The 130157-nt window shown below is 35.1% G+C and overlaps 9 protein-coding genes and 1 non-coding gene across 11 annotated transcripts; 4 read left to right on the top strand and 6 right to left on the bottom strand.

Annotated features, from left to right (window-relative positions):
* The first annotated feature begins 2935 nt into the window (after positions 1-2935).
* Positions 2936-7712, top strand: LOC135117871 (uncharacterized). Its single transcript, XM_064038272.1, has 3 exons — positions 2936-2950; positions 3382-4843; positions 5076-7712. Exons 1-3 carry the CDS (start codon positions 2936-2938, stop codon positions 7673-7675), a joined length of 4077 nt encoding a protein of 1358 aa, XP_063894342.1. The 3' UTR covers positions 7676-7712.
* Positions 7713-57590: 49878 nt separating this feature from the next.
* Positions 57591-66881, top strand: LOC135117861 (pupal cuticle protein 36-like). The gene is made up of 3 exons (XM_064038235.1): positions 57591-57721; positions 58610-59258; positions 66484-66881. Exons 1-3 carry the CDS (start codon positions 57713-57715, stop codon positions 66816-66818), a joined length of 993 nt encoding a protein of 330 aa, XP_063894305.1. The 5' UTR covers positions 57591-57712; the 3' UTR covers positions 66819-66881.
* Positions 66882-74025: 7144 nt separating this feature from the next.
* Positions 74026-74097, bottom strand: Trnac-gca (transfer RNA cysteine (anticodon GCA)). Its single transcript has one exon. It is a non-coding gene; the product is annotated as a tRNA-Cys (tRNA).
* Positions 74098-76881: 2784 nt separating this feature from the next.
* Positions 76882-78464, top strand: LOC135117848 (pro-resilin-like). Its single transcript, XM_064038181.1, has 3 exons — positions 76882-76988; positions 77298-77589; positions 78110-78464. The coding sequence occupies exons 1-3, from the start codon at positions 76980-76982 to the stop codon at positions 78379-78381; spliced, it is 573 nt and encodes a 190-aa protein (XP_063894251.1). The 5' UTR covers positions 76882-76979; the 3' UTR covers positions 78382-78464.
* A 2293-nt stretch (positions 78465-80757) lies between these two features.
* LOC135117858 (pupal cuticle protein 36-like) lies at positions 80758-81901 on the bottom strand. 2 transcript variants are annotated; one of them, XM_064038232.1, is made up of 4 exons: positions 81808-81901; positions 81356-81620; positions 81047-81096; positions 80758-80983 (listed from the first exon to the last, which is right to left on the bottom strand). In XM_064038232.1, exons 1-4 carry the CDS (start codon positions 81814-81816, stop codon positions 80837-80839), a joined length of 471 nt encoding a protein of 156 aa, XP_063894302.1. In that variant the 5' UTR covers positions 81817-81901; the 3' UTR covers positions 80758-80836. The 2 variants fall into 2 exon arrangements, with proteins under 2 accessions (XP_063894302.1, XP_063894301.1); XM_064038231.1 differs by having other exon boundaries at positions 80758-81096.
* A 3457-nt stretch (positions 81902-85358) lies between these two features.
* On the bottom strand, positions 85359-86531 carry LOC135117857 (pro-resilin-like). The gene is made up of 3 exons (XM_064038230.1): positions 86385-86531; positions 85914-86205; positions 85359-85810 (listed from the first exon to the last, which is right to left on the bottom strand). The coding sequence occupies exons 1-3, from the start codon at positions 86391-86393 to the stop codon at positions 85425-85427; spliced, it is 687 nt and encodes a 228-aa protein (XP_063894300.1). The 5' UTR covers positions 86394-86531; the 3' UTR covers positions 85359-85424.
* Positions 86532-91221: 4690 nt separating this feature from the next.
* Positions 91222-93287, top strand: LOC110376226 (pupal cuticle protein 27). Its single transcript, XM_064038271.1, is given in 3 exon segments — positions 91222-91522; positions 92474-92722; positions 93022-93287. Coding segments are annotated over 3 exon segments (651 nt in total). The 3' UTR covers positions 93123-93287.
* A 3216-nt stretch (positions 93288-96503) lies between these two features.
* On the bottom strand, positions 96504-104321 carry LOC110376235 (cuticle protein 3). The gene is made up of 4 exons (XM_021334646.3): positions 104243-104321; positions 102778-102975; positions 99714-99912; positions 96504-97135 (listed from the first exon to the last, which is right to left on the bottom strand). The coding sequence occupies exons 1-4, from the start codon at positions 104303-104305 to the stop codon at positions 97014-97016; spliced, it is 582 nt and encodes a 193-aa protein (XP_021190321.3). The 5' UTR covers positions 104306-104321; the 3' UTR covers positions 96504-97013.
* Positions 104322-114400: 10079 nt separating this feature from the next.
* On the bottom strand, positions 114401-117391 carry LOC110376230 (filaggrin-2). Its single transcript, XM_064038086.1, has 4 exons — positions 117310-117391; positions 116567-116846; positions 116031-116261; positions 114401-115565 (listed from the first exon to the last, which is right to left on the bottom strand). The coding sequence occupies exons 1-4, from the start codon at positions 117316-117318 to the stop codon at positions 115081-115083; spliced, it is 1005 nt and encodes a 334-aa protein (XP_063894156.1). The 5' UTR covers positions 117319-117391; the 3' UTR covers positions 114401-115080.
* A 6502-nt stretch (positions 117392-123893) lies between these two features.
* LOC110376231 (cuticle protein 3) lies at positions 123894-128306 on the bottom strand. Its single transcript, XM_021334640.3, has 4 exons — positions 128196-128306; positions 127398-127548; positions 125542-125769; positions 123894-124455 (listed from the first exon to the last, which is right to left on the bottom strand). The coding sequence occupies exons 1-4, from the start codon at positions 128202-128204 to the stop codon at positions 124340-124342; spliced, it is 504 nt and encodes a 167-aa protein (XP_021190315.1). The 5' UTR covers positions 128205-128306; the 3' UTR covers positions 123894-124339.
* Between the last annotated feature and the right edge of the window lie 1851 nt (positions 128307-130157).

The raw sequence follows: 130157 nt of genomic DNA, 5'->3' as shown, positions 1-130157 counted from the left end.
TTAGACAATAATGACCATTATCTTACAGATGAGGTCCGATCGTGTGCGCAACGACCTTTCACTGTATTTGTATTGTACGTTCAATGGGAGAGAAATGATGAAGTAAATTGACTTAGATTTTGAAGAAGAATCGTTGACTAATACGGGATTATTTTTAGTTCTCATCTAAGTAGGTACAAATGTACAAAAGAAAATGAACTAATGAATACGCAAACAAAACCTCAAAGCTCTAATTTTTTTTTTTTATTATTATGGATATGTTCTTTTTGTTTCTTCTCTCGGGAGAGAGAGTTTCAGATCCTTGCACACGGGCCGGGGCCAAGTGAGCAAGGGGGACATTAAATCGAGAATGTAGATGAAAGTGTTGAAGATGTTAAAAATTTTCGGGTGATACGGCAGGTATTTAGGATGGTAGCTTTTTGAAGCATGTGAAGTGTGTAAGCAGGCATGTGGAGGGTGTTAAGGCTTTGCTGGAGGGATTTTGGTACTATACCAGTTGTCGAAAGAACTATGGGCACAATGTGAACAGTTTGCGCTTTCCATTGTGTTTTTATTTCTATGGCTAGATCTTGATATTTGCTAAGCTTTTCGGATATTGTTGTTTGTACATTGTGAGAGTTTGGTATAGCTATGTCTATTAAATATACTGTTTTATTGCTTTTGTCGTGTAGAGTAATGTCAGGTCTGTTAGGGTGCGTCCACATCTGGCGAATGCGCCGCGAATGCGCAGCACGCGAGCCGATCGCGAGCTGTCCGCGAGCTGCGCGCGTGCAGTCAGTGCAATAATTCGTTGCGCCTCTTTAGCGCAACTCACGCAAGGCTCGTATAGAGCGCGCGAGCGGCGCGCGATCTGCGCGCAATCAGTTCTCGCCCTTACAGTTCCGTATATTGGCTCAGTACTATCGAAGATGGCATACGTCGCGCGCCGCCTGCGCGCCGCTCGCGTGCGGCGCTTAGGTCGCGCGCGAGCTGCGCGCGGGCGGCGCAGAAGCGGCGCACGAACAAAAATGCACGCGCGCAGCTCGCGGACAGCTCGCGATCGGCTCGCGTGCTGCGCATTCGCGGCGCATTCGCCAGATGTGGACGCACCCTTATAATGAATAGTCTTGTCGGTTATTATAGTTCGGTCCCAGTAGATTTTATAATTTCTATTTTCTAAAATTGTTTCCGGTTTATACTTGTAGTAGGGTATTATTTCTTTAACTAATTTGTATTTGTAGGCTAAATTCTGATGTATTATTGCTGCAACTTGGTCATGGCGGTGCTTATAGTCTGTCTGTAAAGCTTTACAGGCACCAGTAATGTGTTGTATTGTTTCAGAAGTGTGTGTGTTTTTATTATTATTATTATTTTTTTAGCCTTTTCATCGTCCCACTGCTGGGCACAGGCCTCTTCTCACACGGAGAAGGATTGAGCGTTAATCACCACGCTTGCTCAATGCGGGTTGGTTGGTTGCTCAATGCGGGTTGGTTGCTCAAAGCTCTAATATATGGATGAATATGGGAAAATGGAAATAAGAAGAATAATGATATTCTCCAACTCATTTATCTTCTACGGCGGCTGTTCTCATGTAAGGAGATTGCGTAGACACAGGTGCACTCCCTATTCTTTCACTCTCATAGCCCAATGGGACGGCAATCCGACACGACCGAAGAGACAATATTCACTCTGATGCAAGGGTGCAAGGGTCACCAAAAACAGCTTTTTTAAGTAAGAGGGTTTTCCACGTTTTTTCAGCAAAGTATCTATGTAACAGCTTACTTATGTATCTAATTCTTTGCAAACAAACGTTTTCTTTTTCTATTTCTCACTGTACTTATTATTTTGCTCTAGTTTGATAAATGTAAACTCTTTCGCCATTTATTTTATTGAGGAACTTAAATGGAAGTTAGATATGTATCCATAATTCTTAGTATGCACATGTAAATACTTAAAAATAAAGAATTGGGCGTGATATTTACTCCTGATGAAGTCATATACCACTACGCCAGTTAAATTAAACAATGATTTATGACTATTTACATTCGTAACCTTTAAACAATGTCTAATTACAATGATACACATAATTAATCTCAGGTGTTATGAGGCTGCTAATGATTCATTGTCTAATAATCATCATCATTATGAATTCCTATCAGATATCCTCTTATTATGTCAGTGTTTCATGAAATGTTACAATGATAAATGGGATTAGTCATTACATGAATAGTTTAGATACTGAAATTAATAAGAAAAGAGACCACAGTAAGATCTGGATAAACGAAAAATTCGTATTAGACTAGCTTCCGCCACAGGTTTTACCCGCATCTCGGGGGAACTACTCCGTGCAACCGAATGAAAAGAATAGCCTTTTAGATAAATGGACTATCTAAATTGAATATTTTTTTTAGATCGGTTTAGTAGTTCCTGAGTTGATCGCAATCTAGCAAACAAAGAAACAAAAGTTTTTCAACTACTAAACGTGAAATATCTGGAAAGCTTTAGATTGAGTATCCATTTTGTTTTAATGTCGGGGTAGGAAATTAAAGCACTATCTCATGAATCTATTAGTATCAGTTAATATGTTAAAGGACCAATAAGACAGTTCTCTAATTTCCTAAATGAAAACAAAAGGATCCCCAATAGAAAGCTTTAACTAACTCATTATGTCACTTTCAAAACGTGGGCAAACATTTGTCACCAACAAATTACACTACAAGCCATAATGCCAAGGCCCTATAATTTTACCACGTGACGAAATAATAATAAAAAAATACGCCTAATAATTTTGTGTTTAGTGACAGCAACAATTAGAGGATTGTCACGCTGTCTGTCTGTCACGTACCCACGAACATCTAAATGGTCATTATGGGTTTGTGGGTGGTATAAATATCATTTGTTTTTTTGGGATTGTCACACATCTCAATTGAGTCCTGGTGAGGATACAACGACAGAGATGAAGTGGCTTTTGGTAGGTGTTAAATAATAATTTCACTTGAAATCCATTTCAATATAGAAAAAGTTTTAATCAATAAAGTAAATAATGGAAAGTAAAGATACTTTTCAATTAGATCATACACACTACATTTTGTTTTAAAGTGAAAAAAAATTCTGGTGTACGTTTTTGTGTCCTGCAGTGTATAGTGTAATGAGATCGAAATAAACGAAAGTGCTTAACTCCGACAGTGACAATACGTAGCGACAATAATCTGTCATTAAGGATTGATACAGTAATGTATCTTCATTGTGTCTTCATCTCACACAATAGGATACATTTATTAGTACAGAATAGTGTCTGAGACTATCCGATTATTGAGGCCGGGTGATTTCTTAGTCTAGTTATGTGGAACAACTAGATCATCCATATAATTATCTTAATGTTATTTTCTTTGTATTTTTCAGATAACCCTGGCCATCGGCCTAGCAGCTGCTGATAAACTGGATCGCACCTACCTTCCACCACCAGGTGCACAATTCTCTGGAGGCATCCTGGGAAGTCATGATGCTCCATTGGAACCACCTCATTTACAACCAGGATTAGAAACTGCCGTAACTGGAGGGCCGCTAGGACCTCAAACCAATATTGGAATAAATGGAGAACCTGTAAACTTTGGGGATAAGATTCCTAAAGTTCCAGTTAACTACAGCCCAGATAAGTTTCCGACAACAACAACTTCTTACGCATTCTCGCAGACAACAACCTACCCGCCTACTGAAGGTTTTGAAACTACACCTTTGCCTATCAATCCCGTCACTGGATTACCAATTCAGGGCAACATCCCGTTTGGACCTCAAGGACAGCAGAATATTCAGAATCTACCAGGCTATGCTATCAATCAAGCACCAACCTATGGGCCCACTGTTCAGCCAGTGTTTGTTCCTGGCACCAACAATCAGTTAGCTAACCAGCCAATAAGTCAATATCCGGGACAAAATATAATCACACCGGGAGGTGTCGCTCAAATACCTGGAAAAGGGTATCAGACGTATGATGTTAACCAGGGTCAGGTACAATATCCCGGACAGGGTATAGCAGAACAGCAAGGAACTCAATACACTGGTGCTCCTGATATCAATCAAAGCCTTAATCAATACCCAGGACAAAATGGGGTCTATGGACTTGGAAGCATTCCTGGAGCCACTCAAGGGTCGGTTCAATATCCTACCCAACAGACTTATACAGGTCAGCCTGGATTCACTTCAACAACTGCTGCTCCTACTAATCTGCAAACTGGTGGCAACCAATATGGTACCATAGTTAATCCTGATGGTTCTCAAGGAACTTATTCGGGCCAGCCGATAAATGTTCAAAACTTGGGAGAAATACAAACTACTCAATCTCCTTTCCCAAACCAAGAACAACTCAATATTGGCAGTAATCCATCATATCCTACTAACAATCAAAATTATGATGTATCTGGATCAACGCCTTCAACCATTCCTTCTAATTACTACAACGGTGTCTCTAGCACAACTGCTCTGCTAGAAGTACCATCATCTACTTCAGCCTATCCTATCCGTCGAGTTTATCGCCCAGAAAGACCACAAGCTGCTGCTGATAGGAACGCTGTGATTCTTAACTATGAGAATATACGAACTCCGAATGGCTACTCATATAGTTTTGATACCTCGAATGGAATACATGCCGATGAAAGCGGTATTGTAGATAATGGAACTAAAGCTCAAGGATCGTATTCATACATTGGTGATGATGGAAAAGAATATAGTGTTATCTACACGGCTGATGAGAACGGTTTCCAGCCTCGCGGTGATCATCTGCCTACCCCTCCTCCTATTCCTGAAGCCATTCAGAAGGTTATTGAACAAGCTGCTAAAGATAAACTCGCCGGAATATTTGACGATGGTAAGTAAATAAACTTTTATTTTCTCATGAGAAATATTATGTACGACTGCTAGTGAAGTAAAAGCAAATCCATATAATTAATCAATTATTCTAATGCATTGTTACAAATTGTACAATTGTACTTTAGATTATGATCTGATAGTGCAAGAAGTGCAATCTAGTCTATTGTTGAGAAGTTCAGTATTAAATGTAATCGTAATTATGTCTTCTAATAAAATTAACTTTATTTCAGGATCGTATGATGAAGCTAAATACGGTGACAATAAATTTCAAGGACCTGCATACCGCCGCCGGCCACAAAATCAAAAACACAAGGGCAGATTTGACAGCAAACATCCCAAAGGTGGACAAAAGGATCCTGCAGTAATCAAACCTATCGTAGGAATAGTGGACGAAGAATATGATGAAATTATTCCTCAAGATCAATTGAACAGCAACGGTCTGATCACTGATAGCAGAAAAAGCTCAAACGGAAAGTTACCGACAGGTATGATAAATGATGGCTCTTCAAACAGAGGCACTAGCAAAAATAATGTCCAGGTAACTGAGCCAACCAAAACAATTTTAGGTAACGGTGATGTATTACTAGGAAGTGTAGATGAATATGGAAGGCCAGGAACTAAACTTGACAACTATGGTATTAAAAAACAAGGATCTACCGGACGTCCTCAATTATCAAATGGGGATATTGTGCCCGTAGATGCAAATGGAAATACCGACCAAAGTAATATTTTTGGAATGAAAAATCGACAAGATGTTACCAACACAAAGTACCCTGGAGCTCACGTAGATATCAGTGGAAAGCCTATACCTGGCAGTCTTGGTGATGATAAAAGGCAGGACACTAATCTTAATAATCCTGGGTTTTCTGATGGGCAGTCTCAGTATGCCAGCAGTACTGCCACTACGCCGATAGTTACCGATACAAACCAAATAAGGACACAAAAGATAAAAGACGATAAAACACCTGGTTCTGAAAGAACTGAATATAGTCAGAATCGAAACAACTTACCACAGACTTCAACATCATCTCAAAGAAACAACGAAACTCCTTCGATCTCAGATTATATTAACAATGCTGATAACGGACTAGTAAGAAACCAACAACAAACTCAACAAGATGACAATGGGTACTATTACCAGCAACCAAACACCAAATTTGAACAGAACACCTTCCCAACACGATTCAATCCTCAAGAAATATCTTCAACTAGGAAACCAGATCAAGGTAGAAATCAATATGTACAAGGAACCACTCGTAGACCGTTTATAACTCCAAATGTTTACGATAAAAATGAGAATATCATTAATGAGTCTCCCCAGACCAGTACACAATCTACGAGCCGAAGACCATTCATGACCATAAGAGTCACCTCACCTGCAGGAAATTCTTACACTGACTACGATGATGGTCAAGATTATGTAACCGATCAAGATATTGGTGATGACAGGATTTATTCCGATAAAACACTTCCTCAAAAGAGTGGAACTACTGCTAGACCTTCAATTTATCAATCAACTCAAACATCTAGGCCACAATTCGTTACAGGTGATCAAAGCAAACGTGTCAATCAAAAAGGTTATGTAACTCCAGGACAAAGGACTGAATATTCAGAAACTGTAACGCCAGGGTATTCTTACGAGTCGACCACACCAATGTTTGCTCAAAATTCTCGATTTGGAACCACTCAAACTCCCCGAAGAATGAAACCTCAACAAAATGGTTCATTGGCTAAAGTTATTGAATCTACTTTTGGTGTCATGAGGCCTGTTAGTACTCAATCTCCAACACAAAGGAGGCCTTCGGACTTTGAATATAAGACTTCAAATGTAGGGTCTGGTTACCCAACAACTCCTTCTACTCCTGGTTACAATTTGGCGTCTACAAACCCTGGAGCGACCTCGCCTCAGAACTACTACTCTTCTACATTTAGGCCTTCTCAAGAATACTCTACTACATCAGTTCTACCACCAACATCTGAATTCACAAGGTACAATAACAACCAAGGTTATGGCCCGTCTTCTCCTTCGTCATTGAAACCTTCGCAAAATGATGGTGGCTTCAATACTGGCTATCATTATGGACCTCCTAAATCTGATCTTTCTACCGGGTTATTAAATCCTGCCCCATCTCAAATTCCTGGAGTAGCTCCAACACAGTCAAATGGTAATTACCAATCTTCTTACCAACAAGGTCCCGGAGGCTTTCCGAGTACTACTACAGCATTCCCAACAACTGGAAGTCAAGGGACTTTCATTCCATCTCAACCTGGAACTACTGCAACTAAGTCTTCACCATACGGTCCTTACCAAGGACAGTACCAAAATGGTCCTTCAACGCCAGGTTATTCTACTAATATAATATCTTCTACACCTGGCAATAAACCTGTTTTCCAATATCCTGGATCTGGAATATCTAATCTTCAAGGCACCACTGGTCCTGAATATGGACCTTCAAGACAGTCTTACCCCTCTTCTGAATCACCTTCAAATATAGGCACTACTCCAGAATCCTTCGTGCCATCGAGAACATCTGCACCAGTTCAAGATTACTCAACTACCTATCGCCCTGGTTTCCAAACTACTAAAGATAACTTTGTAGGCGGTCCTACAGTAGATGGCTTCGGCAGACCAATTACAACTGACCAAGGTGATTCTTATCCTGGATTGTCACAGACTACACAAGGACCAAGTACAGTAAGACCTATTTATGGAGGTACTGGATCGACCTCATATCCTGAAACTTATGTTAAGTCTACGGTTATTGGAGAAGACTTCAGTGGACCGAAACAGCAGCAAAGATTCGACCCTAAGACAGGTTATCATTATTAATGATTGATGTAAATTGAAGATATTTATTTTTGTTATATTTGAGCAATGTTGAAAAGGAATAAAGAGTTTTGAACTTAACATTATAAAGTTTTATTTTCAATAATCAATGGGCTATTGAAACTTACAACTAACCAATCGCTATTAAGACTATCTTTTTATTTTATGAGTTTATAAATAAAACAAAGTTCATACTTAAAAATAAAACGGTGATTGATCATCTTCATTCAACTGTACCGGCGTACACTTGACACACCTGTTTTGGTCAAAATTATGATAAATGTATGTTACAAAATTACACATAAACACCATCATTAGCGATGATACACAAAAATCAAATCAAGGAAAGATTCATTCAATTTCCTATATCATTACCGCTTCACACACATGCAGGTAATTACTTTACAGTAAATGTCAAGACCAATAAGAAATCTAGATCATTTAATACCCACACGTAGACTGATTAAACTGCATGCATTTAAAACCAATTTAATTTGCATAAAAATACAGTTATAATTGCACAATTATTGTTTTTTTAATCAAACAAGTCACGTTTAAAGGATGCCGCGATGTAGCTTTATAAACACACAAATGTATTAAATAAGTGGCTTCTATAATAAGACATATTTCAGAACTATGAGAAAATTGTTAACTTGAAAAAGCTCTGTCTTAAGAAAATATGTACAAAGTTATGATTACACAAACAGGTAAAGCTCCATCTACACATTAGCTTTGAAAGTCAATGATTCATAATGCGAGGCTGCGTACGAGTCGCACTCACACATGCAAATTAGCTATGTGTTGCGCCTAAAGAAATATAGAGGGCGCGTTCTTAAGTGACTTTGAAATAAAAATCTTTTGCTTTTGGCAAAAAAAAACCTTCAAATTCAAAATCTTTACTAAGAACTAAGTGTATCAAAGTTGAGGGTCTTATAACTAGGTACGTTCTTAGAACTTGGTGAAAATGTTTTTCAGTTTATCTGACCTGATATTGAATGTAATACTTTTAAAGATAGTTCTAATTACTTCTGCTCTTGTTGTTGTGGAGTTCTTTCTAGTTAAACTGAATTTTCAGTGGAGTTCCAGAGTTTTGAATCTTACGACCTACGACCCGACCCGACGAAAGGTTAACTGTAACTCTTTGTAAGAAACGTTCTCAAAAATTCTAGCTGCTCACTATTTGTCACGACTGCCATTCTAACTGAAATGGTGTAACACATATCATTAAAGCATAATTACAGTAAATGATAAACTTGATAATTTAGCAACAAATCTATTGTTCTAAATAATCTAGTGAATAAATTGATCATCACGGACATATCTGATGTGGTATCGTGAGAAAACCTACACGTTTACAAACTTATAGCAGTCGTGTGTGATTATGACGAAAGCACTAATGTGGGCCTAGATTGAAGTAATGAATGTAATCATAAGTCACGTGAGCAATTGTTAAATTGTACTATACTACATACAATTAAATAATGAAAAATTTGGTGAAAATAGATGGAAGAATGATAAAAAATGCTTCAAACCCGTTCTATTTGCCTGAAAAATACAATTATTTCACAAAGCATTTTTGAAGAAGAATATTCTTGATGATCCTATTTAAGAGCATTTTCTTATTTATTTTTATTTACCTTCTGCTTAAATAGGTGCTAACGTTTCGATTACAATAGTCCGTTTGTCTTAGGCATCTTGTCTGGTCTAGGATACGTTTAGTGGTGCTTGCGCAGTGATGGACTGTTTACTCAAACAAGGCTCTCCCTCGTCTGGCTAAGCTTTCACTGATATCTTCTATTTCATTGTTACTTTATGTTGAAACTTCTTTTTGTTCAATGATGGACGCAACGCAGCCTCTGGTCCAATTATTTGTTAATGCTAATACAATGCTCAATGACTCAGTAAATATTTATTAGGCAAATCAAAATCTTAGTCTTCGATAAAGGCATATACATTTTTTTGGATTCCTATTCAAGTCTCACAATGCAGTTTACAGGCACATAAATTTCAAGAGAAATATTAATGTCAAATACTGCATACGTCTTACCCGTATCAATGCAGTATTGTTTAATGATCTAACATTGAAAGCTAGCATTCAAAACCAATAAATCAATACAAATACTGAAAGCTTCAACAAAATCATGAACATTAATGTCTTACCGGATAACGATAGAGAGGATTCTAAGAAAACAGATTATAACAATTATCCTATTCCTAGAATTGATGGAGTAATAAAAGCCTATTAAAATAACGATTGCCTAATAACTAATAACGTTCAAATAATGTTGTTTAATGAACTCGCATCTTTTGATCCTACTAATGTTATTAATGCGAAAGTTTGTATGTATGGATGGATGTTTGTTCCTCATTCACTCAAAAACGACTAATGGATTTTGATGAAACTTGGCAGTGGTGTATGTAGCTTATGTATCAGAATAGCGCTTAGGCTCCTTTTCATCCATGTGCTGAAAGCTGTTCCTTCGTGAAGCAGGTGAAACCACGAGCAGAAGCTAGTTTGATATAATGGTAGTTACTGTATGCTATAGTTTTTTATTCGTGTTCGTTTTTGTTGGTCGATAATGGCTTCGGGTCATTTTGGATCCGGTTGCTTTTATTTTGATCTCAAGGTTAAAGATGGGTTATGTTTTGTTTAAGGGCCTTCTTAAAGCTTTTTATTGAGAACAAAGTTGTCTTTTGTTAACGTATTAATCTGTGTTTTTGCTTTTATTATTTCATATTTCTTATTGCTCTTGTTAATTTTGCTGTGTTAGATTCAGTTTTATTAATTTCTTTCATATTGTAGGAGATATTGTATGCAACTATCTGAATATAAATATTATACGGCTGGTTTTACATTTAAGGACTTTTCAGTTAACAAATGATAATTACTGGTTTGGTAATTTATTATTCTATGCTTTATTATTTTATACAATTAATATTTTCGTATACGTGCTACAACATGAGAAATGATCTATCCTCCCATATCATTAATTAAAACAAACATACATGTTCTCAAGCTTCACACAGACATTACAAACTCAGACCTACATTAATTAATCAAAAAGCTGTAAACAATATTCTAGATGCAGACGCTACTAATCCTGATCGCATTAGTCACAAATAAATCAACGGACATAATAATTTCAAGCAGAAAGGTCACAAAGTCACTATAGACACTGACAGGTTGGCAGTTGAACGCCCACAAAGTCAATTAAGGCACAATCCACCATCGCGTGGGTTAGGCAAAGGATATGACAAATAAATAATAGACTACTGAATAATTTTAGTCTTTATGTACTGAATATCTGTGTTTAAAATGATGATGATAATGAAGACCTTATTGTGAATGTTGGTAATAATTTTAGAATGTAGTAACAGTTGGATGACAAAACTTTAGTGAGTGATGTGGTATTTGAAACTCAACTAGGTGTAGCTAATTTTGATACGATCACCACGATAAGTAGACGAGTATTATTATATTTATTGCGGGAAGCTCGACATATAATAATTAGGTATAACGTTTTCCTAATTTTTTTGAGATAGAAAGCTGTTCTTCTCCATGACATAAGCAAAAGGTTTGTTATTAATGTAACAGGCCCTAGGGTATACTGTATTGCTAAACCGAAGTAGCAGCTAAGAATATTAGTGAAACGTGCCCTCCCTGACAAGAGCGTGTGACACCAAGCAAATGCTTTGCAAAAACCCAGACTTCGTTCATAGCAGTCGTGAGACCAAAACTATAACATAACAAACTATAATCGAATAAAAATTTTATGTTCAATAGCTGCACTTAGGATAGCAAGAGGATGATGAACACCTGCACTGATTACTAAGCAACAAAGTGAATGTAGACCATGCCCAACAAATTCTTAGAAAACGAACACTTTTAATCTTGAACTAACATTAAAACTTGAATTCTATGCATCAAGACCTACCGGCGATCCTTTCATTTCATCTGATGTAAGTCACGTCGGATCGTGTTGTACAATATCAATTCCGTATCGTGTAGCCGCACCCTATACTGAGTTCTCTTCACATTGGCATGCCTATTATTTCTCGGATATAAATATATGTTGGAACATTTGGATTGACACATCGTGATGTGGATGAAGCTTCTTTACTGCGGATTTCTATAAGCTATCTATCGATTGTTTTGCGAAGATTGAATTTTAACGTCATCGTCCAAAAAATCATGACGTCTTTCATTATCTACCGTTGGATGATGGAGATAGATCTTGCAATGACGATTGTCGTGATTCGTTGAATGGAAAATTAGAGCAAGCAGCTTATAAAAAGCCTTAAATAAGAAGTTAGCCGACCTCCTAAAACCTCGCCTAAACCTAGACGAGGTTTATAGATAGAAGCAGGCGAGGTCGGAGTGCCGCTGGGCCTTTTTAGTGGGTACACCGGAAACGTCTTACCGGGGAGTCCCACATACCCCTCTCCCGTCCCCCGACGGGAAGGGGATGCGTAATAGCATTCTAGCCCAGCGACAAAAAAAAAGGTTTTAATGGTAATTGCGTGTCTGAAATTATTTTAATAAATATTATTTATTTAGATTAAATTTTTCAGTACCATTTTTTGCATAATGTGAATACTTCTTTAGTTAATGAATAACTCTAAGCAAAACGTGGGTAAAACCACGGGAAGCAACCATAAAATTATAGGAATAGCCACATAAAATTATAGGATCTATGGAAAGAATGGGATGACCTACTCTGCCGATTACAATACGGAGGCATAACATAAATTATGATCGTGAATGCTCCTCTTACTGATATTAATATTATGAACTTTATTACGTACTATCGGAATCTAAAGTATTCATGGTTCATAATATTAATGCTGATTTATTTTCCACTAGCAAAATTAAAATATCTGACATTCAATGATCATGCCTGCGAATTTTTGAATTTGCTGTCCGGCTAATTCTTTAGTGCTGCCAAATTGTATCAGCTACTGTCGAGCCTTTTAATTGGTTTTTGAATTACTGAGAAAAGTTCGAATTAATCGTGGGAAGCACTCCTATCTCTAGGACCGTAATCAACTATAGACGATAAGACATAATAAAGCAATAAAACTCCGTAGATTTTAATAGTATAATTAAAACAACCATCTAACGACTAAACAGTTGGCCACGATTGGACAACAGATTAGAACCCACAAATATTTGTAATAACGTGACCAATTCAAAGATTCCTCAGTCTAGTAAAGATGGCATGTATTAGTATAGGAGCGGCAAAATGGCGCCGGAATCTAGTTCTTTGCAAGCCGTACATCTTAAGCTCAAGATTACTAATAACATAAACACTCGTTGTTCTTAAAACAGCTGTTCACTTTGAAACTTTATTTAAAGCGTTTATTTCTTGAAGCTTGAGCGCTGTTGTCTCCCGAGTCTTTTTCCAACTATGTTGGGGTCAGCTTCCCGTCTAACCGAATGCAGCTGAGTACCAGTGTTTTACAAGGAGCGACTGCCTATCTGCCAACCAACCCAGTTACCCGGGCAACCAAATTAAGTTTGACAAAGTTAAAATAAAAAATCTGTTGTATACTTTGTCACTTGTATGTAAAAAGTTGTAATCAGTAGTTTTAAGAAAACTGACGTTTATACATATAGTTGGTGAGTTCGGGCCTCAGACGTGCATTGCATAAAGTCGAAGACGAAAGGGCCGCCAAGGTGAGGGTACGACCTAAAATAGAGTGCAATAATTATAATTGATTAAGATGTATTTTGTGTCTCGATTAGACATTTATGTATCTCCTTTATAACAGTATTTGTCAAGACACTTCTACTGATGTTCTATTCAATTTTGATTAACTATCGCTACGAATATTGAATGTCCTCATAGGTGATATTTGTCGATGTGAGTTCGCGACCAATATTTTTTCATACACCTTGCCTCTTCTTATTTCAAGATCATAGCAAATTGAAATTACTGTTAACATAATAATGACATAACTTAGATGATTCACAGCTAGGTCGATATGACATTAGTTCCAACCTATGTCAAGAGGTTTCTTTCATAGACGTGAGAACAACCAATGACTCATCGAAAACCGTGAATCAAACCAAAAATTCAGACCTGCCAATATCTGTCAAAATATCATACGTATCTACTTATAAAATATCAAGGTTGGCTTAACAAAAGCTTTCGCAATCAGACCACATTGTGGCGAGTACATTTTGTTAGGACTTGACCTGACAACCTTAGTTGAATGAATGGATATAGATCGAATGCCAACTGAAGATTTCGATGGCCATATTGGTAACGAACCACGATTTGTAGTGAATTGTTTTTTCTTGGAACAATGGATGTGGTTTTATTTTTAGGTTCTTTGGTGCTATTTATAGAAAAAGATTATGCAAGAGTCTGATTGCTTGCATTTTGGAACACTGATTTATGGTCTGATAGAAGCATCGTTTGAAACTAGAAGAAAAACAAAGTCTATAATATTTTCTTTGGGTATGTGAAACCAAAAAGTGTAGCTAGTATTATCCAGACTGTGTGACTCGATGCTTGCCACATCTTCACGATAAACAACTAACTCGCGATTCCTTTGGGTTTGGTTTTGCCATGTCCATGGCCTTCGGTAATCCCTTTCCTGAAGAAAGCGGGTATATCGTTTGCTCCCATCACAACATGAAAATTTTTGAACCTATTTAGGTAAACGACAGCGATGGGGACGAATTTTTTTATGCCTTTTGGTTTTAGGTTTGATAATAGAATATTTTAAAAGTAAATGTAAAAATTAATGGAATAAAAACATACCCCCGTTTAAGTAAAATATAATGAGAACTTAAAATAAATCTGATCAAGGATGAAAACGTTCTCCAGTGCCATGAGAACACTAGAAAAATGTTGTAGTTAATAAACAACGTAGTATTTGCAATTAATGTTATTGCACATTGACATTATGCTAGCATTTCTAGATTTATGACACGATGTTCTCACGATGATTTCGCTGTTGACCAACTAGTCTCATCAAATGCCAATAATATTAAAATACTTAATATTACGGCGCCCGATGTTCATAAATTTTTGTTTTACGAGCTTGGAACTTATTATTGAAAGTTGATTAATTACTTGCTAATGTGGTTGTAAATCTTTGAATGGAGTTAGAGTTATCTTGTGCTAAGTAATAATAGGACTTCAAATCAATACAAATATTTGAAATATCAACTCATTGATATCCATTTTCATTTATGCCTAATTGCAGTATTTGGAAACTAAAAATGTACGTAGGTAGATTTTTGCAAGGCAACCAAACTTATTACAGGTACCTTAGAACTTATAGTGTTCCTAATATTTAGGTAAATTATGATCATCCATCCATGGAGGCATGAAAAACAAGTTAACTAGATAACCAAGTCGAAGATCGATTACTTCGCGCGCTTGCTTAACAATAAACCCTATCTCCTCTGGACAAGATAAAGCATGACAAAAAGGTTTACTACTTTATGTACAGCACGAAGCAGATTATTAGAAACTGTGAATTAAATTAAACCTATCCTTCCTATATGGAAAATTTATTTAGTAACGCTTGCACGCTAAAAGAGATGAACCTATTGAGAGCATTGAGATCAGATTTGACATAAAGATAGGTGTTACCCTAGAGACAAAATGGGCTATTTTTTATCCGAGTCGCTTACGTAGTTCTTTTGATGCCTCAAGTAACGTAGTTCTTTTACGCCTACGCTTACTAAGTCTCAAATAAAGATCTTTCTTTAAGCACTTGCAATTTTTGAAAATCAAATTACCTTTGTTTAAACTGAATATCATCTCAATTAAATAGCCCACCTACTGTATATTCGTGTTCAGATTAGTCTCGATCTATCAAAAGCAGTGTTGCCAACATTCCACGCAACACCTACTACCAATTAAGGCACTTGCCGACTTATAATGATGCGCCGAACAACGATGATCTACATCGCATGTCGCAACATTGTGCACTAAACATCTAAGATACAGTAATCTGTTCGATAGTGGTGTACACTTGCGACTTTTGGTTGCTGCGACGTCTTTTGTCGCAGAATCGCAAATACGACTTACTCGAAGAATGTTTTGTCGTGGAAAATGGGTGATGCCCACGTAATATCTATGAAAGACACTGTGAGAACGATTAATCAATATAAAAACACATAGTTTGGGTGCCTGTGGTCTTGTGGCCGAGGCAAACCTTCCGACTACCCCCCTATATTTTATTTTCCTTAGTGAGGTCCATTCCTAAAGGATTCTAAATTCAGTTTTGGACAGAGACCGGCTTTTAGGCGACTAAAAAAACCTGCAGCTCAGTTGATAAGAAGAAGATTTCCGAAAATTGTTAAGTCAAAAAATTTAATTTCGCATCTGCTGTGTAAACAAACTATTGACCTCACACATAACCGCTTTCAACTAGATCCAATGAAGCATCAAAATGATCAAGATAGGTAAAACATAATGAGTCAGTCGGTCATACGATTGGTTTCGTAATCAGGGCTCGTACAGATGAAATTCCAAGCATTTATTACGAAGGCATCTTATCTTAGCTATGTAATAATTGTAAATAATTCGATAGTTTCGTCATTGAACATGACTGGGATATTTGACAGATCGACAGAAGATAAATTGACATTTTAAGGGACTAGGGTTAGACAAAGATTGCCTTTTGTATAACTGAAAAAGCTACTGCTAACATTTATTTCTCTGGGTAAACAAATTTGGGTGTAAAAAAGTGATATAAAATCATGTTGATGCTACCATAACCGATCAATTTTCACTTCAGTTCAGTTTTCAACCAAATCGCCGATTTTACCAAAGGGGTGACTGATTATGCAGCTGATTATGGTCTAGTTACTCACCCCGAGGATGAGTTAAATTTCCTGTTATAGTAAATAAAGGAAAAAATACTTTTGAAGTTCAATATTATTACGACCGTGGTTACGACGCAAGAATAATGTTTTTTAAGTACGTTATAACAAAAAAAAAAAACACTTTTAAAACTGTATAATATTCTCATGAATACACCTTAATGGAAGTTTAAATATATGTATACCGGTAATCTGGTACTGATACGATAATTTAAGCTTCTGTTATTTGTCAATGCCTATCAGTTAGTGCTGCTATCTAGTTAATTAATTACAGATTTAAGCGGAATCCGTACTTGAAATGTTAGTAATATCTTGCTATTTGGAACTTGTATGCAAATGGTAAACTTAAGATATTTATCAAGGTAAATATTTTGGTTTATCCTTAAGATAATTCTTACTTGTAATGTTTGTCTATAGCTGCCGAAAGAGTAGGCCGGGTGGTCAAAAAGTATCACCCAAAAGAGGTAACTGTATTTGTTCTTATCCAAGATGTTTGAGCATGAGATGTCAGTATCATGACCAGACAATAGTAAAGTTATTAATTTGCCTGAAAACCGGTTGATGAAAAAGCTCTAAACAGGAACATAAAACTGCAAACTACGCAGTAATTTAGACATCTCATACCTATATCGAGGAAAGTTATGATAAGCTACTTTTCATCTGGATTCTACAAAGTAGTTCCTTTGGGACGCGGGTAAAACCGATGGCGGACATTACCACAATAGTAAAAATATCGACTTTTAACATTTTAAATATTTATTTCTCAGTCAAACCCAATATCCCGTGTGCTCAGTTGAACGCATGCGCCCGACCGCAGGCTAAACGCCGGCGCACGAACTATTACGAAGAACGATACACACTGCATTATGAGTTGCAACAACTGCCCCAATCTAGGCCCTTAGTGCTATGACCTTTGAGCTCTGAAGTTATAGTAATTAGATCTGACTGAAGTATAAAAATAGCTAGCGAAAAAATATTGAATGTTATTGATCTTATTTTGTTCTTATAAAACTGATTTATTCATGACAAAAGAAACATATATTAGAAGCACCGCTGGAGGACCAGCTTTTATTAACACTATCTAAATCGGTTCATCCGTTTCAGAGCTGCGGTGCCACAGAAATCCACACAACGGTTAAACTCTGTTCTCGTTGCGACCGGGGAAAAAAAATTACCATGGGGAAAACATACATTTAATTCTTGACTTATTTCTTCTCTTATGCTTTAATCTACTAATTTAAATCAAAGTAACATCAACAAACCTACCTACACTTCAAACGATTGCCAAACCGATCCCATTTGCTCACCTAAAATAAAACCAAGTACACATCTGCTTTAATAACCTTACTCCTAAGGTGAAGGCTCACAGCCTGAGGGTCTATCAGCCATCAGCCGTTACTGATCAGCCAAGCCGTCATGTCGGGTACAGGGCCGAGTACACAAGTGGGCTTGATTAGACCTGTTTGGGAGGTATTAACAAGTGATGCGGGTATTTTCCTAATGTAAAAGAATTGATGGATGATACATAGGAGTATTTAGAAACGATTGTTATAAAAAGTCCTTCACCGTCATGTTCATAATTCATTAAAGGTATTTACGCTCATTGGGCATGAGGCCACTAGGGCCACGCCTGCCGGGGCTACGGAATTGTTTGAAAATGTTACCGCGGCTCTGGTAGGTACAAAAAAGGCTTAAGAAGGAATATAGTGGGTTTTAGTCAGTAAGAGTCTGACACGCTGCACCCCGCAGCGTGAGGAGTCATTTTTATAATTTACCACCAAAAAACTCCCAGTACCTACACAAGGTACATTTAACCTTACCTTTAGTTTTAACAAATAAATAAAAACGTGGGTCAACAATATATAAACTTAGACAATCCAGTGAACCGTAGTAAACAATCAAAAGCGAAAAACAAGGTCTGCCAGGCAGATACACAGACAGTCTATTGTTATTGAACACGCAATTAATAAATCAATCAAAATCTCAAACAAAGCGCTTGATAACGTTTATACAATGTGGGCATAAAATTGTACTTAAATGTTTTTATTTTTTTAGTCCTTATTATCTAAGCCATTCATATAGCCAGCTGATTTGCATGGTTCCAATTGCACTAAAAGGTAGTAAATTCTCCCAGTTTGTTTCTACAATGTACACACTATACATATATACAAACTTAAACTACTTATCTTTATACAAAACTTAAAATAAAATACTATTTACAAAATATATATAAACATAAAACATAATATAAAAGAGCATCGATCAGGCGTCGAAGTATTCCTCCGTATCACTGTCCTCCGGAAACGTGCCCAGAAGACTGGCTGCATTGCCACGTTGAATGGCAATGCTAATTCTTTGTCCAAAGAATAAGCCAGCCCTCTGGTCACGCGAAGCGTCGACAAGCCTTTTGTTACTTCCATGACAAATGGTCTACCTATCCAAACCTCAAATCTTTTTTTCAGTCTAAGTAAATCCTAAGATTATTGCATTCAACCGACAAACAAATAAACAATTTTATCATATTAGCGTAGATAACCTCTTATGGAGATTTTTATAGACCTTTCAGAAGATCATCATCTCTCGAGCCTTTTCCCAACTATGTTGGGGTCGGCTTTCAGTCTAACCGAATCGGACCTTTAAGAAAATATTACAGCGATACACTAACCATTAAAGATAACTAAAGCGAATTTCCATAACACCATTTTCGAAACTACAACCTGACCTCTCAACTGAGTTTTTTCTCTGCCCCCATCAATGGAGATGTCTCCATTATAAATGTAAGTGTGACAGACAGACGGCCCAGTTGAATGCGATTAGCACGGTAAGGCACCAACTATTCTTACATTCACACCGTATAAGATGGGGTAAAGGTCGCACTAGTGGTCGTATTTATTAATTAACGCTATGATTAATAGATGTTGTTTGTAGGTGACAAAAAGGCTAGATGTGGTATATTAATTGGATAACAATAAAATTGTATCGTATTGTCAAGAACAGTAGTTTTTTTTTATTAAATTCAAAGTCTACTTTATACCGTCAACTACATGTCCTGTTCCTAGGTCGTTCCTAATTTATTTGGGATCGGCGCTATATATTTTTTATTTTCATTCCAGTCTTTCAGCAGTCATACCATACACATACATACATAGGTACTATATCCATATCATCTTTCAGCTAGAGAAATATGTTACAGAAGTTGAGCTTTATAATGCCTAAAGTGACATAAAGAATCACACTTGAAATTGTTTGTAACAAAATTTAATCTTCAGCAGTACCTTTTGATACATTGAATACCTAATATCTATTAATATCATATCCACTACTTCTTCAATTAATGGTATAACGACCTCTGTGGCGCAATGGTCACCAAGCCGGACTGCCGAATCTGAGGTCCCGGGTTCGATTCCCGGTTCGGTCGACAATTGTGTGATGAGCATGCTTGTTGGCCGTGGTCTGGGTGTTACAATATGTATTTATAAATATGTATATGTGTAACTATATGTAGTTTATCAGTTGTGTTAGCACCCATAACACAAGTTAATAAATAACTTACCATGGGGCTAACCAACCGTGTGTAAAAAGGTGTCCCGACATTATTTATATTTATATTTATATTTGTATATATGACTTACAGATGTAGACAATGTTGTTATATCTGATCACTGACGCCGATGGCATAATGACATAATATGTGAACGCTCAACTATTTATTGATTAATTGCACTTATGTCATGGGTAATTGTTGTCGAGTTACTAACAATATCGTTTTCATTACTAAGTGAGATGGATATCTGTTCAACTGTGATTATAGGTGAAATAAACACTTTGATAACCGTTTCAAATAATTGTAGACAACACTTTGTTTTTCAAGTAAATAAAAACTCTTTTATTGAAACTATAAATGAAAACGTTTTGGATCGTAGTGGCAGCAGCACATCCAGTCGCCCTCAGATATTGATGCCAAATGTCAGATATTGGCAACGACTTACGTTGGCATTTCAGCCGAAAGACGTCCACTGCTGGATGGAAGCCTCTCACAAGGTTCGCCACTTTGCTTGATCAAACTTTGACTAGAATCAAACTTATTTATAACTAGCTTTTGCCCGCAACTTCGTTCGCGTGGAATAGTGACTACCAGCAGATTTTTGATTTGAGCAATAGATGGCGCTATATGTCCGGAATCATTTTATTTTTATTTTATTTTTTTGTAATAAAAACTATCCTATGTCCTTTCTCAAGTTTCAAACTATGTCTGTACCAAATTTCACACAAATCGGTTCAGTAGTTTAGGCGTGAAGAAAAGACAGACAGACAGACAGAAAGACAGAAAGACAGACAGACAGACAGACAGACAGAGTTACTTTCGCATTTATAATATTAGTTTGGATTAGTTTGGATTTTGACGTTCATAAGTGCTTGTAAAGGCCTACATGAAATAAATGATTTGATTGGATTTGATCTTCAGCAACCCGCATCCAGTTGCTTCCCGGTGAATTTGGCCTGATAACCTGGCCGTCCGTCAGGCCTGCCCACCAAAATGTAATTAGTCAAAATAATTGAAAGAGAAAACTTAATCAAGATATTTCTCAAAGCATTCAAAATTCTGCTATATGTTGAAGTACTCTATTTAAAGTAGTAGGCATAAACAAAACAAACTGAAATCCAAGCCCATCATATTCTGGACTTAAACTAATAAACTCCAATTATTTAGCATAACCATCATCGTAAATCTAAGCGCATGCGCCATAACTTAGTGTCCAAACTAAATGCTTTCAAAATAGTCCGACTATTATAATTGTGGGCTCAAATTCAGTTTTAGTGAGAACGTGCATACTGAACGTGGTTTGAGTCGAACTTTTGTGCCATCTCTAGGGATGGGATAGGTCAACTGTGTTAAGGAATTTACCATAAAACAAATATTTCCATGTTATGATTTTGGTTTTTCATTGATAGTCATCGTTGTCGTTATCAGCTCGTGTTAGTTTGTCATTTTTCATTCAATATCTGGCACCTTTAAGATGCCAAAAGCGTCATTCGTTGGTAGGTCATAATAATAATGTGTATATGGATGTTAGATATAAAAAAAACATTGTAATATCATAAAACGTTTTATTTGTATCTAGAAACAAGTGAGAGTAGACAGCTCTTATAATTAAAACAAAGAACAACTGAAACAATGATATTAATATCAGTGACTTTCAAATCAATTACAAAATTAAAAAAGGATATTTCATAATAAAGTATCAGTAATATATATATATGTATATATATATATATTTATACAGGGTTACTGGTAAGTAGACCGCATCCTTTCAGGAGGTGATAGTATAGGTCAATACGGACAAATTTGACCCTGGGATACACTGGGCAAAAGTTAACCCGTTTCAAGATAATCGAATTTCAAGATCAGTCGTCTAGGTACACGTATAAATTTTCATTATTAGTCAAAAGTCTCGTTTTTGTGGATTTTTGTGTGTTCTAGACTTGTAAAGAAAAGATCTTAAAATTCGATTATCTTGAAACGGGTTAACTTTTGCCCAGTGTACCCCAGGGTCAAATTTGTCCGTATTGACCTGTACTATCACCTCCTGAAAGGATGCGGTCTACTTACCAGTAACCCTGTATATACATAAATATATTTATTTTTATTTTCTTGCACTTATGCTCAAACTGTGTTGCACTTACCACTTCTGTTTCACCACCACCCTAAGGTAGACTGGCAGAAAACGCCTAAGGCGTTAAGTCCGCCGTTGTACAATGTGCATAAAGTATTTTAAATAAATAAATAAAGCTGTACAACATATAAACAAAAGCTCGAATCGCTCGCAGCTTCAGCATTGAAAACAGACTCCGAAAGGTGTAAAATTGAATTATTGTCTTCCTAATAACGCTTATTGCAGTCAAAATTTCTTACACATACACTATTACAAAATAGCCTAAAGCAATAGAGTAAACTGCTATTATCTGAACTATAATAGAACAATTGTTTCGGTATTTGAACCCAACGGCAATAGAAGATAGGTATTGTGAAGTCTGCCAAAGATATTTTTGGTATGAGGTTAGCTTATCACGTTTCGTTCGGGAGGATGGTAGAAACACGAGGTAGGTTAGAAATAATGCTTCTGAAAACTATAAATTAGATGATCCGTTAAGGTCGGAATTTAGTAGAAAAGTTATTGATGAATTGTTAAAGCAATCGCCTAAGGGTTAAGAGCATTCTGGATAACAGGTTTATTTATCCTCCCTAATCAAACTCGTTTTGGTTTCAATAAACTTAACATGATGTGAAAAGACACATTTTTACAGCACAAAAACATAAAAGTGGTTCTTAAATTGATTTCTGTATAGATTAGTTGAGTTAGTCTACATAAGTCAATTTAAGTTTTTTCATGCTCGATACGCTTAAAATACAGTAGTCACATCACTATGCAGTCAATAACTGAAACACGAAGTGTTATTGCGACGCTACAGTTGTCAATCATTCCTATCCCGTCTCGAAACTATTTTAAAAGGTGCTGTTTGAAATATTGAATAACGTAGGTGTGTATGCAGTTTTATACGATGTATAAAATTGAATGCACTTTTAATTATTTTTGTTTGCATATTTTATGATTGGTTTGTTTCATCAGCACCGCAATATTTTGACAGTAGCAAAGCATATCAAGTTAATGAATATTGCTGCATAGTGCATATGTTTTGACGCTTAATTCTAAAAACCTTTCAATCAAGCCATATTTATTATTAAACTGATAAACTAAGCGATGACTAATGGCAAGTAAGGCAGTCTAGATTGTCAGATGTCTGATATAGTAATTGCACCGTGTTTTGTTTGAAATTAAAACATCTCAGGCATATGTAAGTTCAGTGGCTCGGTGATTCAAAATTTTACCCAGCATTTAAGATCGGCGAGTAAAAAGAGGATCGTTTTTTTATAACGACCTTGTAAGTCAATCGAAACATAAATAATGTAACACATCAATTACATTTCACTATAAAGTTCATCTTTAACTCATACTGCGAGTATTCTAATCAGTCTATTTGGTAATGTATATTACAATTATGATGAAAATTTAATTGCAGAAGTTTCACTCCACCGACCATCAAGCTATAGAATTTTGAAGCATCAAAAAATATATAAAAATACTTGATCTAGAGATCTTCCATAATATTTATTATTGTTATTTATCGTTAATTTTGTAGATTTACAGAAAATAACCTTCTGACACCATTACCTATAACTATAGCCAAACCATAACCAACATTAAAATTGCTGCTCAAATTGCTGCCGATTTGACGGCTGGTTATGGTACATCATGAAACTATAACAAGTGCAATCTAACCATAACGAATGTTATAAGATAATTGGACTGTGTCAGAAAAATGTACTAATGTTAATGTTCTTATGTAATGTGAAATAACTTGAAAATACCACTTTTCTTCCATCGATGTTGAAATGAAGTTTTCAACGAAAATAAAGTAGAACTTCTGCATAGCTTTTACAGTGGCACAAATAAGAGAATTGACCTTAATCAACATGTGCAGAAAGGCAATAAATTTCTTTGATCGTATGTTACTACGAATCTAGTGCGAATGTGGTTAAACTTGGATTGTATAAACGTGGATACGATTTAGTTAATTGAATATGTATTACGTAATTAAATGTATATTGGTTTTTGATTTACTGTGGGAACTTTATAAGCTCATTGAAATGATTCTGTTGAGAGAGTGCGATTCTTTTTCGATGCAATCAAAAATCCTTTCGATATAAATTACCGAAAGCTGATCAAGAAAGAGAAGTTTGTAAAACTTAACACTGATTTTGAATTAAAAGTTTAAACCATGATTCAAACAATCATTTCTCTTTAAAAGATTTTCCTTACCTTTACGGCTTTCATTCTTTAAAAATAATTATAAATAAACCTTTAGAAACTTTTAATATTCCGACTGACGTACATTACACCTGCCGTTAGAGGTCACAGGTGCGATCCCGACAACAGCCTTGTGTCTGTTTTGCTGCAACCAAGTGTAACGCGACACACGATAGAAGTTACATACCTACATTGACATTCAAAAGTAGTGGGTGAAAATTGCAGTCAAAATAGGTTGAAACATGTTTCATGCTAAATATTGTGCTTTATGATAATTTGTCTATGCTTCTATACTAATATAATAAAGAGGAAACATTATTTGTTTGTTGGGTGCAAAGAAAAGCAATTATTTCGCTGTAGGGAAGCTACATTATCACTGGGTGACATAAGGTATATTTTATCCAGATTCGCGCAGTACTTTAACCGTAGGGAAGGTACATTATCACCGAGTGACATAAGCTACATTTTATCCAGGTACGGGTAGTAGTTTCCACGAGATGCGGGTACAACCATGGTTAAACAGTTATGTAGTTATTTATAATAACGTAAGTAGGAGTTTAATGGTCCACGGAAGTTGAGATTATTATTAAAACTAATGATGTTTAAATCGAATGGACGAACATCTTCGTCTGCCATAATTATTGTACTGTGTTATTATGTTAAACTGAACCTAATTTGGTAATTGGATGTGTTGATCTTGAAATAATAAGGAAATTACGAATTAGATTACTTAATTGGTCATTTATTATAGTCAACAGCTTATCGTTGAATGGGTAAAAAATAAAAAATGAAAATACGGGTTAAACAATTGCTTACTACAATTTTATATGTGGCCACTATACCTTGAACAAATACCTCTATAATAAACATATCCTAAATGAAAAGACACGAAAAACTAATAAAAATAAGCTGCTTTGTGTAGACTTACTGATGTAACTTCTAAATTATGTCACAAGCCTCATCAATCCAGTTGATTAATTATAACATAAGTATATCTATTCAACGACTCATCGCCCGACTATTATGGTCTGATCACTTGTATTTAGATCAATTTCGATTTACTGCCCATTCAGTCTACGCACCCGCAAACCGCAAACTTTTAGTCGGCCGACGATTGACACTGTATCATCTTCATCATATCCCGAGCCTTTTCCCAAATATGTACATATGTTGGGGTCGGCTTTCAGTCTAATCTGATGCAGCTGAGTACCAGTGCTTTACAAGGAGCGACTGCCTATCTAATCTCCTTAAGACAGTTACCCGGGCAACCCGATACCCCTTGGTTGGACTGGTTTTCAGACTTACTGGCTTCTAACTACCTATAACGACTACCAAAGATGTTCATTGACAGCCACAGTTTTCAGTCGCTCTGATACCGGCTGAATACCTGATCTTTGTAATGTGCGTACTACCATTCATCTTCATACTGATTTATTATCCCAAACATCATCATCGGCCAACTAAAAGTTTGCAGTGTGTGTGCGATAAGCCTTCATTCATGCTACTGAATAAACATAGTGACATTTTAATCGTTTTGGAACTAAACACTTATTTACTTACTCTACTTGTTAAATGCTATTTATGGAGGTTAACCTACTTTATATATTTAATACCTGTAATAAATTACTGGATGTGTTTCTTTGGTTGAATTCAAAATGTATTTTATGGAATTCTGATCTGACCTGTAGGTACATCAATTTGTCAAACGAAAACAAGTTGCTCCTTTAGTAATTAAAATTAAAGTTCACATTCAGATTTGTATTGTGACAAACCGATTTCAAACAAGAACATAGAGATTAATATACAATGAACATGGCGTCCACGGCAGCTGTTCTCATATAATATAAGGAGATCAGTCAGCTGCGCAGGACATATTATAGTGCACGAGCATTTGCGCAGACACAGGTGCACTCCCTATTCCTTCACTCTCATAACCCGATGGGACGGCAATCCGACACGACCTGAAAGAAATCAGGCGCAGGACCGACATTAACGTGCTCTCCAATACCCAGTGAATCAATCACCAACTTCCAGACGGGCTGCTTTGTGCAAGTTTTAGAATACCCACAAATTGTTATACTTAATACTATAACGATATCTAGTATTTACATAGTTACTAATTTAAAATCTCCAATTATGTTGTCTAGTATAATTAAGTCTGTAATTTTTATCTTATTACATAGGTGGTCAGTTAATAGGTGTTATATACCTGTTAAGTAGTTAAATTTTACTATGTAATTATCCAATCACGATAAGTTGCATTATTATTTTCTACTGATCTTCATACATGCATGATGAAATTAAATGATAAAGAGAATTTAACAGCAGGAAAAAAAATACAGGCAGGCGGCACTACTAACAATTTTGACTTGGTACTAAAGATTCTTTAAGCTCTTCCATACTAAAAAAATAAAATAACTTTATTAACTGGCTAAAATTATATCAGAGCCTTTCATCATTATCTGCCGTAACTTTTCATAACTATGTTGGGAACGATTTCCAGTCTAAACTGATGCTGCTGAGTACCAGTGTTTTACCTACAGCAAATGCCTATTAGATTGACTATTAGAATACTTTTCCAGGAAGTTTGAAACCTGACTTAAAAAGGTGTATCGGGTATACTGGTTTCAAACTTTCTGGCTTTTGACTACCCGTAACAACTGACGTAACTCGAGCCTTTTCTTTCGTAAGCTAAATATTAGGTATTCATTTTTCTTCCTAATGATTGCTAGTTCAAAGTTGCACCAAAAGTTCATTCGGATTGCATCTCAGATCTGAAGATCTACCTAATTATATACTCACGAACTATTACATTTTTTTTCTACGATCTCTACCGGTAAGTAGTCATGTTGAAATTTCTTGCAATTTAATATTTCTCAATAATTCTCTGATCATCCCACGACGTGTACTTTATAATATTTTGTTATGTAACCATTTTGTAATTGCCAACTATGGGAGTTGAAAGTTAGGTGTGGCCAATATTAAAAACTTTTTTATGACCGTGGAGGATCTTGCCACTGAGTTAAGCTTGGCTGAGGACTGAAAATACAGTTTTTTTTACATTAAGTATGTAATTCATACAAAAGTTAATCAAACCACTTGACATCACGAAAATTGAAAGAAGCTCAAATCTTTCAAGCGCCAATATTATTCCATGGTGGTGCTACAACAATACAATTATTTTTTATACGTCAAAGCTATGAAAGCGCTTTATGTGCAGTATATCAAGGGCCTGAAAAAGGTTGTAGGTACTTGTTTTCCGGTTAAAGGAAGTAGTTCCGTAGGGAATAGGGGAATAGGCCATAGCTGCCTAATGAAACTTATATTTAACTAAACACTAATAATTTAATGCTAGCCATATTTATATGGTAATTTCTTAGCCACTGAGCATTATAACATAAAGCAGCAACTTAACTTTGTCAAATGACTTCATTCAGTAATTTAGCATAACAAAAGTAACTCATTTTCTTACTTACTGGCTAATACGGTAATATCTTTATTTAAGTTAAGAATTTTCATGGTAATCGTGGTATTATTTACCTTTTAAAGATAATGCATAACTTTAAAGATTCATAATTTGTCTATTTACCACCATAATAAATGGTTTTGAAGGATTTGATACATCCTTGATTGGTAGCAACACTCAAAAGATCGACAGATGTGTAGACAATAAATATAAATTAAATTCTCATTCATTTATAAGTAATTTATCGGATTATTAGAGAATTAGGACACTTCTACATAATGGCAGTAGCTTAAAGCTGAGCAACGCGATACTTAGTAAAAAAACGTTTTGACGAGCAATTACCACACATCAAAAACAAAACCATTTAACAATCAAACACAAACATATATTTTTCTCATTTATTTCCATCAATTAAAAAAGGTATTGGCGTAATGTCAGCGATGATCAGGGGAGATATTTTAATATTTTATAGCTGAGGTGGAAGAAATATTTCACATTAATATACCCTAAGGCTACAAAACAAATATAAATAAATGTAGCAAGTTAGAAGATCCGCATAATAGCGATGTTATTACGAGTAACTCGCCGATGTGTTCCGGCAATACTGTACAAGGTCTTGACGATCACTTGATACGATCGGATTAAGTTCGCGAAGTAGTGGCAGCGATGAGAATATGAAGAGATATTTTGTAGCTGAGTTGGGAGAAATATTTCAAATGTTGGATTTGATAAAGACATATTAAAAAACTAGCTTCTGCCCGCGACTTCGTACGCGGATCCTGTCCCTTATGCCAGCGACTACGGGGTCAGCAAAATCAAAGATCTGAATAGTCGCAATAGACGTGACCATAGGGATAAAAGTAGTGATTCTAATTAGTCCGTATTTAAGTTGTGTGAGGCAAAAATATTACACGTATTATTACGTAAAAAAACATGAAATAGATGACAAAGTCGTGGTGACTTAGTGGAATTCGTGTTGGTTTAGTGGGTAGAGAACCAATCTCTCAAGTATGAGCGTGCGTCTTTGATTCCAGGTCTGGCAAGTGCCTGCCAATGCAAGTTTTCTAAGTTCGTATGTACTTTCTACGTATATTTTGGATACCAATGACCGTTATTTGGAGGGGATGTTAAACTGTAGGTTCCAACTGTCATTGAACATTCTTGGCAGTCGTTATGGGTAGTCAGAAGCCAGTAAGTCTTACCAAGGGGTGTTGGGTTGAGCGGGTAACCGGGTTGTGGAGGTCAGATAAGCAGTCGCTCCTTGTAAAACACTGGTACTCAGTTGCATCGTGACTGGATGTCGACCCTAACATAATTGGGACAAAGGCTCATGAGATAATAACGACAATAATAATGAGATATATGCACCGCAGGACATCTGAGGCTGATGACGGGGAGTAGCGACCCCGCGGGACTGAGTTCTCCAGGGAGTGTATACTGTCCCCCATCTCCGGCCGGTCAGAGTGAACCATGACGGGGGTAGGTCTCACGCCTCTGGCTTGGCTTGGCCGTCCAGAGTAGAGTCGCTAGAGCAGGATTAGTAGCCCTGCTCGGAGGGTAGGTGCCTCATGGTAAGCACAGGGAGCGCGTAATCTGCGTTTAAAGACCGCCGAGGTATCCTCACCCTTCAGCCGCTCATGTCCCTGTTGCCCTCTTGTTGCTATTCAGTGACTGGTTCCCGGGGGCCCAATAAGTGAGGTGGCGAGTCTCCACCTGCCGTTTTTACATGTACCTAATACATTGTCATCCACTAACATCCCATCACAATAGCCCAAGTAGTTTTCGTCCATAGTTAGCAATAGTTTAGCACAGAACCGGGGATTGTCTTTTTTTTAACGACGTCCACCGGGGATTGTCCTTGGGTTCATTTCTATAGTGTATAAAGGGATAATCGTCGGTTTTGTGTCACCATTTCATTAAAGTTGTCTCAAAAGGGCTTCAGCGTGTTGGCTTCGGCCCCACGTTTGCTAAAACGTCATATCTTCATATGCTTCATATAGTCTAGCAGTTCTCCTGGAGTTCCACATAAGGTATTTTACATCTTCAATTTTTATAAGTCAACAGAGAATGCTTATCAGATTGAACAACTTTTGCTAAAACGTCATACCTCTATATGCTATAGTCTATCTGGGCCCCTGGAGTTCCACATCAGGTGTTTTAGATCTTCAATTTGTATAAGTCAATAGAAAGTGCTTATCAAATTGAACAACTTTTGCTAAAACGTCATACCTGTATATGGTACAGAGAAGCTGGGCTCTTGAAGTTCCACATCAGGTGTTCCAGATCTTAAAATTTATTATCTCAGCTGAAAATGCTCATCAAATGAAACAATTTTTGCCATGGCACCATATTTGTATCTCTTATAGTTTTATTGGTCTGTTGGAGTTCTGCACCAGGTCTTCAAGTTTCGAAGATAAATTATAGCCTATATGTTGACCACGCTTAATACTGATACAACAAAGAAAAAATCATTGAAATCCGTCCAGTAGTTCCGAAGATTAGCGTGTACAAACAAACAGACATACAGACATACAGACATACAGATATACAGACATACAGACATACAGACAAACAGACAGAATTTTTTTTTTGGATTTGTGCTCCATTACTGATTCTAAACCCCACCCAATTATTATTTTTGTAATATATTCAATGTACAGACACAGTTTTTTTACAGATTTATTATATGTATAGATATGCTGAAAATCAGCACTTTTTGAAGGTCCACTTTGCGTAAGAAAGTAGGTCCCTGAAAACGTCCGCCCTTAACCACTTCTTAAACAATTGTTTATGTTATGAAGTAGAAATGATGAAACAAATCATCAGGATCTATGAATTTAAGCCTAAAACTGCAGATTTATTATGACTACTTACGAGAAAGTAAATAATTTATTTAAATAAAAAAATCGTATTAGTTAGTTGGTAGGATAAGTTGAATAAATAACAAAAAAATAATAATACAAAAAAGCTACGCGATAACTTATTTATCGCGTAGCTTTCACTACAGTACAAGGCTGAAAACCGGTGAGTGGTCACATTATGAGCTATTAACAGGCCGCTGTTGATGCGTATACTATTAACTCATTGCATGATCCACTAGGATGCACTGTCTATATCCTTGTACATAACAGGCTTAATTAAAAGGTGAAAATATACAAATATATACGAATACGAATAGATAGTCCCGGATCTAAAGTAGGTTGTGAGGTCAAATTGGCAAGGAAACCATGGACACAACTTAAATGAAATGTAAAAGAATCGGTTGTTTGCTACATAACCATGTAGGTATTAGGTATATGGACATTCAATAGGTAAATTAAATAATTTTATTTCACGTTTGCAAGCTTTTTCGTGAAAAGTAAATCAAGTCATGGGGTTTTGGTGACGATTTTTACAGAATTGGCAAACATTATCTGGCAAGCCTTTTTCCACCTATGTTGGTTGGGATCGGCTTCCACTCTAACAGGATGCAGCCGAGTACTAGTGTTTTACATACAGAGTAGTAAAAATCACCATCAATTAAAAATGATGTGTCATTTACCTTATTACCTTTTTATAGAAAAGCGTAGTCTCACATATTTTCCGGGTTTTCCATATAAAACTTTATAAGTATGAAACTGTAATCCTGATTAACATGAAATAATTAAAGCAGGTGTAATTAAACATATCCTGTCGGTTAACATAAGTTACAAAGTAAAGGTTAAACAGTTGTTTTAATTTAAAATTGTTACAATTAGTTCGATAATTATCTTCCTTATTGGGTTATTGGAGAATCTTGCTTGGTTATTACCTTTGACCTATGTAGTTAAATATTAATATTAAAAACTTGCGGCACGTGTAACTTTTTTGTGCCTACCTAGATATATTTTTTTACTAATGAACTTTTTCATACAACAACTAGTTTTGCAGTATTTTTATGTCGGATATAGAAGCTTTTCTATTTTTCTTGCATTTAGGTTTTCACAAAGTTTTTAGTTGTGCTTTTGTATATCACATCATAGTTACTTTTTCAAAAAACTAATCTTTCTATGTGGAGGTCAGATAGGCAGTCGCTGCATGTAAAACACTGCATCCGGTTAGACTGGAAGCCGACCCCAACATAGTTGGGGGCTAGGCAGATGATGATTCTAATTACTATTGTTATTTATGGTGCGTTTGATGCTGTGTATACTTTTCTATTGTTTCTTTTTAGTTTTTCTAGAACTTGGATATCCTCTACTATTAATGTAAACTAAGAAATGCCTTATTTGAGCTACTTACGTCTCACCTACATTCGTACATCTTTTGATCTTGACTCAATTGTCGATCTCTATGATTAGGTTCATTATAACTAATATCCCAAAAATATTGACCAAGATGTTCTAATTTGCCAAACCTTGAGTTTTGAGCTAGGTTATTACTATCATCTGAGTCAAAAATTCATCATTAGTTTATAAAATAATCGAGTAATCAGGTCAGCTATAATTACTATTAGCCGCCGAATTATTTAATGACGCATAACCATTAAACTTAATACCAAATGTAAACTAATTAATCTATTTTTACAAGGATTTCTTTACATAAATTGAAATGTGAGTAATTGCAATTTATACTATATATAAATTACTTGATAATAATATGCATTTCAAAGAGATTTGCGCCCACAAACATTATTTACGGATTTCTAAATATCATGAACTTTATTTGTCTTATGAATAATTAAAACATATGTAATCAGTGCAATAAGATCGTAAAATATTGTGTTTTTTTTAACTATATTATTTGTTTGCTCTGTAATTTATTTTGAATATTAATTGTAATTAATTTAATGGATATACTTATCAGGATTGCCTTTTACAGATGAAGCTTATTAATCTATTAATCCTCTGTTCATTATTATATTTAATAAATCATCATCTGTCCTTCTCCAAGTGAGAGGAAGCCTGTGCCCAGCAGTGGGACGATTAAAAAGGCTGTAACAGTAACAGTCATCTGTCTAGCCTTTTCCCAATAATGCTGGGATCGGCTTCCAGCACAGCTGAATGCCTGTGTCCGTGGGAAGCAGCTGAGTGCCATTGTACCTAGTAGGTATTGAATAAACAGTCTTAAAATAAATTGCAACATTTTGTATAGTAAACATACCTTTTTAGGGAAAATCATAAAACGACCCCTCCCGTTGTGGATACAGCATGAGGGAGTGTCAGACTCTTACTGACTAAAACCCATCATGTTCTTTCCTAAGCCATTTATGTACCAGCGCCACAGTTACTCTTTCGAACAGTCCATAATAAATATATCTAATAAAAAAATGGAAAACGGAAAGATCATAGACTAAGTACTATTATATTAATATAACAAATAGCCCCCCATCTATTTACAGACAGACAACCGGACTCACAAACTAGTTTATAACACAAGCATACACTAGATATATCCAGCAATAATATTAATTGCTCCATGCATACATACGCCACTTTGCGGTCGATAATAATTACCCGAATTTAAATTCCTCTTAGTCGTCAACATCCTTGAGAAATCCCTTCTTATTTGGGATAAAGGTTAGCGAATCAGATTTAGCTACAAAATACTTTGACTTAAGTGGTCTGAAGAAGGTGGCGTGCAGTGGATAGATGTGGTCTGCTCAAGACCGGGATGGTTGGCGTTCTTTGTGGGAGCCCATTTTCAGCAGTGGCCCACAATTTTCGACTCTAGGCGATTTTTTCCTAATCACGTTCTTACCGTGTGGAGGCTTTTTTTAGCTGCCTGAAAATGAAGCCAATTTACAAATTCTTGATAGTCAAATCCAACCAATAAGGAAGAGGATTAAAATCCTTCCTGAGCAAATGAATTTCACCTTTCCTCATATTCCATCTTCGTACTGATTACAAGCCAATAACGTACGTAGCAAAAAATCTGTGGGCATACAAAACTATAGGCTGCTTTAAGTTCTAAAAGCACTAGAAAAATCTACTCATGTTCAATTAAAGCCCATCCCACACCAAAAGAGCCTTGTATTACAACATGCACCGGCCGATGACTCGCTACAAGAGAATGCAAATCATAGCAAACCTAGTTTACATTATAAATACTTGGGCAATAATGCCTCTAGCTATATGTTCGACGTTTGTGTAATAATGAAGATTGAGTATGGAGTATATTATCATGTGTGTTTACCCTGGGGTTAGGCAGAAGACTTTTATTTGCTTGGGGTTAAAAACCTTTGTGTCTGCTAAATTTCGATTAATTTTCGTCCATCATAATTAGCCAATTTAGGTCTGCATAGTGTGTGTATCATCTGAATTACATTGCCGTAATTACTATTAAAAAAAACCAGTAAGTCTGACACCAGTCTAACCAAGGGGTATTGGGTTGCCCGGGTAACTGCGTTGAGGGGGTCAGATAAGGCAGTCGCTCCTTGTTAAGCGCTGGTACTCAGCTACATCCGGTTAGACTGGAAGCCGACCTCAACATAGTTGGCTCAACATAGGCTCGGAGGATGATGAATTACTATTCAAAAAAATTTGCTGCAAAGTCTTACGACGCGACGTCTGAAAATAGAGTAATTATTTTATTACCAGAAAGCTCAGGCTCCTTTCATTTCGAAAAAAATAATACAGCATACTTACAATTAATATAAAAATAGCAATATACTTTAGAGTTATTTCAAATTAAATTCCTGTTCACGATTAATTCCACGACAATTTCACAAATGTTAATGAAATAATTACAAAAATAGCCCAAGCCTTATAAGAAAATAAATCGATTACCTCGTAATATCATTATCTAGTTATTTTATAATTAATTGTTTATTAACTATTTCATTCCTGACTTCATGGTTCATGTTTGTCGGTGTTGCGTGTCTTTGATATGAGCTAATCTTACTTTGCACGTAAATATTTTAAGGATGGCAGTGGCTTATGTTTATGAATAATTATGAGGTGTATCATGCCAATCGATTTATTCATTAGTAAGTATTTCCAGAAGTTTATATTTTAAGTGAACACCTGATCATGAGTGTTGGATATACCTAGAGTATCAAATTAAAAGGTTGTATGAATACAAAGGCCCAGACTCTACCAAAGTGGAATGGAGAAGTTAACATACCACTAATAGGATTTCGTTATTCAAACGTCTCCAAAACGCTTGCTCAGCAGCATCCCTGAGTAAAAAATTGGTCTGGTTATTTAAAAATTTCTTGGAATCTGAGCCCTAATAAAAGGCTATAATATTTTCGAGATAAAAGAAATGTTCTTTTTGTTTTTCAAAGCACTTGATGCTTTAGAATTATGTAATTCCTGACTTAATTGTTTCTACGGATCTAGCAAGTTTTTAAGTGCATCTTAAAACAGTATTTCAGACTAAGTATTACTTAGAATAGTTATTTATTGTTTCGCAGTCATACTATTAGACTTAATTCAATTGAAATGCAATCCTTCAATTGCCTCAATCTAAAACCGCAATCCGATAAAAATCATTGATAAAAAAGATTTGCTTGATCAAATCATCACAAATTCTCATGAATTATAAAGTTAAAAGTCATCATTATAAGTCTTTTTGTTTCCTAGCGATGTTCAAACACAATTGAATCACGCAATTTGATCTTTAGGCCAAAATTTTATTATTATAGTTATGTTCGGGTTATAGGTTACTTAATATTGGGTAATACGGCCTAAGAATTTAGTTGGAATCTCGGCAGGTGGTCAAATTTATTTGAAGATTCACTCACGTTTAATTGTATCGGGGTCAGTTGCATTTTGTTTCGATATATCTTTGAATTTTCTATCTTCTTAGACTGCAAAAACGATAGCAAATTCTAGCCATAGATAGTAGTAGTGTATGTTACTAAAATCACTTTTTATTAGGTAAAATATGAAATCGATTTCGCCTGAAAATGTATCCTAAGTCTGACAAATACTATGCTGAAAACGGCATCAAAATCAAGATAATCGTGAACAAACAAAAGTCAGTTAAAAATCCATAATCATCACTAGCCACGGATAGCTATAGACTATAAGCACATGCCTTTAATGTAATTCTGATATATAAGCTACATTAGTAACATCAAAATCCATCCAGCAGTTTTTCTTCAAAGAGTAACAAACACACAGACACACATTACCTACATTAACAGTTAGTTCTTCGAACAACTACGAACGGTGGTAGGCCGTGCAAATATTTTGTGTGCGCAGGATTGAGTCCACTGACCTAAAGAGATCAAGCTAATTGCCTGGTTACTGAACCAATCGAGCATTTACTTTAATTAGACCGTTTAAAATTTAATCTGGTTAATTTTCTCGTGTTTCACTGTGTTCTTTTACCGCTTTGAAGACTTGGTTTTAGTGTCTATTTTACTATTTAAACATTCTGTCGCTTCAGATATTTTTTCACATTGCTTGACTTTGGTGCAAAAGGGTCGTAAGTATAAGCAATTTGACCCAATAACTACTTATCAATGCAGTCTTTTCCCAATTTCCCACTCAATAGTTTAGAACGCCAATGTATTACAATGTCAATTAGCAAATAATATTATTACAATATTAAAAACCTCATGGTGGTATTGGAGGTCATTTTCAGTTACTCAGTACAGATGAAAATATAGTAACAGAAAATGTAAAGTGAAAAGCTTAGGTAGATGATAATATGTGTTGGGCAAACACTTACAGATTACCTACAGTTCAGTTGTACCTACTTAATTTACTTACATCATTTAATACGGTCCAAAGCGACAATGACACAACAGGAACTTGCAATACTGAATCGCCTCACGCTCTTTGACCTGAACTATACTGTAACATAAATTACTTACTAACATATAACTCCACATAAAATTATACGGTCCAATATCTTCAGAATGCAGGTATTTCAATATTAAGTTAAACATACTGTTATCGGCTGTTAACGGCTTTGTAAGTTCGTTACAGTTTGTCAGTCTTAATTAAGTATACGAAATTATGGAGTAGAATTTTCGTGGAGCGTGTATGTAAGAGAGATCAAATAAATCTTTGAATTTCTAGCGATTGGGAGAGTTGTAAAGTCATCTGGAAATATCTCTAGTAATGAATTGGAGTAGAAAAATGTAATAAAAAAAAACGAGTAATTTTTATATTTGAAAACATTGGTATTCTTACGAAAAAGGTAAATAGGCGTTAGACTCGTTTTTAAAGGGGATACAAAATTTTCTGCAAGTGCCAAACTGATGAACTTTTAGTAATAACGCCATACTTATAAACAAGTCGTTATTTCTATTAAAATCAGTTCACTATTCTCCCATACCAAGATTTCTCGCCTTGCTTGTCATTTCCACTGACTCCATCCGTCATTCATCTTCACAGCATCCCATCTCAGTGACCAGGATCTTGCAACACGTTAGCATTTGAACCGAAGGCCGCAACCGAACGAGATCACTTCCTAACTAAAATGTCAAAGTTCTAAAGTCGCAGTTAAAAGGTCTGAACCACATAACTTCTTAGAATAAGTTAATGAAGGCAGATTAATTAATGTTGATGCTACTTTATTGGTTTTCTAACTTCGATCAGCGATTTTATGTCTATTGGGGATTACTATTTTGATTGGCTATTTAATTTCACAACAAAATATATTTAAATCGGACGTGTAACTTAGATTAGTGCAAACAAAAAAACTCTTTGTCTTTCTTATATTAATACTAACAACTGAATAAAATTTAAAATAGTCGGAAGTAGGTAAACCTTTTATGTGAGACTTTGGCTGACTGAGACTGAGGCCCATTTCCCCTAACAGCATAAACGCGCGTTTTGCTCTTTTGAGCAAAGTGGTTTTCCACTATTAAGAGCGTGTACGCTCGGCGCGCGATGTCAACTTTAGGTAATTCAACGCAAAAAACCGCGCAGACTAGCGTCGCGGCTGTGTGCGTGCCTATCATACTTCACGTATAGTCACACAAACCATTTTGATCCTTTCGAGTGAAATTGGTAGAACAAAAAATATATTATTTAGTAAATAGTTAATAGCGGGAAAATAGTGTAAGTCTATGGATTTCTAAAATATAAAAGCATGAAAATAAGTCGTTAATACTTACACTCTTGTGCAAAAAAATCGGGCACCTATGAAAACCTTGGTTTTGAGGACTTTCTGTATATTACATACAATTTTCAACAGTACTAAATAGTCGACTGATGATTAATGACAATGTTAAGAGTTTCTGTATTTTAACCGATTTCAAAAAAAGAAAGGAGGAGGTTTCAATTAGATTGTTTTGTGATTTTTCTCAATTTGATTGTTCTCGATTTCTCAAAGACGCCTGGACCGATTTGAAAAATTGATTGTTTATATGAATGGTCCAGTCCATCCAGACCGAAAAATTGTGGTCAAATAACAACAATTGCCGGAAAGCCAAATATTGGTTAAGAGCTTGGGTTTACCATTGCAAATAAAGTTTTAAGTTATCTATCCTATATGCTTCAAAAGTTATTCGAGATCAAAAGTCAAAATTTGGGTACATCCAAAATGAAAAAAAAATTATAGCTCGATTGGTAACAGACATCTGCAATAAGTGATTTCTAGCCTAAGGAGTCCGCCATATTGGATTTAGACTCGCGACACATTTTTTTTCGAGTTATTCATAGCAAGCCCTTTCATTTGATACCCATATCGTAGGAATGCATTAAAAACATTTTTTTCTCCATCTTGGGTATACCGCCATATTGGATATAGAATCATACATTGTCATTAAAACTGAACATTCAAACAAAATTTCAACTCAATCGATAAAAAAAATATGCTTCAAAATTGAGCTTTAAATAAAATAGTAATGTATCAAGATTTGTTGGTCGCGCTTGAAATGTACTCTATTCTCGGTATCCACGGCAGAGGTTATTCACCCTACGCGATGTGACGGAGCGACACGTCCTCTCTCTGTGAAGCCTTGCGGCGGTCTGGTTTGAGTTGACTCGCGTGCAGCGTTTTATAGTAGTTTTTAAATAATTTATAAAAAAATAAAAACGAGAGATTAAATTATAAAACAAAGTTTATGTTTTAAAGAAAGAGTTATATTACTATAGTAAATAATTGTTATATTAAATTAAGTAAGATAGATAGGTAAAAAAAGCATTTGAAATTCACAATTTTTCACATTGTTAAAATATTTTTTTCTGAAAGATAGAGACCTAAATCAAAGAATGTTTTCAATTAACTATAGGCATGGGGATTTCGTCTATGAGTAAAAAAATAAATATGATTAGATTTGCCACTGTTTTCACATGAATTTAAGCTTCGAAATAGACGCTGAACGGGAATTTTATAAAACATCTGTTACGTTATAGGGGTTTTAAGTATTTAAACTACACAAATTGAAATTTATGTTCAATTAACTATATAGACAGTGAAATTACCTTGCGTTATTAAAAAATAACATAGTTATAGGATAAGTAGTTACTGAGAAACAGTGGTTTGAAAAGTACCATTTTAGGCCAAATGGCGCGCGGTTGACGTACACGCTCTTAACTAAAGGTATAAAAAATGCCAGTGAAAATGCATAGTAAACAGTTTTTATAAGAAAACTCGCGTTCATGTTTTTCGTCAACTTAGAGTTGTGTGTTCCTAAAACGATTCATTAACGATTCGCTTAACCATCCAATTGCCTAAACGACAATATTTTGTCACGACAGTAAAATTGGTTTTCAAGCTAATTAAATGAAGCCAGATTAATTAACTATTTAGCCAATTTATCGTTTTATTTGTTACTTATTGATTTATATGGTATGCACGGTAGTTGTGACCCGTACTGATATCTATGTTAGGGTGTTGAGAAATTGCTTTGGGAAGACGTTTAGTGGCTATGTCCTGGCAATGCTTGGGGTTTAATAGCTGATGATGTTGACATGATTGAGATAAATTATGTATTGCTACTAGTTTATGCGATCTTAATTGTCGATGTGTTTTTTTTTTGCAGTTTGCTTTATGTCCCATGAACTGAACCAAGCCGCCAGTATATGTCAGGGTGTCGCCGTCATCAGAAACGTCTAGGAGGACATCATCGTCAATATTATACTTTAGGCCAAAATAATAAATAGTTTAACTTTTTTTTACATTATACAGGGTGTTTCTGATTTTAAAGTAATTTAGTAAATAAAGATTAACGCTCATACCTATCTTATAAGAGAAGAGGAATTCTTGCAGTGGGACATTAAAAAGGCTGATGATGGTGAACGAAGTAATAACCAACATCAATATTCTATATTATAGAATTCCGTTAAATTACATTATTAAGAGCAAGATACATTTTATGATGTAAAAGTATATTAGTATGTTAAGCTATAGAACATTCCACAAATAATTTCATCGCTTGAGCAATGACTATGAAGCGACGTGAAAGAATGCTAGTAACACAATAATTACATATTGCGCTGACCCCAAGTATTACAAGCAGGGCACTTAGTAGATAAGCTTTGATGTTAAGACTTTTTGCAGTGTTAGTAGGTATAAGAAGTTTCTTTTAGTTAAGAACTGTGCACTAAGATATATCTAAAGTACGGGCTAAGTTGTATAGTTGGTATAGTCAAGAATGGCTTATCTAAGCTAATCCTGTACAAATAGAAAAGTTTTGTTCTGCATAATATGGACGAAGACAATTAATATTTATTTTATAATTGCTTATGATTAAGAATGTATAATATCTTGATTTATCAGTGACATATTCAAAAGAAGTTTAAGAGATGAACACTGTAAGACGAGTACCGAGTATCCCTAATTTTAGCTGATAATTGAATTTGACGACCTCGATGGCGCAATGACCACCATGCCGGACTGCCGAACCTGAGGTCCCGGGTTCGATTCTCGGTTCGGGCGACATTTGTGTGATGAGCATGCTTGTTGGCCGTGGTCTGGGTGTTACAATATGTAGTTATAGATATGTATAAATGTAGTTATCTGTAGTTTATCAGTTGTGTTAGCACCCATAAAACAATTTAATTAATAACTTACCATGGGGCTAACCGACCGTGTGTGAAAAGGTGTCCCGACATTAATTGAAGATATATAGAAAATAATAATGGATGAAACATGTTACACTGATCCCAAATAAAATAGGGATAAAGGAAAGAAAGGGGAGAATGATGATCATAGGATTATATTCAGAACAGGGTTTAAAAACAGTCTTTGTAGATAGCAGACACGTCTTACTTGCAAAAACGTCTTTCAACACATACAATTAGGCTTTATTCAGGCTTCGCAACCGAGATGATCTTTCTAGTGCATGCCCATAACAAATGCGCAAATCTGGTCTACTTGCCATATAAGTGATTATCTGAAGAAGTGTTGTACTACGATAAACTTGCTTCTAATATGGTAATATGGTGTGCATAGTATAATGATGGCACTTTGACATTTGCACTGACGATTTATAGAGTGAAGGTGACATTGACGCGTTAAGATCTTTGTGGAGTAAGGCTTGGGTGTACCTATAGCTCTATAGTATAGTTTAAATAAGTATATCCTCTTGTAAACAGTTGTAAAGCTACTAACGTTTGTAACAATTTCATTCGATGCACGACACTCAGTACTATTAAAAAAAAAACACATTTATTTCTCACCACAAGGATACAAGTAATATGATAGTATAGTAACACATAATTTCACAATATATTATGGTGGTTCATATGCTACCAACGTTACACCCTATCCCCTGAACTAGGTATAGCCTGTATCTCAGGAGATAGTTTTGTTCAGTACAAGTCTCAAACATAATTAATTAAGTTTTGTGTGTCACTGCTCAGATCATGTCATTGCTTTATTGATTTACAATGAGAGAAATTATTATTATTTTTACGAACGTTAGTAGGTACTTTCACAACTGTACATCTTTATTCCGTGCCTATTATAATTGACAGTAGATATAAACTACACTGGATGGATGGGCGATTTGACTATGGTCACCGGGAAGCAGTGGATGCAGGTTGCTGAAGATCGAGCAAAGTGCCGAACTTTGGGGGAGGACTTTGTCCAGCAGGACGTCTTTCGGCTGACACGACGACGACAAACTACACGTATTAAAGATTTATGTAATTAATCTATTGTTTGTTTTGCTAAGATTTGTTTAAAAGATTCGTGTAAATGGCTTGGAGATAGTTGACGTGGAGTCACAGACTTTTTATTCAACAGCCAAGAAGGGTAATATTTTTACGTATGAAGAAGACCCGTCCAAATTGCAATCATCTTATAATTTGGTTGTTTTTAACATACTTAATTTTACATTTGAAATATAGCTCCCGTTAACCAACCCAATACAAAATATCACTTAATCCGCACTTAGAATTTGCTCTCAAAGTTTTCCACTTAATTTAGAAATACCGGCGAGACTTTACGATGCACGCCTATAAAATGATAACCATTCGTTATTTATGTAGCTCGGGAGCCGTTCATCAGCAGGTCAGGGGTGCACAACCTGTACACTTCGTTATGAGAGCTACTCCCTTTCCGCACCTAGGTATGAGATATGTTGGGTAAATGGTATTAGATTACACCAGCTAAGTGACTTGTTTAGGTATAGGTGTAGCAATTAATGTTTTTGTTTTCTTTTTTAATCAAGATTTTATCAGTTTCCTTTGGTACGGTTTAATTCAGCTTTCATGTATCAGTCTTTTAGTATCAGTTTCTGAAGTCGCAAGCCGAGTAACGCTGCAATAGTTTAATTTCACATCAACATGTCAATTGTTGCAAACCGTTTTCACTCTACTGAGTGAAAATGTGTTTTATCCTTTCTTACTACTGTTTTTTTTATAGTGGATTGAAATAAAAACCCTGGTACTCAGCTGCATCCGGTTAGACTGGAAGCCGACCCCAACATAGTTGGGAAAAGGCTAGGCAGATGATGATGATGAAATAAAAGCCGTTACTAAACAAAGTAAATAAAATACATACAAAAGCCGTAAGAAAACAGCTTCGGTAACAAATGACACCGACACAGACGCATCGCTGCTGGATGCAAATTGTTTTATACGGATTTCATTTATTATTACATAGATAGGGTACTAGTGGTAAGTACTTCTATCAACAACTCTATAAGAAATCATTAAGTAAGGTGTGTTATTAATTAAATGCAAACTAAAATTAATTGAGGATGGGCAATGCAGTAATATTATAACATCTTAATTAACATTACAGGTAAATAAGCTTTTCCTAGATATAGCTCTGTAATTTCTCAATTAATAAACTGATAATCACTTTTAAGTGGCTCCATCAAAGTAATTAGCAAAATAAAGCGACACTTCACATCATGCTGAGAATTCTACAAAAAGATGAAACGCATAACATATTATAATGCCCCAAAAAGTCATGCTATTTCAACCTGGGAGTCAAACCCAGCTCTCTTGTTCGACAGTCGTCCCCTCAACCATTAAACCAACACAATCTTTCAAAACTAAAACTTAAATTCCAGTAACGAAATAACTACAAGCATTTCCAAGTAATTTAACGCCATTAATATTTATAAACCATCTAATAGTTGAAACTGAATAGAGTTTTTAACTACCAGCAATTAAAATATCTATTTAGTAGTCCAGATGTAACCTAGGTTTGTGAATGGATCTAAAATAGTTAGTGAAATCTAAGTGAACAGGTAAAGGTCATCCACTCAGTTTATGGTTCATTATTTAGTACTATAAGTTATGTTTCGGTAGGCCGTGACTAATCTTACAGTAGTAAAATTGGATGATCTGTGTAATAAATACCTAGGTATCTTACATCGTAGCAAGATCTAATTCATCATCATCCTCCTGTCCTTAGCCTAACTTAATTTTGAGTCGGGTTCCATATTCTATTTGACATCATCACTCATAACTAACAGTATTTATTACAACCATATCCGCTTTCACAATCATCCATCCATTGTTTCTTTGGTTGTCCAATTCCTCTTTACCCAACCACGTTTACTCTCAAAATGATTATCATTTATGTAAGTAAGATTATTGCTCATTTACTTTAAATTGATGATAAAAATCTCATTATTTTCACAAAAAGTTGCTTATCGAAATTCAATCAATTACCTATATTATTTTAACCGTCTTCCCAAAAAGTTTTATGTTTGGTAATTTATGTCAACTTTATTTAACAAAAACATCATCATTGCAATCTAATATTTATTGCCCAAAGGTTGTTGTAACTTAATTACAAATCACTCTTTAACATTTAGGTACTTGCTACATGTACCTAATTGTATTACATACATACTTCGAAATAACTACAATCAGCATTGATGATTTTAAGCTTTTCTTAAATGAACATGTATCGTTTTAATTGCTCAGTCTTACAACTATAAAAAGGACATCTATTATTGCACTAAACGGCACAAAACCAGCAATGCCAAATCATTTTTAAAGTAGGTATCATGAGTAGACATTTTATTTTCATATTTTTTTTTGCTAAATTAATATGTGACTGTGTAGATAAATGGAATTAAAGCCGTTGCCGTACATTTAGTATCTAATATTATACTTTATAACTTAATATTTAAAAAGAAAAATAAATTCATATTACAATTCGTTGCAGAAGGAAATCAATCATATTCTTTCCTACTTTCCTGCCCTTTCAGTTGCAAATTGCAGTTTTATGTAGCAACCTCCTTACCAAACATTATTGCTTTCGCGATCTTCAGTCGATTGAACGCCGTTTAGTGTGAAGAGGCTCTAAACCAGGGATAACTAACCATTGGTATACTAGTATGTCCATGTCCATGGAAAGTGGCAGATCATTGAACATCCTTGGCGGTCGTTACGGGTAGTCAGAAGTCAGTAAATCTGACACCAGTCTAACCAAGGGGTATGGGGTTGCCCAGGTAACAGGGTTGAGGAGGTCAGATAGGCAGTCGCCTCTTGTAAAGCAATGGTACTCAGCTGAATCCGGTTAGACTAGAAGCCGATCCCAACATGATTGGGAAAAGGCTCGGAGGATGATGATACTTTGGAAAAGGTTCGGGAGATGATGATGAAATAAAGTAGATCGTATTTATCAACCTCAAATAAATAGTTTTTTTGATACGAAGACACGTTTCGTTATCATTGCATTTTTTAAGAAGTTAACCTATAAATGTTTGCCATCCCTGCAGTAAGCGAACAAAACGGTATACAACGCAAATGACTTCTCACGCCTGTAGTCAGATGTTTTAAGCGCTATCTTTTGCAAAAATTTTACACAACAGATTTGTGCTTGCAGTTTCGTATAAATAGATTAAGTATCAAGATTTTTTGTGATTGAGCTAGCCTAAAAGTGTTTAATGTCCTGAATATACCCCTCTCTTTAAAATAACAACCACAACAGTTTAAATTGATCCTTTTTGAAATTGTTACTATAGCATCTACTACTCTCTGCTACTCAGACTATTTTTAATATTATAGAGAACTAATTTGTCCTTAACCTGTCTAGAGAAAAGGCTAGGCAGATGAAAGGACAAATGAATGAATGAATGCTTGATGAAAAGCGATCATCGCCGCTCAGGAAGGGGAATGCGATACAAAAGTTGAAATCAAGAATAAGAATGATAGCAAAATTTACTAAGTACCCTATATAATTTTTCGTTAGACCAAAAAAAATGACATTGTACTTAAAAAAAATGGTCAAAACACTAAGTAATTATTCATTAAAATAAAACAGTTACTTGCATACAGCAAAGCTTGGCGTCATGAGCTATATTTTACAGGTTCGATAACCGTAAAGTTCAAACGCTTGTGCAACCAAAAGATTGATGTCCTGTTAGTTATTTGTAACTACTTATGTCGCCCACGTTGAACGATGAGCTAACTATGAACTAAACTATTATTAAATTAGTTCTCTTTAATATTAATTACGTAATCTAAGATACGTTCTTAGTAAACGCAGCTATGGGTGTTAACCTAATCTATATGCATATTACCTAGAATCCAAGTATAGAACGGTTAAAGTAGGTACTTAACCTAAGTTTACTTTCTTTGAGTGGTTGTTTCAACAAAGTGATCTCAGGACAGTGTTAGATATTCCATTTACCGAAGAAGGCTCTAACATAATTTCTAGGTCCTATATTCGAAGAAATATGTTCATGGCACTTATGCTTTTTTTAATGACGCCAAAAATCATCAAATGACCCCTCCCGTTGTTGGTTAACAGCAGTGAGGGATTGTCAGACTTTTACCGACTAAGAAACCGTCTTATTCCGTCGTAGGCCTTTTATGTACCTACAAGGCCTGGGGTAACTCTTTCGAACAATCCCGCAGCCCCGGCAGGACTTGGCCTTCCTGGGCTCCGCTGGGATGGCACATATGCTGAGGCGCACATTTTGCGCGACACACAATTGATTTTCTATGGTCATAAAGTTCCCATCATACGAGCGTTTAAAGCAAATTGCATTAGGACGTTATTTCAAAATTACATACTTCATACTAACAATTAACTCCCAATAATTAAGTCATTTCGCACAAACTAATTAACGAAGGTGAATGTGAAATAATACCATATTAGTCTTGTTGATCCACACAGCAATCGTTACAAAATTTACGAGCACTTAACTTATCTAATGATAGCGAAATTGTGGCCTAACCTTCTGAACTTACTTCATTACACTAGTGTCTGCCTACGGGTTTGCTTGAGATTAAGATATGGTTTTAGCGCGGTTGGGTGCCTGGGTACGGTGAATTTATGAATAGGTGCGACGGTAGGTACTTATGTATTTTCTTAGCCGTGAGGGAATTCGAATTTGTGTACTGGTCTAGAACGGATTTAAGTTGTGTTATGTATTTTACATATTGTATGGAAGATTTATTAGATACTAGCTTTTGCCCGCGACTTCGTTCGCATGATATAGTGACTTCCGGCATATTTTTGGTTTGACCAATAGATGGCGCTATATGTCCGGAATAAATTTTATTTTTTATTTTTATATTTTTTTGAAATAAAAACTATCTTATGTCCTTTCTCAAGTTCCAAACTATGTCTGTAAAAAATTTCACACAAATCGGTTCAGTAGCTTAGGCGTGAAGAAAAGACAGACAGACAGACAGACAGACAGACAGACAGAGTTACTTTCACATTTATAATATTAGTTAGGATGATATGGGTGCAGTATTTTAATGATAGGTTTTTGCTCTCTCTCTTACAGTATCTCACTTTTAGTTCTTGCATTGTTTGTCGTAGATTAGGTATTCCGGGATTAAACAAGAAGTGCCTATCGGTTTTGGTAAGATTCGAAGACGCATTGAAATAGGCACACGTGTCTTCATCTAACGGTGTTGTCAATATTTATAAATTAAATCTTTCGTCAATTTCATATTTTAGGTCCAAAAAAATAATCAAACTAACTCACAAATAAACTTTTTCATACACATCAGTAATCAAGTAATAAGGATAGTCTAGCTTCTCAGTTAATGGCCGCATACCTCGTAATTATTTAATTAATATTTCAACAGTGAACACGGAATGCCCCATAATGTAAATTCCTTCAGACTTACATACATGATGGTTTGATGAGCGCACTTGCGACATGTGTAATTGTGTAAGCCATTTCTAGTAATTATAACTCTTTGTAAGATGCGTTGATGGCTAATTTTGTTACGTGCCTGATTAGGGTAATTTTCGTTAGAATATTTTGATAATTAAGTGTTTGTGGTTTTTTCTTTCATAATGTTAATTGATATAACTAAAATCTTAATAATAAGACCAGAATCTAATCTGAAATCGAGATGCTTCAGTTGTAGTTTCAGAGATTAGTGCGTACATACATGTAAAACCGACAAACTGTTACTTACAATATAATGTTAGTAAAGAAATGTGTCTATGGATACTAGTGACACGGCAAGACATTAAGATATTAATAACTTAAACAATAAGTAAATGTATCTGAACATATTTCATTTTTCAGTTTATAAATCAGCTTCAAAAACGAATATTACCAAACCACAAGTATGTAGTCCAACGAGTCTAAGCTATAAACAGGAGAACTTTATACTTACAGACATTTATGAGGCATAAAATTAATTATGTTATTTGCAAATATCTAGACATACTTACCCATATAAGTTAACCAAGAACACCAGTGGATTGCTCAATTAAGTTATCAAATATATTAACTACAACAAATATACAGTTATGCGTAATATCATGCAAAAGAGGTTGATGATTCATTCAAAGACATTTTTTTTTTCAAAATCTTTCGTATTCTCACATTATTGATTGTAATACAGGGGGAAATTTTATGTCGAATGATAGTCGAGAGATAGAAAAAAAATCCATTACTATCACTTCGTTGGGATAAAAAAGTGTAACAAAATAAATAATATATGAAAATTTATGTAGCTACATATTATGTATGCTTACTTCTTTGAAGAATATGAGTACTTTTTTTATTCATTTTTAACTCTCAAAAGACGTTCCAAGATCGAACAACCCCGCTTCCCATACCCACATTCTTAATTACAAACTTCATCGCCATTTCACGTCAATAACACTAATTACCTGACATTTGCTAGGCATGATGAGAACGTGTTACTACATGACATTCTTCGTTAAAATCCCATTAAAATACCAGAAGACTTAACGGGTCTACTGCGTAGAAACACCTGTGACAGCCCTTATTCGGAACTTCGCATAGTTTAATTATTACTTGAAAAATTAAAAAAGGGCGTGCACTAGCGGATGTCCTGGTGAATAAGCTCATCTGTGTGAGATCATTTGTTTATGATCTCATACAAGGTTATAAGGAACTGTATAGAAATTTTAAATTGTTTTCCGACTTTATTTATACGTCTGTCTGTCTGAATCACGTCTATGAAACCGTGATATATCTGCACTTGCAGGCTTCAAAAATAAATTCTCATTTATTTTAAACGAGTGAGACTTTGGGCTACTATTAGTATGAGTTTAATAAAGCCAACACGAAATTCCATCACGACTTTCAAAAGGATACGTTTCAGAAAGATATCGAAATAATTAATCATCAAAAAACACTTTGGTATTTATTAATGCAATGCGGTCATCCATTTTTTTACGATAGGAAATCATCCGATGACCCTTCCCGCCCGCTATAGGGTGCATGTAGGAAGGAGTGACTTTTACTGACTAAAACCCATCATGTTCCTTCTTCAGCCCTTTGTGTATCAGGGCTGCGGTAACTCTTTCGAGTAATTTCAAGCAATCCCGCAGCCCCGGTAAAGCAATGCCATAATAATTCATAGTAAATATTTCTAACTGAAGCGATTCTATGAGATCAATCTTTGGTAATGTTTTGGTTGAGACAAATAAAGCATAGTCATACTCAAGTGCGTTGCTTATTTGGTATAGGCGAACTGAAATTATGTAACTTCAACTCCATAATAAATAAGAAAAAAATAATCTAACATACCCAATGTACACGTCATGTAGCTGTCAATAGTTTTATATGCATACTTTTTGCATCCGTATTTGGTAGCCTAGACGTTTAACATGTTTCTAAAATATTTATACAGTAGATGATTCGTTTGATTAATAAAAAGTACTTGTAAACTGGCTTCAAACTATTATATATGTGTTATTACACCCATAAAGAAAATATTACCATTTTTTCTCCCTTACATCCAGGGAGTTTTATTGTCTTTTGCTAAAGATACATATGTAAGTTATTATTGTGTAATTACTTTAATATCATGAAGTTACTATAAGTAAAAGTTATGAAAAACAAACTAAGTAGGTATAAGAATTATTTCGTGTTATTCCATAATTATAATAATTTGAACAATACCCTAAAGCCTGAAGTTAATTGAAATATTGTTAAAACTCTTCCTCAAACACACAGGCCATTAATCATTCAACCAAAGTTCAACTACCCACAACATTTGTCCATATGTAACAACTAAAAGTTAGCATAATTATTGTCGTCACAATAACTTAGAGAATCCGCAGACTGAAGATTAAAAAGTCGTCCAACAGATGCCACGACGGCTTGCATTTTTTTTTTTAACGAAATCTTGATTCTAATCAAAGTTTTCAGTCGGTCTGATACTTGTTAAAGACCTGATCTTTGTTACGTGCGTACTATAATTTATCTTGATACTGATTTATGAGCCCAAATCAACTATCGGCCGACTAAAAGTTTGCAGTAAGCAGGCACTCCAAAAGTTAGTGTAATTATTGTCGTCACAATAACTTAATTGATAACACAAGTTCGCGACTCGACTGTTTCCTAACGCGGCCATAATGGTTGCTTATTTATAGGGTTCCGTGAGAACCACATCAAAACGCTGTCGTGAGAAATTAATTTGGAGTTCTGGGTTGTCACTTTCAAGATTGTTCTTAGTATTGTCAAGTTTCTATCAAATATAACATTGCATAGTCGATGGAACTTTGTGTAAAATAATAAAATATGCCTACCTATGTACAAAGTCGATTTGAATTTTTAGGTTAATATTTGAATATTAATAGGTAAGCCAGAAAAACTACATCCGTCTATTCGTTTTCTATGATTACTCGAAGAAGACCAGGGATACTAAAGTATTTAAACATATAATAGTAAGCCATTCGGTAATTGATTGTGTATTACAAACAATTACGTTTAAGAAGATTTCTACAACTAAACGCACATAAAATGTCACATCATTCAATAAGTCCATTCATCACTAATTTCATTATGAAGAAACAACTTAAACAGCCAATTAGCTGAACTCAAATATTGATTGAAATCAACAAAAGCGCTGTCTCCGGTAGACCGGCTATCAAAAGGTCATAAGTACAAATACAAGTAAATTACATAACATAACATTCTGTAACTAAGTACTACATACTGATCCTATCTTATGTTTAAATGTAAGTTTCGTTCGAAATGTACAACAGTAAATTATTTAGAAAATAATGTGTTTAAGTTTATTACTATCGCTTTGTTTGTAAACGCCAACGTTTTCCCGTACTAAATGTTGTATCTGTAAGAATTTAAGATTTTAGTTTCATAAAATATCTCCTTAACTGTCTCTGTATTTTTGTACACTAAATGCTCCGAAACTACTGAACTGATTTAAAATCTTTAGTTCCCTCGGGCCGCGAGTGACACCGTGGGAAAGCTGCTAGTTGAAAATACAAGGTATATTTTACATAAAAAAGATAACCATTTAAAATTGTAAAAAAGGGTAAAAAATAGCTACGGAACCTTTTAACTAAAATACTCTAAACTCCTAGCATCTTCTATAATCTGACATAATAAGTGGTTTGCAGAATGATGGACAGATGGCAAAAAATAGCTAAGATTAAGTTGCAGGCCGAAGCTGTAATGTTGACCCACTGATTCAGATAAGTCAGGCTGTATTTTGTAACACTCTGTATAGCTCTGTGTAACTAGAGAGGTTAAGCAACGGAGGGATGAGAAAAGGTGATGGGTTTGTTCTTACGGATTAGAAAATAATTTTGTAAGGGTGGTTTTGGGTATTTCAAAGCTAAGATTTTTCCAGAATACTTAATGGGAAAATACGTGTTTCAAATAGACAAATTGATCTTGAAATACGTTTAGTGTTAAAAAATATTGTAAAATATACTGCCTTATTCGTACCTATTTCGTGCTACACTCTTTATCTACACAAGCATACAATAATTTGTATCTTTGATTATTCTAAATATAAGGTGATTCTCACACTGCCCCGCATGATGCAGCGTAGCGCGTGGATGCGTGTTCTTCCGTTGTTTGAAGGTATCTCCGTGTGTATGGAAAACACGCACAGTCCAACGCACTGAAAATGCAACCACGCGCGTTCGTGCGGATCACGCGCATACACGCGGAGAAACATGCACCCCCGCGCGTAGGTGCGGGGCGAGATGCAAGGTATGGCACACCGAATCCCGCAGTGCCGTGATTTTGAATGGGCGTGATGTGTGTGTTTGAAAATGGAACTCGATGAGAGCCGCCATGCGTGAATCTACAAAACGCACCTACGCGCGTGAGTGCGCAAAAAACCCGCACGATGATGCAGATCTGGACTCCCGCAGGAACGCGCGTAGGTGCGCAATATGCAGCATGATGCGGGGTAGTGTGAAGATCGCTTAAATAACCAGTGATAACACTGTTCCCGACAATTAAACTATGATTATTCTTAATTCAATCATGTAACAACTTAGTATAACTACAAATAATACAAGAAAAAAACTCAGTAACAAAATACATAACATTAGCAACAAATAAAAAACGAAATTACGTTATAAATGCGATAAGAATCGCTTAGTTCTCAGCGATGGTATCGTCTAAGCTTAGCACATAATTCAATGGATGCGGTGCAGTGGCTAAGTATTATGGGATATGGACTAAAGATTGGCCTTGAGAAGGTACTGTGTAGGTGTAAGTATACTTATATACTTACATAGATTATACTACATGTAAGTATACTTAAAAACGCCATATTTTATTGTTGTTTTAGCTGCAAAAGTTGGTGAGGTTGTGAGGAGATAATCTCTGGATGGACAACGATTATGCAATGATTTTTAAAATTCTGTCACAAATGGAAATCCGCCATATTGTACGTGTTAAGGTCTATGTTTGATCCTGGTGCGGGATGTAGTTCCCTCGGGTCACTGGTGAAACAGCAAGTTTAATATAATTACACCCTAGGTTAGCTACAATTTCTTAGGGAACGGATGATCTGATCTGGATAAAATAAATTGTATTGATAGCTTTGTGTCGCGTAGTACATAATTCAATGGATGCGGTGCTGTGGCTATGAATGCAGGTCGTGGGTCAAATGCATCACAATCATATTTAATGTTTTTATAGCTTTTATTGAGTACAATTTATGGGAAATGGACTATAGTTTGTCCTTGAACTACTTGAATACATAAAAAAAGCCTTATTTTACTGTCGTTTTATCTGCTTAAGATTGTGAAGGGATCATATCTAGCTGTACTAAACAGATTTTGAAAAATTTACTAGTGAAAAGCCACCATTTATCACCACTTTCTATCCTTGTACGGGAAAATACCCCACTAAGTAGTTCAATACTCTTCGGATCACTGGTGAAACAGCAAGTTTAATAAAATTACACTCTAGGTTAGCTACAATTTCCTAGGGAACGGCTGATCTGATCTGGATAAAATCAATTACATTGATAAGTAGGCTTTATGTCGCTTAGTACATAATTCAATGGAAGCGGTGCAGTGCAGTGGCTATGAATGCAGGTCGGGGGTCAAATGCATCACAATGCTATTTAATGTATAGCTTTTATTGAGTGCAATTTATGGGAAATGTGTAGTGATTGTCCCTGAACACGTTTTTAGTTTATTATACTGATACATATTTATAGGTCCGTTTCTATTTCCAATATTGCCTCTCCCAATCCTAATGCTATGAGATTGAAGCCTTGGAAATCGGAATGAGTAGACTATATCCCTTACAATCTTTTTCTTCTTCTGGCGAGTCGATGACAATCAGTCTTTTATTTCAGTAGCCCAGAATTTCGCCATGCACACGGCTTTATCAAATTTACTTAAATACAGTATTGTACATAATATACTACCATCACCTAGAATATTAAGATTTAATTGCTTTGAGCTGTTAGGTACTTTTTCAGTGTTATTTATACAAAGGTTTATCCACGTCTTAGCCAGATTTTGAATACCCAAAATATATATTATCTAACTTAAAATAAAAACAACTATTTTAAGTTATAAATCACACAAACATACCACCCAACTTGTAAACAAACTATAATTAAAAACATAGGTATTGTTAGTATATTCCCATACAGAATGTTTTGTTCAAACAACTAAGATTAATGAGTGCACTAAACTGTTTAGACAGTTAAACGTATGATATGATTTATTTGTATGTTTGTTTGTTCTGAAGGTGGTTCTTGTAAAAAGATGGATAAGGATCACTAGCCGTGTTTAAATACTTCATTATACATATGTACTGTGTTAAAGAAAATGTATATCGTATTGTACGTTGTATTGTTGTATGCATAATGCAGTTAACGAGAGTTTTTTTTATACACAGGTAAACAATAAATGTGGCGAAAATATTTTTATTAGTAACAGCGTAATAATCTATTAACAAAACGTTGTCTTCAACAGAACTTACTGCTGTACATCCTCCTAGTTAGGAAGGAAAATAATAACTGATTAATAAATATAGAACTTTGGACGCCCCTTTAGGACTCCGGGGGCTCCGTGATTGCTTTAAATAGTAACTGTAGCCCTGAAACTCAGAGGGCTCCAGATGGAACTATGGTTTTGAGTTTGTAAAAGTCCCGCTGCACCCATAGCGAGTGAGATCATTTGATGATTTTCCATTTCAAATAAAAAAACAGTACACTATATGAAAGTAAATTGATACATTTATGTTATTGACCCGCAACACTGACCCAATTAAATTGCACTTAACACTACAATTCTAGAACAAAAAAACTATCCTACATTCAACTGGCTCTGAGGTTCATCACCATTTGACGCGTTACTTCAAAGCGCTACTAATTTGATGTAACTGCTTAATTATGCTAATGACCACGCTAATTACCGTCATTTGCATGTACAACGATAGTTTAATTAATTTCGATCGATCGTAAGGTTCTAATGTGTTTGAAAATCATTAAAGAATTATGTGTATAGAACATGTGTTATATTGTTTCCTTAAAAAATTATGAAAGTTATAAGTATGCAGATTTTTCATCGATTTCCCAAAAAGGAGGAAGTCCCTAATTCGGATGTTTGTTTATATTTTTTACCAAATCTTTCTCTGAAACAATATTTTACAAAACCTATAATTAGTACTTAAAAATAAAGCTGAAAAGTTTATTTGTTAAGTATACAATAGTATGTGATAATGCCCTTATTTCAAAAGGAAGTGAGGAGTATATAGATACGTCTCAGGTATGTTTTTTTTAGTTAATATGGTATGCAGAGCTAAGGTAATGTTATTATGACTTATCTTTAGACGCATAGTTAAATTACAATGAATCATAATTTGGTGATTCACGTGTGCATGGCAGACAGGTTTAATACATTGCATTGTATTTGTGAACTTAGAGCTGTTTCTAGCATATTAAGCTTTAGGGTCAACAGGAAATGATTAACATTTATTTATTGAATCTTTGAACCACTGACTGCATACAAAATTATATTTTTTTATGGGAAAATTAAACTACATATGAAGGTACTAAGAAACCATCCCTATGTGAAATGCTTTCAAGTTATGGTAAAATAATAAAAAATCTTAAATTATATTTTAATTTCATACTATTTTTATAAACGTTCTATCTAAACCTTTTCATTTATGTTTGTGTTCAGACAAGCCAGGCATTATTGAAGTAATGATGATGTATTTAAGTTGAAGGGCGACCTCTGTGGTCCAAGACCTCAAAATGACGTGAATACGGTAACATCTTCGATAATTATGTCTTTGGGGTCGGCTTTTGACCTTGAGCATGACTTTCAAGAATATAATAGACATCTGGTTATAATAATATGTAAAAAATAGGAATGGAAGCTGTATTTAAAGATACTTTCTGATAACTTATTTCAGTAACATAAAAAATCTCTTAAGAGATGAAATATCAAAGAAACACCTGGATTTCTTGTCCTATCGATGTATAAAAAGCATCGTTCTTTGCCAAATAATCCTTCAATTTAAATCCTCCTAAACAAGAACATAAATATTTTCAATTAAGAATCAATTACTTGAACATGATGAGCTAAGTTCAACCCAGACCTGCAGGCACCAATCAATTAACTTGACAGCAGATTGAACATTAATTTTTCGGCAACTAGCCGTTAGAAGTAACTTAAACTTAATCCTAACCTTATTAAGTGTTAAAGGTAGCTTTAGGCAAAATGACGACATCTCCTTATATGTGTATTATTTAGTCGTTATTTTATTTATTGAATAACTCAAAACAAAGGATAGTGGTAGGTACACATTAAGAATACAGTTTAACAAAATCAGTACTACATATTTCCACTAACGTGTGGGTGTAAGCACTGCTCTCCTAGCTAGGTTCAGAAACCTGTGTTGAGGAGAAGAATTAACAGTCTTTTATTTTCCAACTACAGGGCACCGACCTCTTTTCATATAGAGAAGGAATGAGCGATAATCACCACGCTTGCTCTAGTCGTATTAGCAGTGTCAGTCATTTCAGGTTTCCACGAGAACATTTTTCTTCAATTTTTCATTCAATTATTTCCAAGATGCACTTAGAGGGTACATAGTTACTTCCTATAACTATAGAAAAATTTAATTGCTACTTGCTTGACCTGGAATCAAAGCTACATACTTATACCTACTTTAAAAGTAGATGCTCCAACCACTGGGCAACCACGACTCCACGATATTTAGTAAGATTGAAACAAAAACGTGATGGGGTAGAGGCTTAACTTAATAGTCGCCATATTTTACTAAGTGAGCCTAAGTTATGTTTGTAAACGCAATTAGACAAACTAATAACTTTGTCTGAACTGTATACAAAGATAGTCAAAAGTAATGATGCGTTGGTTCAGTGGTTAAAAGCGTTAATGTCAAACGTGGCATTCTGGGTTCGATTGCAAGTTTAAAATGTAATGACGAGAGGTAGATGCGTTTCCCTAGTCAATTATTATTTTAATCGTTCAGTAATTTTAAATATAAGTTGTTTTAGTGGCACGGGGATGTAACACCGCCAAAGGGCTACTTACCAAGTTTTAAAAGCCATTTCGGCCCGCCCCAAAAATCGAACCTTGGACGAGTACGGAGCACAGAAAGTCTGGGAATTGAGGAGTTAACACTCCCACAGTTAATTCTATTAAGTAAGTAGCACGTAAGTTACACACGCGAGTTATATTATTTTTTTAAACTACAACCTTGGTGATAGGAGTTAATGCGATGAGTAGGCTTACTTACATCTCGTATGTACTCGTTTACTTACATTACATATTATAGTATTCTGAGCTAAGAAATAAGCGCTCCTTTGACCTAGGTATACTTATTTAACAAAGATGAAAAACTTGCTACTCTGTACCTACGTTTATACATAGAATCATCATCATTATCATCATGCCCTTATCACAATGTTTTTTTGCGGTTGGTGCAGCATATCATCTTAATATATACTTCTCTATCTTAATATATTCCAGTCACGTCAGATTTCACTCAATCATTTTATCTCTAAAAATTAAGGATAGGTAACAAAAATATTTCATTTACCACAATTTTGCCTTAAGGTGAAGTTGCTTTGCATGGCTAAACACTTCAATAAAATTAATCTTTCATTAAACAAAACAATAGAAACCGTAGCTTCTATAGTTTACTGGATGTAATAGTGTCAACGTCCATAAAATAAAGTAACGTTTAGCAATCATTACAGAAGCAATTGTCGCTTTATTTCGTTCTAATAGCTTTAAGTTTAGCTATTGCTCAAATCATCAAACTTACCTACCTACCACCCTATAAGTCAAAGGATATACCTACCTTTTACAAATGGTCGTAACAATCCTTTAAATTAAAATATAGTTCAAAGCGTATCTTTATTTTGAACCTTACATTCGTAGGTCACAGGGTCACATCTCATTTAAAGTGTACTAAAAGCGCTCAATTCTTTTAACCATAGGGCAAACCGTTGCACTATCATATCGATAAACAAATGCATTCTCCAACACCTGACCTACCACAACAAACCAGCGACAAATCCCACAAAATCCAACCCTTTACTTACAACGCGGATGTTCAAACAAACAAAAAAATTATAATAACAAAAAAAAAAACGATATCTCTCGATAACATTCTCTGAGTAAAGGAAGATCACCTTCTTTCGTAGCTACAGCGGCCCTGATATAATTTTCAGAATAAATTCTCACTGTACTTGAGAGGTATATATTGGTTCGTGCGCTGGTGCACATCACAGTCACAGAACCATCGCTCAACAAGCCAGTCGTCTTCCTTAGATATTTTATAATAATATAAATATATAATAATGAAATTGGTAAGTCGGCTTTGTTTATCGGGATCGGTGCAACGGGTTGGGCGTTTAAGGGTTAGACGTACGGGTGACGTTTCAGTCAGAAGTTTTGTATTTCTACTGAGACTTATAAAATAGTGTAACAGTTTTAATAGTTCTAAAGACCCTTTAGGTCTATCCCTTTTGTTTTCCTCGTGAAACTTAACTTTTTCATGAAAACTTTGACATTGAAAGAATTCATCAATTAAATAATTGTCCCTTTGCTTTTTTGTCTGAAATTCTAACTTATGTAATCAGTCTATTTTTTATAATCCTGTAAAGCCCTTTAGTTGACCTATATTATTTGTATTTTTTTTTTAACAATTTTTCTTTAATGAGCTTTCATAACTTTCAATAACTGAAAGCTTTTATCGTCAATATCCATCTACAAAACTTCCAATTTCAATACTTCCAATTTCAAAAACTTATATTACAAATAGTAGCTGGTTTCAAAAAGTCCTTGTACCCATTGCATAGTGCTACTTACATAAAATCACGTAGAAAAAAAATTAAAGGCACTTGATATCCCCTTCATTCGCGGTTTACGAGTTCGTCTATCATTCGCAACATCAAATCGACATTTCGAAGTATAATTACGAACATACACATAAACTGAGCAGTGCAATTAGACAAAATGTCTATAATTAAAACATGCTCATCATTGATTTGAATTTCAATGAGGAATGGCCATTTGTGGTCAAGTAATGGCCATTTGGGGTCAAACTGAATCAGGGCAGGGTTGAATGTTGAACTTTTTTCATCTCACTCTGAATTTTGACAAACATCATGTGAAGTTTCACTAACCCCTTAGCACTGTAGTTACCTTATGCTATAAAAAAATATGATTAATACTAATTGTTCTTCTCTTTACAGCTCGTGGTAGCCGCTGTCCTCGGAGTCTGCTTAGCAGACCGCCTTGACAACAAATACCTCCCTCCCAGAGGAAACGCCGGCGCTGGTGGTTTCGGCCCCGGCTTTGGCGCTGCCGGTGCTCCCGGCTTCGGTAAAGCCGGAGGCGCGGGTGGCTTCGGTGCCGGTGGAGCTGGCGGCTTTGGTGGTGCCGGACGCGGCGGAGCTGGCGGAGCCGGCGGTGCCGGAGGATACGGTGGAGCCGGATCAGGCTTCGGTGGTGGTGCCGGTCCTCAATACTCTGGCAATGCATACAACGCCCCCGCTGGTGGAGCATACGGTGGTGCCCGTGGTGGAAACTCCGCTGACGCCAACGCTCAAATCCTCAAGCTGAACAACGAAGTTACTGCCGAAGGATTCGCTTATGACTTCGAGACCTCAAACGGTATCCGCGCTGATGCTCAAGGAGTTGCCACCAACGGAGTTCAGTCTCAAGGAAGCTTCGCCTACAAGGGAGACGATGGCCAGGACTACAGCATCCAGTACACCGCTGACGAGAACGGATTCCAGCCCCGTGGTGCCCACCTCCCCACTCCTCCCCCCATCCCTGAAGAGATCCTGAAGTCTCTGGAGCAGAACGCCCGTGATGAGGCCGCTGGCATCGTTGATGATGGTAAGTGATACAATTTTACTACTTACACTATTCAAGTTGATGAACATCAATATCTATATTACGTGATCAAAAGCTTCAAGTTCTAAGAAATAATCTTAATGCACACTTCATAAAATCAAGCTCTTAATCCAAAAATACATAATAGACTTCTTATCGTCTTCATTATTTATAGCTTGACCACAAAAACTGTTGACATAACAGAATAATAGATAATTTAATTTAAAAATGAGTTACTACTTTTTACGCTAATCTACTCGCAGTAAAAACGGTGTTAATTTTGATTGAATTAACCAGAAAAAAATGCGGTAACCGCAAAGTCATTCTAATAGCGTTTAATAACCTCAGTGGTACAAAACATTTGGACGCTGGTCAAAAAAAGGGTTAAAGGATTCAACAGAATTATAATCATTAGTAACAATGATGATTTTGTACATCTAATTTTATAATGGGTCTGTGGCTTATAGAAAAAAGTGACCACTAATCGCATAAGTGATCGAGGAACTTAAATCTGCGGATATTCGTTTAACCTTGTTGCTAGTATGATCATTAAATTGACATTATTAAATTGCTCTAGATAAAAACATCGACCATTATATTTATAACTTAGATGCTCTAAAACTAAAACAACTGTTGCAATGTGACATACTCGTAGAATAGTTAAAATAGCAAGTGATCTCCAACAGTAGTTTATTGATCATTAAGTTTTGACATTTATATTAGTGAGATATTCAATTTTAAGAGCAATAAAACGACACAATAAAGTTATAATATTATCGCGGCCAATAAAATAAAAGCTGAGTACAATTCTAGATCGTTTCGAACAAATATTTGCCCGTAAGAAGCAGAAATAAAAAAAAATACTCTAAAGATTATCAAAGTTACAAACTATACTAATCCAAGCCCTTACATAAGAAAGCCTCCCATTTATAAATACATTACAATTTACAAACAAAACAGAATCACTAGGCATGCACTTAATCTTGTCAAGCCCTAACATTACCTCAGTAACTTGAATCGGAGATTACTCAAGCAGCAATCTCTTCATAGAACGCCCTGCACACATACATACATACATACAACAGGAATTCGCGAACAAAATCACATACAGCTCCCCTTAATTCGCTTGAAGAAAGTGTACCTAAGTTAGATGTAGATGTGTGCGTGAGAGAACTAAGAATTGTAGGGAGTGAAGTTTTAGTTACTCTATAATCTGTTCCCGGAGTTAGTACTGATGAGTTACAAAATGACGTGGGATCGTTGCATCATGCGTCGTGATCTAGCCAAGCAAAGTAAGGCACTGCATAGGTCGGATTTTAATTGATTTCACAGCTATTCTGGGTGAACATTGCAGATCAACGGATTACGGTTGTAATAAATGGGCGAGCTTGTATGAGATTAGGGGTCTGGGTGAGAATTAATTCTGAGAATGTTGTGTTTGTATTGCAAGTAAGTATAACGCTTAGATTGATGGTATCTAGTATTTGAAACTTTCAAGGAACATTCAAAATTATTTAAAAAGGACGATTTTCATGGCCAAAATGACAAACAAAAAATAGCTCCACGTTCGTTTTTTAAAACAATCTACATTACCATTACATAAAGTAGCAACCTTGTCAGTCCTGCGGAGTCAAGATCCTACAAATTAAAGGCAGATTCACTAATTAAAACAAACTATTTGCCTTTGATTGCCCATAAATAGTATTTAAAATGTAAATTATTAGGTTAAAACGCAGTCACAAAGTGTAAATCCTTAATTGAAGTCAGATCTTCATTGGCTTGCGAAATGAGGATTCTTGGCTATCCCACATTGCATACTTTATTGAGATGGTCAGTTCAATAAATATTAATGGGAGTTTTCATTTATTCGGTTGTAAATCTTTGGTTATTACGAATTTGAGAGAAATATGGAATTACGATTCACATGTATTACCTCAGCGTGTGAATGTGGCCGTAATTGGTCTTAGGCGTGTTTTACCTATTAGAGATAAACTCGATCTTATAACGAAACATTCTATTGTTTCTAGTCTTCTAGTGATAGTTAGGGCATCTACAGAAGTAGTCTGATTCATTGCATCAGTACATAACTTCATTTGTTCATTGTCGTCATCTCCTGTCATCCTTTATCGATGTTTAACGAGCGATCGAGCAGTCGTTTGAAAGCAAATCGATCATGCTCTAGCATTGATACTTAATCTGGTCACCGAAGCATCATCATCGATCTTGTGTAAGCATTAATAAATTTACAGTGTGTAATATTTTAAGACGGAAATTGGTCGATCGTAATTGAGGGCTTTAAGATTAATGACAGATTTTGTTAGTATACCACACATTGAGTCTTAGTGAATTTTAATTATACGCGTAATATAGCAAATATTATTGATTTACTTCTCTTATTAGACTATTTGTCAAAAATATTCTTCAACAAAGCTCTGATTGTAACCTTATATTTAGCTTTCCCTCTTTCTCTTTTTAAACTTAGAAATTCATATTTTCACTCAAGCTGGATCTTTTTTATCTTGCTCAGTTTTTTTATTATTTATTAAGATTTCGGGAAATGACTTTTATTCTGGATAAGTGAAAGAATTGCCATCCTCATAGTGTACTAACCAGCCAAAAAAAACAATTGATTTCACAAATTCCTAATTCAAAACCAAAAGTCAACATAATAGTAGTAAGCCTACCTTACATGAGTAGTTATTGATAACTAAACGCGGAGATAAATCTGATAGCGCCTACAATATCATTAGCCGTTTTATCTAGATGCGATGATTGGGCCTGTCTAGATTAATGTGTTTGTGAATGCTTCGACGCTTTAAAGGTATTTGGTTCTGTGTTAGTACTTTAGATTAGTTTACGTAATTGTTTTGGTATTATTTATAGGTATGTATTCATCTTGATTATTATTTGACTTCACCTTTCATTCCCTGTGTTTTTTGAAACAAAAAGTTTCAGAAATGTAACCTTTCTCATGAGTGGAACCTGCTTAATTATCTAAAAGTACAGTAATCCTAAGTTTAACTGTTCTTTTCAAAAGCACATTATTACTTAGAAAATTTCCCAACCCAATACAAATAATCCATAAATCGTGCCACTCAACGCATTACCATCAAATCATTGTAATTCACACCTGCCTTCGCAAAATGACCAATTTCTCAACACTGCAGGACTATATTAATGTCTCACCCTACATAACGTTGTACTCAAAGGTTAGGCTACAATCTTGCTTCAATTAACCTGATTCACACTAGGTTTCTTCGTAGAATAACCGATTTCTCAACAATGTCAAAAGCCATTAGCGTCGTCCTAGCTCTTAAAGTTTTTTCGATAGCAATATTTAGAACATCGATATTAAGGCTTTAGTTTTTATCGATCTTGAAATAGTAGCACTTACAATTCTGATAGCAAAGATCCATAATTTCGATGATACTACTAAACCAGATAAAGTTAAAAATACATAAAAGCAAAAACAAATCATTTAAGACCATAAAATACCCGTAAAGCACACGACAATCCCAGAATGACCAATTTCCCAACAATATAGGACGATACTAAAGCTACTCTTACACTGGGTCACGCCGTGACCGCACCACTCACTGTTAGGCGTGGTGCACATGATCCAGACTATAGATAAACGAAAAGGTCAGTCATGTGCACTCTGTCTATTCAATGCTGAGAATGACACTCAGAATCCGTGAACTGTTGATAGAATTTATTGTTTTATATTGTCTGGTTTTGAAAGATACTTTAAGGTAGTGTACTCGTGGATGTTAAGGTAATAATGTTTCACCAATCCTCATATAGAATTTTAAAATTGTTGCCTTAACGGTTAAACAGTTACAATAATCGATTGAAAATGAAAGGTAGAGAGATAGGTGAAATAATGTGGATGTAGTTTCTCAGGGACAGGGATGTAATTGCGGGGAGCAGTCAGTACTAATTTTAAGTATTTAGTATGATGATGATTAGCATGATTAACAAACATGAAACAAAAATCCGTGTCAAGCGGTTGCATTACCAAAATTACTAAGCAAACGCATTATAATGAGTGCATTTACTAGATGGGTGGTAATCGCGAATATTAATGACTCCTGCTACAGTAATAAAGGCTTCATCTAGATAATGACGCGTTGCACCACCGATGTGCACCGAGCTTTACATTTTGTAACTTTTGCTAAGTTTAGCGAAAGTGTTGTGGGATCTTTAAGTTAGATTGCTTGAAATGAAAGTACAGTTTAGAATATTAGCATTGCTTGGGGCTTCCTCCTTCCTTCTACAAAAGGGTTTTGTTTATTCTGAGCAACACATTGAATGGATCCTTTAAATGTGAGATCACCAAAACAGCTGTCCTTAGCCTTTTCTTAGATATCTATCGATTGTAGTGACCTATGTTTTAAAAATGTTTTGCCTACAACAATAGATCAGGAATTCAATCCATGCCGTTGTGAGAAATAACACACATTTGTAGCACTTTTTCTCCCACTACCAACAAAGGAGGTCTAAAGTCACAAATTTTATATTAATATTATCATCATATCAAAACGTATAAAGAATTTCTTAGAACTTTACATGTATGTAGCATTTATGGTGCTTTGTTTAACATTCTCATAGTTACAAAATGTGGGAACATGAGATGTTAAGATATTTCGCGCTATATTAATTGCCTTAAAATTTACTAGGTGTTGGGAAACTGGATTTGATATCTAACATCGTTTAAAGCGTGAAGATTTTGTTAATGTGTTGGATTGTTATCAGGGGTTTTGTAATGATTTAATTTAGAAGCTTTATCTATTAGATGAGCAACAGTGTCTACTGGCCCTTTATCTTTATACAACATCTTGTTTGTGATTTTAACATCATCAACATCTTTTATAAGTTAAAGATTTGAAATTCTTGCGTTGGTTTTCCATCTCAATCATTAACATCAAAAACTTTTCCATGAAGTTGCAGCCGTTCATTCCATTTCCATCTACCTAAAAGACCATTCCTTCTTAAAAAGCAAGACGAATCCAGATTTACCACACAAGCCGAACTCATAGACATTCCTCCCATCGAATGTGACCATAATCGCTTACCTTTGACCTCTCTAATGCTTTTCTAATCTCAGTTTTGACATTACATTTACGCAAAGAGAATGCGTATAAAAAGGTGGTGACTACATTTTCGCAACTTGTCAAACAGACAGACAGATTAGTAGTCTAGTTACTAAGATAGTTACGTAAGGGGTCAATGATGAGCTTGTTACAAGAGAGATGGGTACTGATTATAAAGTTAATGCGATTTCTGAGATGGCCCGATAATTACATCATGGTAATGTAATTTTAATTGGGGATTTTGAATTAGCTGGTTTTGTGTGTCTAGTAGGTGATACACTGGTTTTGGATTTGGATTGAATTGACTTAGAATGGTTTTTAGTTTTCCAGACTCATTGTCACTCGTATGGATTTTCATACATCTGTGTATGTTTTACCTAAAATTTATGACTGTTTGTGATCCCTTTCATGATCTTGCCCATATTTGAAACTACCATAATAGAAGTAATGAAAACCAAATTGGACTAACTGTTCTCTAGAAATACTGCACAAAAAATACCTTTGCATGAACTAACCTAAAGCACATTCCAGATCGATCAAAGCTACTCATATTAAAAGTCTCAGGTGTTTCCATCATTAAGTAAAGTTCCATTTAACCTAGAACGAGCATGGCATGTAGTGCGGTCATCCTCGCATTCTAAATAACTCGATACAATTTAAATAATCGAGGGAACGTTAACGACAGTACTCTTTGCTAGCCTTGGAGCTTTCGATGAGTCGAGTGTGGCCATGAAATAAGCGGGTGAGTAGGTTAGCTTCATAAAGTACCTAGATGTTGTTAGGGTTCGGTATCGATTTCATCTTGTTTGATTTTTACGTCAAGACTAAAATATTGCAGTGAAAGTAAAGTATCAAGATTTACATATAAGTTAAATATATTTGTAGATGAAAATGAAAACTACCACTTCAACAGATAGCTTACAACAGAACAGTGCCGATGAATGTAAATAAAACGTATCTCATAAACGTCGAACTAACGGCACACATTTCAATAATAACGACAAATGCCTTAACCTCTCTAGGCTACTAATTTACAATGACAATGGGAAACATCAACAATTTAAATAAACGCTTCAACAACAATTATGATAACACGCGACGCTCACTTTATGGCCTCCAGAACAAACAATACAGAAATATAACGTGCGTGATCGAAATTACAAAATTATTTCGAAATTGAAAATGAACACAAATTATATGGCCCACTTGTTACAAAATTACGAAACGCCATTTTAAATACAACGTTTTAATCATCTTTTGTTTGCTTAGAGATGAAATTATTGTAATATGCCACTTAGTTGTTTGAAATTGGTAGTAAATTGTTATTTCAACCTGCAGAGAAACTCAAATGCAATAAGGAATGTATATTAGTGCCTTGATACAGAAAATGTTGAATACCATATTTTTCATGTGGTAAACAACGCGCCAAAGTTCTTTATTGCATCATAGAATTTCAGTAATTTCTACAGTAGTTTTTATATCAACTTTAATTTTCTACCGAAATCACAAGTCCTAAAAAATTATGCACTTGGTGTATTCATACAGTAGATCATAATATTTTATCAATATGTAGCAAGCAGGTTAATATAGCATTAACCTGTCTTGCCCTTTACGAATCACCAACATTGGTGCCAAACCCATTGCCAACTTTACCGTCCAACATGGCAGGTCATTTATCCTCTTTGGCGGCAATGTTGGGATGTTGGTCAATGTTGGCAGCCAATCTGTTAGTCATTAGACTAGTGACCCGATGCGTGAAATGCCCTGAGAACGACAGATTGCACATAAATTACTTCGTCTAGATGCTGATACTGACATATCGAGAGCATTCGTTACTTAGTTTGATAATGTTGTAAAATGTAAAGTATGTATATCGTCTGAGTTTATCTACAAGTTTACTACCACAATTATAGAATGTGCTTTAAAAAGACCTGTCAAAGCGTTCTGGGAAGTAGAGTCAATTCTGTTAATATAAATGTCAAAGTTAGTACCTACTATTTTCCAAATGTATAAATCGGAACCTTCTCACCACATTCTTAGCCAATAAAAGTATCTCTTTGAAACAAAACCAATAATATCCAAAAAGTTTGATGATGAATGAGTGTGACTCAACCCAAATCTGCTCCTCATTCCAGGTACCTACCGCGGTGAAGGCGCTGGAGCGGGCGCTGGCAACGGCTACGGATCTGGACCTGCTGGTGGATACTCTGGTGCTGGAGCCGGTGGCTTCGGAGGCGCTGGTGCTGGTGGAGCCGGATCCGGCTTCGGAGGTGCTGGAGCCGGCCGTGGTGGCGCTGGATCCGGATTTGGTGGTGCTGGATCCGGATTTGGAGGTGCCGGTGCTGGACGTGGTGGTGCCGGAGCTGGTGGCTTCGGAGGCGCTGCTTCTCGCCAGTACCTCGCTCCCAACGCTGGAGGCAGAGGATCTGGATCAGGAAACTTCAACTCCCAGACTGGTTACCAGTACTAAGATGGATAAGCTCGTGGTGATGTATGGAGGTCATGACTGTGCAAATGTAGAACAGGAATTAAACGAAATTGTATAAATAATGAAGTGTGATCATCAGATAGGAATGGAATTACGTTGATTTTTTATAAAAATTGATGTGATTTTTATTATTTGTCAAATTGTGTGAAAATCTTAAAAAATATGTTTTGATTTGCACAGTCGTTGAAACAATTTTCGTTACCTTTGTTATTCAACATCGTATTTATTATTATTCATTTTCGCTCTCTTTTATTATTATTATTATCGAACTACCCTCCGCCATCATTCACTGGTATGTGATGTATAAATAACGATTATTTTGCTGTGAACCGATACTTGTGATGATAATTATTAATAATATTGTTATTATTTTTGTTCATATAGCGTAATACTGTCTCTTTTTCTCTTGATTGTGATCTCAAACCTTTGTATAAAACTCTTTATTTCTGTGAAATTAAATTTCTTCCTGTTAAAAATGTTAGTTAAGTAAGTTTTTATCAGCAAAGCAAGGACAGTATAGTGTAAGATGGAAAATGTACAAAAAAAAGTTACATTTAGTATTTAAGAATTGTAAATATGAAATGAAGCAACGAATATACGACTTAATGCAAAAAACATGCAATTTTAATTTTCCTACTGTAGTGTATATACTTCACCCCTACAATAAATAAAAAAACGCATAATATCGACAAAAATTGAATTTGATAAAAAAGTATTAAGTAAAAACGTGAAAATATTTTCTTACATCACACAAAACACGTTGTTTACACACATTGTTCTTTAAATTAGGTAACTCACATTATTTTACAATGTACTGTAAAATGATGATAATCATGAAATGAAAATTGAACCCATTATTACAATCTTAGGAAAAAAATGAATTACCTTAATAGAATCATTCTAGAAATCTTTAGATATTAGGCATCAAAATACATATGTTCAATAAATTTAAACTGAAATAATTATTTATTCATAATCTTGCAAGACCTACGTACAAATAAAAACTGGACGCTAAAACGTTCCACAAATATCTAAATTACCAAGAACCTTGAAATAATAAATCAATTGAATAAAAAAGGTACAAATTAGGCATCATCCTAGCCTTACAAGTCGCAATCAGTTTGTAACATCTGGATAAAAAACTAGTCCTAGCCTAGGCGACGAATCATCATGCCTATGTTTGGGTGCACTCCTTTTCCGTTCGAGAGTGGTAAAGCTAGCCGGAATGTTATGGTATCACTCGCAATCAGTTTTAAGAGGATCTTTATTTAGTACTATAGAAGACGTTTAAAAGAATCTTTATTTAGTACAGGCTACAGAAGAGTCCTGAGGCTGCGGGATTGTTCGAAAGAATTACCTTCGGCCCTGGTACATAAAAGGCCTATTAAGGAACACGATGGATTTTAGTTAGTAACAGTCTGACACCCATAGCGGGAGGAGTCATTAGATGATTTCCCATAAAAAAAAGGCCATAGATTTTGCTAGTTTATCTTATTCTATAAAGAAAAATCTATACTAAAAATGACTATGAAGCTGAAGAGTTTCTTTATTTGAACGCGCTGGACCTAATTGAAGCACATTTTTTGTGTTAGCCCATTAATTGAGGAAGGCTGTATGTAGGTTCCGCGGAGTCCTTTCTTCAGGATTTTAGTGGAACCATGGTAACCAGATAGTTATTTGATAAATAATCTGACAGTGAAACTGACTGCCAAAATATGAGCGCTATCGTATTCAATTAATTATTAAAAAAATATATAGAAAGAGCGGGGCCTAGCTGACCCCTGAAACTCCTGCGTGCGAAACCAATAAAGCGCCTCTTTTTTACCCGACTGCGCAGTGCCAGGGAAGCCAATATGTTTCTTAGCCCATGTGTGCGGGTTTGTAAATTTTATTTTGTACCTTTTGCATGTGCATAATGATCAGTCATGTGTATGAGAGTAGTCCAACATCCTGCATTCAAACGACGGTTTTTTGTCTCCCGGAATTAACGTTACATATTTTTACTAACATTTGATGATATGGATTTCCGATTTCATAATTTAATAAAGTCATTACCTACACATAAAACTAAGCAGACACAATTTTCAGCAGAATAAATTTTATTACTTACAGTAGTTACAGTACTTAGTTACAGTAATGTAACATTTTGCACAGAGAGTGGCTATTATTTGTCCGAATGCGGGACTTTGATTCCTAGGACTAGAACTCACTAACTCAGTCATGTTCACCTTACACCTCTAAATAAAGCTTTTGTGAGATAACTTTTCCAGTTTGATGTTGGCAGTAACATTACCATAATTAGTGTATTTTTTTACAAAAAACTCGAACCCAAAATACTGAAAGGAAGGTCAATAATAGCAGAATGAAGAGGCATATATTAGTAAATAATGATATTCATATTTTTGGTTACAGCGCCATCTATTGCGTGTGGCCTCAACTACAAACTAAACGAGCTTCCTAAGCTCTACTCTGCGTAAGCGCTGTTCAAATGCTTGCTTTGCTGTGATAGTTGTTAGTTACAATGTTTTTAAAATAAATAGCGCTGTATACTTAGGTAGAGGTACTCTTGTTGTTGCTGGCACAATTTTTCGTGAACATTGCAAGTCATACACCTTATACACTTATACAAAACTTTTATCATGTCAAATATTCAAACTATAGATTACAGACCAGAGCCAGATTAAGCATATTATAACAAGAGTAGGAATGGCTACAGGTTTGGGGGCTGCAAGGGCCTCGCACCCAGACTTGCCTTGCACAACCGTTGCAATTAGGAGTAAGAAATTGACCTCCTTTAAGGACCTATTCATGCTACGGGCTTTGATCTTACAGTATTTTCAGGCTGTACTTTCGTAGCGTTATTTCCAAATTTTGTATGAAATGGTTTCCAAGCCAGCTTTTCATTTTTCATTATACGTAACTACGCTGTACCTATTTGAGAAGAATAAAAAATGTGACATTCAGCCTTCGCAATGGGAAGGGCTAGCAGCCCAACGGCCTGATTGGAGGGCTCTAGTTAGAAACAAAGTTTCTAACTTTGAGGAGCGTCGTCGGTCAGAGCTTGATTCTAGACGCGACGCACTGAAAGCCCGACCACCCGCGGCAATCAGTTACAATTATGATAATGGTGTGCTCACATGTCCGCAATGTGCGCGGACCTTCTCAAAGAAGATTGGCTACTGTAGTCATATGCGAGCACACCAGCGACAATTATTTGTACGGAGTTGAGGCAGTCGCCGTGACCGAAATCGGTCTGGAGTCATCATCATCATCATCATTTGAGAAGGTAGATAATTTATCGGAAAACATACTGCATGAGTCGATTCAGCCAATAGGTGAGTAACTATGTCCTAAAGTTTGATCTAAATCTAGTTACCTGTAGTAACTATTGATGCATAATTTTGCAATCACATAATTATCGTGATCGCAAGCAAATTGGTCTGCATCTCCATTCAAAAGTAGGACATTCCGAAGGTCTGCACCATATCAATTTGGCAAATGAACAATATCATACATACTTCATTAGTTTTTATCATATACACCGTGTGTTCACGATTTTGTAATCTGTCTATGAGCTGATCTCATTGAGAGAGCCAATTAGATTATTTATAGCTTACGTCGTTTATAATCATGGAGGATTATTCAAATTTAAAATTTATTCCGTTACTCTGTAGGTCACTTAATTTGGGAGTCTCATGGCAACCTTCATGGCAACCACATACCACGGATGGTTTATGCTGTTCGCAGATGAATGAATTGAAAAATGTTTCATTAATATTAATGTGTCATAGTCTTTATATGTGGCATTTTGAATGCATTTATTGGAACTAGGTTGAAAGATAAGACTTACATAGCCCCCAAAACACCCGCCCTTAACCGTTTCTTACTTGCTTTTTGTTCATTCATACAATAACGTTCAAAGAAACCTAAAAACAACGGTCGTTTCCATGTCAAATAGGCATCATCTTTGATTGAACTTATAGCAAACAAAAAAAAATATTTTAAATATTTTGACTAGAGAATCAAAAGCTGTCTTTCTTGCCATAATGATGGGAATTCACATTAAAAACAAAACCAGGCCAGGTTCTATTGCGAGTTCATTTCGCGAATAAATATCTAAACTTGTAATCTGAATCAGATAAGGGTTAGTGCTCATCGTTCTACTTTTATTGCTTATTAAATAAATGTCTATGGACCATCACGTTTACCGTCAAGGTTTTAAGTTAGATTACTTGATGATACTGCAAACTTATCTTTTAGAATTGCTTAGAAACTGGGCTTATAAGGGCTTTCGGCATCTTTGTGAGGACCTGATTTTGAAATGTTACCCACGAGCCTTGTAAACGAACAGTCGACGTTCTTATTTACAATGATGCATCCTAAACATAAATCCATCAGTAAACTTATAGAATGTCTTGTCACCACAAGCATGCATATTCTCTATTTCCCCATGCTCAATCCCATGGGACCGCAATCAGACAATCGCGGATAGATCATACGCAGAACATATTATACTTATTAATTATTTATATACTTAGCTTAAGCGTGCTTTCCAATAGACGGAGTGGTCTCACTATTAAGAAAATTGACACCAAAACCATATCTCTATCGATAGCTCTATCGATCCTGTTGGAATTTTTCGTTTAATTAACCCATTTAGAAACCTATTATCTAAAGTGCAATAGGTAATTATATTAACCCCAACAGTTATTCAGTTCCATAGCTAACTAACCAGTTTTATCAATACAGCATAGTAACTTTGCTAAACTTTGATAACGGATGGATTTAGTTAAATGGAACATACATTTAGCAATTTGTAGGCCTCTTAATTAATCATCATGTTTGGATGAAACGCGCCGCTTCGCCGATTCGTTCCTCAAGCTTCTATAAGAACGCAGTTTATTAGAATACGCATTACGACTAGATATTATAAGGCTGTGTTCAAACCAAACTGAATTTCAGCCGCCGAATGTGAGCGAACGTTACGCAGTTCTTTGACGATACATGACGACATGTATGCGTAATATGCAGAAACGGTTACATTTCATTTCTTGTCAGTTTTGTTTCAAAGCAGCCTAATCATTTTTTTACTGTCTCTGGGACAACTTCCACTAAACGTTTTTTTTTTTGCAAAGCTAAGAAATCTAAGCTTCTATAAAATTAAATCTCTGAATAGACGCCTGACTCTATTCAACTACCAACCAATATCAATCAAAGTGATTCCAAAATCGAAACACCCATCATTTATATACCACCCAGTTCCGTTTAGACTCAAAGCCTTCAGAAGTTCACGACATCATCATAAACAACCGATCATGAACCGAATGATCGATAAAAAATCATTAATTGATCCCATCGAGAGCTGTTAATTAAACCGTGGGATCATTACGTACACGGAAATCGAATTACGATATTTGATGTAGAATCGAATAAAAAATCGATAATGTTGACAGAAGAGTTGTAAAATCGAAGATGAGTTATAATAACGATTTAAAAAGAATCGATATTATTGTGCATCATATATTTAATGTTTCTATTAAGTAGTTATTCTAATATGTAATTTTTCTCAATAAACTTTTTGTAAAGTATCAAATTATTATGGCTATTATAGATCATCAATGACCGTAATATTTATAAATAGACCAATTGAAATAAAAATGTTTATTGCGATATTTATTCTTAGTGATGTTAAAACAGTCTGTTATAAGTTGCACTATTTAACTATATATGTACTTGCAGTTCATCAATCGGTGATTTTACAATTAAAAATGGTTCAGTTAGAGTTCAAGTTAAATGTTGCAAGTCTCCAAATAAAACTAAAGGCAATTATTTCGTACTTTCGATCACCCTAAAATATTATAAACTAAACTCCATAATCATCACAAAATCGATTTATTTTCCCACTATTGCCTTTTTCATAATAACTCAATACTGAATTTAAATTGACCGTTTCTCCAACCGTACCTAAAACCGTAGTATAATTAAATAGATACGGTCTCTGCAAAAAAAAATATCCAGAGAAAAGAAAAATATTGAAGAATTGCACACAGCCAACGCAAAGGCCTAGAAAACGAACATTACCTCTACAATGCATTCCTAGGTGCTTACATACGCATCTATAGTACCTACTTATGCGAGTAAATATTTTCGCTTCCCTATAATATTTTTTTAATACAGGAAGCTAATATCATCAATTATGTTCGTGACCGGATACAAACTGCCTACATACAAAGTACAAATGTACTACGAAATATATTTCACGCATTAACGTCATAGAGAGCAATCGTAAAAACATATTCATTAACCTTTGATTGATAAGACATCTCTATTTATGTGTTAAGTAATATAAGCAAAAAGTGCTCCAATCAAAGTTATTTTACATGTTTTATTTCATGAACGCGGGTGGGCCACAACTGTAGCGCTCAGTAGTGATCGAGTCTGAAATGTGTTATACTAATAATTTGGACCAGAGAACCCTTTTCAATTAGGTAATACAGTATTTTTTAAATTGAAGAAAACGTATTACAAGTATGTATGATTTGCTTCATTAGGTAAGGTAATATTGAATCCCAGACTGAAAATTAAGATCATCTAAAAATCTCTTCATCAAAAGTTCATCTTAAAATAAAATAGTCTTCCAAGACTTTTTAGCTACCGAAACATTAAAAGTTAGGTATTAAAATGTACCTAAATATTTCAAATACTAGAGTTAAAGTCGTGTCTAGTTAATTAATGACTTCTTTTTATGTTTATAAACACTAACTATTATCTACTAATGATTTTTTACCAAGGTGCCTTCTGCTTAAACGGTCTAATATTATGTTAGTCACGAAAAGTAATTCGGTTTAAAATTAATATGATCTTCTTCAGAATATTATTAAATATTTTAATACGTTATTATTGATTGGAGATTATGTAATAGCCTTATTAAGGTGAGTCATGTAAGGGTGCGTTTGGGTATGGTTTAAACCAATATCTTCGCCTATCAAATTCTTTTATTTACTTATATACTATACTTATTTACTGTTCTATAAATCCAAACTCACAAACCACGGTGAATGCGTAACTAAAGTTTTATGTACCTTCATAAGTGTTCCTTTCTTTTATTATCTATTCAAGTTCCCATTCTGGCCTATATTACGTAAAAAAATTGCCGATAAGAACAGTTTCGTAAACCATAAAAAGAGTGAGGGGACACCCGGGTTCGAACCGGGGACCTCTCGATCTGCAGTCGAATGCTCTACCACTGAGCTATATCCCCACGTTGTCATAAAGCCTTTATTGCGCTTCGGGACTCACTTTAATAATTCCCTCTCACTCTTTGTACGAAAATTGGGATATTAGATATTACCTAAACATCAACAATATACCTACCTACTTATAGATTTTATTTTCTTATGTTCATATTCTACCAGATAGTATATAACCTTAGAAAGGATATAAGCTTCTTTCTACCAAGTTGTACCGTATAGTAATCCCCATGGGACGCGGGTAAAACCACAGGCAGAAAAGCTAGTAAAAAAAATGTCTATATAGTATATAGTAGGCAGCAATTACAATAATTATATTTGAGTATACTGAAAGAGACGGCGGTTTTGTAAAACGGTAGGTATCCTTTCAAGTTGGCTGGTAAAACCCTTAATAAAGATTAACTTGAAAAGGTTAACTGAACAATATTGAGGGCAACTTTCGACCAGGATCTTTTATTTTACGAAGTTATTTTTTCCACATTTATGCTTAAAAATTATCACCTAGTTTGTTAAGTATGAGAGCAAAGTATGACCATATCCAAAAAAATTACAAGCGTCGAAGCTAAGTTTAATTGTTTGTTTCAGGATAAAAACGGTTTGATAAAATATTTCAGTCTTGAATAGTCCCTTTATCAAGGACAGCTATAGGCTATTTTTCTACACAGAATGCAAATAAAACACCAGGCGGAATTTTGAAAACCGTAAGTCTTCAAATATTTTCTAAAAAAGAAAAAATATTAGTCTTAGATCGCATGATGCTTGATATTCACCCATCCATGATTATAGCCTCCTATCTCATGAACTTTAAAAACCAATGAAATCAATCACATAATCTAGACAGCCTATACTGAATCTAGATTCATAGATAGATAGCTAATGGATATTGTAGTTGAAAGTATCTTTATGCTTGATTCACATAACGTGAGCGCACGTTTTGTACTCATTTGATTTGCTTATTGTTCGGATTCTACTAGTGTTTTGACAAGGAATCAAAGTCAACAAATCAAAATAGATCCTTACTTTACATTTTATAAAGTGTAATGGTCTTAGCTGGTTACATTTTCATGGCTACACTTTCATTTGATGGGTTTTGGAAAATTTTGTGGATGCGTAAACGTTAATATGCTTTTCATTCTGATATAGTACTTACTTTGAAGTAACTTCTTGAGGGTAAATGTTATGAAACTGATCTCAGTAGACTACTCAATTATTTGTGCTACTAGGATAGACCGGCCGATCAGAAGAAAGATAAAAGTATTTAATTAAAATTGGACCAGCGAACAAAGACTGAACAAGAACTCTAATTTATTATTGTACAAGAATACAACATAATTTTTCATATGTAAGTAATTCATAAAACTAACCTTACTAGTGTCCGTTGTGACTTTGGCTTTAACAAATGATAGGATATTAGCACAATAACTACATGAATAGGTAACCTAAGCAATCAGTCAACCTAAGTAATTGTTATTTTACTAGCTTTTTGTCTGGTGTGGGCAAAGGACTCATTTACAGGTTGCAAGGAGGTTAAAAATGACACGTGGCCATACAATAATCTGTCTAAGAATCTCTTAGAACTTTTTCGTGTGCGATTCGGGGGGGGCACACTGATCGGTGCAGTTTTTGGTAAATCTTATTTTTTTATATAACAGTGTATGTACAGAGTTACACACAGAACACAGACAAGATGAAAATTAGAACAAATAGAATCTACTAAAGAAAAGCTTATTTAGGAAAAATCGTCAATTAAGTAAACTGTGGTCATATATATTTTTATGGCTGTAGCAGTTACAATTTAAGGCTTTGGCCGTGGTAGGTTTTTCATTGGAAAATGGATTTAAAATGTTGGAAAGTTTAGGAAAAAGGTTGAACTTATAATGAGATTAACTTTACTACGAGGATGACTTAAAATCCGAGAGAAGATACAACTTCAACGTTTATCTAGGTGCGTAAAGTAGGTAAGTAAGATGCGAACAGCTTGTAGGTACGCAATGAGTCAGATCTACTCATAAAATCTTTCTCTCACAAACTTTATCTGATCTAGTTTAACATGAGAAACAATTATAAAACAAGAAACAATCATGATTCACGCAATACAAATAAATAAATAGGTATACTAGACCGTGACCCAGGCTAACTTGATATGGATCAATTACAATCTATACTTTCGTTTGTAATCGATACTATTGTTCTATGGCGTAACGATTTTTGAACATTTTTTTGCAGATTTACAGATACGATGTAGGTAACCTAGATTTTCGAAATGGTCAGCATTCTCTTTTTCTACAAAAATAATGGCTATTGGTGTGATAGAACTAAGTTATTTGACTATGTCACAGACCCTGTACTTGGCGGCTCATCTTGTAAAGGCTTGTACTTGGATTATGTTTCTATCCTGTCTTGCAGGAAAATTGTGAAGTTTGGCGTTTGCTTTAGATAAAAGAAAAATTGCATCACCATTCACGCTATTTTTTTTTCTTTCAATCTAAAATGAAAAAGGAAAGTAAGGTGTACCCAGTTTCATAATTTTAACAGGTTACAAATTAAAAACCTAATTTTCCCTTCATCAATATAAGAAAAAACTCATATTCGCAGCCTAGCAACTAACACTACGGCCAGAAGACCAATGGTCCTTTTTGCCATACACGTTAATGGAATCCTTGAAAAAACAGTAACATTTTGACATACGAGGTCGCTCACGTTCGGTAGCTCAAAAAAGCTTCGAACTAATTACTGGTACTATCTTAGCTTTGGCTCATTATCTTAGTTATGAATGACGTCAGAAGTATGTTCAGGATCGACAGCTGGTATATAATAGGTCAGGCGAGAGGCAGCATCACAGTGCACCTTCAGCTTCATCTGCAATACGTTCATCCAACAACTACATTACAAAATGAAACTGGTAATTAATTCTGTTTAGTACAAATTATTGCCTATTTTGCTTTGATTATTATGGTTCGAAAAAAAAAGTTTGTTAAAATGTTTTGACGTTTTGGCCATAAACAGTTGATAAGCTCCAATTTAGGAAACTAATTATGATAAATGAAAATATTTAAAAATAATAGAACATGATTTCAATTAACTTTTGCAGTACTTAACCACACGAATTTAAAATTAATTTTAAAATTACCAGAAAATGATAATTATTTATTTTTCTAAAAACAATACTTAGTTATCCCATTCACTAATCCACGATGTTCCCCCTCAACAGTTCGTGATCGCTGCCCTCGTCGCCGTGGCCGCCGCCGGTCGCTTGGAGCACCTGGAGCGCTCCTACCTCCCCCCCGACAGCAACTCCATCAGCAGCGGCCGCTCCCTCGGCAGCCACGGCGGCTTCGGCTCCTCCAGCTCGCACGGCGCCTTCGGAGCCAGCTCCGGAGCCTTCGGCGCTGGAGCTCGTCAACAAGGAGCCTTCGCCGGCGCCACCTCCAACCAGTACCTGCCTCCTAACCACGGACCTTCAGGATCCAACGGAGCTCCTCAGTTCGCTGGTTCTCTCCAAGGTAAGATCTACTAAATCATCATCATCTCCCGTGCCTTTTCCTAACTATGTTGGAGTCGGCTTCCAGTGTTTAACAAGGAACGACTGCCTATCAGACCTCCTCAACCCAGTTACCCGGGCAACCCGATACCCCTTGGTCAGACTGACTGACTGAGATCTACCAAATATAGATGTTAAATCTAGACTATATTTTGGATTGAGTGATAAATCTTCGAGTTAAAAGCAATTAAATAATTTGCATTGAAATGTCAATAAATATAGTAGCGTTTGCGGTTTAAAAACAAATATTATGATGTTTTAATGGCTACTGACTTGATTTGTTACTATCAATACTATAAATCTTGATGTAACGGATCAAAATAAAAGATTTTATATTTTGATATGAAGTGCAGATAAATTACAATCACTGTCTCAATAAATTACTCAACAGTTAGTTAGTTTATTTTGTGACTGCTTTAACTTAGTTCTTAACTTAGAATTTTATTGAACAAAATTCTTATATTCTTCCATTGTTTTTCCAGGTTTCGGCTCCCAGGGTTCTTTCCGCAGCCAGCAGTACAACGGTCAACATGGCTCTCAGTACTCTGCCCCCAGCTCCCAGTACTCCGCCCCCAGCTCCCAGTACTCCGCCCCCAGGTCCCAGTACTCTGCCGCCCCCAGCTCTCAGTACGGCGCCCCCGCTGGCTCGTTCGGCCAGTCTGCCACCAGTCGTCAGTACCTCGCTCCTCGTGCCAGCTCCTCCCAGCAGTATCCTCAGCAAGCCTTCGATGAGCAGACCGGCTACCAATACTAAGTGTCTTCTGTGTAAAAAGAAAATGTGTTAGTCAATTGAGTAGTCTGTACCTATGTATGTAAAATAAAAAGCTGTATATATTACGTGAAGTTTTTTTTTTCTGAAAACTCAAACTCAAACTCAAATTTTTTTATTTCAAATAGGCCTATTAAAGCTCTTTCGAAACGTCAAAGTTAGGTGCACGGTTCCAAAGAGTTGGTCTCATGGAGAAGAACCGGCAAGAAACTCCATGAAATCGATCATATTGGTTTATTTTCTTCATAGTAAATATGATCTTCGAAATTGTAATTTCAATTTTAACTAATTATTCCGTCTAATGCTTATTGCTATTGAAACTTCGAACTTCTCAGTCCAAAATATTGTCATTCTGAATTTTTAGAAAATTGAAAAGTAATGTTTTTTCTTCTAGGGAAGAAAATTTCGTCTTTCCTAGGATACGAGTGAAACCGCGGGAAGTGTCATATCTTACAATTCTCTCAAGGTCAAGTTCAACATCACTTTAACACTATAACACCCAAGCATAATAAAACACAAACGATGTATGTCATTAGGCCACTCACGATGATACAGCTCGTACAGTGATGAGGTCTTTGAACCCAACGCTAATGGGCTCTTATATTAGATTACTTTTCTCGCAAAAACTGTTACATCTTATGTATCAATGTAGGTACATGTTTATTGTTTTGAATGGAAAGGGAACATTCTGGTTTTTAATGTCAGTAAAAATGTTTACAAAAGCTGGGAGAATCCCATGATAATTGAATAAACATAATTACATTATAATTAAGTTTCAATTGATACTACAAAGATCATAATATGAATATTTATGGAAAAGAAGAACAAAGGAGCATTATTTAAAAAGTCAAGTATAAAACAATAGGGAAATAAACTTTAAAATTATCAGTTTCAGTTCTATATTTGCTTATTTTTACTAAGCTGCCAAAATTGACCTAAAAATCCTAAGAACTCATTACACGTATCTGCATTCTTCCGAAAGCAACGTATAATTAATCACCTAACGCAACCATAGCAACATAATCCTAATATTACACAATATGGCCGAACTACAGAACCATAGACGTAAAACCAATTAAAATCATCGAAAAGCATTCATTCAAGCAGTTCAATGTCTGGGTCGTGATCTTGAACATTTAATTACATTGCGTGAAGACACGCTATTCAAACGTAGTATAGAGAATCATGTGTGTAAAGTTATTTAATTGAATATCAATAGGAGTAAATATATTGAAGTGTCTGTTTGTAGGTAATGCAACTTTTCTAAGTTTGTATGTAAGTATATCTTTCTAAGTATATCTTAGACACCATTGACTGTGTTTCGAATGGCACGTTAAAATGTAGGTCCCGGCTGTCATTGAACATCCTTGGCAGTCGTTACGGGTAGTCGGAAGCCAGTAAGTCTGACACCAGTCTAACCAAAGGTATTGGGTTGCCTGGGTAACTGGGTTGAGGAGGTCAGATAGGCAGTCGCTTCTTGTAAAGCACTCAGCTGAATCCGGTTAGACTGGAAGCCGACCCCAACATAGTTGTGATACGGTTTGGAGGATGATAATGTCTGTTTGTAGGCTTGCGGGATTGTTTGGTAGAGTGTTCCTTTGGGCGACTGGAGTGAGAGATGCATAAGTTTGAGTCAGAAATATGTCATTTATTCTGCAATGCAATATCTTCATTTTGTCTGATTTTATTTAAGAAAAATGTTAACTGTAAAAAGCATAATTTATTTTCAGGAAGAAACTATCATGGGCAGATAAAGTAACATGTAAAGTATTTGTTCTAAAAAGTATACGCATAGACTAAATACGTTTACTGTAGACATGCAAAAAATACAACAAGCGATGCCAGGGGCATCTAGTCAGTCAGAACTAAGCTTTGAAATATCACAAGAGAAATGAGGGCCAAAAGAAATAAAGTATTGGTATAATAATAGTTTTGACATCTTAATTAGTGCGTTATACACCATTTAATTAAAAAAAATACTTTGTATTACTGTGTATTCGTTCGGCAGACTTCAATAGTTAGTAATATCGCTTTTTTCTACTAACATTTTTTTTGTAATAACGTTATTCTACCATATGTGCCATATAAATAATAGCAGTCGCAACAATTAAAATTGATCATAAAAACGAATCAAATCTTCGTGAGAATATAACCCTTCCTCATTCACGTTTTGTTTACACGGTACTCGATTGATTTTCATAGTTGTTAGAAAATGCTAATAACTTCTATCAGCTACGCACTGGCTTTTAGAAAAATCCTTTATTCCAACTATGATCATCAATATCGTCGACAGATCGACTTGACACCTGTGACACCCATCTTCTTGCCAATTCATATTTTTGGATTCAATAAAATGCAATATTTATATTATACACAACTATTTATTCCACATAAAAATTATGTCACTGGCCTACAAGATTACATGCTAAACTATGCACACTTAGTAATGGTATCCGGTTTCCTCGTCGAAGGCTTGTTGAGGGTACTGCTGGGAGGAGGCCTGGGGGGCAAGGTACTGACGGCTGGCGGCGGCTTGCTGTCCGAACTGGGCCTGGGAACCGAACTGGGAGCTGGGGGCAGAGTACTGGGAGCTGGGGGCAGAGTACTGGGAGCTGGGGGCAGAGTACTGGGAGCTGGGGGCAGAGTACTGTTGCTGGCCGCTGTATTGCTGGCTGCGGTAGTTCTGGGCACCGCCGAAACCTGTGAAAAGAGAAAACATTATTAATAAAAAATAAATTTATAGTTTATGTCGTAAATCATTTCAAGAATGCAGTGTCTTTGTTTGATTCTTTCAGATATAAGTATGTGTACAGTTAGTTTGAAGACGTAACATAAGACTAATGAGAAGCATTATATTGAGAGCTTTTGAGACACTGTTGCCAAAGTGACAATGTACAACACAGAACAAAATATACAGTAAATTTTTGACACGTTTGGAAAGACAACCACAATTTCTTACCTTGGAGGGAACCAGCGAACTGAGGAGCTCCGTTGGATCCTGAGGGTCCGTGGTCAGGAGGCAGGTACTGGTTGGAGGTGGCACCGGCGAAAGCACCTGATTGATCAGCGCCAGCTGCGCCGAATGCTCCGGAGTTACCTCCGAAGGATCCTTGGGAGCCGAGCTGAGCTGAGCCTCCGTTGGCACCGAAGGGAGGAAGGTATGCACGCTCAAGATGCTCCAAGCGAGCTCCAGCGGCCACGGCGACGAGGGCAGCGATCACGAACTATAGAAAGAAAATTGTTTATAATATCACTTCTTCTCAAAAAATTATCTGAGCTTCCAATTGGGAAAGCAGTACACAACGACTTTTACAAAGACGACACAAAGATTTTTAAAACACAATTTTTACATATAATTTTTGAACACAATTTCAACCATTTCAAAGAATAGTAGAAAACAGAGTTATTTACCAGTTTCATTTTTGTTTAGTAGTTGTTGGATCACTGAACCTAATATGGGTGAAGCTCAAGTTGAACTGTGATGCTGCCTCTCGTCTGACCTATTATATACCAACTGCTATGGATCCTGAACCATACGTACTGACGTCATTTTATAACTCAAGTAATAAACCAAAGTTATGATAGGCCAAGTAATTAGTTCGAGACTCTTTAAGCTACCGAACGTGATTGACCTCGTGTGTCAAATTTCACTGTAATTTTCAAGGTTTTTTCAGAAGACAAAGGACCAGAAATGGTTTAGTCTTTTGGTACTAGACTTTATGATCCTCATATACCTTTATGAGCTCATCACGCCATAGCTGGAGCTTTTAGCCTTTTCAATTAAATCTGTAATTGATAAGTAATTGCACCATAACAATTAACATTTAGATATAAATTAGTTTTAGTATCTCTGTACATCGTGCTCATTATTTTCTCAGTCCTTGAGCTAATTCGTTTATTTAAAACATTAGAATTTAGAAAAGAATCAGAGAGGTTTTCTACTTGGTAGGTCTTATTTTTCTTTGGAGTGTTATCATAAATACAATTTTAAAGCAATAATGAACTTTTAATGTAATCATGAAGTAAAACATGAATTGCTGATAAAATATTGTAGTTCATGTTTTAGAACTCGTATTTAAGCATAGCGTAGCAGTCTTAAAAACATCAGTTTTAATCATCCTCCGAGCCTTTTCCCAAACTATGTTGGGGTCGGCTTCCAGTCTAACCGGATTCAGCTGAGTACCAGTGCTTTACAAGAAGCGACTGCCTATCTGACCTCCTCAACCCAGTTACCCGGGCAACCCGATACCCCTTGGTTAGACTGGTGTCAGACTTACTGGCTTCTGACTACCCGTAACGACTGCCAAGGATGTTCAATGACAGCCGGGACCTACAGTTTAACGTGCCATCCGAAACACAGTCATTGGTGTCTAAGATATACTAGAAAAACATCAGTTTTAATATACATTTTAAATGTGAAATGCACTTTTCGTGTCTATTAAAACGTGAACATGGCTGTGTTGAAGATAGATGAATATCGATGACATTTTGTAATGATGTACAAAGTTCTTCAAAAAATCTGCTTATTGAAACTTGATGAAAACTTAATAAAAGGTAGTTTCAGACAAGCTTTAAATCTTTGCTTTAGTGTCTACAGCATTATCTACTTGACTCCATTCTAAAGCAATAAGCTTTGTTTCATCAAAACCGTCGATATTATCAGTAACCACTTCTCTGTCTGGGTCGTGATACCGAACATTTAATTGCACTACATCAAAGATATTCATAGTAACATATAAATATTACGCAATGGAGTATAAATCTTGAATAACGGAAGCATTTCGGCAGATGGTATAAGGTCGAAGTCATAAATACATTAGATAAACCATGTCAGATGGAAGATACCTTAGGGCTATGGCTATTCTTGGAGATTAGATCAGAAATGTAAGGTTTTGTAGGAAAACTAAAGTGGCCGGACATCCTGAAGAATTGCTAGACTTGAGTGGTAAAATAATGGACCAACAGTTAAGTTTTGAGGCATATTTTATTTCAAATGGGGAAGATGTTATATTTTGATGTACGTGTAGGTAATATGGAAATGGCACTACTTTTACTTTTCTATTTAATGTTCAGTGTAGCTTAGGAAATTGGATGCCGCTTATGTAGGAATATCTGGCTAAGCGGTGGCTTATGTACATAGTACATGTACATAGGGCATGAAACATTTAAATTTTCATCATCGTAAACTGAAATATTGAGCTGTAATGCCATATGACAGGTAGGTCAGGCCCTTCTTGTGCGTAAAATAACTTACGTAGGCGTGACCAAAACGACCAGTTGGGTACTCGTAACTAAAGAAGCCTTCAAGTTCCTCTACATAATGATTGTATGTAGAAATAGTAATGTCTTTGTTGGGTGGTTCATACTTCACACTAAAATACATAAAAATATTATAACAAAGATATACAAAACAAGACTGGTGACGATTCTAGGCTATTTATTTTCATCTAAGTTGGTCACTCGGGTGACAAACTTAGAAAAAAATTGTGGATTATACAACACTGTGTCGCAATTCCATAATGAATGAGCGTATTACCTAGTATAATAAAATCATGAGATAAAAATAAATCATGCCGTTTAGCATGATACAATAATTCATACGAACTGATCATCACGTTTACGTTTATTGGTCAGTAACTTAATGCGGCAAACACACCTACGTTCGTTAGCAGTTTCTTTTTTTATTTAATTTGTCTTTATTTTACTAAGCACGACTAAGTTTAAATCTTACGCGCACACTGTAGAAGTAACAGTCGTTCTGATTTTTTTTATATATATAAAAGATAGATAAAACGTTTATTCAGGACAAACAAAAAGACACCACAATGATACACAATAAGAAATAAAACAAAACAAAAAGTGGGTAGAAAGACAAACATAAAATACAAACAGAAATTAACGGCGCGGTGCAGTGTCCTAAGTTTGCATCGAATGGGAGTCCAGCTCAGCATGTGTCAGGTAAGAATACCTGACGCTGGAAAGAGTGAAACGGTCAAATAAATAAATCTGAATCTGAATCAGTTTTTACTCAGTCTTATACCAGACTGGATTTCAATTCATCTTTATAGTGATTTATGGACCAAAACCAACTAACGGCTGACTATAAGTTTGCAGTGTGCGCGTACTCTTGTACTTAACCATAATCCATTTTTCTAAAAATCAATCATTCATGACCCTTTTTTAACCGATTTCCCAAAAAGGAGGAGGTTCTCAATTCGGCCGGTTTTTTTTTTTTTTTTCTATGTATGTACATCGATTACTCCGAGGTTTATAGACCGATTTACGTGATTATTTTATTGTTCGACGCGGAATTGCTGCCAGTTGGTCCCATAGTCATCAAGTCAGGATCTGATGATGAAAACCCTGAGAAATCGAGGGCAACCTTCGAAAGTTGTAGGCATACATAGGGTAAAAACTTGACACTCAGGTGTATGCCTGAAAACACTATTCAACAGTGAAGGTTTGGAGTTGATCTGATGCTGGAGACCAGAGAGGGTCGAGGGAACTCGCCAACAGAATGTGTAAAGTACCTCGTGTTTGGGCTCATACATATTATTTGTATTGAAGAGAACTTTCCACTAATATAAATAAAAATCATTTTACAAAAAAATTAAACCGACTTCCAAAAACACTAAAAAGCAAAAAAAAAAACCTAATTTGAGGTGCATCGGCCTAGAAGTCGGTGGCAAAATCAACTTAGTAACATCCATTAGACACCGACCGAATTTTTTTGTAAAAAAGTTTTTCATTTACAGCTTTTTATTATACCTGGAAATGGATCGTCATATAAAATATCGTTGACTACCATTTACAAAAAAAAATCAACCATTATTGTTGGGATGCAAATGAGGTTGATGTTGTAGTAGAGACATTTAGTCGTACGTATATCATTTTCTTTCAGTGCTATTCCTTTTCATTATTTAAAATCATATATCTTACTAAATGATTGAATGAAAACCAAGTTAAAGTTCAGCAATTTATTATACAATTCAATTGACTAAGACATTTTTATTTTACATAGAACACATTTAGTATTGGTAGCCGGTCTGCTCATCGAAGGCTTGCTGAGGATACTGCTGGGAGGAGCTGGCACGAGGAGCGAGGTACTGACGACTGGTGGCAGACTGGCCGAACGAGCCAGCGGGGGCGCCGTACTGAGAGCTAGGGGCGGCAGAGTACTGGGACCTGGGTGCGGAGTACTGGGAGCTGGGGGCGGAGTACTGGGAGCTGGGGGCAGAGTACTGAGAGCTGGGGGCAGAGTACTGAGAGCTAGGAGCAGAGTACTGAGAGCTAGGGGCAGAGTACTGAGAGCTAGGGGCGCCGTACTGCGAGCTGGGGGCAGAATACTGCTGAGCAGAAGCCCCTTGGTGACCACCATTTTGTTGGCTGCGGTAGTTCTGAGCACCGCCAAAACCTAGAAAAGATAACAATTATAGTAAGCTTAAAGTTTCAGATTCTGATTTCAGAAAAATATACTTCAAAAAGTCATCAAGTTATGACTTAAAATATTTTCTCACCTTGGAGAGAACCAGCGAACTGAGGAGCTCCGTTGGATCCCGAAGGTCCGTGGTTAGGAGGCAGGTACTGGTTGGAGGTGGCGCCGGCGAAGGCTCCTTGCTGCCGAGCTCCAGCGCCGAAGTTTCCGGAGCTGGCTCCGAAGGCGCCGTGGGAGCCGGAGGAGCCGAAGCCGCCGTGGCTGCCGAGGGAGCGGCCGCTGCTGATGGAGTTGCTGTCGGGGGGGAGGTAGGAGCGCTCCAGGTGCTCCAAGCGACCGGCGGCGGCCACGGCGACGAGGGCGGCGATCACGAACTGTTCGGGGGGAACATCGAGGGTTAGTGAATCTGTTGCAATTTCGAATGAACTGCATGTATTAATTGACAAAATCTCTAAAAATCATTGTTGTCATTTTCACTTTTTTACATCTATAAAATTAAATATTAGTCGTTTAAACTGCACTTAAACATCGTGCCAAATTAATGATTAATTACCAGTTTCATTTTGTAAAGAAGTTGTTGGATGAACGTATTGCAGATGAAGCTGAAGGTGCACTGTGATGCTGCCTCTCGCCTGACCTATTATATACCAGCTGTCGATCCTGAACATACTTCTGACGTCATTATAATAAACTAGAGCTACCTCATTATTAGGCTTAGCTACTGAACGTGTGACCTCGCATGTCCGAATTTCTCCGTAAGTAAGATTTCAAGGATTTAATTAATTTTTGTTTAGAATTGAAGAGGTGATCGTGACCATTAATAGTTGGCAAGCCTATATATACAGTGCCATCACCAACTGTTTTAATTATTTTAAAGGCAGACGAGTATTTGGGACGCGCGTGAGGTCTGGTCGATTAAACGATAAAGATACCCAATTTATTATAGTTCAAAGCTGTAATTCCGAAACTAAATATTAAGTTGGTATATTTTTTGTCTATTCAGTATCTTTAAACTAATCACAAGTAATTATGTAATTGGTAATAATATTTTAATTTTAAAGTGAAGTCATAGATCTTGGCGTAATGAAAGACTATTGACGGATGGAGAGATGGGATCTTTGGCAAATACGTTACAAAATGGAGACATTGTTGAAACATTGAAATATAAATGATATTGATTGAGTAAAATATTTAAAACACTTTTCAATGATCCAACTTATTTAATTTGGCTTTATTTGGCTGAAAACACAAAAATAAACCCTTGAAATTGCAACACACCAGAAAAAAATCCAGCAATCATCATGGTGATTGATTAATGTCTTAATTGTCAAATCGATGGTTTATTTTTTTGACAAGTGCGTACCTAAATTGACGCCATACTGAAAGACAATAAAGCTCATCGATAAATAACTAATTATTTCAAGAAAAGTACGCCCTAAGACGACCCACTGGCCGTATTTTTCTTGGAAACATCTCATTTTATTTTGACACTGCCATGCCTTTTCTTGATAATTGACTGCAATAATCAATATTTATATTAAGACTTTTATGCGCAATTATTTTTGCCTTATTGCATAATTTCCTTTTAATTTTAATTCTAACAACATTTTAAGGAAGGAACTTTTTACAACAGTTCTAGCATAGCAACAAATATTTTAATTCTTAGGCAACTTTTAAATCAGACCTCGCAAAATATAGTAGGTATAGCGAATTAAATAATTTTGATAACGATTGATCTTAAACTGTCGGAATTACTAAATTGGGTAATTTGAACTGGGTTATTGAACTGTGGGATATTTTGTAAAAGTTTAAGATGCTCTTTTGGCTTGTATCTTTTTATTATTTATGAAGCCTTTTAATGGCAGACTTTGATTTTCCGATCCATTCGATACCTACCTAAAATGGCTAAAAAGGTAATATGAGAAGCGCGTCATGGTTTTCATTATATAGCTATTTAATATAATTGCTCTCTTTTTCTCAAACAAAATTTGTCATAAATTCATGAGTTCTACATATGTTATTGTACCTTTGTGTCTCTTAAAGGTAGTGTTGTAATACATTCTAAAGCTGCATCCACACTGCAGTAACTAGCTGTGGAGCAACAGAATGCAACAAGCTAACATAAGGAGCCATTGTTTAACATTTGTGACTACCTATCTCTACTTATAATACATCTGTAGAGAGGTCAAAATAACTATTAGGGGGTGATTAGTGATCGATACTGATGACAAAAATGCAATCAGTAAAATTTTTGTCTGCCTGTCTGTATGTTCGTTATGGAAACAAAAACGAACGAAACTTGGTACAATGATTCTTCATACTCCTAGGCAGGTTATAGGATACTTTTCTTCATGCTGCCAATAATAGGACCAGATCATTGAGAGTAAATGTTGGAAAAGCGGGAGAAGTTACTGCTTTTTTTATGCTTCCGTCGCGTGTGCAGCCTTAATGGTTAAAGCTACACAAATGCTACATAAAGCTTAATGGTTAAACTACGTATGACGGAAATGTTCTCCTTAAAATATATGCGGACGAAGTCGCTGTCAGAAGCTAGTCTATACTATAACAAGTGTCTATTATAAATGGACTATATAACAGTGAAAGAATTTTACTAATCGGACCAATACCTAGTTCTAAGTAACTCATCAACTTTATAATGTTACATGTACAGATTCAATATTATTTTTATCTACATCGCTTTTGATCTTAAAAGAGGCATCGCTAATCGATATTCATTCACACCAGTCATTAATATTTATCCACGGTTTGTATCAAACAAAAATAATAAGTTTTTATCACAAGTTTTTTCATAAACACCTGGCTTTTAATCGTTCGTAATCTATCGCGTTTTTTGTTCTAATTTGTATACTTTATAATTATTGATGTTTTGTTTTATTGTTCACTAGCTTCCGCCAGCGGTTTTCCTCGCGTCCCTAGGTCACTTACTTACTTTGCTCAATCGTTCCTAAAATTAGCTCATTTAAACAAGCAAGCTAACTCTTCAGGTTTATAATCCAGCCGTTTTAACGCGGTTTCACCCAAATTCTGTGAGAACTACTGCCCTTACCGGGATAAAATGTAACCAATCTTACTGTGTACCTTTCCAACTCTCAATTTATTATGTTTTTCAAATCTGGTTTTTCCGTGCCTTTGGGGTTCATACAAACAAACCGACAAATATATGATTCCTTTTTAATATAGTAGTATAGATAGATTAGAATATGATTTTTTATGCCTTAATTTTGGTTCATGACGTGACGTCGTTTATCAATGATGCGATAACGTTCTACTTCATTCATACTAACCCTATAATTATCATGTTAACATCCTATTAATAAAAGTCTTGTTTTACCTTTAATATGATTTAGTTTTTTATTTGTGTTTCACTGCTGGGCAAAGGCGTGGTCGTCTTAAAACGACGTAAAAGGTGGGTCACGCGATCAGGATATTTTATCTTTTTGTTTTTGTGTAGGCCTTAATAACAGAATATACGAACTGTAATGAAACATTTCGAGTACCTAAGGAAGAAAATCGAATAAGTCTTAAACTGATTCAATACAGGAATAATCAAATCAAATCTCTTTATTTTCAGGCTGCTTAGGCCCATAATAATAAATAAATGAAACCGACAAAACATTTTTGAAACACAGACACTAATCTATACTAATGTTATAAAGCTGAAGAGTTTGTTTGTTTGCTTGAACGCACTAATCTCAGGAACTACTAGTTCGATTTGAAAAATTCTCTCAGTGTTAGATAGCCCATTTATCGAGGAAGGCTATAGGCTACTTTTTATCCGGGTTAGTGCAGAGGTTCCCACGGGATGCGGGTGAAACCGCTTTCAGAAGCTAGTTTGTACTATAAAAGAGTGTTTGTTATAAGTATAAAGTAAGTTTATTGCGATTAGTTGCGCAGTCGCATAGGTATGTGAACCCTAAAGTGAAGGCGTTTAAAATTTTTGCGTAGGATGACTTAACATTTTAACTACCATCCTTGTAACTTACTGAATCGCTTAAAAACATTAATCACAATCATCAAATATTTAATTAGTAATAAACTACTTATAAACCAGTCGTTCTGATTTTATTTAATTGAAGTACATAATACTTATCATAATTCGCAATCCTCTTGTAAGGTCGTTAGCTATCACACTGTGATCACGTAGGTACTATGATGATGATCATCACGTATCTATTTTAATAGAACTTATTGCCTTCACGTGATCTAAACAAGGGCATGGTGTTATGATTCTGCCATTCTCTTTGAAGGGTAGATAAGTAAATAGAAATTAGGTAGGTACGATGTTATAGTAAATTGTCTACAGCTTAGGAAAGTTCCTTAACCCTTCTATAAGTTTCCTGATTTTTTTTGCAATAATTTCAAACTAAAAAAGGCTCATAGAAAACATAATAAAGAAACGAGATAGCACTAAGCAAAGAAAATATGTACATTATAATTCTCACAACATTTTTTAAATTAGTCTGATTTCCAATTCCAATTCATAAAATCCACCGAGCTGCACCCAGAAAAGGTTACAGAAAGCATTCAAACTGTGAGAAAGAAAGGGATAATTTTAATTTTAGAATAATTATCTTTTGAATGAAATAACATTGCAATCAAAACGCAAGACACTTCTCATAAAAATGTCCTTGAAAAAGGTCAAGAGCGCGATACACTTTGACCATCATTTTGGTATTGAAATAGAAAGTACAACAAGTTTTTGATATCGTTTTATCAAGTACACCTTATTAAAAACCCAAGGCTTTATCCGATGTCATCCAATAATATCGAACTTTAATTGAAAATTAACGATTTTTGTCCACGTATAAAAAGGATGATATTCTACTAAACCGCACAGTTCGCCTTTTGTAGTGCAAAGGACAAACGTACAATGCATCTGGTAAGTGTTTACAATATAGATACAAATATGGACCTGCAGTTCAAGTACTAGATGTAGATAACCAAACAATCAAGAACTATGCTTTTGTATCATGGTTCAATATCGATCCCAGGTCAGGCAAGTACCAATGCAACTTTTCTAAGTCTGTATGTACTTTCTAATTAAATCTTAGACACCATTGATTGTGTTTCGGATGGCACTTTAAACTGTAGGTCCCGGCTGTCATTGAACATCCTTGGCAGTCGTTACGGGTAGTCAGAAGCCAGAAAGGCTGACACCAGTCTAACCAAGGGGTATCGGGTTGCCCGGGTAACTGGGTTGACGAGGTCAGATAGGCAGTCGCTTCTTTTAAAGCACTGGTACTCGGCTGAATCCGGTTAGACTGGAAGCCGACCCCAACATGATTGGGAAAAGCAATTAAGTATAGTTTATCATTTACAGTAGGCACGTATAACAAGGTTGTAAATATTATAAAAAATCTTGACGCACAATGGTAGAATCTGTCAATTCTAATCAGAACATTTTCAGTAGACGCAATACTATCCATTTTCGTTCACATCTTTCTCCTCTTTCTTAGTTAATCATCTGCACAGTCTTCGCTGTCAGCGCGGCTCAGGTACCCTCCAGGAGTTACATACCCCAGTCGCAAGGTGGATATGGAGGAGGCCAGGGTGGCTACCAAGGCTCGTCATTTGGAGGTAGCGGCGGTGATGGTAACAGAAGACCTCAGCAGGACGCGGAAAAGAATGCTGCTACGTTGAAACAGGATCAAGATGTTGGTGAAGATGGAAGTAAGTGGTTGAAAGATGACGTTGTTGAGGTCAGGTAATCAGTCAGTATCTGCATGTAAGACATATGTAGATACTTAGCTGCATCAGGTTAGGTTTGAAACCGACCGCAACATAGTTGAGAAAAGGCTAGGCAGGCGTTGACGTTAGGTTATTTCGACAGTTATTGAAGGTACATATTTTTGTAGAATAAGTATGGGATAATCAGTAACTAATGCCTCTTTTAATTAAATTAAATTAATGCTTGATTTATTAGAGGTAAGCAAATGAAGACAAAAAATAAAATAAAATATTTATAAAAATATGCAACTGCAAAATGCATGATATACAACAAGAGATATTCAGTGCATGTCATTCTAGAACTGCTAGATTTGATGATATGTCTAGACAACTTCCAAAAACAAAGCATCTAAATAATTATGCACTCACTAGATTAACGATCTAGCAGATCTTTGTATCTAAACAAAAGGTTTTAAGCTCAATAGCTGCACACGCTTTGTATTTCACGAAACAATAATGAAAGTGCCCTTGTTACCTCTCGGTAATGTCAAGGTTGAGCATCAGTTCAAGCCCATCGCGTACGTGCTCCAAATAAGTCCATTCACATATTATTGCAATTATTATATTATTTTTGTTTCATTTCGACCTGTTATTTTTGGTGCAAATTATCATAATCTGTATCTTGATCTACTGAATTTGGTCTTGCCTCTGCCACAGTTTATATATTAATTTTACTTCGTTCGCATACTAGTCAAACTTAAGTAACATAAATGAATAAGTCACAGATAAAGTATTTACTTAGCTTTTCATCTAGATTAACCTATTCATCGACCCTAAAAGTAACTTTTAATACTTCTAGAGTTGGATTGTTCATATTTGGTACATTAAATAGCCAGTAAGTTAAGCTTACAGGCTAAACTGCATGCACCATCTTTAATAGATATCACCTTCCAGGCTACCACTTCGGCTACGAAACCTCAAACGGCATCCGAGCTGAAGAGGCAGGGAACCCCGCACAGGCTCAAGGCGGGTTCTCCTACAAAGGCGACGATGGCATCACGTACACGGTGACCTACACCTCAGGAGAAGGTGGCTTCAGGCCTCAGGGTGAACACCTGCCGGTTCCACCACCTACACCTGAAGCTATCCTCGAAGCTTTGAGGAAGAATGAGCAGGATGAGGCTGCTGGCATTTTTGATGATGGTAAGCAATTCTTTTCAAAAGCAATTAAAAAAAACTTTTTTTTGCGATGTGAAATTATTTTATATTGCTTGTTTTTCTTTTTTCTTGTCATAAAATTTTCCCTCGCTTTGTTCCTCAAGAACTCCCAAATGCGTCCAAGAATTATTGAAATTGATTGATACAAGAAATTGATGGGGTTTCATTTTACATGAATCTAGTCTTGGTTATTATCTTAGGCCTAGGAAGTTAATTGATAGATATAGACCTTCTACATAAATATCTAGTAGAATATTTTTTTTCAATTTGTCCTATGTCCCCAGGAAAATACCACCCAGAACAGCATGGAGGTGGTAAAAACAGCGGTTTCGGGTCCGCAAACCACCAGGGTGGTTTCAACGCCAACAGCGGCTACCGGTACTAATTCCATGGACTGAAATAATGTTATTTGTCAATATAAGAGCTTTTTGGAAGTCATGGTATTTTGTAACTATCGTCCAAATACTGAAACGTCACTCAATCTTAAGTACTGCTCAAACAGTACTTAAAAATAAATAGCATTTGAGTATTTCGAGGATAGAGTCTGAAAGTGGTAGATTTTTGTGGTTCTTATATTGGCAAATAGCATATTTTTTAATAGAACAAAGCTGAATTGTGTCTGGATTTTAGTTAATAAGTTTAAAATAAGTAGGTTTTTCAATGTATGTATGTATGTCAATAAAGAAGATCACAGCTATAAAACCATTTGAAATGTATTATTTTTCATGCTTCTGCTTTCTTTACTTACCCGCTTACCGCTTATATAATTTTCTGCTAGCTGTTTCACCCGCATTTAGTTGAAACTATTTCGCTCACCCAGTTAAAAAGCCTGCCTTGAAAATAAAGGCTATCTAAAACTGAAAGGATATACCAGTAGTTCCGTAGTTCAAAGCATACAGCCAAACAAACAATTATACATACTAACAATTCATCTTCATAATATTACTACAAATACATCAAACATTTTATATTGCGCAAACGCAATGACGAGTAACGCCATCTTTGGCGTAGACCGTAAACTAGTGCGATTAGATCTTAGCTAGCTTACAAAAGCCTTCAATATTATAAAGCTCACTGCAACTTTAGTAGCGATTGTATCTTTGGCTAGATGGGGTTATAAATATTATTTATAAAATATCGTTGTTGACGACGATTGGGATCCATATAAAACTTATAATCTAGTAAAAGCTTTTCCTTGGCTTTTCTGTTGATTTAAAAATATTTTCGAATATTGTGCTGTGTTGCGAATTGGGTAACTCAGCGCAAGGGTTTTCCTTTTGTAAATATGTATAAACTTACGTGACTTCGGTAATGTTATTTATCCATTGTTTATCATAGCTGTCCCAATTATGTTCCCTATTCGATATAAAATGCATGGATATTCAGAGAGAAATTTACTAATATTGTAAATGCGAAAGTAACTCTGTCTGACCGTCGCGAAAGTACAAAAGCGATTTAAATGGCCATACAACATAAAAAATATTCTAGACCAGAAGAAGGTCTTGGCTACTGTTTATCCGGCTGCTGGGATGTTGTTCTTTCAGGACGTGGGTAGAACAGCTAGTAATTCATATTCACAGAATCGATTTTCATGGGTGCTAGACAAAAATATTTACACTGCATAGAGTTGACTTCATCGTCATCATCTCAGCCATAGGACGTCCACTGCTGAACATAGGCCTCCCCCTTTGATCTCCACAGATAGGTACCTATTGGAAGCGACCTCCATCCAGCGTCTTCCGGCGACCTTTATAAGGTCGTCTGTCCACCCAGAGTTGACTTGCTACTTCATATTCATTCAAACTAGCTAGTGCTTCTTGTTTTTGGTTCTGTAATAAAGTGTTTGTGAACACGCTAATACTAATACATAATACAATCTTGCAAATAACCGTTTAAGTACGATAAGGTAGACTGTAACAACTGTGTGCAACTGTTTTCTTTTTTGAGTTGGGTGTTTTCCACTATGTCCGGAATATCGCTGCCATAGAATTGATAGAAGATGAAAACCTTGTAAGTGCAAAAAATTTTCAGGAGGAAGAGGAGGAAAACTAGGATGTTCTTATTTATATTTCTTATTTAAATAAACGTAATAAAAACATTGAACAAAAATAGCGTTTCCGAGATTTTTATATTATTTTACATTAATATATTTACAGCAATATATTAGTCCAAATATATTGCTGTAAAAGTGAGTATAGACTACAACATTTTCTGGAGCATTTCTGTGTAATGTACCGTTCTAGCGAATGGTACAATACAGGCAAAAGCTCAGTCTCCAAAGCATTTCCATGTAATGTAACGTTCGAGCGAATGCTCGGCGTTATGTTACGGGTAAATACCCACATCAGAGGACCGCGTGCATCTTTCATCCCTCTCCTTCCCCGCAACCGCGCATCGCCAGCACTTGGCTCGATGAAATGTTACACCAATATGCTCGTTGGTTTGTAACAAACAGGCGAGCGTGCTCGACGTTTTGTTCGTAAAAGCATGATACACTAGAACATCTCATAGCGGCTCGATAAGCGGCTCGTTGTTCTGTTACAAGTAAATGTTGTAGTCTATACTCACCTTAATATTCTACTTCAGTGCGGGTGCGAGCTGAATCTTACTCCATACAAGTATCAAAACTAAACAATTTCTTAGATGGATTGTTCTGTGATTAATTTTAGAGGTTAAGGACAGAAGTTCGTTGCATCAAGATCCCCATAATTTCTCATTAACATATTGTTAATTACTTTTATCTTATGGGCACCCACGTTTGTCCAAAGCGGTCAGCAAAGAACCCGGTTATTTCAACAGTAGTTTAAGGTAGCTTAAATAACCATGATAATTACCTACTTATGCAATTACATTGCTCTTATTAAAACAACTTGTAAATTAGGAGTAATTGACTTATGGAAATTTTCAAACAAGATTTTTATCATACAATTTCTTAATGATATTTCATCAGCTGTCAATTTTAGGCCTACTTGCGCCATATTTGGTCGGACAAAGTCATCTATCAATTTACTTGTCTTGCATCAGATATATATTGTAAGAGTGTGATATTTCTGACTTAGACCAGATCTTTGTGTCAAGGTTGAAATTGTTCATCTTGTTTGGTAACGGTTGCTAATAGGTATAATTTTATTATGATTATGTTTATGGCTAGTTTTATTGTTGTTTGTTAGTGTTGGGCTCACTTTGAGTGACATAAAGATAATTTTAATAATATAAAAATAAAAAACATTTAAAAATATTTATACAACATATTTATACAAGAATAAATGAATGAAAAATGTTCAAACATAGGAATGAAAAAAGAAGTAGTCTTTAAAAACAAGTGTTTATTTAAAAATTTTGCTTCTGAATACAGTAACGAGCCTCTCGTTATTTCTTTTTAAATTGTTTTTAATGTTTAACTTCTTCATTATATTTTTTAACTTGAATAGTCTTAACATTTTGATGAGCCTACTATTATGAGCATACACTAACTGTTGCTTGTCATATTTTTAAGATTGTCTGCATGTCTCTTTGTCGGTAAGCCTTAAATAAATAGGTATTAAGATTTTTAAGGTGATTTGGAAACTTCTTGTGAGTAATTTAAGTTGTAATAACAATTAAATAAAAGTTATTGATTGCATCTTGGTCTTGTGTTGTAATCTCTTTTGCTTAATTATTTGTGTGTTTTTCTTTATACCTACTACACTTTTTTGTTAGATTCAATCCTGTTTAAATCGGTGGATTTGAATATTGGTTATTGGGAATTTCAATAAAAATCAAAAGGTATATTGTAGAAAAGGTATAAGTTTTATTCATAGAATAAATAATAGCATTCTTCGCTTCATCTCACTGGTAACCATTATGACTATATCAGATTACACTTACTCATTGTTACAATATTTTTCATACTCCATTTTTATTGATAACCTTTAAATTTTTCTATCTGTAAACATATTTTGACAAACAAAAATATCCAGAGCCATTGGCGTAACACTAATTCTAGAACGTTTAACTTTACAGTTAAATTCAAATATCACAATTATAATATTGTCAAAATGTACTTACAGACGAGCCTCATTATAAAAAAATGTAGTAGAGCATTTTTCATATCGTTTCACAATTCAAACTTCGAATAACTGCACGAGTTTTTAAGTGTGCGTTTGCTTCATTCATACAGGACGACCAATAAAGTTATTCCTTTACATGTGTGTGTAAAAACGATATGAAAAATGCTCTATTTGTTTTTTTTTTTGTTTTTCAAAATGAAATATATCTAAATACTGATGGATGTTATTTAGTATTTGTAAGCTTGTTGTCTGTAGCCGGCGGAAGCTTGCGCTCTCGCGAACTGGGGCTGTTGAGCGTAGGCAGCGGCTCCAGCGCTAGCGTCTCCGTATTTGCCAGGGTTGTATTGACCTGAAAATCAAAGAAATTACCTATGTTAGAAATAATCAATTTTTAGACGAAACTGTGACTAAAAACTCAAGTTCAACTTTGAAGAAGTCACTCTCTTTTAATCAATCTCAAAATATAATGATAGCTTTTTATTAAAATATAATTAATTTAAAATCTACAGTAAACCATCTTCATTGCGAAAATTATTTCGAGACTAGGTACATCAAATGTGAAAATAATTTTGGAGTGATGGATCGTTCTTAAATGTGAAAATGTTGTGAAACAAAATCTTCAACAGTTATAGGTCAATAATGTGCATTCTCTTATAATTATTTGACATTTAAAATTATTAGGTAAAGTTGATTTCATAATTTGATGAGCACCAAAAAGCTTCATAACTTAATGTAACTTGTTTAAATAGGAATTGTCATTAGCAGTCGAACTTTCTTAATTTCTTTGACCACATAAGTTATTCCTTTGCCGAAACTTAAACTGAAACTTAAACTTAGTAGAGGGCTACAAAATCGTTAAAAAAGTGTCGATGAAAATCAAAATATTCTTATCCCACTACAATATCCGGCCTTAAAAACCAAAATCGCCGACTTCAAAGCCCCAACGGTCTCAACCGACCATCTTGACATGACCTTAAAATCTTCGTGAGACAATCCCTTCACTGCACTGACCTATTGTTCAGTAATACAGTAGCCATTATCCTCTAAAACTTTAGTTCCCGTAGATTATCATTTACAACCTTACAACCAACACACAAGCAATCAAAACTCGACCTTATCACTGAGACATAAAGTCTTACACAACTGCAAGGTTGTGGTGGAAACTTCAAGAAGCGTATTAAGTGGCTTGTCAAAGGAATTTGAACTTTATTGCTAGAGGGGTAAGAGTGATTGAGCGATCATAGTGAGGGGTCATTGGGTAATATTGGAAAGGTCAGTGTACTAGTGCAAGCTACAGGTGATTCAGTTAAGTTATTTGTATTATCGTTGTTTTGTTTTATCGAGGCTTTGTTTGATGTGTGGACTTAATGCTTTATGTTTTTAGGTAGTAAGCAGAATTGTAGTAAAGTAAGATTTAGACTGACATGTTAACTGAGAAAAAAAAACTAGGCCATTTTTTATTTATCCAATGCCACAAAAAAGGTCGACTGTGAAGTTAAAATCTTAAATTGATTTATAATCCCCAGTAATATAGATACGGTGCCAAATTTCTTTTAATTAATTCATTTAAACTCATTAATTCACAAAACCTAAAATATTCAGAATCGCCCTCTAAACCACAGAGCAACAAAGACATTTAGAAGCTCCACCTTGTACATTCTCAGTGACATTTCCCACAAATTACCGCCGCCCTATCTGATAGCTAATCGCCGTTATTAGTCTATGTCTAACAGTGACATTCTAAAACAATTTGCTTGTTTGTTCACTATTTAGAGATCCTTTGTTTTGTGAAATAAAGGTGAACTTGCATTGTTTCTAAGAGCTTTTAAAATTGTGTAGGTAATTCCTGATTTTGTAAATTCTGAAATATTTCTATAATCATTCCTATCGTAAACTATAAAAGACTATACTTCTACGTGTGAGAGGAGGCCTGTGCCCAGCAGTGGGACGATAAAAAGGCTGTAACGAACGAACGAAACTACGAAGAAAAATGTTTCATCTTTTTTCAGATCTAGAATTTGAGACATCATGAACTTACTCTTCTTCTAGAGATTTAAAAAATAAAGGCTAATGATTAGCCGAAACAATGAAGATATTTTGAGTAAATAGATCAAAGTTCAAAGTTATTGCGAGTAAATATTTCATCAGATTTTCTCAGGTCTTTTAGAATATTCTAGATTGAAGATAAGCTGTGATTTATCTCGAATTTACAACACTATCCAATTGTTGTCTCAAATGTGCAAGTACCTACAATAAAGTAAAATGAGATGTCATCACGTACTATAAAGTAATAAATATGGAGAAACTCATAAAATGATAATAATTTCTTATAATGTATCAATAATAAATTAACGAGCTTCGATAGGTGTTGTTAGTATTTAACGATCAATTGAAAGTGTGGTAATAAATATAGGATATATCTTTGAAGTAGAATGTTAGCCATTAAAAAGGAATAAATTAACATTAGTTCATAAAGGAAACGATTATTTACAAAATAGGATTCATAAACATGTACTTAAGTACAATAATTTACGATATATTGCACACTTTATCAACGAGTGTATCAACAGTATTTCAAATCTCAGAAACTCCATAATAGTATAACTTAGTGATTTCCATTACCATTATTTCGTAATCGTAATGACTATCACTCAGTGACAACGATTACCGTAATCCAAATCTTTATTACATCAATTATCTCATGACCCCTTCCTATTAGAACCCTGATATCTATCAGAACCTTTTTTTATGAAAACCATCAAATGACCCCTCCCTCTATACCTAAGTTAACAGCGTGAGGGAGTGTCAGACTCTTACTGACTAAAACCCATCATGTTCCTTCTTAAGCCCTTTATGTACCAGGGCCGATTTAACTCCTTTGAACAATCCCGCAGCCATATCAAAACCTTCTAGAAAGTTCCACTTACCATCATCAATGATGCCAGCGGCTTCATCACGAGCGTTCTGTTCCAGAGCCTTCAGGATCTCCTCGGGTACTGGGGGGGCGGTGGGGATGTGAGCACCCTGGGGCTGGAAGCCACCCTGGCCGGCGGCGTAGCTGATGGAGTAGACCTGGCCATCGTCACCGGTGTATTGGAAACCACCCTGAGCTTCGATGCCGTCAGCCTGGAAGATTTAAAGGAGATTTCGTTAGTGATATGCAAAGTTGAAATGTAGAGGAATGTATTCTTAGGTAGTAATTTGGGATGGAAGATTTTTTACTTATGTTTCAGCTTACTTTCTTCGACCTTTCTACGGAATTATTTCGATAACATTATGTCTAGTAGGACTGTGACAATACTAAAGGTCTGATGAAAGATATGAAAATTCAGAATAATCTTTTGAAAACCAAAGGCTAAAAATATATTTTCAAAAATTGATTCCTTCTAAATATTAATCTATTATGAGAACGATATTACTACGGCATTCGTAAATTACATAAGTGATTTACAAGATTCCTTAGTACCATACAGCAAAATGTTCATAAGTTTATATCAGAAGATGAATGGTCTAAATAGTGATTATCTAAATGTCAATGTTATAATGTATGTTCAGTAAATTGTTACGTATTACGTTCTCTGGTATTGGGGTTAATTGATACAATTGCGTTTAGACCTTGATCTTTTGAGGTTTTTCGGGAAGGTCATTTTTTAACCTTAGGATAAAATTATTAAATTTTTTGGTGTGATGATTTTTTTTATATATTGGCGTTTAAAGCTGTGTCCTGTATAATTTTATCTCTAGGTCTGGATATTTTTTAATGTCTCTTAGACCTAAAATTATATTCTTAAACAGAAAAATAATGACTGTGAACATTTGCTTATATCATATCATTAGCAAGATATATGTATGTATATTTTTGTATCTGATACCGGTTCAATGCGTTAAAGTAAGAAAGTCTACCAAGATCAAACACTAGAATTAGTCATACATAAAATTACCTCACATTATCTAACAAATAACATACAAGTAAAGTTTATTACGTAAGTCTTCAATCAGGATGGGTGTTCAGTAAGTTAGAAACATTAATAATAGTTATAGAGAAATTCGTAATTCTGAATGCAACATCAACTATAGGTACGGGATCATTCAAGTCGTAAATCATTGAAGTTATATGTAGGCTTATTTTGTAACTAAGCAAGTATTATAACTGACTAATTTCCTAATTACTGATTTCATCAAGGTGAATTATTACTAAGAATGTTTTAGAACTTCTTCAAACCTATATAGGAATTGCCAACTCATCTTCAGTCATAATTGCTTAAGAACACAGACAAAAAATCCCGATTGACAAACCAACAAACAGATCTAATAATTTAGAAACCGCAAGAATTTTGCATAATCCTGACCTTTCTGGCTGGTCAGTGCCCTTTCAGACGCACCTCATATATGGGCGAGCCGAGCCATTGAGAAAAAGATTACTAGGTCATCTGTGAAGCGCTTTAGACTTTAGACCTCACGGGTACGACACGATTATTGAAAGTTTTGACATTTAACAGTCTTGATTGAAATTAATGATGATTTGATATAGCCATTATTATTGATTTTTTATCACAACTAGGCTTCATTACAGTAATTTATTGAATAGATCAACATTATAATATGACTTCTTTTAAATAAAAAAAAAGAACTTTCCATAAGTGAAACATAGAAAATTGGGAATATTTTTCGGAACAATAAATTGAATTATCGCGAAGGAATCCTTCAATGTAAGACGTTGAGCCCATTAAAAACTTTCATCTACAATTTATAAGCAATTGTCCGCTAGTAAAACCTAAGTTGCAAGCCAGACCACCCATCAAGTGTCGTAACAAGCAACTAACTGATCAAATTGAGAGGATGGGCTACATTCACTTGTGTCCTAATAACATTAGGTTTTTATCGACACTTAGGCCTCTACACTGCTTTGTCGGACACAAATGTCACAGTTTATTAAGTGAGAATGTTGACAAATGTGTCATAAAGTGGCCAGTATTATTTTAGTCTTTGGAATAGGTTAAACGCCATTACTGTTTTCGATATTCAATAATTGTCGTTGGATCGTCTTTTGTCGCCCATTTTCTTTTAAATTATCGTCTTTTGTCTTGTCTGTTTTCTAATTTTAAATGAAGCGTGAATAGCAATTTCTCTTTATTGAAATTATTTTTTGGTAGCGTAATGTAAATGTCTTTTTTTACAAATTGATTAGTGCTATTCTGAAGCTTTATCTGTATACTTTATCGTTACTTAGAAATTTAAATTATGCCAAAGTATTGTGAAAACGGGAAAATCTAGGTGCATTATAAGTTTTATTATTCTTGTGACTGAATTCATGCATTATTTTATTATTTTCGTGCAATGTCTAATCTAACACAACAGCGTATTTCCTTGCATTATTAATAACTTTACCAGCCTGGCACAGGATGCTTATAAATATGGCAAATTGCCTTGCAAAGTGAAACAATAAACTTTGACTATGACATCAAGGTATTCTTAGAAAAAAATAATTATTATTGAGTATGATTTGATAAAAAGTTTTGCCAAAGATCTCTGAAAGGAGGTTACTGTAATTTTCTTTTACAAGCTGTAAATCTTCCAAAGTTATCTCTACTCAGTTACTGGGTTATTAAGTAAAGACAGACAATTACTACATAATTGTAAACATGAGTATTTTATGCCTAACATGTCTCAGCAAGTTTTAAGTCTTCCGTGTTTCGGAAGGCATATGAAATAAGTGGGTCCCGTCTGTCATTTAAACACCGTTGCAGGTCATAATGAGTAGCCAGAAGCCTGAGGAATCTTACCTTGTCCAGGAAACTTGGTTGAGGAGGTGAGATAGGCAATCACTCCATGTAAAACATTTAGATTGAGTAGGTCAAAAAGATTACGCTCCATATCAAATACTGGTACCCAGCTGCACCCAGTGGGACTGTAAGCCGACTCCAAACATACTTGGGAAAAGGCTAACCAATAGCAGTTTGAAAAATCCTTTATAAGATAAAATTAACATACCTCATGACCCTGTTCCTCAGCCTTAATTCCGTTCTCAGTTTCGTAGTTGTATCTGAAGGAGTCCTCCTTCACGTCGGAGTCCAGGGCGATGATCCTGGCATTCTTCTCGTACGCCGCTTGGGGACGGTTGGACTGTTCCTGGTACGCTTGAGGAGCGTAGGCGGCGGCAGCCAGGCCGAAGAGGGCAGAGATCAGGATCTGGGGGAATGGAGATGGTTAGTGCTTGCTAGGGTTGATAAAAATGGTAAAGATAAAACGAAAAGAGAATTTTTAGGTTGGGTAGGTAATCGGTGTGCTGTTATGGATTTCGCTTGTACAAAATGCGAACTTTTTGTAATGGTAAGGTGTATTTATTCATAAAAAAAATCAGTATCAATGTAATAACCATGTTAAACAATGATAAAATTAGATAAGTGTAATTAAAGGCCCTTTAGGCTATATAACTTAATTAAACGACCTTTAGAGTTCCGTGTGAAAAACCGCGAACAATTGAATAATATTACTTTGTTTAAATATTTGTCAAAAAACTTCTTTTTGATTTAATCGAAAATGAAAAAAATATTTTAAAGTATCGTCTAAGTTACATTTAGCGACAAAAAAATGCAGGTCCTATTATACGGAACCTTTACTTTGACCCTAACCAACACTTAGCATTGCACAAGGCGCACTCTTGCGCAAGTGTGTAATAGATCAGATAGTATCACCGTCCCACCCATTGTCTTACATTTTGACACCAACTCAAGTACAATGAGAATGCCAAACAAAACGGACAAATTGTTTTTTGGATTTTTTTGTCTTGTTTCAGTTGGTATTTGTTTTTGAAACAAAATTGTTAATGGATACGAAATATTTTGTATTTTTCTTTAATTTTGTACAATGCAAGTCGGTTAGACTGGCAAATGAGTCGATATCTTACTTCCAGGAATTATTTTAAGCCCAAGTGTTCTTAGAAGAACTTTCACTATTTAGCAAAGATCGTGACCTAGTTAAACTAATGTTTCTAAGAAGATAGGCGTGTAATCTAGTGTTAATTAACCGCGTGAGTAGAGTTGTATTTTTCAGTTTCACCCGTGCGAATTTTTTGGTGCAATCGTTTTGCATAACAGTTTTGAGTGCAGGTTTGAGAAAATTTTGTTTATTATCTATTTTTTTAAACTGTATTTTTGAATATTTTTAAGCTGTGTAAAAATACATATAAATTAATTAAGTTAATCAAATAAAAAAATAATTTATCAAAATATTAATAACACTTTAACCACTTATCATTACGAAAATTTATTTTTAAATTAATAACCGGTAAAACTGAGTCTAATTATAAAAGCACTATTAAAATTAAAAACAAAAAAAAAAAAAATCCAATCACTCAAACGACACGATTACCGAAACCGAAATCCAACACTAGCCAAAATCGATTCCCGCCCACTCGATTAAATCGAGTAACAAATCGAATCGAGTCTCAACTCACCAGCTTCATATTGTCAGGTCGGAGGTGAACTCTTGAATGTAAGAACGACGGGCCAGCCAGCATATATATACACAACGGATGATAGGTGAATTACAAAATTCATTCTAGTTCATAATGATGCCACTTTTAACAAACATACAGATACATTTTTTTGCGTAAGTAATGACATTTCGGTGAAATGATTGGAAGATGGAATGAATTTTGGTTGGCCCAAGGCCGAGTAGAAGGACCAGTGTTTTTAAGATGGAATTTCTGGTCCTTCCTGTGGTTAAATGATCTTTGACCGATTTACTTAAATTTTTATCATTTATTTCTGGACAATCAAAATTATAAGGTACTCATACTATTCAGGAGGCTGGATAAATTTTAAGACAGGAAATAGGACGAACAATTTCAAGGATATAATTTTTAGTGACCTTACAGGGTCAAAGGCAAATGTCAAACTTTTTGGACGGTGAAAGAAATGAGATTCTTTTTAAATGTTAATCAAATTCGATTATAAAGTATTGATTATTGGTCCTTGGTGAAAAAATGTATTTTATTAAAGAAATTATAATAATTTTAGATATTATGGTGATGTCTCACCTACATAGATAAAAATAACGTTATGTATATAAAAGATTAAGAAAGCATCAACAATTTCAGCGATTGTACTTTTTCGTCAGAGATTTTAAGCATATCTTATTAAAAACTTTTAAGGTATAAGTACTTCTGTTTACGAATTTACATACAGTGGTCAAATAAAACCACAAATAACATATTAGTCTTCAAAATTATTAACACCATAACTACATACATAAACTTAACGTAACAAATCGACTAGCATTCCAAAACCTTCATTCTAAATTACATTTATTACTTTGCCTTAATAACTTAGATAATTATGTCATTACACATCTATAAGTAGGTGTTTGTATGTATTTATCGCAATACTCTGTGATTGTATCAAAAACACATTAGGATAGTCATCATCGGATCAATCAACAGATGTCTGGATATAGGAATCCTTTAATAATTGAAACAGTAATACTGCAACATTGTATGTAGAATTTGAGTTAACATTAGCGATTTCACCCGTGAATCCTGTTTTCTTCGTGCATATAGAAATCCTATAGCTTTCGTCAATAAATAGGACATCTAGCGCTTAATTTTTTTTTTTCAAATTGCAGTAGTAGTTTGAGAAATTGGCGCTTTAGAGCAAACAAATGAACAAATTCTACAGATTCATAATATAGGTAAGTGTAGACTTAAAACAAGTGCAGTCCAGAATACATTGGCTCTTGGCTTCTGGTCTCATTAAAAATTGAAAATCACAACAAAATTCCAGTTACAGGATTGTAAATAGGTATCATCATTATTTTATGAAATTTGAATTTTTACCTAGACCTTATTTCAATCAATGAAATTACAGAATCTCAAAGAAATTTATTTAGTGGCCCTCAAAAACGCAATGAAGTTAATATGATAATCAGAAAAATCGTAACATCCGGTCCATTTGCTAATTATTTAATTTAAATTGACTAATTGCAATTGACGTCATTGGTGGTCCTATAAGAAGGTCAAGTGCATATGACACGCAACCTCTTTGCGTGCATGTGGGAGTAGTACCTACTGTTGCAGTGTAGATAGATAAGTGACAATAATAAGTCTTTATCTATTGCTAAAGATAGATTAGAGTTATCCAGCTAAAGATACCTATATGTACTTAGTGCAAGTTCATAGGTTACGTGTACTCCTGTTTTATAGGAATAAATGGGTGTAGGTACTGTATGCATGGAATTTTTACAAGCTTTCATAGTGAATTTGAGTCATGTTACCATTTCATAGGTATTGTTTGAAAATACGAGTTTCCTTTTTGCAATTATTTATTTATCGTGGTTTTGCTGTTATTCCAATATTTATCTTACTGGGGTTTCGGGGCTGGGAAAAATGAAAAAAAACTCGGAAAATATGGTCTAGAAACTTTTGAAAAAAAAAATGGTCTACAAAAATGGTGCAACTAACTTTAAAGTAACCGACTTGGAGGTCTCATCAAAGAAAGATTTAACTACTTACTTAGTGCAATTCCCACATTAAAAATAGAATTAATTAGAATGAACATTCTGAATTACATGATACGCACACGTTAATGAATAATTATTCAATTTCTCGTAATTTTTAATTAAAATTAATAATTCAAGTTGCGCAACAATTCATTAATTTATTGCGTTCAAGTTTATGTTTCGTTTAAAGTTCAATATTACACTTTAGATCATAAACTATGAATAGGAGGGGCTGATGTAAACGCAAGACGCGCTAATCGACTTATCTGAGGTTAAAATTAAATAGACTTATCGTGGTCATACGTGGACACTATAGCTAAAACTACGTTTTATAAAATTAAATATTGAAAAATCTTAAATGCCTCAAAGCTTACCAAATAATATTTAGGCAGTTAATTAAACCCTTAAACATAAAAGCTTATTAGTGAAATAAGTAGGTAATAAAGTGACTGTCGGGGGAAACCATACGTGGGGGCTAGTTTCTCTTTCCACCAATTTCTTGCGATTTCACACGCGTCCTAGGGAAATTCTTCCCATATCCGTATAACGCATAACCTATATTAATTGAAACTGATCAGAAAACATCATCATCATCATCATCATCATCTCAGCCATAGTACGTCCACTGCTGAACATAGGCCTCCTCCTTTGATTAGAAAACATAGTACCTCAAATATAACTCGAACCATCATAATTCTAACACAGTAGCTTAACAAGTCCCATTGTGCACAAAACATTGCATTCCTATTATTTCTCAAAACCAATAAACAACTAACAATAATAAGATAAACTTACAACAGATGCACTGAATACGAGAACTATCGATTGTTATACATACTCGTGAACCGTTATCGATTCTTAGAACGATTATGTACTGTTTGCAACAAAAGTCTATCAACACAAACATTGAAATATAATAATCGGCACGAATCTTGAGCGCTGACCTTCAGCTGCGCAGAAATAATTTATTGGGTCCCTTTTGTGGTATGAAGTGAGGCGCGAGGGCGGGCTAAAGCGGTGATTGGCCCGCAGCGCATCGCATCATAGCCGTCACTCGGGATTGGTTCTGTGCTAATAAATCACTTCTGCGCAGATGAAGGTCAGCGCTCAAGATTCATGCCGATAACTATACCAGCTGTTCCCCTGTGGGCCTACCCTCGTCCAATTTGAACTACTAACCGAACCAAATTACAATATTAAGGAAAAACTTCCCCGACTAATGAAATGACAGTTTTTCTTAAAACTGCTAAATAGCAGTTTTAAGAAAATCATAGTAACAGTTGTTTACAGCAAACGGGCGTTTATTTAGTCATAGTTAAGCATGTATGTTCAGCGAATTTTGCAATTATTTTATGTCCACTTGATTCCATCCTACTGTTGAGACAGTTCCTTATGGGATATTTCCAGGTATGTCGCATTTTATTGTGTGATTTTTTCTGCTGACTGTAGACTTAATTTAAATGCAAAATATATGAAGATGCTTGTTTCGTGTTTTAGTTTTAACACATTGCGTCAAAAGATACCTATTGGGAACGGAAAAGGAGTGTTTTGGTTTATAATGCCTAGTTATATTTCAATAGGCAAAAAGCTTTTTCTTCCATACTTATATTATAGCTAAATAGCTATTAATAATCAAAAGAATGACTCTCTAATACCAATAAATGATCCAATTAAAAGTAATCACCAGCATATGTAAATATTAATATCGTAAACTATAATATAAGTACCTAACATTAGATAATATCTCGAGTTATAAGGCCAATTTCATAATTATTTTTTCTAATAGAAAGCTACATTATTTCCTAAGTGCCATAGGCTAGACAAGTAGGCAATGTGCATTATATAAGATAAAATATGATTGCATCTAAATGTGTAGGTAGAAACTAGTTACTGATGCTAATAAATCTTTGAATTTTTGAAAAGCTTCTAACTGCCTAGTATTTTTGTAGCTATGTTAGGTACCACTGTTTTACATGGCCTATGTGATCTCAACTCAGTTACCCAGGTAACCCAATACCTTTTGATAAGATTGGTTAACAGACTTTTTAGACAGACCATGCCAAGTATTGCTTAACCTTATGATCGGTCGACCGCTGAGGCTGTTACTTGAGAAGTCGTCACTGCCGAAACGCGGCCACTACTGGACAAAGGCCAGCCCCAGGCTAGGGGGATTTGCCCATACTCACTGCAATGGACATCCGTGCTAGTAAGTGAGTATAGTACGTACTACACTTCACACATACAAAAATACACACACACTCACAGTCACCCATATGAATAAATTTTACCAACCAGATCCTCAAGATGCAGGCCATAGCCTTGTTTGAAGGTTTCTACCAAAACTGTACCTACTGTATTTTTTTTATCATCATCTCACGAGCCTTTTCCCAACTATGTTGGGGTCGGCTTCCACTCTAACCGGACGCAGTTGATTACCAGTGTTTTACAAGGAGCGACTGCCTATCTGACCTATTGACTTGTTTTTTTATTAACTTAGCCACGGGCACCTCAAAAAGCCTACCTGCTTCAAAAAATATATTTATTATTTTTTGCCACTAAATAGTTAGATGGCCTTCAGTAGAGACAAAGCGATGAGGCATGTAACAATAACGTTTGCAGGTAATAGCTTGTGAAAGGTCACATTCCTACACTAAGTTAAGACATAGTTTTGTTCTGTAGTGATGTATAGTCTGACTATTTGTCTGTTTGGATGTTCGTGAATCATGTAAAGATGGATACGTACAGGATATATTGATGCAATGATTCCTAGAGTTATATGTATTGAACATTTTTGGTTGATACAAACTTATGTTGATGCAGATTGGGTTTATATTAGTAGCCTGTATTGTAAGTAAATAAGCAAACTGTTTTCTCAGTAATTTGAAGTAGCAATCAGTCTCGAATTTCACTACTTTGAAATCGATTTTCAGTCTAAAGAATGCAAACAAAAATCTAGAGATATAATAAAAACTTTTTCATGAATGTAAAACACATTATGTACCTATTTATTTTCCTTTCAAAGTCAAATTATGTATATTACGTAAACAGTGACAAACTCTTGTAACTAATCATTATTTTCATTCTGATCACTGCTAAAAAATTCAGCAAAATAAACAAAACAATAAATAAATCACACTACGAACGACACGAGCAAAGTCGCATGCGCACCTAAGTTCAGCAATAAAACTGAACATCAGATACTGGTCTTCATGCTAAAGGTCTAATGAAGATCAAGGACTTAAGGGACAAAAGGTCAATTGTAAGTGGATCGTGGACTTAGCATCTGATATCCTTACACATCAAATGCTAGTTTATTTGTTTAAAACGTTTTTAAGATACTTTTATTAGGTCAACCTGTAGGTATGTAACTAGCTATGTACCTAATGGAATCTAAGATAACGAACGTAACCATCTTCCAACGATCGTAGCGTATTATGAAAATTGGCAGGTGTATGTAGTTCTGACGACTGATCTCTGACTGATGTCGATCTGTTGATGGAGCTGGAAGATATGGATATGGACTGAAACTTCAGAATTGGTTTCAGTTTCAGAGTGAATTTATAAAAACCTGTTTTTCTAGAGTTATTTAAACTATTGATTTGTTTTGTTTTTATTTCTTAACAACTGATAAAAGTGGATCGATGAGTTCAGATTGACAAATTGTTCCATGTTAACCACTGTTGTTTAACCACTTGTTCAATATTTTTGGAAAAAGCTAGGCAGGTGATTTATTTATTTATTTAATTATATAGAATGTGAATGAAACCGCGTGAAAGAGCTTCTGTTTTGTGGTTACTAATTATGAAACCAAATAATAAAGTTCGTTTCAGGTTTACCGACAAGAAATTAAGATTGCAAAACAGAATAATAAAGAGCACAGTGTCTTTCAAAAAAGCTAGAAAAAAATCTTCTCAAAATTCAGTATTTGTAAGAGCCGTGCGAATTTGCGTACAATTTGATTAATGATGATTATGGCATAACCTCGCTTTATTTTCTGTGGTTTGGTTAATAATTTCGTTATAATTTGATATGTCAGCTAGACATAATATAAACTGGAAATAGACAGGACAACCAAAATTATTCTGAAAAAAAAAAACAAACAACAGCTCCAAAATGGGAAGAAACTTTTTTTTGGTTTTCTTTCCACTATATGAGTTTACGCTTGTTTACGAAAAATTAGGTAAGTAAATATGGTTACCAATGTTACATGTATAGTAAAAAAAAAGTATCTAATGATTTTAAATAAATTTCTCAATATTGGCAACCTACAAAATAATCATCCTTAATTTATCTCCGGATTAATAATTTTACTCGTACATAATACGACTAGCATCTAAGAGAGGATGTATTCACACAAAATGATAGCATCTGTCCGTTTTAATTAAACAATTTACTTGACTAATCGTTATTGGCACTAGCTTGCCCTCTGGCTTAGCTTGTGGTCTTAGGTGATAGGTTTAATGTTATTATCAAGAGAATAATATATTATGAGACTCTTTTACTGCATTGAAATCTTACAATCATATTATTATAAGAATTATGATGTACGAAATTGAAGACACTTAAAAAAAAATATTCTTTCGCATGTGGTTATCCCCCACATGCATGCATTTATGACAAAGTTAAGCACTTTGTCATAAATATTCAACTTCGAATAATTTTAGCGCCTTATAATCACGTACTATTTTATATTTTCATTTACTAATATTAGGTTCGAAAATTTCTTTACATATTTAAAAGTCTACTTACTTATCGAGGAAAGCTATAAGTTACTAACTGCGCGAAGTATTTCCAGACAATTTTTCTTGATTATTAAAATTAATATATTTCGTCAAAATATATAAAAAAATACATGAGTAGATGTTTCAATAAGGTGGATGTGTACAGTTTTTACTTATCTCAACAAACAAACAATATTAGACATACCTTTGGTCTTAAAAATACATTCAACTTTGGTAATTATTTGACCAACATAAACAAGTAACATTAATTAAAATCTGATTGAACTTTAATAGATCGATATCATTGTTAATTACAGATTTCTGATATGCACTGCATATAGATACATTAATTTTAATTATGATATGATAAATGATAGATAACATAGCTAGTTATAATCTTTAAAGGTTAAGAAGAAGATTTCCTAAATGTGCCAAAAATTTTCAATCCAGGTGCTCATTCCCAAAATAGTTTTCGTTGTATTTTGGGAATTATTCCCAGTAAGTTTCGCGGCGCCTTCATACCATCAGATTTTTCATGTTGTCATATGAAATAGTAGTTTAAAATTTTTTCGATAGTGTGAAACCACTGTGATTCGACATTTCCTAGACACGATGACAAAGCATTCCTTTTGATTCCCACAACAAAAATTATAACAATACTCATCAATATTCCTTCACGTAGGTACACCTTCTTTTCACCTTGTAGGTTGCCAACTAATAAATTCCTTTACAACAATAGATCAGATGACTAACTCTTACCTTGATAGCATCGTAAATACTTTTGCTTTCCTTATGTCTGACATGTGTCTATGTGAGAATGTATTGAGGACGCACTGACTTTGTATTTGCTATTTTCCTGTAAAAGGAAAAACTATGACAAATAGTACCTACTTATGATAAATAACAGTTAATAATGTAGGCGAGGCTTATTATTTCAGCTACAGCACGAGACTTTCTGAAGGCATGGTCAACAGAAAAATCTTCAGGTCCTCATATTCAGTATTCGAACTAAGAATCGGAGGTCCGAGAAATGATACCAGACCTAATTTAAAATTCTTAGAATCATTTAGCGAGGAAGTTTCCTAAATTAGGTTTACCAAAACATATGCCGGAACTGGAATTAGAAAATAAATACGTTTATAAAACAATAAAAAAACACAGAATTCTTATAACCTCAAGTACTTATAAACAAAAAGCTCAAAGCCGGCACCTTTCCACCTGTATTACAACTCATAAATGTCAAATTTTGACAAATGACATTCTCTCAATTCATAACAATAGGTGGATGAGTAATCAGCTATCCACGCAGCTCCCAGCAGATCTTATAATGGAAACGTAATCATGTCCTTGCAACGGGTATCAATGAGTTTGTTCTGCTTTGTGCTGAGAGATTTGTACTCTTTTGGATCAAAATTGCCTGCGTGCATCGTAAGGAGAGGGATAAAAATTCTTTTTCAAAAAATCTGTCTACCATTTTCATTGATAGAATAGTCATTTACAAATCGTTCACCTCAGATGTCATACGAACCTTAATTATATCAATTAAAAGATATTACATTAATTACTTTAATTGACTACTTGATAATTATATTAATTAAATGTTCAGTCAATTGAAATATTGCTGTTTCTTTTTTCTTCAAAAAATTTAAGAAGAGTTAGTAATAACTCATTTAAGGTATGTAATTTAAACGATACTAAACAACATCATTAACAACTTAATCCAATCATACACAACAAATTACAATAATCACTACCTTTTCCACTTCCTCAAAACCAAACAATTTAATTCACACCAAATCTAAATCCCAAGGCCAAATTAAAATACATTACTAATAATTTCTAAACCTTGCCCAACATTAGATAAATCACATCAATTCCGCTCTTTTTTCTTGCGATGCCCGAGGCCGAGGTGTGAATGTCAGTGGGTCAAAGCGGAGCAAACTTGTTGGACGAACCTGGGGCCCGATTCTCCTAATTTTACTTAAGCGACATACGATTCACATTCGACTGCGATCCAATCACGACTCGATTACGATTGAAGCGTATGTGACATTCCGCTATTTTTTCTTTGAAATAAACGTTTTTATCCTTTTCTGTCATTCAATAATGAATCATTTTGTCTGCAAATGATTTACGATTGCAAAATGATTGTAGAGCAAACTACCGTATAGACAAAAATCAACAAAATAGCAGACCAATCGCAAATCGCAGTCTTTGCAATACGATTGGTCGTATATTAGTAGCAGAATGCCCGATATGGGTAAAACTGCTATTGCGATCATATTGCGATTCCATTTCTATTCGATTTTGACATTATTAACTTAGGAGAATCGGGCCCCTGGAATGTACTACAATAGGACTAGTGGGTTGTAATTGCGTGTAATGGATTACGTCATTGGATTATTGTTTTAGGTGTGTTTCGGCTTAATTGGGTATGGGATGGCTGTGTGCTAGATTATGTTAATGATTGTTACCATCAGTTGAAAGGCTAACTAGCAGGATCGTTTTAGCATTATGCGTGATTGAATTTGGTGTTGGGTTAATTCTTGGATCAAGCTCTACATCCAGAGTTCGAAGCGTTTCTACGTCCTAATTTTTTAGAAGTTTAAATTATGCTACATTTTGATTACAGTTCCGATACAATGGTCCACGCACGATGAAAATAGCAGTATAGAGAATTCAAAATAAGAGCTACAGGTCACGGGACATAAAGACTAAGGATAAGAAAACGGCCTTGTAGAACCATTATAAGTTTTATTTAAATCGAATAAAAAATAAGTAAAGTCATAATTAAATGATTGCATAACTAAATCAATGAAAGCGCAGTAAAACAAAATGTTAACTGAGCCTATATCTTCTGAAATATGTAAGCAATGATTGTCACTTCAGCACTAAAGTTACATCATGACATTGTTTAAGAGGATGTGTATGATTAGTGAGTGTTTGTCAGGCGCTAATTTTATTAGTTTTAGCAATGTTTGTACGTAATATTATCTAGTGTAGTGGGGTAACGGTCCCTCTCTACTTTGCAAGGTCAGGGCATAACATAAATGTTAGGACTGTGTGGTTAGTAGCATTAGAGGACGATTGTCTCAAATTAACGAGACAAAATATTATATCACTTTCAACAATAATCATGTCTAATTGTTCGTAAAACTATAGGTAAAGAACAGCATTTGTCTTTCTGTTTCATTGTTGAGATGTTACGGTAAATAATTTTAATCAATTTTAATTAAATATTGTTGGAAGAGAATAAGTGATTTTATCCAGAGCCGGGGTGACAATAAAACTGCACTAAACAGCAAGATTTTTTAAGTGGATTTTATCATTACTTTATAAGGCTGCATAGTAGTAACTGAATGATAAAAACTTATCACGAAAAGAAACAAAGCCGCTAAAATATCAATAGAAAACATTTATTTCACAATAAAACAAAAACATAACAATATAATTTAGACATCGGATTCCTAAACCCATTAAATTGACTATTACTAGGATTTAAACATTGGTCATGGATAGCCAGCCATTTAATAATACAAAAAGCTCTGACATAAAATTGCAAATCCTATTACTTCAGCTATTTAGAAATATGTGCGTAGTTTGGATCATATACAACGTAAGTTTTATTTGATACATTCTAAAAAAGTAGTAAGAAATTCGTCAATGTGTATTGCTATATCAATTTATGTAATCTGACAGGTCAATTGAAAGATTATGACTTTATTGACAGCGGCATGTGTCAAGCCGCCTTTTTGACAGATTGATTGACGTTTGATGATTCTTGCGGTATATTTGACTACGTGACACTACAGTTTTTTATATCGATCCTTATCATGATATAGTAATAAATTGCTCTCTTATGCCATCTCTTGTACGGTCATATATGATTGTATAACAATTTTAAAACTTGTCAAATCCTAGTTTTCCACAAAAAATATTCAATAATCTTTCAACCAATATAACATTCAGGTACAGTCGTAAGTATTCAGAAAAAAAACATTTAATTTTATTGCACTTTAACAGACACACACACATTCTAACATTCACTATAATTGCACTGTTCAACCCACACTATTTAATGATGACCCCGGTAAGCCAACTCGGCACCCAAAGCATGACCCGAATAGGCGTGACCCGAGTGAGGGTTGTAAGACAATTGAGCATTAGAAGAGTGCCCTGAAGGAACGAAACCGCTTAAAGAAAATCCTTGAGGAGCGTGAGATGACAGTTGAGCGCTAGAGCCAAGACCTGATGGAGCGTGGTAAGCTAATTGAACGTTGGATGAGTGAGCTGATTGAGCTTGGTACAACTGAGCGTTGGAGCCGTGACTAGAAGGAGCCTGGTAGGAAAGTTGAGCACCAGAGTGGCCTGAGAGAGCCTGGCTCAATTGAGCATGGTAAGCCAAGTCAGCGCCAGAAGCGTGTCCTGAGGGAATCTGGTAGGACAGTTCAGCGCCGGAGCTGTGGCTGGATGGAGCCTGGTAGCCGAGGGACTGGTAACTGGCGTCGTACTGCTGGTAACCTTCAGCCGATTTGTGACCGGATTGTTCTTTGTATTTACCTGAAAATTTTAAAATATAACAAATTAAAAAAAAAAAACTATTTCAATTATCCTGCAAACAAAATGTGCAGAAATTCAACTCCGTTGTTGAGAAAAATATATCGATGTAATTTTATTAGAAGGTTGCGGCGAAGAGTACGTTCATCTAAACTTTTGTTGATAGTTCAATGTGAATGACATAGATGGCGCTAGTAGTAAAAACATTAGAGTTTATTTATGAGAAAAAAGTGGAAAATAAACCTTTATGTATATGTAAATTAGAATGAAATAAATTGAAAGTTACAAGCATCTTGATAGGCAAAATTATTACCCTCTATAAAAATAGGTAAGCGATAGGTAAGTCTGTTAATGAATTGAGGATCGGTGCTATGCTATGAGATTCTACAAACTTATCATAATTCTTTAACTTAACTTTCTGTCATTTTGTAAGATGTTGTCAATTGAAGTAAATTGTTATTTCCTCACCATCATCAAAAACACCAGCGGCTTCATCCTTGGCATTCTGCTCCAAGCTCTTCTGGATCTCCTCAGGGATGGGAGGAGGGGTGGGGAGGTGAGCTCCCTGGGGATGGAAGCCATGCTCATCAGCAGTGTAGGTCACGGTGTAGGTCTGGCCATCATCACCCTTGTAGGAGTACGCGCCGTGGGAGACTGTGCCGTGCTCTGAGGTTTGGCCGGCTTCCTCGGCTTTAATTCCTGGAAAAGTGGATTAAAAGAGTTAACCGCAATGTTTTTTTGATTATGTTAAATTTTCATGAAGTTGAGACATAAAAAAAGTAAACTGCTAATGCCGTAATTGTGGTGGTATATAGTATATTTTTACCATGATTATGTACTCATTATATCTTTCGATTCATACAACTTCTAAGTCATTAGTAGGGTATTTTTAGTTACATATATTACTTTGGCAAATATTATTGCAGTTTACAATAGTTCTATTTGACAACACCAATATGATTATTGAAACGAATTTTCATGGTCCTGGAGTGCTCATTACTCACCATTATCAGTCTCATAATTATACTTGTACTGGTGTCCATTATTCTCCGCGTTATAACTCAGAATCTTAGCAGTCTTCTCTCCAGCAGGCCTGGCGGAGTACGAAGCCTCATGGCCGGAGTAGGCCTGAGGAGCTGGAGCCTCAGAGTAAAGTCCCAGCTGCTGGTGTTCCAACCCTGACTGGTATTGCTCAGCTGATTGAGCATAGTGTTCTGAGGAGTGGCCCGTGAAGACCTGGCCTGCTGATGCGGCGGCGATGAGAGCAGCGGTGATGGGGGCGATCTGTGAAGATAATTAGGTTATTAGCATTATATTTAAGGTGATTGAGGGCTTTATAATGATTATGTAGTAGGAAAACATAAATGGGCAAAGCAACTTAGAGTTGTCACTACACACTATGTTGATAATACAAAAGTTTGACGAGTAGCTCTTCAACATCATCAATAATGGATGCGTTATGGTGTGTAGAAAAAAGAAAGATCCTCTTGAGATAATTGCCGTTAGTGCTTTTTCCACCAACAACCCTTTTAGCCATCCTCTCCCTATAAATCCTGGATCACGTTAATCCATGATCCAAAAATTGCATGATCACTAATTAGCTCTTCCAACTTTCCCCACACAGGATCATCGCAAACTATTTCCAAAAGCCAACCGAAACTTTCACTCAAATCACTTCTGATATCAAACTCAGATAATTAACTTATTTAATTCACATATCTTAATTATATTTGTTTAATTAACGTACCAGCTTCATTTTGCTAAAATGTAAGTAAGAAGTGGAATGTTAGACACTTGAACACCGAATGAATTTGTAATTTCTTTCTGACGTTTATATAGCGAAAAATTTCCTAGTACGCACAGATGTATGAACTCATATCTATGATAGAATTGACCACTTAGAGTTCGGAGTTGGGATAAAAGAGTGATTTTTGCACTGTCATGCATGGTGATTTGATGGTTCGTTTTGATTAAATGAAAGTTAATTTTGAGGGATATTTAAGGATGATTTTAAATTAGTTACGGGAACTTTCTGACTGAGGAGGGTTACCCTCCTATGTTTTAGCAGCTGCTATTTAGAGAATACTTTAAATCGATTCGCAAATCGAATCGCTCAGTCAAATCGATTAATAGTAACCTAATGTCGTCTGTACTACTTGTCAGATATTTTTTTTCCATTCATGACCCAAATATTAATCTACTCCTAGTGCCCTTAATTCTTTACTACATAATATTTTTTCAGCTCTCAAAAAATAATTTTCACTCCAGACATAATTCTCTTAAATCTTTCTTTGACTATTTAAGTTTCTTGCTGTTTCTATCTAATTAACTAGAAGTGTCAAGTCCACAGCTACAGTAGTCACAGCGGAATGTGATTCAAGTACGAGAGCATTGTTAGGTAACAGTAGTAACGAGATGCGCCCGCCGGCTGAATAAGTGGAGCAGTACCATAGACACTGTAACCAATAGATATGATGGTGTCTTGGTAATGTTGTGGTGCGGTAAATTTTGTGTGTAGGTATTGAGTTAAAATTATGAGAATTTATGACAGTTGAATGATATTTTACATGGCAATAGACATTAATATTTAATTAAATGTGTTGATAATTTGTTCAACAACAACTATGTAAATAATTAAAAATTATGTAATTACGTAAAAATATTTTTGAAAATTATTTTATTTCATAATTAAGTTTTAGGTGCTCTGAAAAGCTATAAAAGGAAACTAAAGTTTATTTAATTACTGTTTAACCTAATATCTAACTAGGTTTCCACAAAAATAATGGCTAAGAAAAATCGACCATGGTAACACGCGGTCCTATCTAAACATTCACAACTCTACTAACACTAAGTAACGAAATTACTCCGGCGTAGTGTCCAAACATTCGATATATTTGTATCTAACTAATAACTGATAGCACAATAGTGACTTTACGTAACTCAAGTGTAACTCAGTTGTAACTCAACTGTAACAGTCGCACCTACCTCGTTATGATTGACAACTGGATCACTGGGTCATTCTAATAGATTCTTTAGTCTGATGATTGCAGGCTATTATTTTAGGCACGTGTTCGAGTTGATACCGTTTTTGTTACGATACAAGCATCTGTTATGAAGGATGTAAAGAAAAAGATACGATATTTGGGTAACGAAATTAACAATAATTATAATTTTTTGTTCACAGAAATATGTTAAAAACAGAAGATGGTAAACAGTATTTTAAGCCACTGAGCACATTTCGCCTTCAGTAGTATTGTATTTATAGTAGGTTGTAGAAAAATATTATTGAATAATTTTATCCAATTAGTATATACTTCTAAGGTCTAGAAAAAGTTTTATAATAGGAAGAGTAATGAAATTCACCTTTCGATAACCTTTTTTTCGGTGTATTTTCACAGTTTATGACGCTCGTATACTTAAATAAATAAGTGATCTGAATTTGATTATTCATGGAATTTTACTACAAATTGAATAATAATCACTTCAATAAAAAAAAAATACGCAGCAGGTTGCTAAACAGCCGTGCCTTCAAACAGGGTTAGTACCTACGTCAATACACTTGCTTGCCAAGTATTACCAATAATTTTAATGTCTCGTTTGACATAAAATTACTTACTTAATATAATGAGGTATTATACAATTCACCTTGGAAGGTGTCCCCGTACTCTCGATAGCAAAAACATTTAGAGTACACTGCACACTTTAAGTCGACCGATAGTTTGCTTGGGTAATGGTAGTACACACGTTACAAAGGTCAGATACGTATTTAGCCGATATTAGGATGACTGGAATCTTTAGGGCTTTTTTTTATTAGCCTGTGCTGTCCCACTGCTGGGCAAAGGCTCCCCCATAGCCTTCCATTTTTCTCTGTCCATCGCTGTTTGTGGCCACTCCAATTAGGGCTTATTACACTGACAAAATCCAGTAGCCTCTAATTAGATTTGTCTAATTAATCCTAAATGCGATTTCATTTTACTGAATTTAGTGACTGTATCATTTAGACGACTGAATTTAGTCAAGTGTAATAATTTTTTGACTGGAATCAAGACGTTCTTTGAAAAAAATTGCAAACCATCAGGTCAACTGTCGGCCGACTGTTTTGTCTTCGTTTTGCGATTACTTTTAGTATGATTGACGCAAAGATTTATTAAGTCACACCCAATTATCTCCACCTTTGTACTTTACAGTAGTTATCCATTTTTAACGCTATATCCTGGACAATGGTAGGATATTATGAAGACAAAATTAGCAAGCATTACGTAAATATGCGTCCCGAATTTTAAATAAGGTGGTTTTAAATTACTATATTTATGCCTAGCTAGATTTTTAGTATGATAGGTATTAATAATGCCAGTAGCTTTGGTAGAGCCTAAACACTTTTTGAATATCATTTTGCCAGTAGTTTTTAGGGGAAAATAATTATGAATGAATCGATTTGAATCCATATTGGAAAGAATATGTATTGTCATTGTTTTAGTATCAGATGGCCGTTTTGGTTAAAGCAAAAATTTCCATTACATCTTGCGGGATTCGTTCATCTGCTGCGGGATTATTCGAAAGAGTTACCGCAGCCCTGGTACATAAAAGGCCTACGAAGGAACATGATGGGTTTAGTCAGTAAGAGTCTGACACTCCCTCACCGCTGCTAACCCACAGAGGGGCTCATTTGATTTCCCATAAAAAAGTTCATTCATCCATCGACCAATACTTAGTAACAGTTAGAATAATTACTCCATATCAATTCCATTAGGTAATATTATGATCCAATTGTAATATCTTATGTAACAGTCTGATTGCATCTTTAATTATGCTTTAGGAGTCAGGGTTGTGATTCGGAGCTTATGTAATCGATAATAATATCGATTAATGATCGATTGAATGCTAGCTAATCATTATGAACATACATACTTAAGTAGTGTAAGTAATAGTTCATACTTATGACTTCTAGGATATTACGTCGGAGTATTAATGGGTAGACAAGCCACGAATCTGGTTTTGGTGAGAGAATTGACCGACAATTTAGAATTTAAGCCTAGTAGTAAAAGTGGTTCAATAATTATTGTTACTTCCTTTATTGCCTACTTGTTCTATAAATATAAGTTTGAGTTTTAATTGCAACTATTTCCATTTAATGAAATCGTTTAATTACATATTACTCTCATACCGAACTGTGGACCCGCCAAATATCACGGTCACCTATATATTTTTTTCTTTGTTTGTCAAATACCTACTTAAATGAAGATGCCATAGGCTTGATTTTACACGCAGAAAACTTAAAAATATCGCCGTTGTGAAATGATAAGCCCTTAGACCTAGAAATTCTACATCTGAATACCCGAAGTGAGTGGCTTTCAAATTATTGTTTTAATTATGTGATATTCATTCCATAGGTACAATGTTGAGTTTCATTAAACAGAACTACGTATTGACAATCTGAGTATGCACTCTACAGAAAACTCATTCATAGCAAAACGCTTTGCCAAAGAAAACAAAAGTGCATATTTTTAACCATCATAAAACTAGCAACTCATCCAGCTATGAATATTCATTAATTTACTTTTTAATGTGGTTAGAACAATTAGTTACGGAAATCATCAAGAAGCGAGATTTTAACCAAATAGAGTTGAGATGTTTTGATTAATCTATCTCTGAGTGCAGAAAAGGCCTACCGGTCGGCAGGCAATTACGAAATAAATCGCCTTTTATTTACCTAAAAGTTAACAGTCTTACTTATAAACGTGAATTAAATAATAAGTTATACTTAATGGGTGTTTAAGAAAAAATCTTTCTTATAAACGTGGCTTACCTAAATCATTTTCTTAGCAATGTCTTAAATGAGCTGTCAAATTAAGTAGCCTCACACCCTTGTTTAACCCGCTAATTATCAAAATGGCTGGATTCTTACCAGCTGATTTTTAATTTCCGGTTTATTGACAGCTCAACTTTTTAATTTTATATTTTACGGATGCCATTGTTGCCATTACACAACGTTTTGATGACAAATATTTTTTTAAGCTACCAACATTCCGGTAGTGTTGAGAAATTAGTATGTTTTTATGTCATTATCTGTTCATTATTTAAGACATGCTTAAGCAACGTTTATAGGTCAAAATCATTTAATCACTACTTAAGGCTTTAAGTAGTAATTACTTAAAACAATGCTTAGAAGATGATTTGTTGATTTTTATAAGTAAGGCTGTAAGACTTTACCTAAAATTATTAGGAATATAAAACTTTACAATATACCGGTTTCGCATAATAAATTGAAAACTAAAAAAAAACGAACTCATAAATTCATTTGCGTTTGATACAATTTTGTAGTTAAATTATAAAAAAATCCCATGAATATAATTTCAAACATCCTGTTTATTCAAATGAAGCTAATAAAACTCTAATTTTAGACCGAATCCTATTCTAAATGTCAGAATCAATTGTTTAATCTGAGTTATGGCTGTTAAGCGAGACTTCAACGTGTGTTTTTTTGTCTATAAGGCCAGATTCCCATATGCGGCACTTTGGCGCAATTATCTACACAAATGTTTTTTCTGGTCTAATCGCTATAACAAATAGTAACAAATTGTGGGCGAACATTTCTAAATTGTTATTATTTCTACCCTATAATGTCCCACTGCTGGGCAAAAGCCTCCCCATTTAGCTTCCACACTTCCCGATCTTTCGACTGAGTCCATCAGTCTCGACAGTAGGCGTCACGCCCTCTTCCAGGGCCTACTCCGCCTGCGGTGTCCATCCTGGGGTGTCCATTTAACATTTCTAAAATGTCAGCAAATGTGCAACCTCTATTCACGAACACATGCTAGCAGTGGACTTACACCGATGCGTAGGTACACATTTTTTGTGTGTGATCGATCTATTGCCGTATCTAAATACGCATAATACCAGTATACTGACAAAGATTAATATCGAAAACACCCAAGAAGCCCTTCAGTGTAACGCAACATCTCATTCAAACCAAACATCAGATATGATCGCTAAGAAAACAGGATCCTTAACAATTTTAGACTTATGAAGCAACAAAGACATATTATCAAAGCATGATTAATGCACGGATTAAAGAGCACTGGATGTGACCTAAGCCTAATAATAACACTTAATTATCGCGACTAAGATGGATCGATGTGCTTGGCGTTGCTTTAGACTTTATATCTAGGGCGAGGCTTGTCGAAAGTGGTGACAAAGAATAGCATATAAAGGTTAGGGTAAGCAGGAATTGTGTTGGTTATAGAGAATTGATTAATGTGTTTTGTAAGGATGGTATTATAGAAGGATGCGTAAGAATAGAATTATGGTTAGAGCATTTTGGAGCCATTTGATTGTCAAATTTTATGTCATGAGTCAGCTTTTGTAAGACAAGACAATTTTTTTGCAGGGTGTAAACGAGAATTTACGTAATGTAATGCAATTTTAGGTTACCCTATTATTGTTATTTTTCTTCTTCTAATTTCATTCAAGTTACTTGCTGTTGTTAAGAAACTGCTTTTAAAAACAAGGTTTTTGGAATGGACAAAACAGATCATCTGAGATTCAGTAAGAAATATGCAATATTTTTTGAAATATAGGAAGTAATAAATACGTAGTTGAGTGATACATAAATACATTTTAAGTTGAAATAATTTTCAATTTATAGCCTTTATTTAGTGCCTGCTGTAAAAATAACAATATTTTTGCAACATAATTAATCATCAAAAAGTTCAATTTTATATGATTACTCCGGTTTAAAATATTTCAACAGCAGCATAACAAGAAACGGTTCATTCACGATTAAAACTATCAACTGCAATAAACTAAATTTTATGACTGTGATGAATTACTCGTATTAAGACAAGTCTATAAAATAATATTACTTTTTATCATCATTGAAGATTGTAATAATTCTCGATTTAATGAAAGATAGTCTTATAAAAATCCATGTTTTAAGAGAGTATTATATTGATAATAATCCATAATTTAATTGATCTTCAGGATTAATTGCTAATTCTTAAGCAACATATTTTCTATATATAGGGATTTATTATTGTGAGGAAAACTAATTCCAGTATATTTCTATTCATCTTTATCATAGTGCGAAAATGTATAAAATAATTTTCCAAACTACCGAATTGAATAAAAAGGACTTTTATGTAGCTTTCGTTTATCTAACTTATTTGGCTGAGCAATACAAACCTATTCTCAATTCAGATACCAACAATTAAAATGTAACACAATACATCTTGAAAAAAAAGCTGAAACTATTTCTCACTTCTTAAATTACAAGATCTCGGGAAACTGAACCGTGAAGGTCATTATTACGAACGTGTAAAAATAAAACAATAATTAAAAACATTATCAAATATCATTGCAACTTTATTGCTTCAATATACAAAATAACGTACAGAAGAACAACTCAAAACGTGTGACGAAAAAACTGTTTAAAATCTTACATGAAACCCCGTATTTATAGTAAACCTTTGTATAGCAATAGTTGATCAACATTGTTGCGCAACGAGAATGTTGCGTCAGCGAGATCTTTTCAACTGACACTATCGGTTGCGCAACACTCAATGTTGCTAGCAACATATTGACGCAACTTTTCCACAAAAGTTTACCACAAATATGTGGCTTAACCCTTTACACAAAAACCCAAGTTTTTCAATCACACGTTACATTTGGTCTTCTATAATTTTCTTTTTACAGTATATAATAATATATTCTTAATCTATATCAAATGGCACTGTACAATGTTGCTTGCTGTGTTGCTGTGTTTACTGGCCAGTAGGTGCTCAGTAGCGACGGTAGGGGTTGTAAGGGTTGTACGGGTTGAAAGGGTATCTCGGAGCCTGGTATTGCTTGCGGGCTAGGATGACTCCGGGAGCGTATCTGGCGTCGTGGTAGCTTCCTGTAATGTGGAAAGAGAAGATATTAAAATCTTGGCTTTGAAATACTGGATTAATGAATTAAGGTAGTGAGAATGTTAATGGTATAGCAGGTAGATACTGCTGTATTTGTTCAGATATAAATCACTATGAAATATAGAGGCATCTGAATGGTTAGTCAGCGTAACGCGAATCAAAGAAAAAAGTATGTGTGTGCGTTATGAAACAATATTTCAGTGTCAAATAGCCCATTTAATGAGCAAGGCTATTTTTATCCAGGTCACGGGAGTGATTCCTACGGGACCCTGGTACAACCGCTAGCGCAATATGAAATACTGTATGTATGACATTATCATCCTGTCTAATTCTATACTGAAACATTAACAGACCGAAATACAAAAACCGGTTTAAAAGGTTTTAACAGAAAATCTAATCGTCACCAAAAACTAACCTAACTAAACTAATTAACACAACATATCCTTCGCCGCAATGACTCACTTCTAATCACATCTTATGACTAGAAGTGACTTGCAATGAGGTGATAATTACTGGGTTATTAAAAAGCTATCTAGATTAATGGATATGTCATCTATGTTGGACGAGACAGAATGTTGATTGACGCTCGATATCAGCTGTGTTTTTGTAGGATAACTAATTGACAATTTGAAAGTAAGTACGGCTATAAACTGCTAATATTCTGATGATTAAAAAACCCTGTACGGTATTTGAGTTACACTGAATACTACAACATACCGAAGTATGTGATTATGTAGAACAATTGTTTGTCTGACCTCTGGTGTCCTATTGCAAGGAAGCACGATAGGATTTTGTTTGTTTTTTCTTTCCCGTGATATTGATAGTCAGATATTCGTTCTTTTGAATAAAACTGACAAATGAAAATTGAAACACCATTGACACAAAGCTAACGTCTCAAATCTTTATTTTTTACGTAATTTTTAACTTTATTTTAATTCACTTAAATATACAACATTTTTGGCATACCCGGCTTGTTTTGGTTGTATATTTTTGACTAACCTAAGCTTCCTGTCCATTTTTTTTCTTAGATTGCTCTTACCACAATTTAACATAAATAATAAAAAGAATCTCACCATCATCATAAATGCCAGCGGCTTCATCTCTAGCATTCTCTTGCAGCGACCTCGCAATAGCCTCCGGAATGGGAGGTGGGGTCGGTAGATGAGCACCCTGAGGCTGGAAGCCATTGGCATCAGCCGTGTATCTTACGGAGTAGACCTGGCCGTCATCACCAGTGTAAGAGTAGCCGCCGGCTGCCTGGATGCCGTTGGCTTCGACTCCTGCTTCGTCTGCGTGGATGCCTGGAAGATGAGGAGTTAGTGGTTATTGTTGTATTTCTGTATTGCAAGGAGGACATGTAGGTAATTGGCTCCTGGCGACTGTCTTTTTTTTATAGATGAGATGTGATAGTTTCTACCTCAATGGTTTTTAGTCAATTCGTACGTAGGCTATCTGTCAGATTTGAAGCCACTAGGATTTGTTGGTAAGTGAACTTACATTCTGATGCAATAAGGATGAAATCAAGCTGGAATGCTTTATAGGTTGCAGTGACAAGTTTGTTAAGGTTGAAAGGGTTTTCATTTAAAACTTTTATTTAAAGACTTTTCTTTAAAAGTCCTTGAAGTTGTCTTTTTCATCAGTGGATATAGAGTCACTTAAAATGCTCAGTCTTAATAAGTAGGGTAACTATTAAATTAATGTTACAGATTAGCTTGCCAAAAACTCGTGAACTAATTGTGGAAATTACAAGTCTTCTTCAAGCAAGCTAACTAGGCAGATCTTATCTAACACTTTATAACTGAGCGTAGGTAATCTGCAATTATGTGCAACTTGCAAATAATATGGATCGTTGGTATAAGCGCGTGGACACACTGACTTTACATTAAGTCCGACTAGTGGTAACCATAATTTTAATCAATATTTTGGTCAAAAGTGACATCTTACTGGTTCTTTCTTTAATAAAATCGTGGAGTTGTTCAAACCATATTCGTTAAGGGTAATATTTGGCTCACTAAAGTCTTTACAAGCATACATTATCATACTCGTAAACATAATGAAAAAATCTCAAGAATACAAAAAAAAAGAATTAATCGAATTGGTTGGTAGACGAAGGAGACATGCAATGCATGCTAACAAACATCTTTCGGAAGGCGGCTAAAAGTTTACACTGAAAATGACGTTACGACGCACAGTTAACCTAACCTCACACGTACAAAATTATACATTTATATTATTCCAACGGTCTACACCAAGCCTTAGACTATAGACTTCAAATTAGGTCCAACGCAAAGTTGCGTAAAGTTTAGACGCACCCACGTTTACTAAGATTGGGTTAGTATAAGACGCATGATGATGCGTTTATGCAAGTGTAGTGAGCAGATAATGAAGTTTTATGCCTCATATATTATGTAGAACGATGTGCGGAGGTATTTAAATAAGCTTAGCTGGTGTTAATGCGTGTATTTACACGGCAACTAGAAGTTAGTAATGGCGCGTTTTCAGACATTGTAATAATTGCTAGCTATTCCCCGTGTTTCAACCCTTAGGGATCCCTTTCCTGCGCCCAATTGAAAGTGGCCTTTGGTCCTTTTTCAGGCTTTAGAATATCTATTAATCAAGTATGGGCTGAAAAAGCGATGGACTGTGATAGATCTAGTGAAACTATTTTGAAAAGTCTTTAACAATAGAAATTACGTTATACGAGTAAGTACGCGATTGCCACAAGCTGTATTTTAATCGGGAAAGAGAAGCAGTTCCCACGGGCACTGGTAAAAGATATAATGGAGTTTATTAAAATAATTAATATAGAAGTAGACAGGAAACTTCAGGAATATCGTTAAAAAACTTTAATTTATGTCCTAGCTCCCAAAAGTCACTCCCTACAACTATGCCACATAAAAAAAACTAAAAATAACACAAAAAAACTCACCATTATCCGTATCGAAAGCATAGTGGTATCCTTTCTCGTTGACTTCAGATTCAGACCTCAGGATGTTAGCATTTCTGTCTAACACAGACCGCACTACGTAGGGGGGTGCGTAACCAGCTGCGCACACGCCGATCAGAGCGGTTAAGATGATCTGCGGGAGAAAATGGGGTTGGTATAGACGTTTGAAGAAAATGGGGTTGGCGTTGATGAGGAAAATTATGTATTTTTGTAGAATTAGGGGTGGATATTTTGGTCTATATATTACTAAAAGTTGGACACAGGTTTCGCTTTTCAGTTTGTTTTTTTCCTTTTTATTACTATTTTGAAACAGTTTTTATGGGGTTTGCTCGAAACTTTTAAAAGTTAAAATGGGAAATTGACGAGAAAGGGCGACGCTTTTGTAAATTTTCCGTAGCTCTTTTCTCGTATGTTAAATACGCTTTTACTTTTCCACGAGCTTTTATTCTCAGCTGTACTTTTTTCACAGCTTTTTGCAATAGCAAAGGTCTAATTATTATTATTTAATAAACGGTGACAAGTAAGTATCTCATAACAACTGTAACAACACTTCATAACTATTACGATAACCGTTACAATAACGTAATCTTTATTTAATAACAACAATACACAATAAAACCCCGTGACAAAAACCGTTACACAAATCACGAATTCCAAATTTGAATAACACGAAAAAAAAAGTTTATCAACACCACAAACGAGTTTTGTGACAAAGAGTATGATCGACACGGATTGTCGTGATTTTTTTTTTATTACTATAGATTTACAGTCTACACCTACCAACTTCATGATGTTTTCTGGTCTGAGGTTGGCAGAAGAATGCTGGTTTTGGTCCTCGCTTCACTATATATAGGTGTCGACCTGATAATCTCCTGTGTCCCAAGGTCATGGTCAAGTGAAGTCGCCTTAGAAAATCTGATTCATAGACGCGGATGTTTTTTTTAATTAGGACTCACTGGAATTTGAAAGGGGAATCTTAAAGGTTCTAATTTTGAAAACGTGTGTGATAAACTTTAGTGATGCAATATAACTAATTGCAATTTAATTTATTGAACTCAAAAATCGATATTCAATTTATTTTTTATTGAATCAAACAGCTTTTTCGATTGTTAACTGTCAAATATTTCATATAAATCAATTATTATTTAATTGTTAATTTCCGTTTCTTGTGTGGTGGTATTAAATTTTAATCAATTAACAATCAAAAAGTAATTTAAACCGTGGAATACAAAAGCTTTAAAAACGTGTGATAACTGAGTTCTTTAAAAAACTTGCGACGGTAGCTTCCTAATCCTATCTGCGAAGATTTTTAAAGATTTTTTAATTATCTTTTGACCTAGAGACCCCATTTGGACCATTGAAACATAAAAGGATGATTTGGGGGATTCAATAGTCAAATGAGCACTTCTGCTTTAAGTGAACTGGAAGATTAGATGTTAGAATTTACCCAATAAATGACACCCATGTTTTTCAGGAGCCATCTATGTTCTATACCTAGGATATCCAAACAATGCCAAACCAAGAACATTTCTAGTTATCTCTTGGTCTTATTATAGAAGCCCGGTTCCAAAAATAACTATGCAAATTAAGCAGACAAGTCCTAATCTGAATAAATTAAAAAGTTCAGAGGTACCAATTTAATTTTGCTATTGTATTCCTAGATAGCATGATGACTATCAGCTTTAGTATAAAGTGAACCTCATATTCTTAATGCTTGCGTTTGTCAACCGGTAACTATGTATATGTAGTTTAGTTGAAAAACATCCTTGTACGTTATATTTATAGATCTAGTTGTCAAAATTATTCTTATTTTATAGAGAACAAATCATTGACACCTATTACTCAATACTCAAGTATTTATTAGCATTCCATATGTTATATAGGTGGTACATTTTACTGTCTAGAAACAATATGGACCCTATAGAGCACCATACTACAAAAGCGGGTGTAAAAAATATTTTAAGTCATCTCATATTAGCGGTTGTTAATTGAGAATTTTACTATAGAGTTGACGCTCAGGTTCGATTCCGGTGCTTGCCGGTGTAAAAAATACCTGGTATATGATACCTGGGTATGATTAGTAGATGTTCACAGCTGATCCTTTGGGTATCTTTCTAAAATAAGGCCTTACTATGGTGTTATAGTAAGTTCAACTCAGTCGTGCGCGCGGCCCTATGTGTGGGTAACCCTTGTACGTATACAGTGACTTTGTGTGCGTGACAAGAGGTACAGTCGGGTACAATACAGTTATTTAGGGGTTGTATACGGCTGTTTAAAGTACAGTTATTACGTAATTTAGTTTATTTATTTATAATGATTTTGTATCGCTACTTTCACCAATGTTAATTATAAATTCTGACTCCATGTCAAAATGTCTATAGTATTCTTCTTTTTTCTTTTGTACATGTCGACAAGTATTACCCAACATCCCTTCATCAATTTGACTTAAACGTTCATTAATGAGTTTCATTATTTCCGTCTTATTTTGGTCGACATTATGCGAAGCAATATATATTTTTTAAATTCCCCACACATTTTGTTTCCATTATTATACTAAATTATAGGTCTTTTTACATTCTTAGTCCACACATTTATTTATTGTCCGCGTACCCCGAGCTAGAAAATATGTAAGGAGTATTTAATTCATCTTAGATATTTCACTTCATTTATTTCTTAGATACTGTCAATGTCAATTTGAAAAGCCGTATGAGAAAATAATGATAAACTGTAAAATGTAATAAT

This window comes from Helicoverpa armigera, chromosome 15 (genome assembly GCF_030705265.1).
Source record: "Helicoverpa armigera isolate CAAS_96S chromosome 15, ASM3070526v1, whole genome shotgun sequence".
NCBI classification, from domain to species: Eukaryota; Metazoa; Arthropoda; class Insecta; order Lepidoptera; family Noctuidae; genus Helicoverpa; species Helicoverpa armigera.
The sequence above is the reverse complement of the archived record's forward strand: the minus strand, read 5'-3'. Positions and strand labels throughout refer to the sequence as shown.

Bases quoted from the DNA above. Each gene is read 5' to 3' on its own strand.
- LOC135117871 (XM_064038272.1), top strand. The intron at 4,844-5,075 runs GTAAGTAAATAA...ACTTTATTTCAG, and splicing joins CGCCGGAATATTTGACGATG to GATCGTATGATGAAGCTAAA.
- LOC135117861 (XM_064038235.1), top strand. The intron at 59,259-66,483 runs GTAAGTGATACA...TCCTCATTCCAG, and splicing joins CGCTGGCATCGTTGATGATG to GTACCTACCGCGGTGAAGGC.
- LOC135117848 (XM_064038181.1), top strand. The intron at 77,590-78,109 runs GTAAGATCTACT...TTGTTTTTCCAG, and splicing joins GTTCGCTGGTTCTCTCCAAG to GTTTCGGCTCCCAGGGTTCT.
- LOC135117858 (XM_064038231.1), bottom strand. The intron at 81,097-81,355 runs GTAAGAAATTGT...CTCTTTTCACAG, and splicing joins GTTCGCTGGTTCCCTCCAAG to GTTTCGGCGGTGCCCAGAAC.
- LOC135117857 (XM_064038230.1), bottom strand. The intron at 85,811-85,913 runs GTGAGAAAATAT...TATCTTTTCTAG, and splicing joins GTTCGCTGGTTCTCTCCAAG to GTTTTGGCGGTGCTCAGAAC.
- LOC110376235 (XM_021334646.3), bottom strand. From the start codon at position 104,305: ATGCTGGCTGGCCCGTCGTTCTTACATTCAAGAGTTCACCTCCGACCT. The intron at 102,976-104,242 runs GTGAGTTGAGAC...CCATTCCCCCAG, and splicing joins GACCTGACAATATGAAGCTG to ATCCTGATCTCTGCCCTCTT. The intron at 99,913-102,777 runs GTATGTTAATTT...TAAATCTTCCAG, and splicing joins CTGAGGAACAGGGTCATGAG to GCTGACGGCATCGAAGCTCA.
- LOC110376230 (XM_064038086.1), bottom strand. The intron at 116,262-116,566 runs GTGAGTAATGAG...CCACTTTTCCAG, and splicing joins TAATTATGAGACTGATAATG to GAATTAAAGCCGAGGAAGCC. The intron at 115,566-116,030 runs GTGAGGAAATAA...TAAAATTTTCAG, and splicing joins CGCTGGTGTTTTTGATGATG to GTAAATACAAAGAACAATCC.
- LOC110376231 (XM_021334640.3), bottom strand. The intron at 125,770-127,397 runs GTGAGTTTTTTT...CTCATCTTCCAG, and splicing joins TGCTTTCGATACGGATAATG to GCATCCACGCAGACGAAGCA. The intron at 124,456-125,541 runs GTGAGATTCTTT...TCCACATTACAG, and splicing joins CGCTGGCATTTATGATGATG to GAAGCTACCACGACGCCAGA.